At 42.9% G+C, this 144,179-nt stretch overlaps 1 protein-coding gene across 4 annotated transcripts; it reads right to left on the bottom strand.

The window, feature by feature from the left end:
- Positions 1 to 65,225: 65,225 nt before the first annotated feature.
- On the bottom strand, positions 65,226 to 122,690 carry LOC115198641 (ubiquitin carboxyl-terminal hydrolase 15). 4 transcript variants are annotated; one of them, XM_029760730.1, is made up of 22 exons: positions 122,569 to 122,690; positions 120,329 to 120,459; positions 119,628 to 119,758; positions 117,390 to 117,516; positions 115,730 to 115,875; positions 103,903 to 103,964; positions 84,310 to 84,451; positions 83,646 to 83,819; positions 82,807 to 82,965; positions 76,575 to 76,799; positions 76,405 to 76,482; positions 76,006 to 76,089; positions 74,053 to 74,147; positions 73,261 to 73,449; positions 71,340 to 71,455; positions 70,747 to 71,055; positions 70,464 to 70,534; positions 69,203 to 69,318; positions 68,802 to 68,951; positions 68,221 to 68,324; positions 67,903 to 67,990; positions 65,226 to 67,813 (listed from the first exon to the last, which is right to left on the bottom strand). In XM_029760730.1, the coding sequence occupies exons 1-22, from the start codon at positions 122,655 to 122,657 to the stop codon at positions 67,636 to 67,638; spliced, it is 2,964 nt and encodes a 987-aa protein (XP_029616590.1). In that variant the 5' UTR covers positions 122,658 to 122,690; the 3' UTR covers positions 65,226 to 67,635. The 4 variants fall into 4 exon arrangements, with proteins under 4 accessions (XP_029616590.1, XP_029616591.1, XP_029616592.1 ...); XM_029760731.1 differs by lacking the exon at positions 76,405 to 76,482 and having other exon boundaries at positions 103,903 to 103,976; XM_029760732.1 differs by lacking the exon at positions 76,405 to 76,482.
- Between the last annotated feature and the right edge of the window lie 21,489 nt (positions 122,691 to 144,179).

The following is a 144,179-nucleotide window of genomic DNA, read 5'->3' as shown; positions in this document are numbered from 1 at the left end:
AATGTCTGGTAGCCTGGTCCCAGATCTGTCGTCATGCCAACTCATATGGTCATTGTTATGCCAAACATGTTCGACAATGATCAAAGGAGTTGGCAAGACAGCACAAACAGATCTGGGAATAGGCTATGTATCTGTTGCTATTATGTTTCTCAAGGTGACTGTGTTGAGGTCATTATAAGAATGTGAAGCATAGTGTGTATGCTGTCTGTGTGAGTGCTTCATTCATAAACCCCTTGTTATGTCCCGTCTGTGTCCAAGTGCCTCAGCGTTCCAGGCCATGCAGTACCTGCCTCACCAGCAGCAGGGCTACACTGTACACTGCCACTGACTTCTCAGCCAGGTACGTTACACTTGTGTGTCTGTGTCTACTAATGTCTATGCTGTAGGCCTTACAGTTGTGATTGTGGCATATAACGTATAAGAATGTTTATGTGTAATGGTGCTGGGATGACTTGGTGTACTGACTGTACTACTCACTTACTATTCTCTAGCTCCTCCTGGCAGACAGGGACAGAGAGAGGGACAGGGACAGAGAGCGGGACAGGGACCCAGGAGGGCAGTATGGTGCCGGTGGGATCGTCTCTAGAAGGTAATCTTGCCAGGAGGCGAACTCTTCCTCCAAGTATTCCCACCCTTCACACCACTCAGAGCGAGAGAGAGGGGAGAGGGGCTACAAATGGGATAGCGTGGGCTACAGAGACCACGGCAGACTACGTAACTCACACAACCACCGCAGCAGCAGTCGGAGGCGGAGCAGCAGCCACAATCGGGACACGAGAGACAGAGACAGCAACTGCTCCAACAGCTCTGACCCTAGATTCAACTCCAACTCCCACCATTCCTCCAACAGCCTGTCCCCGCCTCTGTCCTCCTCCTACCCCTCCTAGTCCTCCTCTTCCTCTAAAGACCTGCCCCCTCACTCTCCCCATGATCCCTCCGTCTCCTCTCGCCTAGAGCCCTACTCAGTGTACCATGCCCAGACCAGTTGGGCTGGTTCTGGGGAGAGGGGCTCTGGGTCTGATAACAAGGACCCTCGATCCCAACACAACCCTCTGCTTCCCCTGTGGAGAGGGGAGGAAGAATCGCACTGTAGTTGCACCAGCCACTCCCTCCTCCTCCTCCACCTTGCCTCCCCACGTCCCTACTACAGACGACCAGACTAGTCTCCATGGAACATGCCAACCTGGGCCTAATGATCAAGGACTAGACAGGGGGCACACACACACCTGTACAGAGTCAGGTAAGAACATCTCACCCTGTTCTTGGAAATATTGTAGGAATCTGATTGTACTGAAACATCGGTGTATTGTTAGCAGGGATTGTGCAATGATGCAAAGGTGTGTGAAAATCATGAATTCTCTCCTTTCCTTCCTGCAGTCATCCCTTCATTCCTCTGTGGAAGACATTGAGATCTCAGACGAGGAACACACCATTACAGCATTGACCACCCATCACGCCTCCTCCCCCTCTTCATCCCAGGCCCTCTCACACATTCACTAAAACACAACACATACACACACAACTACACTCACACACACACATTCACGCTACACACGCCATGACTGCCACTATTGGACTTATATTGTTACTGCACAACTATTGCACAATTCAACACTTTAAGCTCTCCATAACCCCCTGGCACGTGTAAATACCCTACTGTAAATGTGTTTAAAGTTGAATCAGGTTAGTTATAACTGGGGTTGGATTGAAAACTTAAAGGACAGTAGCTCTCCTGGAACAGTGTTGGAGAGCCCTGGTGTACACCATGTGTATCTGGGGCTGGACGGTATGGCCTAAATATAATATCACTGTATTTTTCCATTTCTTTACGGTATTTGATGTTTCTTAATAATGAAAGTTCTGAATATGCTTTATGGGTAGTGCATGGCCCTATAACGAAGTATTGATTTCATATGCATGGTGCAGCAACGTAGCCAGTAACCAGACCAGTAACATAATTGAACTCAAAATATGCTATTCTATTTTTTTTTTTTAAATACATTTTATTAGTCTTATAATATTTCTTAGGACCTGCCTAAACAAACCAATAATGGATTTCTTTGTGATGGTGTGTATTCAATGGATTTATTCAAATAGACGCCCGCCCATATCGACGCATCCCTACTCCTCTTCACCGGTGCCAGCATGCACAAGGAAGGTATAAAAGGCTTATGCCGGCAAGAATGTGGTAAAAATTGGCCTTTTTTAAAAAGGGGTCATATAAACATTGCCCCACTTGCTTTTTACAGGCAACATACCGTAAATCCTATGTTAAAAGTGTATTATGTTCCCTGATGTCTTGGAGAACCATGTGTATCTGAGGAGAAGGGGGAGTAATATGCTTAGCCCCCAGCGAGATAGAAGATAAGTTAATAATGACTGAAAAGGACATTTGTGATCCGATTCAGGAAACTAGGGGTATGTCGCAAGTCACGACTTCACACGAGAGTCGTTAAAACATTAAAAAAAAATGTTTTATCAAAATGCGTTTTTTGGCAGAAATGCCTTCTCTAACATCTGAACTTTCATGTGCCTTCATAACAAACTTGTATACCGTCTGTAAATATGAATAAAATTGTGAAATTACAAGCCTTGTTGGTTAAGCCACAGAAAAAGGCAGCAATCTTCCCACTAGCCATGATTGGCTGAGATAATGAGTGTGCTTGACATGCCGAGAGATGAGTTCCGATTGGCCTACCATATAGAGGGCTTCTGTCTATTTGAGCTCGTCAGTATGTGTTGGTAATCCTGTTGAAAGCTTCTTTTTTTGATGTATTGTGTGGTGGAGCTGCATAAGTGTTGCTCTCCACTTTCTGGAGGATCATGTTTTGAAATCAGTGGAATCAGAGTATGACAGCTAAAGAGATGGAGAAAACACTTGTCTCCGGATTACATCTTCAAACTAAGGGCAACTGTGGTATGGCATTCCTGACAGGGAGACGCATCCATCATGCATGATGATGTATGCAGGTAAGATAGCTAGCTACATTTTCAGATATTACATGTTTCTAATTTTGACAGAAAGTGGATTCATTTCAAGCTAAAGTGTACTGTTAGCTAGCTAGCTAACGTTAGCTGGCTGGCTCCATAGCTGACGTTATTATTCATATCAAATCAAATTTATTTATATAGCCCTTCTTACATCAGCTGATATCTCAAAGTGCTGTACAGACACCCAGCCTAAAACCCCAAACAGCAAGCAATGCAGGTGTAGAAGCACGGTGGCTAGGAAAAACTCCCTAGAAAGGCCAAAACCTAGGAAGAAACCTAGAGAGGAACCAGGCTATGAGGGGTGGCCAGTCCTCTTCTGGCTGTGCCGGGTGGAGATTATAACAGCACATGGCCTAGATGTTCAAATGTTCATAAATGACCAGCATGGTCAAATAATAATAATCATAGTAGTTGTTGAGGGTGCAACAAGTCAGTAACAAGAGAAAGTGTCAGTTGGCTTTTTCATAGCCGATCTTTGAGAGTATCTCTACCGCTCCTGCTGTCTCTAGAGAGTTGAAAACAGCAGGTCTGGGACAGGTAGCATGTCTGGTGAACAGGTCAGGGTTCCATAGCTGCAGGCAGAACAGTTGGAACTGGAGCAGCAGCACGGCCAGGTGAACTGGGGACAGCAAGGAGTCATCAAGCCAGGTAGTCCTGAGGCATGGTCCTAGGGCTCAGGTCCTCCGAGAGAGAGAAAGAAAGAAAGAGAGAAAGAGAGAATTAGAGAGAGCATATTTAAATTCACACAGGACACCGGAAAAGACAAGAGAAATACTCCAGATGTGACAGACTGACCCTAGCCCCCGACACATAAACTACTGCAGCATAAATACTGGAGGCTGAGACAGGAGGGGTCAGGAGACACTGTGGCCCCATCCGATGAAACCCCCGGACAGGGCCAAACAGGTAGGATATAACCCCACCCACTTTGCCAAAGCACAGCCTCCACACCACTGGAGGGATACCTCCAACCATCAACATACCATCCCGGGACAAGGCCAAGTATAGCCCACAAAGATCTCCGCCACGGCACAGCCCAAGGGGGGACTTTGGCGGTGGGTCAGTCATGGTGTGGGGTGGCATTTCTTTGGGGGGCCGCACAGCCCTCCATGTGCTCGCCAGAGGTAGCCTGACTGCCATTAGGTACCGAGATGAGATCCTCAGACCCCTTGTGAGACCATATGCTGGTGCGGTTGGCCCTGGGTTCCTCCTAATGCAAGACAATGCTAGACCTCATGTGGCTGGAGTGTGTCAGCAGTTCCTGCAAGAGGAAGGCATTGATGCTATGGACTGGCCCGCCCGTTCCCCAGACCTGAATCCAATTGAGCACATCTGGGACATCATGTCTCGCTCCATCCACCAACGCCACGTTGCACCACAGGCTGTCCAGGAGTTGGCGGATGCTTTAGTCCAGGTCTGGGAGGAGATCCCTCAGGAGACCATCCGCCACCTCATCAGGAGCATGCCCAGGCATTGTAGGGAGGTCATACAAGCACGTGGAGGCCACACACACTACTGAGCCTCATTTTGTCTTGTTTTAAGGACATTACATCAAAGTTGGATCAGCCTGTAATGTGGTTTTCCACTTTAATTTTGAGTGTGACTCCAAATCCAGACCTCCATGGGTTGATAAATTGGATTTCCATTGATTCTTTTTATGTGATTTTGTTGTCAGCACATTCAACTATGTAAAGAAAAAAGTATTTAATGAGATTATTTCATTCATTCAGATCTAGGATGTGTTATTTTAGTGTTCCCTTTATTTTTTTGAGCAGTGTATTTAACCACAAGGGTGTGCTAATGAGCTATGCGAGATATAAAAAAATGAATCATAGTGGAGGACTACTGAAAATATATTATTTCAGTGTAGACAAGGGAAGGGCAGGTTCAATAAAAAAATGATAGCCAGACAAGCCATGGTATGAATCAAATATATTTGCATATGAATGGAGTGGAAATTACCTGACTTTGTGATCTGTAAGGTAAGCAACTTTAATGTGTCAAGCAGATTACATGTTTTCTTTGCCATTTCAAAAATGTAGCAACGTTTAAGACGTGGATTTAATGATGTAATGTTAACAAGGTACCCAAAAGTAGTTCAAAGTAACGTTTTAATTTATTAGCCAAACAAATCAAATCAAATTGTACTTGTCACATGTGCCGAATACCTCAGTGAAATGCTTACTTAGGAGTGTATTATTTTATACTATGAAGAATACAATTGAACAAAGCTGAATAAAATAGAAAGGACCGCAAATGTGATTATGCATGTAATGCTTTTATTACAAAGGTGCATTTTTATGGTGAAAATGATCTTCCCCAAACTTGAAACTCAAGCGCTGCTTATGTATGCCAGTTAGGGTCTACACCCCTTGTGAAGCAGATTAATGTGCTTAATTTTAAGATGTTATTTGGCCAAACCTCATCAAAACATGTAGGCCTATGGGTTAGGCTAGGTAGCCTAGTGGTTAGAGTGTTGGCCCAGTAACTGAAAGGTTGCTAGATCGAATCTCCGAGCTGACAAGGTAAAAATCTGTTGTTCTGAGCAAGGCAGTTAACCCACTGTTCCTAGGCTGCCATTGTAAATAAGAATTTGTTCTTAATTGACTTGCCTAGTTAAAAAAAAAAATTGGCTACCTGAGGTGTGCGACTATGATTTGAAAAAGTTGAGTGAAAAAAAGGCATTGTTTATTTCTTATGCTGGGCATCATTCACAAGTGATATTATATAATTCACAAGTGATAGGCTAATATTGTCACTCATCAGACTATTCTTGATATAATCTTGTCTTTACAAATACTAAATAATATATGTGTGAAATTTGTTTTGATTTAGAATGGACCATTATGCACCTGTCTCAAAACAAGGCCAGCGGGAAAAAATACATGTCATCTATGCACTTAAATTGTGAATGGAGGATGCTTTTCCAATGGTTCAATTTCATGCCAGCCAGGTAGGCTATACTCCTGTTGTAAAGATAAGAAGTGTGCTTAATATTAAGAAAGTTGAGAAATAAATCTAGTAGGCTTAGCCTATAGAAAGCTGATGGGATCCTCCTCTTTTTAGTGGAGGCCATCACTCTGTTTTCTCACCCAATTGCATAGCCTATAGAAATGTTGCGCAACATGAGCTCATGGGCTATCACGAAGTGTTTGATTCGATTTTTTTTATTACATTTGCATTGACGTCAGAGTGATTAGAGGGACTGTAGAGTGCTGAGTCCCAGGCAGTCAGCAAGTTTGTTAGGCTACTAATTACCATCAGTATAATCAGAGCTTGGTCACGTGGAATTTCACTGCCTTCATGACTCGTGACCGCCGGTGTGACGGTAATACAGTCACCGCAACAGCCCTAGTTAGAGCTTGCAAGAAAGGCATTTCACTGTACTTGTGCATGTTACATTAAAACTTGAAACACTGACCCCGAAACTCAGTTCCTGCAGCAGCTCATCCAAAGTGCAAAACAAATCCATCTTGTTATCCAAAAGGAGGAAAGAGAGAAAAAAACAAATTCATTAAATCTTGCTTACTTAATATTTACTTCTGACACTAGCAACCACTCAGCGCACAATCACCAGTGGTGGAAAAAGTACCCAATTTTCATACTTGAGTAAAAGTAAAGATACCTTAAAAGAAAATGACTCATTAAAAGTAAAAGTCACCCAGTAAAATACTACTTGAGTAAAAGTCTAAAAGTATTTGGTTTTAAATGTACTTAAGTATCAAAAGTAAAAGTATTAATCATTTAAAATGCCTTATATTTAAGCAAAACAGATGACACTATTTTCTTTTTTTTACGGATAGCCAGGGGCACAGTTCAACACTCAGACACAATTTACAAACAAATAATTTGTGTTTAGTAAGTGTGCCAGATCAGAGGCAGTAGGGATGACCAGGGATGTTCTCTTGATAAGTGCGTGAATTAGACCATTTTCTTGTCCTGCTAAGCATTCAAAATGTAACGAGTATTTTGGGTGTCAGGAAAAATGTAAGGAGTAAAAAGTACATTATTTTCTTTAGGAATGTGGTGGAGTAAAAGTAAAAGTTACCCCAAAAAACTACTTAAGTAGTACTTTAAAGTATTTTTACTTTACACCACTGACAATCCCATCACACACGCACACACACAACACACACGCATATCTGACCCAAGCACTCATGAACACTTTGAGAACAATCCTAATCCAAACAACCCAGAGTAAGGCGAAGGAAAAGTAGAAAAGCTACAGTACCTTATCTAACCCATAGCACACACTGTGCACTTCAAGCCCGTAACACACACACACACACACACACACACAACACACACACACACACACACACACACACACACACACACACACACACACACACACACACACACACACACACACACACACACACACACACACAGTGCACATCAAGCCCATGGCACACACAACTGTACACTAATAATCCCTGGCTGTACACTTGTATCCTGTCAACAATAGATATATTCACCTCATCCAACCTATAACACACACTGTACATAACACTTGGATCCTTACTTTTCTGGCTTCTATCCCTTTATATCCATAACCCAGATTGTGGGTCACCCTGGATGACTGGAGTATTGCATCAATGAGATATGAAAAGTAGAGAGAAGATACAATCTATTGCTGCTAGATGAGGAAACAGCTGGAAATTATGTATAGTTCCAGTAGAGTTTGTAGTCACAGAACTGAGCTACGCTTCTCTCCTTGTTTGACCTTGCAGTCCAGATCAGACCAGACCGGTGGGAACACACGCACACAAATGTTTACGATCACGATGCCCTGGCATCACCCCACCCCACAGACACACTTCCATCAATCCTATGGAGGAAGCTTTGCGCACACACACACACACACACACACACACACACACACACACACACACAGACCCACGCACTCTTGCTAGTGTTCTGCTACCTCGCCACATCTCCATATCCCAGCCTCATCATCATCATCCCCATCACCAGAGCACCACTCAGTTCAGGCTGCATCCTGCCCCACACACACACACACACACACACACACACACACACACACACACACACACACACACACACACACACACACACACACACACACACACACGCTGCTTCCTGCTAGATCCATCCATCACATCCCTCCATCTCACAGATTGATTCCCCATATTGATTGTGGCCACTCTATATGCACCCTTCCTTTCCTCTGCTGCAATGGGGCTATCAGCTACTGCTGCTCCACAGATGGATTTAAAGGGCCTGCCAGTACTATGAGTGAAATCGGAATGGGTTGTTAGCTGTGTGGGGAAATTATATGTTTTGAAGTGAGGTGAGTGATTCAAACATAATTGTTGATATTATAACCTATTATATTATAACATGCAGTGGTAGTTTGGCCTTTCTTTTCTATTTGTGAAGAGAAACTGTGTCCTTTTATTTTGGTCCATATATAGGAATCTCCATGGAGGAGTTTCCATAGTATACAGTGCATTCGGAAAGTATTCAGACCTCTTGACTTTTTCCACATTTTATTACGTTACAGCCTTATTCTAAAATTGATTAAATCGTTTTTTTCCCTCAAAAACCTACACACAATTCCCCATAATGACAAAGCAAAACAGGTTGTGGTACATTTTCGCAACTTTATTAAAAATATAACACTGAAATATCATATTTACATAAGTATTAAGACCCTTTACTCAGTACTTAGTTGAAGCACCTTTGGCAACAATTACAGCCTAGAGTATTCTTCGCTATGACGCTACAGATCCTCTCAAGCTCTGTCAGGTTGGATGGGGAATGTCGCTTCACAGCTATTTTCAGGTCTCTCCAGAGATGTTCAATTGGATTCAAGTCCGGGCTCTGGCTGGGCCACTCAAGGACATTGAGAAACTTGTCCTGAAGCCATTCCTGCGTTGTCTTGGCTGTGTGCTTAGGGTCATTGTCCTGTTGGAAGGTGAACCTTCACCCCAGTATGAGGTCCAGAGTGCTCTGGAGCAGGTTTTCATCAAGGATCTCTCTGTACGTTGCTCCGTTCATCTTTCCCTCGATCCTGACTAGTAACCCAGTCCCTGCTGTTAAAAACATCCCCACAGCATTATGCTGCCACCACCATGTTTCAGCGTAGGGATGGTGCCACGTTTCCTCCAGACGTGGCGCTTGGCATTCAGGCCAAAGAGTTCAATCTTGGTTTAAACAGACCAGCGAATCTGGCTTCTCATGGTCTGAGAGTCCTTTAGGTGCCTTTTGGCAAACTCCTTTTACTGAGGAGTGGCTTCCGTCTGGCCACTCTACCATAAAGGCCTGATTGGTGGAGTGCTGCAGAGATGGTTGTCCTTCTGGAAGGTTTTCCCATCTCCACAGATGAACTTTGGAGCTCTGTCAGAATAACCATCAGGTTCTTGGTCACCTCCCTGACCGAGGCCCTTACCCCCGATTGCTCAGTTTGGCTAGGTGGCCAGCTCTAGGAAGTGTCTTAGTGGTTCCAAACTTCTTCCATTTAAGAATGATGGAGGCCACTGTGTTCTTGGGGACCTTCAATGCTGCAGACTTTTTTTGGTACCCTTCGCCAGATATGTCTCGGAGCTCTACGGACAATTCCTTCAACCTCACGGCTTGGTTTTTGCTCTAACATGCACTGTCAACTGTGGGAACTTATATAGACAGATGTGTGCCTTTCCAAATCATGTCCAATCAATTGAATTTACCACAGGTGGACTCCAATCAAATTGTAGAAACAGCTCAATGATGATCAATGGAAACAGGATGCACCTGAGCTAAATTTTGAGTCTCATAGCAAAGGGTCTGAATACTTATGTAAATAATGTATGTCTGTTTCTACTTTATTTTTATTTGCAAAAAAACAACTGTTTTTGCTTTGTCATTATGGGGTATTGTGTGTAGACTGAAAATATATTTAATCCATTATGGAATTTATTTTATTTATTTAAATTGGAAAGTCATTTTAAGAGCAAATTCTTATTTACAATGACGGCCTACAAATAAGGCTGTAACGTAACAAAATGTGAAAAAACTCAAGGGATCTGAATACATTCTGAATGCACTGTATGTACATGTATGTGCAATTACCTAACAGAACTCCCTCTATGTATAGCTAAGTATCTAGTCCAGACGAAAGACAATCCTGAAGGTTGAAGACATTCTCTAGCTCTCTCTGTCTCTCACACACATACACACACACACACACACACACACACACACACACACACACACACACACACACACACACACACACACACACACACACACACACACACACACACACACACACACACACACACACACACACACACACACACACACACACACACTGCCTCTCACACGGGGACCACAGAGCACAGAAGCAGCGTTTACAATGTCGGACAGAAAAAGGGACATTAGCCGCTCAATCCAAATACGGGTCTATAAACACAGGGACTCCGGTTGCCCTGAAGCACATTTATTGCAAATCTGACACAGCGGTTGCATTAAGGAGAAGTATATCTATAATTCTTTCAATAACTGTTGTAAATTTTATCAACGTTTATGATGAGTATTTTTGTAAATTGATGTGCACATTCACCGGAGTTTTGGTGGGAATACATTTTCTGAACATCACGCGCCAAAGTAAAATGGGGGTTTTGGATATAAATATAAACTGTATCGAGCAAAACATACATGTATTGTGTAACATGAAGTCCTATGAGTGCCATCTGATGAAGATCATCAAAGGTTAGTGAATATTTTAGCTGTATTTTTGGTTTTTGTGATGCATGTCCTTGCTTGGAAAATGGCTGTGTGGTTTTTCTTGTGAAGTTTATGTCCTAACATAATCAAATTTTATGCTTTCGCCGTAAAGCCTTTTTGAAATCGGACAATGTGGTTAGATTAACGAAAAGTTTATCTTTAAAATGGTGTAAAATAGTTGATTGTTTGAGAAAATGAAATTATGAGATTTTTGCTGTTTTGCTGTTTTGTATTTCGCGCCATGCTATTGAATAGTGTGTCCCGCAGTTGGGACGGTCACATCCCACCTAGCCCATAGAAGTTAAAGGTCTGTGGAACTGCGTGTACAGTGTCAACCACTACTCAAATTCATCATAAATTGACTCATTTACTTGTGGAACGGAGGATATATTGCAACATGAAATAGATGCATACAGCAATAGACTCTATCAAGTCACAACAAGGCCGACTTCAAATGCTGATACCAATGTGAAAGTAACAGGTGCATAAAACAGCTGACTATGCCAGATAAATTCTACACATTAATTTAAATAAAAAGCAAAGCCTATATCAAAGGACTTACTTAGGCCTACAATCAACAAGGACGCAAGAAGACAAACAAACAAGACCAAAGAATGCTGAAAAATTACGAAGTACAAAAGGAAAATCTACACATCCCTTTTTTTACCCATTTTTCTCCCCAATTTCGTGGTATCCAATTGGTAGTTACAGTCTTATCTCATCGCTGCAAGTCCAGTAAGGACTCGGGAGAGGCGATGGTCGAGAACCGTGCATCCTCCAAAACACAACCCAACCAAGCCGCACTGCTTCTTGACACAATGCCCACTTAACCCAGAAACCAGCTGCACCAATGTGTCGGAGGAAACACCGTACACCTGGCGACCGTGTCAGCATGCACTGCGCCCGGCCCGCCACAGGAGTAGTTAGTGCGCGATGGGACAAGGACATCCCTGCCAGCCAAACCCTCCCCTAACCCTGACGACGCTGGGCCAATTGTGCGCCGCCCCATGGGTCTCCTGGTCGCGGCCGGCTGCGACAGAGCCTGGACTCAAACCCAGAATCTCTAGTGGCACAGCTAGAGCTGTGATGCAGTGCCTTGGACCACTGCGCCACTCGGGAGGCACCACATTCCTTTTTATAGGGAGCTAAGACCGAGCCTATGATTCAGAACTGTTGAATGGACAGGGCCTCGGTAGCCTACAGCAGGGTTTACCAAACTCAGTCCTGGGACTCCCCCTCGGTGCACCTTTTGGTTTTTGCCCTAGCACTACACAGCTGATTCAAATATCAAAGCTTGATGATGAGTTGGTTATTTGAATCAGCTGTATAGTGAGGGGAAAAAAATCTAAATGTGCACCTAGGGAGGGCCCAAGGACCGAGTTTGGGAAACCCTGGCCTACAGGTAGGCATAGTGGGGCTCTGTTGTGGTGCTGAATGGACAGTGCCTCTGTCTAGTAGCCAGCTATATATTTATTTTGTTTGTAGGCAGTTAGAAATGTTTTCGGCACAGTTAGATAGCCTACAATATATGATTGATTATAATGGCTCCGACAGCGATGGTCACCTCGCTTCGCATTCTTAGGAAACTATGCAGTATTTAGATTTTTTTATGTATTATTTCTTACATTGTTACCCAGGAAATCTTAAGTCTTATTACATACAGCCGGGAAGAACTATTGGATATAAGAGCAATGTCAACTTACGACCAGGAATACAACTTTCCCAAAGGGGATCCTCTGTTTGGACCACCACCCAGGACAATGGATCTGATCCCAGTAGCAGACCCAAAACAACGGAAGGGGCAGACGGAGCAGCCTTCTGGTCAGGCTCCGTAGACGTGCACATCGTGCATATACCCCCGTAGACGTGCATATACCCCCCCCCCCCCCCCCCCCCCGAGTATACTACTCGCCAATGTTCAGTCTCTTAACAACAAGGCAGGCAAAATTCGAGCAAGGGTTTCCTTCCAGAGAGACATCAGAGATTGTAACATTCTCTGTTTCACGGAAACATGGCTCTCTCAGGATATGTTGTCGGAATCGGTTCAGCCACCGGGCTTCTCCATGCATCGCGCCGACAGAGATAAACACCTCATGGTGTAATCATAACAACATACAGGAACTCAAGTTCTTCTGCTCACCCGACCTAGAATTCCTTACAATCAAATGCTGGCCATTTTACCTACCAAGAGAATTCTCGTCAGTTATAGTCACAGCTGTGTACATTCTCCCTCAAGCGAACACCAAGACGGCCCTCAAGGAACTTCACTGGACTCTACGTAAACTGGAAACTACATATCCAGAGGCTGCAATTATTGTCGCAGGGGATTTTAACCTCTACGGGCTAGGGGGCAGCATTGAGAATTTTGGAAAAAATATGTGCCCATTTTTAACTGCCTCCTACACCAACTCAGAAGCTCGAATATGCATATTATTGTTCAGGTTTGGATAGAAAACACCCTAAAGTTTCTAAAACTGTTTGAATGGTGTCTGTGAGTATACAGAACTCCTATAGCAGGCAAAAACCTGAGAAGGTTTCATGCAGGAAGTACCCTGTCTGACAAGGTGTTGTTGTTCTTGCTTCTGTTTATTGAAGAGTCAGGATCTTAGCTGTAACGTGACAATTCCTAGGGCTCCAATAGGCTCTCAGAACCCGGGAAAAACCTGAACGATGACGAGGCAGCCTCAGGCTGAAACACATTATCTCCTTTTCCAAGTGTCCCATCAGGTCACAATAGAATTAGGCGCGTGCGCAATTTGCCCCCGTGGAGTATTTTCATTCGGCTGCTTAGCTAATTGCAGATTCCCGGTCGGAATATTATCGCTTTTCTACGAGATAAATTGAATAAAAATTGATTTTAAACAGCGGTTGACATGCTTCGAAGTACGGTAATGGAATATTTAGAAATTATTTGTCACGTTCTGCGCCATGTGCGCGACCGTGATTTAGCATTCTGATAGTGTCTAGAACGCACGAACAAAACGCCGCTGTTTGGATATAACGATGGATTATTTGGGACCAAACCTACATTTGTTATTGAAGTAGAAGTCCTGGGAGTGCATTCTGACGAAGAACAGGAAAGGTAAGACCATTTTTCTTATAGGAAATGTGATTTTGGTGAAGGCTGAACTGGGTGGGTGTCTAAATAGCTAGCCCGTGATGGCTGGGCTATGTACTTAGAATATTGCAAAATGTGCTTCATCCGAAAAGCTATTTTAAAATCGGACATATCGAGTGCATAGAGGAGTAATGTATCTATAATTCTTAAAATAATTGTTATGCTTTTTGTGAACGTTTATCGTGAGTAATTTAGTAAATTGTTAGTAAATTCCCCGGAAGTTTGCGGGGGTATGCTTTTTCTGAACGTCACATGCTAATGTAAAAAGCTGGTTTTTGATATAAATATGAACTTGATTGAACAGACACGCATGTATTGTATAACATAATGTCCTAGGTGTGTCATCTGATGAAGATCATAAAAGGTTAGTGCTGCATTTAGCTGTGGTTTGGGTTTTTGTGACATTATATGCTAGCTTGAAAAATGGGTGTCTGATTATTTCTGGCTGGGCACTCTCCTGACATAATCTAATGTTTTGCTTTCATTGTAAAGCCTTTTTGAAATCGGACAGTGTGGTTAGATTAACGAGAGTCTTGTCTTTAACCTCTCTGGGGTATGTGGGACGATTTCGTCCCACCTACGTAACAGCTACTGAAATTCCAGTGGCGCGATTTTTGAATCGTTAGAAATACTATTACTTCAATTTCTCAAACATATGACTATTTTACAGCTATTTAAAGACAAGAATCTCGTTAATCTAACCCCACTGTCCGATTTCAAAAAGGCTTTACAACGAAAGCAAAACATTAGATTATGTCAGCAGAGTGCCCAGCCAGAAAAAATCAGACATCCATTTTTCAAGCTAGCATATCATGTCACATAAACCCAAACCACAGCTAAATGCAGCACTAACCTTTGATGATCTTCATCAGATGACACACCTAGGACATTGTGTTATACAATACATGCATGTCTGTTCAATCAAGTTCATATTTATATCAAAAAACAGCTTTTTGCATTAGCATGTGACGTTCAGAAAAAGCATAACCCCCGCAAACTTCCGGGGAATTTACTAACAGTTTGCTAAATTACTCACGATAAACGTTCACAAAAAGCATAACAATTATTTTAAGAATTATAGATACATTACTCCTCTATGCACTCGATATGTCCGATTTTAAAATAGCTTTTCGGATGAAGCACATTTTGCAATAATCTAAGTACATAGCCCGGCATTACAGGGCTAGCTATTTAGATACCCACCCAGGTCAGCCTCCACCAAAATCACATTTCCTATAAGAAAAATGTTCTTACCTTGCTTGTTCTTCATCAGAATACACTGCCAGGACTTCTACTTCAATAACAAATGTTGGTTTGGTCCCAAATAATCCATCGTTATATCCAAACAGCGACGTTTTGTTCGTGAGTTCTAGACACTATCAGAATGCTTCTTCACGGCATGGCGCATTGGCGTGTCAAAAATGTCTAAATATTCCATTACCGTACTTCGAAGCATGTCAACCGCTGTTTAAAACCAATTTTTATGCCAGTTATCTCGTAGATAAGTGATAATATTCCGACCGGGAGTATGCATTGAGCCTAAACAGCCGAATAAAATTTCTCCTCAGAAGCGACTCGTGCACGCGCCTCATTCAAAGGTCCTCGGAGAAGCCACTTACAAAAGGTGATAATGTGTTTCAGCCTGAGACTCCCTCGTAAACCTTCAGTTATTTCCCGGGCTCTGAGAGCCTATCGGAGCCCTGGGAATTGTCACGTTACAGCTAAGATCCTTACTTTTCAATAAAAAGATGTAAGACGCACGACTCCTTGTCAGACAGGGTACTTCCTGCTTGAAACCTTGTCAGGTTTTTGCCTGCCATAGGAGTTCTGTTATACTCACAGACACCATTCAAACAGTTTTAGAAAATTCAGAGTGTTTTCTATCCAAACCTGAACAATAATATGCATATTCTAGCTTCTGAGTTGGTGTAGGAGGCAGTTAAAAATGGGAACATATTTTTTCCAAAATTCTCAATACTGCCCCCTAGCCCAGACAGGTTTTAAATAGCTGTAAAATAGTCATATGTTTGAGAAATTGAAGTAATAGTATTTCAAACGTTTTAAAAATCGCGCCACTGGATTCAACTGGCTGTTACGTAGGTGGGACAAATTCGTCCCGCCGGTCCCATAGAGGTTAACAAAGCAAATTTGAGAACGAGGCCACCTAAATTTTATCAGCATATTGATTGCACATCACACAGGGCTAATACTATACTATCACGTGGACTGAAATATGTTCCGGTCAGCTTCAGATAACATGTGCACATCCTCAGAACATGCGCAGACCAGCTGGCTGGTGTGTTTACAGACATATTAAATCACTCCCTATCCTAGTCTGTTGTCCCCACATGCTTCAAGATGGCTCCCATTGTTCCTATACCCAAGAAGGCAAAGATAACTGAACTAAATGACTACCGCCCCGTAGCACTCACTTCTGTCATGAAGTGCTTTGAGAGACTAGTCAAGTATCATATCACCGCCACCAACAGCAATCACTAACTCAGAGAGGCTGCTGTCTACATTGAGGCCCAATCACTGGACACTTTAATAAATGGATCACTAGTCACTTTAAATAATGCCACTTTAAGAATGTATACATATCTTACATTACTCATATCACATGTATATACTGTATTCTATACCATCTAATGCACCTTGCCTATGCCGCTCGGCCAATGCTCATCCACATACTTATATGTACATATTCTCATTCATCCCTTTAGATTTGTGTGTATTAGGTATTTGCTGGAGAATTGTTTGATTAAGTGTTAGATATTACTGCACTGTTGGGACTAGAAGCACAAGCATTTCGCTACACTCGCATTAACATCTGCTAACCATGTGTATGTGTGTAACGGCCGTCGTTGAAGAGAGTAGACCAAGGCGCAGCGTGGTTAGTGCTCATCATGAATTTATTAAAGATGGAACACTTTAAACAAAAAAAAAAACTGACAACAAAACACTAAACAGAAATGAACTACCCACAAACCCCAAAGGAAAACAGGCTGCCTAAGTATAACTCCCAATCAGCGACAATGATGTACAGCTGTCCCTGATTGAGAGCCATACCAGGCCAAAACAAAGAAATACAAAGCATAGAAAAAAGGACATAGAATGCCCACCCAAATCACACCCTGACCAAACCTAAATAGAGACATAAAAAAGGCTCTCAGGTCAGGGCGTGACAATGTGACTAATAAAATTTGATTTGCAAATCATAACTGTCACGCAGATCTTTAGAAATTGTAGGTTGAATTGTAAATTGGCACTCCACATGAGAAAGGTTGCCGACCACCTGCTATAGGCTATATGAAGCCACCCTTGTGGAACGGTACATACAGTGTACTATGACAGTGTCATTGTCTCCTGCTCTTCATTCCAACATTGCCTCCATCGCTTCCCGCTAATGCTTGCATTTGCCTGTCTGCATTATTTTCCAGGGAAGGGAAATATTCTGTAAATATGGAAGCATCGTATCAACAAGGTGGCTCTGAGAATATTGAAACATATCAACGAATGAGGCGGCTTGGAGAACATTGAAACATTTTGTATCAACAAGGCGGCTCCGAGAATTTTGATTGTAACATAGTAGCCAACGAAGGGTGGCTCGCACATTTTTCCCTGGGCCAGCTTGTCTCTGTCTTTTATTATTGTGTTGCTTACACAGTAGTTGCACTACCTGGGGGATTATTATATATATATTTTAAACAGCGCTAGCAATATTTAATGACATTTTGCCAGCAATATTGATCTGTAAGAATATGGACAAGCAAGACTGATTGAGAGGTGGAAATTCATTATACCAGAGGCAGGTAGGCAACAGGTAGGGATTAGGGATGCAGACAGAGGATGACGATGTAGGCCTACAGTATTATTATTTTTGTATTTATTATATTACACATATATTTGTTTTGTAAATATATATATATAAAATATTTTTTAAATATATTTTCATTTATTATTTTCCCCCAACCCTACCACCCCTCCCCTAATTGAAGTAAACTAACAACACTTAGGCTTTTACTTCCAGCTTATACATACTATATACATTTTACGGACACAGTATATTTTACAATAGTTATCTTTTGTTTGTTATTAGTCCCATCCTTCAGCTCCGCTCAACCCCTTCCATCTACCTCTGAACACCATACCGTTTTGATTTATATTTGCCATACATTTTTCAACCGTGCTGTGATGTTTCACAAAAGTTATGAAACTTTCAATTCTCATAGTTTCTACATATTGTAAATTAAAGAAAAAATGTTGCTAAGTGTATTATCATATTATTGATCGATTGTGTTACATCTGCTCCTACCACGCCCTCTACTTCTCATCCTGTGTCTCCCTAACCTGCCGCCACTCTCTCCCTCTTCATCTCTGTGTGTGTGTGTGTGTGTGCGTGTGATTGTGTGGGTGGAGACAGGTGTGCTGGAGACAGAGCAGATCCCCACCAGCTGCCATCTGTTCCATAATCAAGACCTCTACAAATACTCCGCCCTGCCACTTCCACGCTGCCAGATCGTAAACTCTGCTCAGTCTGTCTGCGGTTTTAGCCATTTTGTTCGTGCTTAGATCCTGTTTTCGTGTTATGCTCGTTTTCCCTTGCTTGACTCGGTTTTCCTCTCCGCTACAGTTCTGCCCGCTCTGACTTTGGCCCCTGTCTCCAGTCCCACATCTCGTCAGTCCTGCTACTCTGTCCTGGACCCTCCACTGCATCCTTGGATTCCTCTCTGAACCTACTTACCTAGTCCCAACTCCCCTCACTCAAGCCTCAGCCTCCGCACCTGGCTTCCTGAGCCTCCCCTGGCCTGCACCCCATCTTCCCGCTGTGTTTCAATAAATACCTTGGTTACCTCATCCCAGTCTCCTCGTCTGAGTCTGCTCTTGGGTTCACCTGTTCCGCTCCACGTGACAACATGTTGCAATTCTTCAGCCATTCCTGGACCTGCGACCAAAAACAAGCTACATATGGACAGTACCAAAACAAATGATTGAATGATTCTGTCTCTTCGCAGCAAAATCTGCAGAACTGGGAAGTTAAAGTTAGCCTAAGCAAGTTAACGTGAATGATTTGAATTCTCTCATTCTGTCACTGCATGAAAATGTACATTTGTTATAGCCTACACTTGTTACTGTCGTTGCGTTTTTTCTGTTGCATTTTATCGGGATTGGAATGATTTTAAGCTACTTTTTTTGCCTACTTTAAATTGTGGGTCTTGAGCTAGACTATGGCAACTGCCATACCCAACAGATGCCCCTGGGAAGGGGAGCCCTTGTGTTTCTACTGTGTCAGTCCCACATGCTGGATGGAAAATATAAACACTAACACATGCTTATGTGTTCCTAGAGAGAGAGGCCAGGCAATATGGATTAAATTAACCCTATTATCCTAATCATAATCTCTACATGACAGCCTGTGCTGGGGGACCACAGAGGGCAGAGGGGAAGGAGAGAAAGGAGGACGAGAGGAAATGAAGAGGGGGGGAAATAAGGGGGGATGGAGGAAGAGAGAAGTCAAGCAGCGAGAGTGGTTTGCTATCAATCAACAAAGGACTTATTATCAATCAACTTTGATGCATAAGAAATCCATTTCTTGATTCCTCATATCTCAGTCCCCCTGAAGAAGCTACTCAGGAGGGAGAGGAACTCCCTTCAAGGAACACACCCCTCAGGGAATGCGTGCGTGCCTGAGTGTGTATGTGTGTGTCAAGTGCATGTGGCATGCATCAGTTGGGAGGTGAATATAATGAGGGGTGTGTTCCTAGAAGGGAGGCGGCAGGCCTTGGCACATGGGATCCTTTTTACCGCGAAAGAAAGAAAAGGAGGGAAAGAATGAAGAAAAGGGAAAATCCCCAATGGACCCTGATGAGATGGTGAGGGGGGAGGGGTTGGGGGAGCGGGGGTCAGGAGTCGGAACAGATGGCAGGCCAAGCAGCCTCCTCCTCCCACCTCCCGTCAACTCAGAGATGTTGAGCACGGGCAATTAGTGGCAGAAAGGGCAGGGGAGGGGGAGGCACACATACAGTACACACACAATGACACATTAGCAGCAGGCATTACAATCACAGAGGGCCACTCCATCATCCCTCCTCCAGGGGGATAAAGAGCAGCTCCCTTCCCCTCCCTGTCTCCACCCATTGGTGCTCACAGCTCCATTAGCAAGGTGTCACCTGTCACTCAAACCTCCTCCGCCTTCATCACCCTGTAGCACTTCTTATCCTTCACTCACTGCCCTCCCTTCCCTCTAACTCACCCTCACCCCCCTTCTGTCACCCTGATGATGACAAGACGCAGCCCTCAATATCCTCCTATATACTCTACTAGTGACAGGAGAGGAATATGCAATAGTGTGAATATTGGAACAAAGCTCTAAAGCCACATAAAGCCACATAACAGCTGCAGCAGCACAACAGCTGAAGGTGAGTATTGTATATTACTACAAACCCAAACAGAACACCCTCCTCCTCCTCCTCCTTCTCCATCCCATGATGGTTCAACCCCTAGTTTCCACAGCAATTACCAGTTATCCATCAGCAAGCAGGCATTAATGGCCCTGCCCCACGGCCCCATGGGAGTTGTAGGATAATTACAAAACATTTCCCCAGAGGGACTACTACTGAAATATCCAATGCCCAGAGGTGTCCCCGGGGTCCTGCTCCTCGTAAAGTCCAAGGGCCACGGGGCCACAATGTCCATAAGGTGACAGGCGAATGAGGGTATGACAATCAAAAGGAGGAGGGAAAAGGGTTTTACAATCAACCACGATCACAGCTGCTTTGACGGCCAAATGATGTTCATATTTTCGTATGATACATTTTATTAGTTGAATTACCTAGTTTAAATGTTAATCAATTAAGATAATAATAATAACTGTATTTCAGTTATTTTCATACATTGCGATCCTCAAAGCAATGGCATGAATACAGCACGTTTGAGAAGACCCACACAAGGCAGTTGTATGCAGATATTGGAGAAAGCATTACTATGTGCAGCATCACACCTTCATATGATTCTTGGCAGCCGGTTTTGCACCAAGGGGCCGTTGAGTTCAGCTACTATAAGATTGTGCTGCTACTGCTGTTCTGTTCTCCATCCTCAGTAAAGTATCTGCTGCCAAGCTTCCTCTTCATCCTCCTCCTCCTGCTGCTGGTATTCCTACTATCGTATGGCTGCATCCCAAATGGCACTACTTTTGACCAGGGCCCGTTTGTACTATATAGAGAATAGGGTGTCATTTGGGCCAGAACCTACGAGAAATATTACATCATAAATATCATTACGATGAAAGGAGCCAATTATGTATATAGAAAAAGGTGCTATCTAGAACCTAAAAGGGTTCTTTGGCTGTCCCCATCAAATAACCCTTTGAAGAATGCTTTTTGGTTCCAGGTAGAAAGAACCCTTTTGGTTTCATGTAGAACCCGTTCCACAGAGGGTTCTACATGGAACCCAAAAGGGTTCTACCTGAATAACCCTTTTGGAACCCTTTTTTGTAAAAGTGTATATGGCTATAAAGAAGTATCTGAGCCATATGTGTCTCCATATACAGGAATACTTCCTCTAAGGCCACCTATTCATAATCACACCCAGCTTCCAAATGGCAATTTTTTTTCAATCAACTCATTTCTTCTCTTCTTTTTTCTCCACTTATCTTCTCTTCTCCTCTTTCTCTCTTTCCACCTCTCCCCATCTCCTTCTCCCCTCTTTCTCGCTCTCCCTCAAATGTGTGTGTTGGTGCAGTAGCCTAGCAGTGTGTGCTGGCACGGAATGCCATTGTGCTGCCTGTGCTGGGAGGGCTCACAGAGCTGTGTGAAGCTGTGCCAAGCCCAGCACCAAGGCACCAGGCAGTCATTATCACCCTGGGTCTGATGATAACCATAGGGCTTATGGAGAGCTGGCACAGGGTCTGGGTTGCATCACAAATGGCACCCTCTTCCCTGTATAGTGCACTACTTTTGACCAGAGCTCAGCCCTGATGATAACGGCGGAGCTTATGGAGAGTTCGCTGGCAGAGAGCTAGCTCTGGTACCCATTACACTCCCAGCTAGGCCCCAGTCAAAGACTTCTTATATCCAGCTTGTCTTATAACTCAGTGGGGGGCTACTCTGCCCGCTGTCAGCCCCCCTCAGCAGAATAATCACCTCATATTATACCGCCTCTTATCCTCTTTCTTACCACCGGCACACACACACATGCATAGTTGCGCTCACACGCATTCAAATAAATATACTGAAACATACACAGACAGACCCCCCCCCCCCACACACACACACACACACACACTGTAACCTCCTCAGTCAAAGCCTTACTACCTTCTGCAAGAGAAAAGCTAACCTTTTTATGTTGGCCCAGGGTTTGGTTTTTAATTATCAGCTTATTTATCCCCTCAGTCAGCCCACTGAGTCAGTCAGTCAGTCAAATCTTCAGTGATTGACTAATAAATGCCAGGTCACACGCATGCTGATCAATAAAAGGCCATGAAAGAACGTGGCCCCTCTCGGCAGCTGACGTCAGTGGAGCTCAGCATTGTGGCCACAGCGACCCCTAACATTTGTGTAACCCCGGTACATGCCACATACTCCTGACCCCTGAGCTGTGTTTGTTGTCACGTTAGCCATGTGAACGCACAATGACAACTGGCAACCTTCGTTTCCCCTCACTGCCCCCCTGCCTCCCTCATGTATGTGATAAAATGGTACACGTTAGCTGTTCCCATTACATAACCTGGAACATTTAGCCCTATGCTAACCTAACCAGGTGGTAGTGATTAATTCCTGGAACGAATGGCATTACTTAAAATAGGTCAACTTGGCCACCAGAGGGATATTTTAAACCTCCAAATTCAAGGATAAATTTGTTTCCCTTCACTTCAAAAGGCTGGTTTTAACATGTGACAAAATCCCACGTTTTTGCTTTTTCGTTTCACACACATCCATGTGTTTTTAATGAGAAAAGATAAATGAGATCCTTACAACATGTAAGTTTATCATACATCGTAAAAGAAAGTCTAAGAACCTTGTAAACGTGTAAAATAACTTTTAGGTGCAGTTTTCCCCATAATGCTAGGTGGCAAACAACACTAAAGCAGTTAACTTGAAATCGACAGGGTATATTAACCATTGGTTTTTCAGTAATTATTATTCAACTCATCCTCACCTAGTATTTAAATACATCCATTGTACGAGTATTGTCAGTAATTGAACTGTACTGAAGTAGTCCGCCAGCTTTACACTCCAGACACCTGGTGCATCATGACCTTTTTCTTATAGGCCTTGTTTGTTTTATGGTAGAATCTAGGCCTGTATTTGACATTATTTCCTTTTAACTTCCCAGTTCACAGCATTCCAATCTTTCTGCTATGCCACCACATCAGTCATAATAGCTGATTTCACCTGTATTCCTACACTTTGGAATGAATCTCACCTTTGTTTAAAATAAACAAAAACATATTTATTTTTTATCATAGTGATTCAGGAACACTAAAACAGAATAAAATACCCCACCTACATTAGACAATTTTACAGAAACCCCCAAAATTGCTTAAATAAGTCAATTAAATCTATGGTGAAAGAATAGTCAGATTAATTGATAACTAAAATAGCAGTGCAGATGGCACACTTTTGCTAAGTTCAGAGATGTAATATAGTAATAAATCTGTATGGGAATGTCATAGACTGTGGCACAGCAGGAAGAATCGTGCACCTCTAAATCTGGAGGTTGTGAGTTCAAATTCCAGGTGGCGTTATATTTTAGCTGAACAGCGTACCACTAACTTTAAAACCACCATTACTTTACTTATAATACTTTGGGATGCTTTGAGACTATCTGCGACCCCTATCACGTGACGTCCTGACGACTGATAAAAGGACAGCCGATTTATGTTAATACATGTTCCAAGTAATATGTACGAACCTGGTGGCACTGCGGAAACATTGCGGAAACACATGCATTCAACCAAGAGGTTGCAAATTCAAATCCCCCAAAATGTTATGTACAGTATACTCTATGTTAAGTGCACTGCTATTTTTACGTTGATGTACCTTTGATGATGATAACTGGACAATTATTTACTTGATTCTGGGCAACTTTTAGCAAAGTGCAGGAATGTATTCTTGCCAATATGTCTGTAACCATATCTCTTTCATGCTATCCACTGAAGACACACACACACACACACACACACACACACACACACACACACACACACACACACACACACACACACACACACACACACACACACACACACACACACACACACACACACACACACACACACACACACACACACAGATCTGGCTGCACTGTTTACATGGGGATGACTCAGAGGTTTCCTTAGCTCTATTTGTCTGGATATACAGTAATAGGATTTACCTGTGGGCCAACTCACTCAATGTTGTGTTGTGGTTTATTGACTGAGTGCCTCACATTAAGTAAGACAGTAAGACAAAGGTTTCTCGGCTTGTGTGGAGCATTCCCATCCCTGTCAACACCACCCCAACACACCTTCTCCCCCACTGCCTCATCCCTTCTCAACCCTCCCAGTTCCTCCAATCCCAATGCTCTTCATCCAACACCTCACCCCTTCAGCCCTCCTCACCTCTTCCTCACCCTTTCTCCTCACCCCTTCAGCCCTAATCACCCTCTTTTTACCTCTTTAGCCCTAACCCCTTCAGCTCCCCCTACCCATTCAGCCATCCTCATCCTTTCCTCAAACCTTCACCCCTGCCCTAATTTCCTCATCTGTTGAATTCCTGCTGTGACATCAATGTCTCCACTCAGCAACATGAGTGACAATCCACTATGCTATCAGCTATCTATCTCCTTGTTTGTTTGATTGTTTTCGCGTACAGCTCTCCTGTTAGCGCTAGCGGTTAGCATCAGAACAGATTCCAGAATTTCCAGTCTGGAACAACACGACAGGGGTCAGAATGCCTGGAATGCTGAAAAACACAGATTTGCTCATCCCTGTTCTGTTGTCTCTGGACTGAAGTGGATGGGCTTGTGATTCCGAACTCTATTGTGTGGTGCTCAGGGCTTAGGACATTAGTCATGGCCAAACTCAGGGCCCGGAGTGTTGGGCCACAGGCCCTAAACCCTAGACACTAAACCGTAGACCAGGGGTTCTTAAACTTTTTCAGCCTGGGACCCAAATGAGAAATTCTGTGTTTTCCTGGGACCCAAGATTACGAAAATATGCAGCTACACATAAATATCGGTCCATTTCATTGCCCTTATGCCAAAAAACAAATGCAATATAGACAAAAACAAATCACAATGAAATTAAATATCCATATAAATATATATTAATGTTTATTTTCCACATTAAAAACACTCTTACATATCTGTCTAGGTTGGAACGTTGCTGTTAAAATACAATAAATAATTTTCATTCTGAACTTGAATAAAAAGATGCATCACATCACACAGATGAATAACACAACACACACAGGCTTTTTGATAGCGCAACCCTAAGTCACACTACAGATGAAAAATGATCTTACTTTAGAAATTATTGTTGAAAGAAAGTCTAGGTTGGAATTGTTCCTGTTAAAATACAATATATATTTTTGATTTTGAACTGGAATAAACTTGATTGGTCACATCACACAGATGTAGACCAGAAAACACACACACAGTCCTAATGAGAGCATGTCTATTCTGGGTTCTGTTTTTGACAGCGCAACACTGAGTTCATGCTCAGCCTTGAAACTGTTTCTGGTCTTGTTTTTTTAAGTATGTCAGGGTTGAGAACCCTGACTCGCATAGGTATGTGGTGCCAAACAACCAGAACATCTACTGCTTTCTCAGTCAGGCAGGAAACAGCTTCCTGCTGTAAATGAGCAGCCCAGAACTGTGTGTTTGCCTCAAAAAGCATCATGCTTCAATCAATTTATTCCAGTTAAGAATAACAATTATTATTGTATTTTAATAGCAACAGTTCCAAACTAGACTAGTTTTCAACAATCATTTCTACAGTAAGATGTACAGTAGGCCTGATCATTTTTCATCTTCATCTGTACTGTTACTAGGGTTGCAAATCAGTAGCTAGCTTGCTTTGGCTAATGTTAGCTAATAGCTGTGTACAAGGCCAGGGGATTGTTTGAAAGATAAACTCACATCTAATGTTACTACTATGAGAGTTATTTAGTACTCCCTTATTTCTGCTTATCATCACCTGTTATAAAATGACAACAATGCCTTGCTACTTTTCCACTGTCGAAGCACTGTTTCCTGAAGTATTCTGCCCTGTTTTGAAAGAACTCCCTGGGTTTACCTTCATGCTGTGGATGTTTAGTCAGGGTGTGTCGTTTTACTAATTTGTTCGTTATGAGAGACTCATTACTAAGCACTTCCACACACAAAACACATTGTGGGTGCTCCTCGAGAGAGAAATTCATCGACGTATATGAGTTTCATGACAATTGAGCTCAGTCAGAACTTGTGGCTAGCATGAGTCCATTTGATGACAGCTGTGAGTAATGGCGAGTGGGAATGACAAGTCAGTGGCAGACAGCGCATCATCTGCTACCTGAACGACAGCGCTGCATCGTGTGTGTCGTGGAGTGACCTTCAAGAAAACTGCAGAAAAAAAATCAGGTAAACCGCGAAGCACACAGGCATCTATCTCTCACATTCGCGCAGCTGCCAAACCGAGCAGAGACCTCTGCTTAAGCAGAGAGAGCAGATGCACTTGGCCAAATCAATTCCAGTAATTAATTAAATAATTAGAACATTTACTCTGACACGTCGCGACCCACCATTACCAGGTCCGACCCATACTTTAAGAAAGGCTGCCGTAGATCATTGACTGTATCCCAAACATAGTGTTCATTTCAATATGTAGAGTTTCTTTGGGGATTAGGACATCATGGCCAATTGAGGGCCCACACCCACTAAACCCTAAATACAAAACACTAAACCCTGAACTCTGCCCACTGACCAGCCTCAATCCAAACAATATTTCAATATGTAAAGTGTGTCTTCTTGTCATCTGACTAAACCCAGAAAGATGATTCAATGACTACATGTCAATAGTCTTAAGTGCCTTCCTGTCTTTGATTACTTTTCCATGACATATTAGTTGTTTCAGCCTGTACGTTTCCATTTAATTAACCATTGACATGTGCTATACAAACATAAATGGCTGGAAGATCATTTTTTACACAAAAAACAGAAGGCATAGCATTTGTGTACCATTTTCTCCCTGTGAAATTGTAATCAACACAGCCACCTTGTGGTAGATCTTTGCAGTTGTAAGACAATTGTAACTATTCTCATAATAGCCTATAGATAGCACCATTTATTAATAAACAGACAAAATTGTCATAATCTCTATTACGACTTCACTCAAGTATATCCTTTATCTATCCAATGTAACCACAACTTTTTAAGGGTGTTGGGAAAATGTAAACTGTTTGCAAGTTTCCTTGCTGAAACCTTTCACTACTGTGTTTCACATTTCACTGACATATGAAGCACCAGGTATCCTAGTGGTTAGAGCATTGGGCCAGTAACCGGAAGGTTGCTGGATTGAATCCCTGAGTTGACAAAATAAAAACATGTGGTTCTGCCCCTGAGCAAGGCAGTTTACCCACTGTTCCCCGGACGCCGTAGATGTCGATTAAGGCAGCCCCCCCACACCTCTCTGATTCAGAGGACAACTGACTAGGTATCCCCCCTTTCCCAGTATAATCTTCTAGACACTAATGAATCTCTCTCTCCCCTTATTTGACATTTGACCCTTCCTGTTCCTGAAAGTACAGGTAACAAACATAAGCTGAAAATGTAGTCAGCTTCCTCCTCTGCAACGAATGAATGGTTATTCTTATGCTTCCACATATAGTATGCTAGGCCTACTGTCTATCTTATCTCTGATACCGTTCTAATCATCACGGAATCATTCATTCAGTAACTTAAATTTAAACTCTGTTATCATTGATAAGTCACTGATATTGCAATCTGTCAATGTACACTGCTCAAAAAAATAAAGGGAACACTTAAACAACAATGTAACTCCAAGTCAATCACACTTCTGTGAAATCAAACTGTCCACTTAGGAAGCAACACTGATTGACAATAAATTTCACATGCTGTTGTGCAAATGGAATAGACAACAGGTGGAAATTATAGGCAATTAGCAAGACACCCCCAATAAAGGAGTGGTTCTGCAGGTGGGGACCACAGACCACTTCTCAGTTCCTATGCTTCCTGGCTGATGTTTTGGTCACTTTTGAATGCTGGCGGTGCTTTCACTCTAGTGGTAGCATGAGACGGAGTCTACAACCCACACAAGTGGCCCAGGTAGTGCAGCTCATCCAGGATGGCACATCAATGCGAGCTGTGGCAAGAAGGTTTGCTGTGTCTGTCAGCTTAGTATCCAGAGCATGGAGGCGCTACCAGGAGACAGGCCAGTACATCAGGAGACATGGAGGAGGCCGTAGGAGGGCAACAACCCAGCAGCAGGACCGCTACCTCCGCCTTTGTGCAAGGAGGAGCAGGAGAAGCACTGCCAGAGCCCTGCAAAATGACCTCCAGCAGGCCACAAATGTGCATGTGTCTGCTCAAACGGTCAGAAACAGACTCCATGAGGGTGGTATGAGGGCCCAACGTCCACAGGTGGGGGTTGTGCTTACAGCCCAACACCGTGCAGGACGTTTGGCATTTGCCAGAGAACACCATCTGCCAACATCCTCCAGCATGACTGGTTTGGCGGTGGGTCAGTCATGGTATGGGGTGGCATTTCTTTGGGGGGCCGCACAGCCCTTTCACCAGTATCCAATAAATTAAAAGACATTTGTACTGAGCTAAATCTAACTCAGCTGATAACTAAACCAACCCGTCCCAACTTTAAGAACCCAGTAAAATCTACTCTACTAGACATTATTCTAACAAATACCCCCCATAAATACACAGCCAGTGGGGTTTTTGCAAATGATATCAGTAACCACTGCCCTATTGCTTGCATTAGAGATACCAGGCTGAAACACTCTGATCCCTGTATAATCTCTAAGAGAAATTATAAACATTTCTCACAGCAAGCTTTTACCCTTGACTTATATCACTCTGAGTTTTTATCCACTTGCTGCTTTCTGGACCCGGTTTTAGCCCTTGCTTTTTTCTCTTCTATTGTTACCTCTATGTCTGATAAACATGCCCCGCTTAAGAAACACAGAGTAAGAAACCGAACCAGTTCTTGGTTCTCTCCTGAATTGTCAGGTCTTGGCGAGGAAAACAGGTACTCCAGCTGATTGGCTGTTTTTTAGGCAATTGAGAAATAAATGTACTGCAGCTGTCAAAAAGGCAAAATCAAATTACTTCCTTAATGCTATGACAGATTCTGCAGGAGATCCTGCAAAATTCTGGAAAACCGTTAATTCACTGAAACGGGGGAATTCTGCTGTTTCTCTTCCTAAGCAAATTACCTCAGATTCCTGTATCCTAAGTGAAAAAAATGATATTTGTGATGCTTTTAATAAGCATTTAATCTCTGCTGGTTTTTTATTTGAAAGGAAAAGTGGCCATTGTGGCACTGGCCAGTTAGTTGATTTTTCGTCTTGCTTTTCAACCGTTACTCTGAAAAATGGTAACCCTGTTTTTAGTTTCCAGAAAATAACCGAAGCAGAGGTTCTAGCTGCCCTGTGTGCCATTGATACTAAGAAATCCTTAGGCGCTGACAATTTAGACCCGTTCTTACTTAAGTGTGCTGCACCTATCATTGCTGGTTCAGTGACACACATTTTTAATCTAACATTAAGCACAGGAATTATCCCTAAGGTGTGGAAACCAGCTTTTGTTCTGCCATTACATAAGGGAGGTGACTATCGATAACTATCGACCCATCTCTAGGCTCCCTTGTCTGGCAAAGATCCTAGAATCTATAGTCAACAAACAGTTACAGTCTTTTCTTTCTGCTAACAGTATTCTTAGCACCAATCAATCTGGTTTTAGATCTAAACACAGTACCACATCGGCCACTATGCTTATTGTAAATGATATTGCAAATGCCTTAGATGATAGAAAGCACTGTGCTGCGTTGTTTGTAGATTTGTCAAAAGCTTTTGACACTGTAGACCATGCTATCCTTTTGAGTAAGCTGTCATCTATAGGAGTGGGCACGGATGCCTGCCGATGGTTTTATGACTATCTTAAAGATAGAACTCAGGCCGTCATGGTCGACGGGGTCAAGTCTGACTCCTTACAGTTACTTAAAGGGGTCCCTCAGGGTTCAATAATTGGCCCACTATTGTTCTCACTTTATATAAACAACATTGGTGATGATGTCAGATATTGTAAATTCCATTTATTTGCAGATGACACAGTGATGTACTCTATTGCTCCAACAGCGGACCAAGCTTTAATGCAGTTGGAGTCTGATTTTAGGATACAACAGGGGTCTCTTTTACAGCTTAAACTTGTTTTAAACGCTAAGAAAACAAATGTCATGTTTTTTTCTAGGTCTAAACTCTCAGTTAGAAACACTTTTGTAATCACTAGCTTGGATGGTACTCAAATCAAACAGGTCTCTGCATATAAATATTTAGGGGTATGGTTAGATGATAGGCTTTCTTTTAAAAAACATGTTACTGAATTGGGAAAAAAGCTCAAATTCAAGATAGGGTTCCTTTATAGAAACAGGGCTTGTCTGTCCTTTGTAAATAGAAAACAAATTGTGCAGGCTACTTTTATGTCCGTTTTAGATTATGGTGATATTATCTATATGCATGCATCGGCAAACACATTAAAACCACTGGATGCTATTTACCATTGTGCACTCAGGTTTATCACGGGTGATAGTTACAAAACTCATCACTGTATCCTTTATCAACATGTGGGTTGGGCCTCTCTATCTGTGAGGCGAGAGCAACATGCTCTCTTGTTTATTTATAAAGCACTTCTTTTAAAACTACCTCCATATATATCATCATTAATTTCCACTAGATATACAAATTTTAAAACCAGATCACAGATGTGGACTACATTAGAGACTCCTGCGGTCTCCACAGAGTTGGGTAGGACTGCCTTTAGTTCCTTTGCGCCTTATTTATGGAACAAACTGCAGATCCAACTTAAGTTAGACACTCTGGTGTCCCTTGCCCATTTTAAAAATGTTATGGAGGATCAATATGATGTTATCTGTGATTGTTTCTGTTGAATTGTGTCTTTGTTTTGTATGTTTGAAATGTTCTTGTCTGTATGCCTAAAACTGTATATGTCAACATGTTTACACAGGGCACAGCCGTAAAAGAGATCCAGGTCTCAGTCTTTTTTCCCTGTTAAAATAAAGATTAAAAAAATAAAATAAAATAAAATAAAAATGTGCTCGCCAGAGGTAGCCTGACTGCCATTAGGTACCGAGATGAGATCCTCAGACCCCTTGTGAGACCATATGCTGGTGCGGTTGGCCCTGGGTTCCTCCTAATGCAAGACAATGCTAGACCTCATGTGGCTGGAGTGTGTCAGCAGTTCCTGCAAGAGCGAGGCATTGATGCTATGGACTGGGCCGCCCGTTCCCCAGACCTGAATCCAATTGAGCACATCTGGGACATCATGTCTCGCTCCATCCACCAATGCCACGTTGCACCACAGACTGTCCAGGAGTTGGCGGATGCTTTAGTCCAGGTCTGGGAGGAGATCCCTCAGGAGACCATCCACCACCTCATCAGGAGCATGCCCAGGCGTTGTAGGGAGGTCATACAGGCACGTGGAGGCCACACACACTACTGAGCCTCATTTTGACTTGTTTTAAGGACATTACATCAAAGTTGGATCAGCCTGTAGTGTGGTTTTCCACTTTAATTTTGAGTGTGACTCCAAATCCAGACCTCCATGGGTCGATAAATTGGATTTCCATTGATTATTTTTGTGTGATTTTGTTGTCAGCACATTCAACTATGTAAAGAAAAAAGTATTTAATAAGATTATTTCTTTCATTCAGATCTAGGATGTGTTGTTTAAGTGTTCCCTTTATTTTTTTGAGCAGTATATTTCCCAATCACATGAGAAGTCATTTTTTACCATCAGACATTGAGAATCTATGGCCGATTACAGGGGGCTGTAAGGAGTGCGCTAAGAGTCGGGAAGCAAGCTCAGGGAGGGAGTGTTTAAATAAATAAAGGTAACTTAATACAAAACAAGAACAACGCACAGACATGAAACTTAAACAGAAACAATAACGCCTGGGGAACGAACCAAAGGAAGTGACATACAAGTGATGGAGTCCAGGTGAGTCTGATGATGTGCAGGTGTGCGTAATGACGGTGTCAGGTGTGCGCCATAATGAGCAGCCTGATGACCTAGAGGCCGGAGAGGGAGCACACGTGACAGGGGCACGTACGTCTGTGAGTCAAAACAAATCAGGTGCATTTTCATTTCTTACTTATTTCCTGATAATCTCTTACATGCTGAAGTGATCTGTGTTTGCATGTTGAATCAAGAAATAATGTCTTTTTTTGTATCTACCTTACCAGACTGTTATTTGCATATCACGATTAGCTACATTGCACTTCATCCCACAAACAAGGAAATAATCCATCCCACAACCTAGAAATATAATAATTTCACTGCTTTCAGGAAGTAGTTCACAGGGTTGGTTGTGCCCATGTCTATGTCAGACAACACTGTGCACATCACCAGTAACGCAGACAGAAGACTGCTCTCTTCCTGGTATCCTGGTTAGGTGGACCCTAGTTTGCATGTATCACTCATTTGCCTACGCAAATCTCAGGGAAGACGGAGAAACAGACGAGTTAACTTCCTTTTTTCAGAGAATAGGCCACGACCTGGCTCCATTCATACAATAGGACTCTGACTCTGTGGTCAACAGTGGGAGAGGATGAGCAATGTGGGAGAGGCGAGGATGTGTGGTATATTTGTCTGTCTTTGACAGTTGGGTATATCTCAATAGTCTAAATCAGCTTCCTTCCTCATCTCTTCTCCATCTACACAGATCTGAAATCACAGGAGAAGGCAACATGTTGGATGCTGACTGGGCATCTGCTGTCACCTGTTCCTCCACTTTAATAGATGAAGGAAAGGAGATGATATGAAGTCACGTTTGACTATTGAGAAGTACTCTTGGATTTAGCAAAGTCATGTTTGTAGGTGTAGAAAGACCATTCAGAGGACTGGAATTCAGTTCACCTCCTCTTTGTGTAGGTTTACCAATGTTTAAACTGTGGTTGTTGAACAGTGTTGAATGCCAAAACCTGAACTAAAGACCTCGGTTTAAAAGCTGACAGTGTTTTTATATACTTGTATTATATTTTGGATCCTACGGCTCTGTTGGGCTAAATTGCTGTGAGCATTTCTGTCTGTCCGGGATCCTGCCAGATTCCGCATAGGGTGAGAGACACGAAAGCCCAGCTAGCCTAGCTGGCTCGGCGGACTCAAATGGAGTCCGCTATTGAACATTTCTAGTGCTGCAGGATCTGTGTTTACTTTGCTTTGTTCCAGGACAATGTGGACCGTGCTGACTTTCAATGTAGCAACTGCTTGCTTACAGAGGACTACAGGAGCGAAGTGACAACTCTTAGCAAGGAAGTAGCAAACCTACACAAGCTACTGGGGAACCCACGACCGCTTACTTTTATTTTTCTTCCACCCCAGTAGCCGGACGGCTCTCTGATCTGGTGAAAGTTTTGCCGCCGTGTCGGCTCTCCACAGCTCAGCAGAGTTCCATCCCCGAAGGGGTCTCCCCCTTCCCGGGAGAACAGAGGTGTTCTTGACCCAACCAACCAGCTATGGAGGTACGTCATTCGCCGTGGAAGTCGAAGAAAGCGTCCTCTGGCAACGGGGGTCTCATGGAGATGATGACCCCGGATCTGACACAGACCAGAAATAGCTTTGTCGCCCTGGATCCAGAGGCTCCGGTGCCTTCTTCCCATTCAAGATCGGATCTGGAGGTACCGTCATCTTCGTCCTCGGTTCGGGCTCCTTCTCCGTTGGCTTCTTCCTCGGGTTCAGAACCTCAGAGCTAGCACCCTCATCAGTGAGGCTGCCTGAGAGACCGGCCCATTCAACAATACCAGCTGTCATCGTAGGCAGCTCTATGGTGAGAAACATCTCAGTTACCAAGGCAAAAACCTTGTGCTACCCAGGACAAGACATCACAAGACTGCTTCCGACTGTTCTACAACAGATGCCGGGAGCTGACGCTGCCGTAGTCCATGTGGGGTCAAACGACATCAGGAGGACTAGCTCGGAACATTTGAAAAGGGATTTTAAAGAACTGATTTTAGCATTAAAAGACCATAAAACAGCCAATAATTTCAGGTTCAGTACCGTCGTTGGGCCGAGGGTGTGAAAGATTCAGCAGAATGCTGGCATTACACATCTGGCTAAAAGACTACTGTAGCTCTGCTGGAGTCACTTTTATAGATAACTTTGACTCCTTCTGGAAACAGAAGATACTCTACAGGAATGACGGAGTCCGTCCAAATCATCTTGGCTCCTGGACTCTGTCCACACATGCGCTGAAACAATGACAGTTCAATGAGCCAAGACCAGCTCAGTTAATCCCTACCATTGTGACAATGAGTCATCATAATGCTGCATCAAATGTACATGATTCTATTGGCATTGGCAGGTTCATCTGCCTCACCTAAAGCCCATTTTTGTAGGAAGCTGCTATAGACCACCAAGTGCTAACAGTCAGTATCTGGATAATATGTGTGAAATGCTTGATAATGTATGTGATATAAACAGAGAAGTATATTTTTTAGGTGATTGAAATATTGACTGATTTTAAATATTGACTGGCTATCATCAAGCTGCCCACCCAAGAAAAAAAGTCAAACTGTAACCAGTGCCTGCAACCTGGTTCAGGTTGTCAGTCAACCTACCAGGGTAGTTACAAACAGCACCGGAATTAAATCAAATCAAATCAAATTTATTTATATAGCCCTTCGTACATCAGCTGAAATCTCAAAGTGCTGTACAGAAACCCAGCCTAAAACCCCAAACAGCAAGCAATGCATGTGAAAGAAGCACGGTGGCTGGGAAAAACTCCCTAGGAAAAACTCCTGAGAAAGGCCAAAAACCTAGGAAGAAACCTAGAGAGGAACCAGGCTATGAGGGGTGGCCAGACCTCTTCTGGCTGTGCCGGGTGGATATTATAACAGAACATGGTCAAGATGTTAAAATGTTCGTAAATGACCAGCATGGTCAAATAATAATAATCATAGTAATTGTCGAGGGTGCAACAAGCACGTCCGGTGAACAGGTCAGGGTTCCGTAGCCGCAGGCAGAACAGTTGAAACTGGAGCAGCAGCATGGCCAGGTGGACTGGGGACAGCAAGGAGTCATCATGCCAGGTAGTCCTGAGGCATGGTCCTAAGGCTCAGGTCCTCCGAGAGAAAGAAAGAAAGAGAGAAAGAGAGAATTAGAGAGAGCATATTTACATTCACACAGGACACCGGATAAGACAAGAGAATACTCCAGATGTAACAGACTGACCCTAGCCCCCCGACACATAAACTACTGCAGCATAAATACTGGAGGCTGAGACAGGAGGGATCAGAAGACACTGTGGCCCCATCCGATGATACCCCCGGACAGGGCCAAACAGGCAGGATATAACCCCACCCACTTTGCCAAAGCACAGCCCCCACACCACTAGAGGGATATCTACAACCACCAACTTACCGTCCGAAGACAAGGCCGAGTATAGCCCACAAAGATGTCCGCCACGGCACAACCCAAGGGGGGGCGCCAACCCAGACAGGAAGACCACGTCAGTGGCTCAACCTACTCAAGTGACGCACCCCTCCCATGGACGGCATGGAAGAACACCAGTAAGTCAGTGACTCAGCCCCTGTAAAAGGGTTAGAGGCAGAGAATCCCAGTGGGAAGAGGGGAACCGACAAGGCAGAGACAGCAAGGGCGGTTCGTTGCTCCAGCCTTTCCGTTCACCTTCACACTCCTGGGCCAGACTATACTTAATCATAGGACCTACTGAAGAGATAAGTCTTCAGTAAAGACTTAAAGGTTGAGACTGAGTCTGCGTCTCTCACATGGGTAGGCAGACCATTCCATAAAAATGGAGCTCTATAGGAGAAAGCCCTACCTCCAGCCGTTTGCTTAGAAATTCTAGGGACAATTAGGAGGCCTGCGTCTTGTGACCGTAGCGTACGTGTAGGTATGTACGGCAGGACCAAATCGGAAAGATAGGTAGGAGCAAGCCCATGTAATGCTTTGTAGGTTAGCAGTAAAACCTTGAAATCAGCCCTTGCCTTAACAGGAAGCCAGTGTAGGGAGGCTAGCACCGGAGTAATATGATCAAATTTTTTGGTTCTAGTCAGGATTCTAGCAGCCGTATTTAGCACTAACTGAAGTTTGTTTAGTGCTTTATCCGGGTAGCCGGAAAGTAGAGCATTGCAGTAGTCGAGCCTAGAAGTAACAAAAGCATGGATTAATTTTTCTGCGTCATTTTTGGACAGAAAGTTTCTGATTTTTGCAATGTTACGTAGATGGAAAAAAGCTGTCCTTGAAGCAGTCTTGATATGTTCTTCAAAAGAGAGATCAGGGTCCAGAGTAACGCCGAGGTCCTTCACAGTTTTATTTGAGACGACTGTACAACCATCCAGATTAATTGTCAGATTCAACAGAAGATCTCTTTGTTTCTTGGGACCTAGGACAAGCATCTCTGTTTTGTCCGAGTTTAAAAGTAGAAAATTTGCAGCCATCCACTTCCTTATGTCTGAAACACAGGCTTCTAGCGAGGGCAATTTTGGGGCTTCACCATGTTTCATTGAAATGTACAGCTGTGTGTCGTCCGCATAGCAGTGAAATTTAACATTATGTTTTCGAATGACATCCCCAAGAGGTAAAATATATAGTGAAAACAATAGTGGTCCTAGAACGGAACCTTGAGGAACACCGAAATTTACAATTGATTTGTCAGAGGACGAACCATTCACAGAGACAAACTGATATCTTTCCGACAGATAAGATCTAAACCAGGCCAGAACTTGTCCATGTAGACCAATTTGGGTTTCCAATCTCTCCAAAAGAATGTGGTGATCGATGGTATCAAAAGCGGCACTAAGATCTAGGAGCATGAGGACAGATGCAGAGCCTCGGTCTGACGTCATTAAAAGGTCATTTACCACCTTCACAAGTGCAGTCTCAGTGCTATGATGGGGTCTAAAACCAGACTGAAGCGTTTCGTATACATTGTTTGTCTTCAGGAAGGCAGTGAGTTGCTGCGCAACAACTTTTTCTAAAATTTTTGAGAGGAATGGAAGATTCGATATAGGCCGATAGTTTTTTATAATTTCTGGGTCAAGATTCGGCTTTTTCAAGAGAGGCTTTATTACTGCCACTTTTAGTGAGCTTGGTACACATCCGGTGGATAGAGAGCCGTTTATTATGTTCAACATAGGAGGGCCAAGCACAGGAAGCAGCTCTTTCAGTAGTTTAGTTGGAATAGGGTCCAGTATGCAGCTTGAGGGTTTGGAGGCCATGATTATTTTCATCATTATGTCAAGAGATATAGTACTAAAACACTTTAGTATCTCCCTTGATCTCGCCTAGGTCCTGGCAGAGTTGTGCAGACTCTGGACAATGAAGCCCTGGAGGAATACCCAGATTTAAAGAGGAGTCCGTAATTTGCTTTCTAATGATCATGATCTTTTCCTCAAAGAAGTTCATAAATTTATTACTGCTGAAGTGAAAGCCATCCTCCATTTGCGAATGCTGCTTTTTAGTTAGCTTTGCGACAGTGTCAAAAAGAAATTTCGGATTGTTCTTATTTTCCTCAATTAAGTTGGAAAAATAGGATGATCGTGCAGCAGTGAGGGCTCTTCGATACTGCGCGGTACTGTCTTTCCAAGCTAGTCGGAAGACTTCCAGTTTAGTGTGGCGCCATTTCCGTTCCAATTTTCTGGAAGCTTGCTTCAGAGCTCGTGTATTTTCTGTCATCAACATGTATTGATCACATGTTTACTAATGCTGCAGAAATCTGCTTTATAGCAGTATCCAAATCCATAGGATGTAGTGATCACAATATAAGTCATACCTAGGAAAACCAAAGTTCCAAAGGCTGGGCCTAATATAGTGTATAAGAGGTCATAAAATACGTTTTGCAGTGATTCATATGTTGATGATGTAAAGAATATTTGCTGGTCTATGGTGTGTAATGAGGAGCAACCAGACGCTGCACTTGACACATGAAATTACTTATTCCAGTTACTAATAAGCACGCACCCATTAAGAAAATGACTGTAAAAACTGTTAACCTGTTTGGGATAGGGGCAGTATTTTCACGGCCGGACAAAAAACATACCCGATTAAACTGGTTACTACTCTTGCCCAGAAACGAGAATATGCATATTATTATTAGTAGATTTGGATAGAAAACACTCTAAAGTTTCTAAAACTGTTTGAATGGTGTCTGTGAGTATAACAGAACTCATATGGCAGGCCAAAACCTGAGAAGATTCCATGCAGGAAGTGCCCTGTCTGACAATTTGTTGTCCTTCTGTTGCATCTCTATCGACAATACAGCATCTGTGCTGTAACGTGACAATGCCGAGAGACATTGGACGATGATTTAAAGGTCATATTTAATATTGATTTGAAGGTAATTTGTAATACTGATAATTACGGAGAAGTTTTATAACTAATAGGACCACAAGAAGGATAGATCTACATTTACATTTACATTTAAGTCATTTAGCAGACGCTCTTATCCAGAGTGACTTACAAATTGGTGCATTCACCTTATGATATCCAGTGGAACAACCACTTTACAATAGTGCATCTAAATCTTTTAAGGGGGGGGGTTAGAAGGATTACTTTATCCTATCCCAGGTATTCCTTAAAGAGGTGGGGTTTCAGGTGTCTCCGGCAGGTGGTGATTGACTCCGCTGTCCTAGCGTCGTGAGGGAGCTTGTTCCACCATTGGGGTGCCAGAGCAGCGAACAGTTTGGACTGGGCTGAGCGGGAACCGTGCTTCCTCAGAGGTAGGGGGGCCAGCAGGCCAGAGGTGGATGAACGCAGTGCCCTTGTTTGGGTGTAGGGCCTGATCAGAGCCTGAAGGTATGGAGGTGACGTTCCCCTCACAGCTCCGTAGGTAGATCTGTCTCTAGTCTATTTTTACTATGAAGTCATGGGTACAAGTTTGTTGGAGTTATTAATAATTCAAATTTGATTTGTAGTGTTGTTTTTACACATTAGTCACTATGGTGAATTATGTGTCAAAATGGGGGAATTTGCTGTTTTTTTATTCAAGTTTACACACCTTGAGTGATATGTAGGGATGTATTGAGTGATGTATGAAGGAGTGTATTGTTGCGTTGTTTGTTCTGTTTTGGTTTGATAAATGTCACCAAATTGGGTCTGCTGGATGATCAGCGTAACTTCCTGACTCTGTGACTGATCCTATGAGGTTGACAGTGTGATAAGGGAGTATAAGCTAATTAGAAACATTGTTTCAACAGAATGTGATTTTCTTTGACATGTGTTTTAGATATTTGCATTAAGAATATTTGTCATATGAACTGAATTGTTCTGATTTGTCCTTTCTTGAGGTCATGGTGGAGATAGTATATTGATGTATAGGAAGGATAATTTGACCAAACAGGGTGTGGACCTCAAAACCCCCTCTAACTAGCTGAAGAAATGGCGTTCTGCACCACTTCTATCGAGAGACCTGAGTCTGAACCAGCAACCGGCAGTGTTGCCAATTCATTTTCAGGTTAAGTTGCTAGAGGCAGGTTGATTTGTTGCTAAAAGTTGCTAAATGACGTTAGAATACACGTAGAATACACAATAACGTTACTGAAATTGACTGGCCATCTCGGCAAAAAATATGATTTGACATTTGTTCAGGTACAGACTCCTACTCTTTTCTGTACAATTTTGATTGAGACATGTTGATTGATGTTGTAAGTTCTGTTCAAGATCAAACATTCGTGACCAACTATATTCATTGGGTTTGGCTTGTCGAACCCGTACTACTGTACTCAGAATATTGAGCTATGTACTCAGAATATTGCAAAATGTGCTTTCGCCGAAAAGCTATTTTAAAATCGGACATAGCAATTGCATAAAGGTCCATACGTTAAAAGGGACTAACATGTCAACTACAGAACTAAGCCAACCTCAGCGTGAGCTTTGTTTGTGAATGGTATGAACTTCAAACTCTTATTCACTAAAGAAGTGAGACCTCCTAGCCATTGTGTTAGCAACAGCAGCTGTAAACGTGGCCTAGGAAAGGAAGGACGACATATGCAGTCTAACACACAACGAAGATACTACAATGTATCCAATTTACCACCAGAGACATTCTTCCGAGGACAGGAAGATCTCTGTTGGCCAACACGGCCAGCATCTACGACCAACCTACCGAAGCGCAGCTCAGAGTAAATATTTATTGCATTTTCCTTTTCCACATGGGCGGTAATTTAGAATGCATAAGATACTGTATTTACGAAAGCTTAGCTTCTCCCTTTGTTCTTCAGTCTTCCCGCTCTTTCATTCAAGCCCAACCCCCTCTCTTTGTGTAACAAGCCATCATACAGGTTCCGTCCACCAGGGACATTTTCTGTATGACATAATTTGCATTCTGTGTATATGTAATTCTTTGATTAGTTAGGTATTTAGGAAATAAATAATTAAACCCAACTTTGTATTGCTGATTCAACTTGTTAGCCAGGGTTCATGAAGATAACCAAGAATTTACAACTTTCAGATGAGACTGAAATAAGGTGACAATTAATATTGACTGCTATTGATGTAAATTATTACTAGGTCTTTCAGAGTTTATTCGGAAGATAAAAGCTCTATAAACACTCTTTCATGGTGCCCCGACTTTCTAGTTAAATACATTTACATGATTAGCTCAATCAGGTAATATTAATTACAGAGAAAGGATTTTATAGAATAGCATGTCATGTCACTTAATCCGGCATAGCCAAAGACACCACACAGGAGTGCTCAGGGATCAGCATAAATACTGGAGGCTGAGACAGGAGGGGTCAGGAGACCCCTCCTGTCTCAGCCTCCAGTATTTATGCTGCAGTAGTTTGTGTCGGGGGGCAAGGGTCAGTCTGTTATATCTGGAGAATTTCTCCTGTCTTATCCGGTGTCCTGTGTGAATTTAAGTATGCTCTCTCTAATTCTCTCTTTCTTTCTTTCTTTCTTTCTTTCTTTCTCTCTCTCGGAGGACCTGAGCCCTAGGACCATGCCTCAGGACTACCTGGCATGACTCCTTGCTGTCCCCAGTCCACCTGGCCATGCTGCTGCTCCAGTTTCAACTGTTCTGCCTGCGGCTATGGAACCCTGACCTGTTCACCGGACGTGCTACCTGTCCCAGACCTGCTGTTTTCAACTCTCTAGAGACAGCAGGAGCGGTAGAGATACTCTCAATGATCGGCTATGAAAAGCCAACTGACATTTACTCGAGGTGCTGACTTGTTGCACCCTCGACAACTACTGTGATTATTATTATTTGACCATGCTGGTCATTTATGAACATTTGAACATCTTGGCCATGTTCTGTTATAATCTCCACCCGGCACAGCCAGAAGAGGACTGGCCACCCCTCATAGCCTGGTTCCTCTCTAGGTTTCTTCCTAGGTTTTGGCCTTTATAGGGAGTTTTTCCTAGCCACTGTGCTTCTACACCTGCATTGCTTGCTGTTTGGGGTTTTAGGCTGGGTTTCTGTACATCACTGAGATATCAGCTGATGTAAGAAGGGCTATATAAATACATTTGATTTGATATGAACCCTTTGTTTCAGACGGGTTCATGTCTCTGCAGAGTGGTGATGCTGTTAAACAGCATGTGAAGATACTGTGAGACACTGGGGTAGCCCAATCCTTCATTTTGGAGGGTGTTCTTGTCAACGTTTGGACTTCGCAGGTAGTCCAATCGGACCAAGGTTCTAATTTCATGCCAAAGGTCTTCCAGCAAGTGCTACAGCAGTTGGGTGCTACCCATTGCCCTTCTAGTGCCTACCACCTAGAGTCTCAAGGTGCTCTTGAGAGATTTCATCAGACTTTGAAGTCTATGTTGAGAGTTTATGGCTTTGAGTTTGAGAAAGACTGGGATGAAAGGTTCCCTCTAGTGCTATTTGCAGCACGGGAGGTAGTTCAAGAATCTGGGGTCACTGTTGTAAGCTCGCTTTTCAGGCCCTTACCCCTATAAAGATACATATTTATTTATCTGGATTACCTCATCGCTACACTGGAGCGCAGGGGGAAAAAACGACTATGTCATGTCAACATTTTGAAACCATATTTCTCCCGCTGTGATCGGGCGGATAAGTCGGTGTTGTCTATAGTCTTCCTCGAGAGCATGAGGAAAGCCCAGTACTTCCTTGAGAGCACGAGGAAAGCCCAATACAGCCTGTGATTTGGGACGGTTGAGTAGCGCAGAGATTCTGGAAAACCTTGAGGGCTTTTTGGCACACTTGTTGTACTGCTTTTAGAATATTAGGGTTTATTTTCAGATGTGACAACTCAGTCAAATGTACTAGAGCATGACACGTTGGGGACTCGAGTGAATCCTGAAAAGAGAGAAACTGCAGTGAGGTAGAATTCATGCTTGAGCACTGTATTGCACAACATGGCAACAGTCCGTGCAGTACACCCTGCATATTGGTACATAAGCCGGATGGGTCTCTGCACTTTTGTTTCTGATTTTCTCAAACTCATTGTCAGACTCGTACCCTTCGCCCAGGGTTGACGATTGTGTGGACCGTGTTGCCACTGCTAAGTAGGTTAACAAGTTCGATCGGCTGAAGGGATACGGGCAGGTCTGTCACATGGAATGACGCTGGAGAGACGAAGCAGGTACGGGGAGTAACATTTAATAAATGACGGACATAACGAGACAGTTTCTGTTTGCTGACGCTGTGCCTAAGACAAAAGACAATCAATGCAGCATCGGGGAACAGAGCTGGGGAACCGACAAATATAGGGGAGGAAATAACAGGTGATAATTGAGTCCAGGTATGTCCAATAACGCTGATGTGAGTGACGAGGGAGGGCAGGTGTGAGTGATGGATGGCAGGAGCGTGTGATGCAGGGTAATCTGTCGCCCTCAAGCGCCAGGGGAAGGGAAGAGCAGGAGCAGACGTGACAGTACCCCTCCCTCTTTGGACGCCACTCGGCGTCCCACCTGGGCGAATCGGCCCAGACATGGGCCGATTCACCAGTTGGGGCGTGAAAGCCTGGCGAACCGGCAGGAGCGTGAGAGCCTGGTGAGCCAGACGAGGCATGAGAGCCTGATGACCCGGCTGAGGCAAGACACCAGTCGATCCCGCAGCAGAAGGGGAAGGGAAGCCCGATGACGTGGGATGGGAAGCCGCCGAGCCAGGAAAACCTCTCGAGCCAGCCAGAGTGTGGAAGCCCGACAGGCTGGCTTAGGCATCCATCGGCGACGGGATCCACCCCGATGTCACCAACAAAACAAAAAACAAAAAGTCCTGGACCAGCGGGGCGAACAAGAACTGACGATCCGGCTGAGGCCCGACGTGGGATGGGTGCCATCCGAGCCAACCGGGGCAAGGAAACCTCTTGAGCCAGCTAGGGCGTGAAAGCCCAACGAGCTGGCTAGGCATCCCCGCTTCCATCGGTGACGACCCAGAGCCGCTGCCACCATTCCAACCGGAACGCCAGTACTCCCCGATGCTTCGTATGTATGGCTGCTGCATTCTGTCATGTGGAATGACGCTGTAGAGATGAAGCAGGTACGGGGAGTAACACATTTAATTATAACAGACAGAGACAAGACAGGAACAGCGTCGGAACAAATTCAAAAGACAAAAACAATACAATGCAGCAGCGGGGAACAGAGCAAGGGAACAGACAAATATAGGGGAGGAAAAGCACATGTGATAAGTGAGTCCAGGTGAGTCCACAATGGAGGGCAGGTGTGAGTGATGGATGGCAGGAGCGTGTGATGCAGGGTAATCGGACACCCACAAGCGCCAGGGGAAGGGAAGAGCTGGAGCAGACGTGACAAGGTCCCTCTAACTGAGCGAAATAAATAATAAAATAAAACAAAAAGAGAAAAGGGGTGGCTGTTTTGTTCTGTACAATAGACCACCAATAAACTCCATGTTTATATTAGGTAGTGATTCATTTATAGAGATACTGCCCCTAAAAAACAACGAGTCCCTTTGAAAACTGCCTATGTTGCATTCAATGTGAGTCAGAAATATGTATTCTAGTGTCAAAATTGACTACAAAGTGTAAATACGATAATTTTGGTCAAAAAGTCAGTTTCATCTAATATTCCATTTGAAAACTTAATGCGTCACAACGAGTAAATGAAGGTTGGGTTTGGATAACAAGTATGTCAACAAATCATGCCCCCTTTGCCATGCTCCACATGCAAATCGCCCCTCCGCACACGTCGCTTGCCTTCATTGAATGGGCTCCATTGTTTCATCACCCCCAACACGTTCAAAGGATCACGGCCGCTTGAGACTGAAAATCCCTATATAGATTGACCATGCAATGCGTGCTTCCAGCAGGATGCACAGCCAACAACCAGAGTTTGCATGCCCTGCCAAAGGACCCTATCATTAGGAATAGGTTGTTGGGCCACAGTGGCTGTGAGCATACTGGTAGCTAGACCATAGACTGCTGGTTATGTATCTGGTCAAGTCTATTTTTATAATAATTGATTATAATCACTAGCATAGCTGAAATTAGCATACTACCTAGCAAGCTAACGTTACCTGGCTGACGTTAGCCTACACCAGTACAACTCGGATTTGGATGGGAAACACGATAACATTTCAAAGAAGGCAATTAATTAGAGGGAAAATCTTTTGTCATGATTGTAATGTCGCCAGATTGACTTAAGATGCAGTAAAACTTCAGCCAGCTAACTAAGATTGAGGGGACCACTTTATTTTAGCTAGCATTAGCATTGCTAGCTATTTTTTTCTAGAACTTTGCTAGAAAACAGTAATGGTAGCGTCTCTCTAAAATACATTTGACGACATCATAATATGGAAGTTGTTTCTTACTAATTATTTGCCTAATTTAGCATTGTCATCGTATTTCCATGCCACTCCAAGTTAGTGTAATTTAGACTAAACAGACACATTAGCCTTCAAAGTGCAACCCATGTCTAGGGTCGGCTGCTTTGCGTGATATATTGTTATCTCTACCTTCTTGCCCTTTGTGCTGTTGTCTGTTCCCAATGTTTTTACCATGTTTTGTGCTGCTAATGTTGTACTGCTGCCATGTTGTGTTGCTACCATGCTGTATTGTCATGTGTTGCTGCCATGCTATGTTATAGTTCTTCGATGAGGTTTACCGTTGGTATCCAATATGCTACATTACCAACACCTACTAGATTGGAGTACAACTCCCTTATACTTTGCCAGAATTTGTTTTATAAATAAATAAACAAATACCCTAACACAACACTCACAAAAAATTCAAAAAAATAAATAAAATAGAAATAACACCACCCTTCTCCACTATTTAAATATATTTAGTCCTACCTCATGCCAACAACGTGAAAGGATAGGACATCACCACTTAACACACCCTGAAACTCTTCTGATGTCAAATACTTATTTGCAGCTGGCTCCACAACCTCCATTTTCTGCGATACGTTCCATCCCTGCAGCACAGTTGATAACCATTGCTATAAATGCTAAAAATCCAATCTTACAGAAACATATATCACTTGTTGGCCTATCCCTCTGTACTGGTTAGTGATGCACTGATAATTTTGGCTGATACCGATATCCAATATTTTCCTTGCCAAAAAAAATCGATACCGATAACCGATATTTAAAAAATGTTGCGGCCTTTTAAGCATTCTAGTACAGTTAAATAGTTAACAGACACACAAGGACGCAGTGGTCTAAGGCACTGCATCTCAGTGCAAGAAGCTTCACTACAGTCCCTAGTTCGAATCCAGGCTGTATCACATCTGGCCATGATTGGGAGTCCCATAAGGCGGCACACAATTAACCCAGTGTCGTCTGGGTGTGGCCGGGGTAGGCCGTCATTGTAAATAAGAATTTGTTCTTAACTGACTTGCCTAATTAAATAAAGGTTAAATAAAAAAATAAGGCTGTCAAGGCTTGTGGGTAACTGGTGAAAGGAGTCCGGCGCAGGAGAGCTGAGATGCGTGGACAAGGTATTTAATTAAAGAAAACACCAGTATAAACACAATGTAATGGTGCTGGAAAAATACCGGTACCACGAAATAAACGGGCGTAATAACAAAACCCGGTAACAATATACTAGCCGTCATATACAGCCTTACAATAAAACAAACACACACACAAACATGGGGGAAACCAGAGGGTTAAATAATGAACATGTAATGGGGGAATTGAAACCAGGAGTGTAAAAAACAAAAACAAAACAAATGGAAAATGAAAAGTGGATCGGTAATGGCTAGAAGGCCGGTGACGTCGACCGCTGAACGCCGCTCGAACAAGGAGAGGGACCGACTCCGGCGGAAGTCGTGCAAAGGCACAAATAAATATTGGATGCAGCATTGGTGGTACTAGCTAACTCATGTCTGACTACAACAGTGTACTTACTAGCAGCACCAAACTCAAACCAACCCAGGGCCACAGCAAAACATGTCACAGTTGGTTGGGTTGCATAGTGTAACGGGTCTAATCCAATCTGGAGCCAATCCGTCTACATCTGTAAAACATGAGATACAGAGAGACAGCTTTTCTATGGAATGCCGTTTGGGTCTTTGCATGTCAAAAACAAAAACGACACTATTTGACACGTCAAATAAGCTTTTAATTTGACACATCAAATATCACTATTTGACACGTCAAATAAGCTTTTAATTTGACACGTCAAATAACACAATTGTATTATAGAATTGTGCAAGCCATGCTCCATCACTACGATCAGTAGCACTGTCAAAGCTGTATGAAATATAAGTCTGCATACAAGCACACACCGGCCACAACCGATGTATTTACAATAGCGTGTTGGTAATAAGGCATTATTTGTTCGACCGAATGGGAAAACGTCTGTGAGCATTTGAAATAAGATCAGGATCAAAAATGTTAGCAAATATTTTTGGTACAGATGTTATTAGCAACTTCTGCGGTAGCTAGCAAGCTTTGCCTTTAGCTTGGTACCTAGCTAGCACCAATGCAACCAGCCTGAAAACAATGACCAGTGGAAACTGCAGTCATTTTCAATATTCTTAACAATGATTTAGGAATCCATGTGAGCAAGTATTAGCTAAGTAGCCACTTGTTGACTTCAGTTCATGAAAATAAATAGCTAGCTAGCTACTTAACCCTGTTGCCCAAAGCTAACGTTATAAGCAGCCAGCTAGCCGCCTCCTGCGAGTGAGGCTTAACGTTATGTGTAGTAAAGCCAGCCACAATAGTAAAATTTGCGGTTGGAAATCCAAATAAAAGACCCTCTTTGAAAGTGACCAAGAAGGTTACTTTTGATGCAATCATGCCATATTTAGACTAGATAATGTTATTAAACAAGGTTGGAGTGTTGTAATGTGGAGCAATGAAATGGGGTCTACTCGGGGACACCCACAGAACACAACTGTGAAGAGCTTACGCAAATATTAGCATCTTAGCTCTTATAAGAGACTTTGACTGTGGGAAATCACCTCCCCAGTCAGTCTATTGTGCGTACTGACAATCATATTGCACTGTACAGCCTTACCTAAGGATTGGGGATCAATGAAATGGGGTATCAGTCAATTCAGTACCCAAGTGCTTTTTTCCCAATGTCCTCCTCAGAGATATCAGACTCCAAACCATCCACGTTGTATTGTTTTTCCTCTAGAATAGTGTGCAATACACATAGTAGTTTGACTGGTACAATAAATGTGGCTCAATTCAGTGGTTTCAGAGTCCTGTAATAAGAGCTACGACGCTAATGTTCTCTGTGTGTCACTGAGTAGACTGATAACCCATGTCATTGATCCACAATCCATAGGTAAAGCCGTACAGTGAAATAAGTATGCCCCCAATGTAATTCTAAAGTCTTAATACATCCAGTGTGATTTCAACAGATTTTGTAAAATTAACAAATTGTCTTTTGTTAAATGTATTTAACATTCCAAACTCGTTTAGCATGATCTATTGAATTATGGCATAATTCCGCTATTTGTATTCATTTTCATCACTGTCAAATGTTATTGTGGCTAATCCTTATTGTGACTAGCTTCACATAGGTAGGTCCGACCACCATTAATCAAATAAGAACTGTCTTATAAATTAGGGGTATTTTAGATGATGAAACCTAGTTATATAAAGTCAGAAAAAAAATCCCTTTTTCAGGACCCTGTCTTTCAAAGATAATTCGTAAAAGTCCAAATAACTTCACAGATCGTCATTGTAAAGAGTTTAAACAGTGCTTGTTCAATGAACCATTAACAATTAATGAACATACACCTGTGGAACAGTCGTTAAAACCCTAACAGCTTACAGATGGTAAGCAATTAAGGTCACAGTTATGTAAACTTAGGACACTAAAGAAGCCTTTCTACTGACTCTGAAAATCACCAAAAGAAAGATGCCCAGGGTCCCTGCTCATCTGTGTGAACGTGCCTTATGCATGCTGCAAGGAGGCATGAGGACTGCAGATGTGGTCAGGGCAATAAATTGCAATGTCCGTACTGTGAGACGCCTAAGACAGCACTACAGGGAGACAGGACGGACAGCTGATCGTCCTCGCAGTGGCAGACCACATGTAACAACACCTGCACAGGATCAGTACATCCGAACATCACACCTGCGGGACAGGTACAGGATGGCAACAACAACTGCCCGAGTTACACCAGGAACACACCAGGAACACACAATCCCTCCATCAGTGTTCAGATTCTCAGCTTATTGCGGACAGAGGCTGGACTGAAAGCTTGTAGGCCTGTTGTAAGGCAGGTCCTCACCAGACATCACCGGCAATAACGTCGCCTATGGGCACAAACCCACCGTCGCTGGACCAGACAGGACTGGCAAAAAGTGCTCTTCACTGATGAGTCGCAGTTTTGTCTCACCAGGGGTGATGGTCGGATTCACGTTTATTGTCGAAGGAATGAGCATTACACCGAGGCCTGTACTCTGGAGCGGGATCGATTTGGAGGTGGAGGGTCCGTCATGGTGTAGGGCAGTGTGTCACAGCATCATCGGACTGAGCTTGTTGTCATTGCAGGCAATCTCAACGCTGTACGTTACAGGGAAGACACCCTCCTCCCTCATGTGGTACCCTTCCTGCAGGCTCATCCTGACATGACCCTCCAGCATAACAATGCCACCAGCCATACTGCTCATTCTGTGCGTGATATCCTGCAAGACAGGAATGTCAGTGTTCTGCCATGGTCAGCGAAGAGCCCGGATCTCAATCCCATTGAGCACGTCTGGGACCTGTTGGATTAGAGGGTGAGGGCTAGGGCCATTTCCCCACAAATGTCCGGGAACTTGCAGGTGCCTTGGTGAAAGAGTGGGGTAACATCTCACAGCAATAATGGGCAAATCTGGTGCTGTCCATGAGGAGGAGATGCACTGCAGTACTTAATGCAGCTGGTGGCCACACCAGATACTGACTGTTACTTTTGATTTTGACCCCCCCTTTGTTCAGGGACACATTCAATTTCTGTTAGTCACATGTCTGTGGAACTTGTTCAGTTTATGTCTCATTTGTTGAATCTTATGTTCATACAAATATTTACACATGTTAAGTTTGCTGAAAATAAACGCAGTTGACAGTGTGAGAACATTTCTTTTTTTTGCTGAGTTTAGTTAGCTTGTCTTTAAAATGGTGTAAAATAGTCATATGTTTGAAAAATTGAAGTTTTTGTATTTTTGAGGAATTTGTAATTCGCGCCACGCCCATCATTGGCTATTGGAGTAGGTGTTCCGCTAGCGGAACGTCTAGATGTAAGATTAAAGTAAATCTGAGTTTGGTGAGTACCAAACTTGGTGGGTGTCAAAATAGCTAGCCTGTGATGGCCGGGCTATCTACTCAGAATATTGCAAAATGTGCTTTCACCGAAAAGCTATTTTAAAATCGGACACCCCGATTGCATAAAGGAGTTCTGTATCTATAATTCTTAAATTAATTGTTTTTTGTGAACGTTTATCGTGAGTAATTTAGTAAATTCACCGGAAGTGTTCGGTGGGAAAGCTAGTTCTGAACGTCACATGCTAATGTAAAAAGCTGGTTTTTGATATAAATATGAACTTGATTGAACAAAACATGCATGTATTGTATAACATAATGTCCTAGGAGTGTCATCTGATGAAGATCATCAAAGGTTAGTGCTGCATTTAGCTGTGGTTTTGTTTTTTGTGACATATGCTAGCTTGAAAAATGGGTGTCTGATTATTTCTGTCTGGGTACTCTGCTGACATAATCTAATGTTTTGCTTTCGCTGTAAAGCCTTTTTGAAATCGGACAGTGTGGTTAGATAAAGGAGAGTCTTGTCTTTAAAATGGTGTAAAATAGTCATATGTTTGAAAAATTGAAGTTTTTGGATTTGAGGAATTTGTAATTCGCGCCACGCCTATCATTGGATATTGGAGCAGGTGTTCCGCTAGCGGAACGTCTAGATGTAAGAGGTTAAAATCAATTTTTATGCAATTTTTCTCGTAAAATAGCGATAATATTCCGACCGGGAGTCGTTGTTTTCGTTCGAAGACTCAAAGAAGAAAATGCACTCTTCACGTGCACGCGCACACCCGTCTCATTGTTCTCAGATCGACCACTATCCAAATGCGCTACTGTTTTTCAGCCAGCAACTGCAGAGTCATCATTCAACGTTCTGGCGCCTTCTGAGAGCCTATGGGAGCCTTAGAAAGTGTCACATTACAGCAGAGATCCTCTGTTTTGGATAGAGATGACAAAGAAGGCCAAGAAATGGTCAGACACAGGGTACTTCCTGTACAGAATCTTCTCAGGTTTTGGCCTGCCATTTGAGTTCTGTTATACTCAGACACCATTCAAACAGTTTTAGAAACTTTGTAGTGTTTTCTATCCAAAGCTACTAATTATATGCATATTCTAGTTTCTGGGCAGGAGTAATAACCAGATTAAATCGGGTACGTTTTTTATCCGGCCGTGAAAATACTGCCCCCTATCCATAACAAGCTAAGTTAAGTAAGTAGTGGGTAGGCAGGTAAGGTAGGAGAGGGGCTTTGGTTCCGTCCAGCCCCTTTTCCTCAAATTACCGTGTGACGGAATAAATTCCCTGTAACCGGTACCAATCTCTGCCTCTGTCATCCTTACCTGCACCTACAATCCCATACCTCTTTCACTCCACGGGGAGTTGTAGCAGGGTGTTGCGTTCCCTCTTCCTAGAGGTGTACGTAACAATGTATATAATGTCCAGGGCATAACCTAGCCTGGTGAAACCAGCCTGAACGACATTCTATTTAGCTTTTTATTATATCTGAAGTGTAATAAAGGTGAATGGAGCGATCACCAGGCTAATCATAACCACCATTGAAAGTGTGGTGTGTGAGATCAACCAGTATCTTTGAGGGGTCAGGAGGTGATCTACGCTGCTATGCCCATCAATGGGGCTCTGGCAAAGACCTCACTACTTGTCTGCTCACCAATGGTCATCGGTCGGGAAATCAGCATTAGGCAGGTTTAGTCTGACTTCAACATACAGAAGTCGGAAATGTACACACACACACGCACACACACCTTAGCCCATGTATATTGGCGAGAGCATGGAATGTATCCTAAGGGTGGGGCAGCTTTTAGTATTTTTTTCAGTCAACAGAATTATTGCCTTCAGGGTTAAAGAAAGTATTGCCTTCAGAGTCAGTTATTTTATGGGCTACATGCAGTAGCTAGTATTAGTACTGTTGTGTACTTAGTCCAAAATATGTTAGTCTTTTTTTTCTATTATCACAGTGACTTGTAATGGATGAAATTTACTTTGTGCATCTTATCTTTGGTGTCATAAACAATCCTGTCTGGTCAAGAGAGGAGGGCCCCTCCAGAGGAACATCTGGCAGAATGCCCAGAATATGTTCTATATGTTAAGATAGACGGAGTCAGTCACATGTGAACCAATCCAATGAATCATGTTTATGTAGGTTTATATAGCAGTATATAAGACTCACTTCAGACCGGTACTTATGCATGTAAGTTTGACTGTGACCTCTCCAGCTTGCTGACAATAAAGAGTGATTAATTTAACATTGACTTTGAGTGTCCTATATAAGAATTTCCATAACAATGGCGTTAACGAACAAGATCAGTGATTCCACCTGTAGAGCATCCCAGTGAAGGTCTTTGAGGAAGAAACCTGTGCTGCTTTCCCTAGTTGGAAAGGGAAATTCCTGTCTGTCCAAAGACGACGTGGACCCGCCCAGACCTTTACTGAGAGCTGCCCGGGGGAAGATACCTGATCCGCGAACCTCTGAGGACAAGTCAACTTATTTCAGAAGTCAGTGTAAATGAATCTATAAAAAAAATGTTTTAAAAAAGCATGATTAAAAAAAAACGAAATTCAAACGAGTAACTCATAAAGGCACCCATAGTCTTATAGAGAGGACTATTCACTAGTTTTAAGAGAAGACTAGAGCGAGGGCATAATGGTACCATGGAAAGTCCCGCTGACAGCTGTCTGTGGGCATTTAGAACAAATGTCTCTGTGGTCTCCAGCCACTAAACAATAACACGAGGTATATTTGACTACGTGGTGTTTTTTTATGTGCATAGCAAGTAACGACAGAGAGAATCGTTGACGATGCACATGGTAATGAGGAGATAGCTGAGTGTATTTGGGAATAGTACTAAGTGATTGTGGATGTGAGAGTTGTGTGATATTGTGGGATTGAGCTGTGTTGGATGAGAGAGAGCTGTAAGAAGACTGATGGTAAAACAAATGGAACTACCAGAGACGAAAGAGGAGGATGAACAGAAAAAAAGAAGCCTGGCTGGCCCTTCTCTGAGGGGAACCCTTTCATGGGGCCCCCTTGGTATCCACCAATGCCGAAAAGGAGTTGGTGGCCTCCCACCTCTTCACTACCCACTTGGGGGTGGCCAGGTGCCAGATGGAGGGGTGGGAGATTTAGGAGCTGTCAGAAGAGCTGCAGAGGGTGCTGGAACAGAAGATAGAAGGCTACCAACAAAAACTAAAAGGAAGAGAGAGAGAGAGAGAGTGACTACATGGAAAGAGTAGAGACAGTTTTCCTCCAAGACTCAGGCCTGACACCTGACCAAGACTCATACAGCAGCCTATTGTGCCATGCTGTAGTCACAGGACTAAGAAGATTTGAAGACAGCTGTAACAACAACCTGTATCGCATGGGAAACAAAACCACTGCCTGATGTAAAGCCATACATCACCCATGCGGAAAGGCAGTTGAATGAAAATAAAACTAAGGACAGAAAGACACTGAAGAAGGCACAGCTGATGTACTACTCTGGAAGAGGACGAAAACATCAATGAAATGGTGGTAACCGTGAAAACCATAGGGACAGAGGAAGAAGAAGAGGCCGAGGGGCACATGAAGGAGCTGACAGAGAGTGAGACTGGAGCTGCTACAACTGTTGTCACACCCTGATGTTTCACCTGTCCTCATAACAACATACAGGAACTCAAGTCCTTCTGTTCACCTGACTTAGAATTCCTCACAATTAAATGCATTTTCTACCTGGAAATTACTGTCAAATTCACAGCAACCCCTTTACAGTGTGTGTGTGTGTGAAACTAGAGGAAGGGTCATGAACTTGCTGACTGTGGCTCTGAATAACCAGAATGGCTCCCTGGCCTGTTATGCAGAGAAGGAAAAACTACATGAACTGTAGCATGATTGAAAGATCTCTCTGAGGTCTCCATCTGCTTCCCTCGTTCTCAGGTGATTTTTTTTACTGTGCCTTCTTTCTCTCTCTCTGTCTCTCTCCTCCCTTCAGCACAGGTCTACTGAGGATCATCAAATACAGTGTAATGCTCAGCGCTATAAACCATGAAATCTCCTCTTTCCACACAGGGTGTATAAAACGCTAAAAGATGAGGACCTGAGGTTCCCCCTGTCTACGGCAAAGGGAAAACGGTTATTTGTGTGTGTGCGTCTCATGCATGAGAGCGAGTGTGTGTTTGAATGTGGATATGAACAGAATTTATAACAGACTTATAAAAGAGTTATTACACAGGAAAAACTGATTTATATCTTACTTTAATAGTATACTAACTGGTGTCTTCACGGCTCTTCCTCGGGCCGGGGTGATGGCCACCATATGAGTGACCAGAGGCCTTGGTGATCATGATCTTAAAGTCCACGACACCAACATCTACATCAAGCCTTTCCTGTCCTGCCATCCAGAGGTAAATCCAATTCTGGCACACTGTGTGTAGCATCCTGGCACCATTCTACCCAAAGATACACACACACACACACTATCTAATATCCAGATGACGTCTTGTGCACACATTTAGCTCAGTTTATGATCCAAGTAACTAGGCGTACGTTACCCTAGACCAAGTCAAAGTTTTGGCTAACTGGGTTTGTAACAGTGAGTAAAGACAAAAGTTATCAGACTGGTAAATATTTACAGTAAGGAAGAAAAGAGTAATGCATAACATTTTTGGCCATGCTTGGTCCCTGGAGTACCTTTGCCCCCCTGACTCTGGTAGTTTCCCAGCTCTTTCATCTCACTCATAGTCCATTCGTTGAGTTGTCTCATTCAATCTGATAATGTTCAGCTCTTTTGATCTTTAAATCATTACACAGGCAGTTCAGTGAGGGTTCATCTGGCTGCCTCAAGTTGAACTTCCTTTTTTTCATTGAGGACTCTCTCTCTCTCTCTCTCTCTCTCCCTCCCTCCCTCGCTTCCCCACCCCCACGTCTTTCCTACTTTCTCTGCTGTGAATGTATGAACGTATACTGGTTCTAGTGTACAGTACTGTATGATGGAATATGTACGAGGCACTTAATGTCATGTTAATTATGGTGCCATTATTATACAGTGTTATCGTCTTTATCTCAAAGGCAGAGAGAATGGCTTCAGGGTCTACAGTAGCCTGCTCCCACACTTTTGTAAGGTATGACGATAGAAGAGTTGGCTAAAGCACATACACTATGGGTGTACAGTACCACAGTTCCTCTGTCATGGTCAAACCAAGGTTGTCTGATAATGCTATCAGACTTACAGAGATCCTATTCAATTATATATGTAATTTTATGAGGCAGACTATTGCGCGCACATCCAAAGAAATCTCCCAATGCTGGATTATGATACTCATATGATGTGATCCAGTATATGGATTACGTCTATGGTTTGTAAATCCTAACCTGACTTCGACTTCCAGGATCTGTATGATAAAGATTACTTGGAGGTGTATTATAAAGTTTTACTGGGAGGTGAATGATAAAGATTACTGGTAGTGATTAATGAACCACTTTCATGACATTTGTCTCTGCAAGAGGTTTTGCTATGGTGTACCCTCCTGAATAAGACCCTGTTGTTTGTTACAGGTGAAGGTGTACAATAGGGTTCCACAACTGGTGGGTGTCACGCAGTGGTTTTATTTGGCCCCCCAAGTTCTTAGCAAAAACATTTTTTTTTACAATTTTTGTTTGACATAAAACTAAGTTGAGTGAACATCCAACATCTTACAAACAAGGCAAATACAACTATTGACAGTGGACCATTTTTGCCATAACACCCCTCTACTTCAAGTACGTGACCAGGTACACGATGGCTGCTCAGGATCTGGTGAAGCGAGCAAAGGGAGAACTGAAGGACCAAGGCTGGCGGATCACTAACGAATGGCTGGGATCTAGAGACGATATCTCCTGTTACATCATCCCTCTGATGTATGGAAACCGCCAGCCCTAAAACCACCTACAGGCCTTGAATGGAGCTGGCCCCCTCCTCAACCAGCAGGCAGTTAGTGTTTTTTTTTTCTCTCTCACTCTGTGACCTGACATCCCAGTCATGTGACGCTGGACTGTCCTGACTTTGCCCCAGTGTGGCTTCAGAGGAGTCACTTCCTGAAGTACAGTATTTCTTCCAGACCTACCAAGGTTCAGTACAGACAGGTGTTTATCTGGCAGAAAATGGTTTCTACTAAAAGTATTCTTTATGTAGTTTTCTCAAACCTCTCAACTGGAAAGGGAGGCTGAACTAAGTGAAGATTACATGTTTTTGACTTGTTGATGTAGCCTATGTAATGAAGATTGATTCTGTATCTGACTGAGCAAGGCGCAATAGTTCACTACGGTACTGTTCCTGTATGACTTGATATTGTTTTTCTCATTTGTGTAAAAACGATCAGAACTCTCACCTTATTGTTGTTTGAATGACTATCATACAACGTATTCATAGACCAAGACCCACGTTCTGTTACAAATCTGATGATGTAGCTGTATATTTCACTCCGTTCATCAACCTGTTAGATCATTATTTTAGGCTGATGATGGTCAAGATGTTTGTATGTAATGCTACTTGCTTTGGGAAAGCGATGGAGATTGAGTTCTGTCTGAACTACTATCCCTAAGAAAAGAGATCTCTTCACTGAAGGATGTTTTTAGGTTTCATATACTCCATGGATTATTAAGTATGTTGGCCTACACAATTGCCACTTCAGTTTGTACAATTCTATGCGTATTTTACTTTTCAATATTGTAAGAGGATTTATTTATACTGTGTATGTCACACTTGATCCTTCAATTCTGTGGCAATAATCCACATGTCAAACTGCACATTTTAAGTTATTTTCATACATACCATAATAAAACATTGATGTAAACATACTATATAATACACTACATATTTGGTGACATTGTTACACTTGATGTTTTGTTGATTGTGGCTCAAGTTCACAGATGCAGTGCTCAAAGATGGTTTCCTAACATAAGATACCCAGTTCTGGCTCTTGTCCGATGTCTACCCGTCAGTAGACCATGTGGTACATTAAGGGCTATTTTCAATCAAATCTGCCTTAACCCACGATAACGGACAACTGCATAGCAGTTTCATTGTTTTTATTTAGATGATTTTAGAGGTGTAACTGCATTGGAACTGTCAAATCAGCAAGTGATTCCCGGCGTTATACCTATTGCAGACATTGCCATTGGATGCACGAGTCGCATTAGTATAAATCCCATGCAGCCTTGTTACAAATTCAAATGTGTGCTATAATCTATACCTCATTTAGGCTGATATCAATCCTTATTTGTTTAATGAGTTTCAATTTGAGTGTCACTTTCTATATAGCCTACACTTTCTCATTCTGAACTTCTGACGGGGGTAGGTTTTATGGACGATGTGGTTTCGTGACAATGACAACAAGAGCAGCTCCAACACAGTTACACCTCTGACATCACCTAAACAAAAGCATTGAAACTGCTATGCAGTTGTCAGTCATGGCAAGTTTGCGCTGGAACTGATTGAACAGGCCTTAAAGGTCTTGCAGTCAAAATCAAATTTTTCATGAAATGTGATGATATTTGGATGAAACCAGATCAAAGTAAGATGACCAAAGTATGAAAAATGACTTGCTTCCACATTGATAAAGTTTAATTATATAGTTACTGGTCCATTCCCCCATTTGGATTCAGGAAGGATTATTAAGAGATTTTTGTGACATCACAAAATCCTCTCATTTTAATACACCGATTTAAATTAGGTACCGCCTTGTAACCAATATCGCAAAAGGAACGTTCGCAGAGGGACGCGGTTTACATAGCTAGGTGGCTAGTCTAGTGGTGATAAAAAGTTGACTGCAGAATGTCAGCAAATATAATTAGAGGTTTCCCCTATCATGAATGTGAGGTTGGGCTGCCCCTATTCATCTAAAGCAAATATACTTAGGTTTTTACTTTAAGCCGTGTCTGGTGTCAGCTAGCAACTGACTAGCTCAGTCTTCAGCCAGCATGGAACAAAAGCGGGAGAAGGGTTGCCAAAAACTCCGATAGTTGTCATATAATTACACATGCAAAACGGGAGATTCATCCAAACTTCTTGACTATCACTAATAGTCATGATATATGGACTAAGCCTGACTCACCAGACAGTTTTTTTTGGTACACACATCTGGTACCAGGTCAGACCACTCTTTGCCTCCAGAACAGCCTGAATTATTTGGGGCATGGATTCTACAAGGTGTCAGAAATGTTCCACGGGGATGTTGGTCCATGCTGACGCGATAGCACCACGCAGTTGCTGCAGATTGGACGGCGGTTCATTCATGCTGCGAACAGCCCATTCCATCTCATCCCAAAGATGCTATATTGAGTTTGGTCAGCAACAATGTTCAAATACGCTATTGCGTTCAATCGTTGCTCAATTGGTTTCATGAGACCTAATATGTGCCAGGAAAACACACACCAGTACACCACCAGCCTGTACCGTTGACACCAGGCAGGATAGGTCCATAGACTCATGCTGTTTACGGCAAATTCTGACTCAACAGGAACTGGGATTCGTCGGACCAGAGAATCTTTTTTCACTCAATTGTCCAGTGTTGGTGATCGCATGCCCACTGGAGCCGCTTCTTGTTTTTAGCTAATAGGGGTGGAACTTGGTGTGGTCATATGTTGTAATAGCCTATCCTTCACGAGGATCGACGAGTTGTGCTTTCCGAGATGCCGTTCTGCACACCACTGTTGTAATGCGCCTTTATTTGTCTGTGGCCCGCATGTACGATTCTTGCCATTCTCCTTTGACCACTCATCAACGAGCTGTTTTCGCCCACAAGACTACCGCTCCTCAGTGTCCGTATGAGCATTTTTTTGTGAAACCATGTACCATTGTTTTGTGTATCAGCAAATTTGCTTGAGATAATCTCACCGCAACACTGCGTCCATGTTGCTTGACATAGGCTTTTTCCAATAAATGTCAGTCAAGGTGAGCTCCCCGCCCACTCAGCCTATTAGCTCCCTGCCCACTCAGTGTGTCTTTTCAGGCTTCCTGGTTGTTTGACATGAGATAAAAAGTACTTTTACTCAGATATTGAGTGTTCTTGGAAAACTAAGTGTGTGTGATGTTTTAGTCACTCAAAAGGCTATTTTACATGGGAATCAGAATGATTGTTCAGGACCTTAAATCATGTTTTGTATGTTGTTTTCTACATCTTTTGTATGTTTTTTTGGTGTATTTTTAGGAATGAGGGTTTCAAAGAAAGTGATCACACTTGTAAAGTGTGGCAATGGGATATGCAGTATTGTATTTATTATCCCAAAGTGTCCAGAAAGACTGACTAACATGTACTGTAATATAACTTAAGTTGTAACACATTTATGGATTGTTCGTACTTAACTATGTGGTATGAATACATAGTTAAATGTGTTTCCTACTAGATGAATGTGAAGAAAGATTGAAGACTGTGCCACCCACACTGAGGTCAACTCAAGTTTTTGGTAGTTTGGAAGGAAAAAAGATGAGTTGTACTGGAATTAATACATTGCTGAAGGCAGTGGACCTTTTGACATTAAGTATTTGTACATTTGCTTGAGTAGAACAATAGAGTAAATAGAGGGTATCAAATGAAAAGTGCATTTTGACATTATTACTTTGAATCAGGAGATATATTTAACCTAGCCTGGTAGCAGATTCGTATGTTCTTTACCCAACTCCTTTGTCAGTCATTGTATGCCATAAACTGTTGCTTACACGGCAGGTTGGTTATAAAGCACAAACTGTGCTGTTACCAGGCTATATTTGCCTCTCCTGTTGCTGTATATTTTAGTAGTCTACCAATTTCTGTTGTTCCAAATCATCTCTCAAACCCACACTCATCCATGTAACTGAAAATGAAAGGGATTAGAATTTAGGCCATTCCGTGGTGATGGGAAGATTGAAGAATGTCTGTGTATTTTTATGAACAAGGAGCAAAAAGGACCATGGTGAAACGCTGAACACTTATAGCTACAAATTTTGACTAATCTAATTTCTTCTACCCCTTTATTTTGTAAACTAGAGGATACTTAAACATTTACAAATATTATTATTTGACTTATATGCAATGACGACTTTGGGGAAAAGTTTGACCATGTTTTTTTTCCAGAGAATAAAAACTGTTTTGTGTTGAAGTGTTCACATACATGTGTCTTGTCCTCTAACAATGCAAGATACTTATATTGGGACCCAAGACCGTTAGCAGCCCTGGCCAGAAATCAAGTTCCAGAAAGGATTACGTTTCAGTTCTAAAATAAATTGGTCACATACACATGGTTAGCAGATGCTAACGCGAGTGTAGCGAAATGCTTGCGCTTTTAGTTCTGACAGATTACTTGTTAGATATTACTGCACTAACAAATTGACAACGACTACCTTATACACACACACACACACACACACACACACACACACAATGTAAGGGGATGGCATAAGAATATGTACATATAAATATATGGATGCGCGATAGCCATGTGACATAGGCAAGATGCAATAGATTCTCCACTACTGTCCCGTCGATGTGGATGGGGGGGGTGATCCCTCTGCTGTTTCCTGAAGCCCACGATAATCTCCTTTGTTTTGTTGACATTGAGTGAGAGGTTATTTTCCTGACACCATACTCCGAGGGCCCTCCCCTCCTCCCTGTAGAATGTCTCGTCGTTGTTGGTAATCAAGCCTACCACTGTTGTGTCGTCTGCAAATTTGATAATTGAGTTGAAGGCGTGCATGGCCACGCACTCATGGGTGAACGGAGTACAGGAGAGGGCTGAGAACGCACCCTTGTGGGGCCCCAGTGTTGAGGATCAGCAGGGTGGAGATTTTTACTACCTTCACCATCTGGGGGCGGCCCGTCAGAAAGTCCAGGACCCAGTTGCACAGGGCTGGGTCGAGACCCAGGGTCTCAAGTTTAATGATGAGTTTGGAGGGTACTATGGTGTTGAATGCTGAGCTGTAGTCAATGAACGGCATTCTTACATAGGTATTCCTCTTCTCCAGATGAGATAAGGCAGTGTGATGGCGATTGCATCATCTGTGGACCTATTGGGGTGGGTCTAGGGTGATAGGTAGGGTGGAGGTGATATGATCAAAGCACTTCATGATGACAGAAGTGAGTGCTACGGGCAATAGTCATTTAGTTCAGTTACCTTAGCTTTCTTGGGAACAGGAACAATGGTGGCCATCTTGAAGCATGTGGGGACAGCAGACTGGGATAGGGATTGATTGAATATGTCCATAAACACACCAGCCAGCTGGTCTGCGCATGCTCTGAGGACGCGGCTAGGGATGCTGTCTGGGCGGGCAGGCAGCCTTGCGAGGATTAAAACGGTTAAATATTTTACTCATGTTGGCCACGGAGAAGGGGAGCCCAGTCTTTGATAGCAGGCCGTGTTGGTGGTGCTGTATTGTCCTCAAAGCGCGCAAAGTTGTTTAATTTGTCTGGGAGCAAGACGTCAATGTTCGCGACGGGGCTGGTTCTCTTTTTGTAATCCGTGATTGTCTGTAGACCCTGCGACATACGTCTCGTGTTTGAGCCGTTGAATTGCGACTCTACTTTGTCTCTATACTGACGCTTTGCTTATTGGATTGCCTTGCGGAGGGAATAACTACACTGTTGGTATTCGGTCACGTTTCCAGTCGCCTTGCCATGATTAAATGTGGTGGTTCGCGCTTTCAGTTTCGCATGAATGCTGCCATCAATCCACAGTTTCTGGCTAGGGAAGATTACCCGGAACATATCCCAGTCCACATGATCGAATCAATCTTGAAGTGTGGAATCCGATAGGTCTATCCAACGCCGGTCTGACTAAAGCACGGTGCTTCCTGTTTTAGTTTCTGCCTATAGTAGGGGAGCAACAAGATGGAGTCATGGTCAGATTTGCCGAAGGGTGGGGGAGGACCTCGTATGCGTCGCAGAAGATAGAGCAGCAGTGGTTAAGTGTTTTGCTCGAGCGGGTACAACAATCAATGTGCTGGTAGAATTTAGGTAGCCTTGTTCTCAAATTAGCCTTGTTAAAATCCCCAGCTACAATAAATGCAGTCTCAGGATATTTGGTTTCAAGGTCACATAACCAGTGAAGTTCTTTCAGGGCCATCGAGGTATTCGTACAATATGTTACGAATACTGTTAGCAGGGAGGCTAACGTTAGCTAGGCTAGTGGTTAAGAGTTTGGTAAGGGGAAGGGTTGGTAGTTGTAAAGTAGCAAGTAGTTGCTAATTAGCTCAAATGCTAACGTCTGTGATGAGATTCGAACGCACAACCTTTGGATTGCTAGATGTTCATGTTTTACACCCATCCATCCGCCCCACTTTCATTTTTGCCATTGGCATGGTTACAAATCATACCATTTTGAGTGTCCCAGATTTACATTTGCTGTTATGTCTACTCTATGAGACCAGGCAATGCACTGGCAGGATTGACTCTCTGTAATCTGTAAAATAAAGTGATTTGATGTGTAGTAAGCCTAGGAATAGTAGTATTGCTATTTCATTCATTCTCACTCTCCGTGAATAACTAGAGCACCTGAGTGAATGAGAAATACTACACAGGCTGCCTGAATGGAGGGTAACACTATCTCCTCTCTAATGGCATTTCCTGACGGCACACAGCGTGACTCCCCCTCTTCATCTGTGATGTGATTATTCTCCTACTATTGGCGTGACAAAGACCTGAGAAGACACACTGCATGAGAGAATCATGACTAACATGAAGAACTTGTATTAAAACAACTCTGGCAGTCAGATGAAATGGGTGCATATAGGTCTAGGCTACAACTCCAGTAGGCTTAGATAAAAATGCCTCTTAATTTTTATACATGATGCAATAGAGTACTATAAATGTTAAATTAACGGCAAGTTTTAATATTTAATATTTTTACTTTATTTTGAATGTTACAAAAAAAAAAACAAGTGCTCAAGTTGGTGATGATGACAACCACCTACACTACATGACCAAAAGTATGTGGACACGTGCTCGTCAAACATCTCATTCCACATTAATATGGAGTTGGTCCCCCCTTTGCTGCGATAACAGCCTCCACTCTTCTGTGAAGGCTTTCCACTAGATGTTGGAACATTGCTGCAAGGATTTGCTTCCATTCAGCCACAAGAGCATCAGTGAGGTCGGGCACTGAATTTGGGGCGATTAGGCCTGGCTCGCAGTCGGTGTTCCAATTTATCCCAAAGGTGTTCGATGGGGTTCTTCCACACCAATCTCGACAATCAATTTCCTTACGGACCTCGCTTTGTGCACGGGGTCATTGTCATGCTGAAACAGGAAAGGGCCGTTGCCACAAAGTTGGAAACACAGAATCATCTAGAATATCATTGTATGATGAAGCGTTAAGATTTTCCTTCACTTGAATTAAGGGGGCTATCCTGAACCACGAAAAAACAGCCACAGACCATTATTCCTCCACCAAACTTTAAAGTTGGCACTATGCATTGGTGCAGGTAGCATTCTCCTGGAATCGCCCAAACTCAGGTTCGTCTGTTGGACTGCCAGATGGTCCAGAGTTCAAAGGCGGCGAGCTTTACACCACTCCAGCCGACGCTTGGCATTGCGCCTGGTGATCTTAGGTTTGTGTGTGGCTGCTCGGCCATGGAAACCCATTTCATTAAGCTCCCAACGAAGAGTTATTGTGCTGGCATTGCTTCCAGAGGCAGTTTGGAACTCGGTAGTAAGTGTTGCAACCTAGGACACAATTTTTACGCGCTTCAGCACTTTGCGGTCCCGTTCTGTGAGCTTGTGACCTACCACTACAGGGCTGAGCCGCTTTTGCTCCTCGACATCTCCACTTAACAATATCAGCACTTACAGTTGACAGGGGCAGCTCTAGCAGGGCAGAAATTTGACGAACTGACTTGTTGGAAAGGTGGCATCCTATGACGGTGCCACAATTAAAGTCACTGAGCTCTTCAGTAAGGCCATTCTACTGTCAATGTTTGTCTATGGAGATTGCATGGCTGTGTGCTACATTTTATACACCAGTCAGCTATAGGGGTGTATATACTTTTGTATATATAGTGTACCTATCTATAGGTTAACACTTCTGTTATGAATATGCCTACAAATTAGACATACAGGCCTAATGGAATGTTAATGATGTTACAACAGCACAAGTCCAGTTACTCAGAATGCCAAAAAGTAATTTGGATCGGTTTAATCCAAACATGTTTTTGCTCCAGAAAAATAATAATCCAGGTTTCTTGATGTGCATATCACCAGCGCCAGCAAGGCAGTAGTTTGCGCAGTTATCTCCACAGCGGGCCATGTCACAACCCAACCAACAGCACAAACTACTACCTCAGCCGGAGAACAGTGGAAAGGAACAAACCAGCGGTGTCATCCGTATGTCTGCCTTCTGTCCAAATGGTTCAGAATGACCATTGTGCGTCATATACAGTACCTGTGTCGTTCAACACGTCCCAGCGTAAAACGCAATTGAAACCCCACCCAAGTCCCCAACCAACTCAGTCTCCTGACTTCACTGTCCTTCCCCTAAAATGACCTGGCTGGACTTTGCATCATGTCTCAGCCAAGTTCTCGTTTTAGACCAAGACTACACAGCGTTTGACTGTGTATTAACAGAAGTAGTTGTCTTTCTTTTTTATCCACAAAGAGGTATATTTCATTATCAACAATTGATTTGATAGGCTACTGAACATCCATGTGCCGTTTTCAACCGCATCAACCTACCTGGGGTCCCGAATGAAAGATGCAACAATTCACAGACCGTAGGAATTAATACAGAGAGAATATCGAATACCAGTATAGCTTAATAGTTTACAACAAAGCTATATCACAATCCGATAATTAAGAAAAGTTAAATGGCATACACACAAAACAACCTTATAATTGTGATTGGTTGATCCAGACCAGCAATGCAATATTCTCTTGTGCGTACACCGTATTGTCGGTGCAAGAAGCAGCCAACCATCTCCCCTGTAAAGAAAACAAAGGCAGAACAATTATCTGTGCAGTCAGTCTAGCAATTAAGTCTAGCACTGCCACGTATGTTCCAACTCCTTCCAGCGATCCGTGTGGTAAATTAAGGAGTATGCGATCAACTGTGAATAAAATTCGCGGGAAACGTCAAACTGGGCGTAAAGCACCGCACACCAGCTCCATTCGTATTGGGTTGTGGGTAAGGGAGTATTTCAATTCATGCACAAAATGTTGGCCATTGAGATTTTGGGTGAAATTCTAAAATGCGCCAGACGCATTCTGAAGAAGTCTCTAATAAATAATCAAGTTAGACAAATGGTCATCCATGTTTGTGCTGAGCTTCAACACTTAAGAATCTCCGACAAAATATATTTTAGTATAGTATGAATAAACCATAATATCCAGTCATGGTCCAGCTTCAACCACAAGAGGGCCTCTATTTCCAATTTCTGTTGAGCCAGGAATGCTCGTTATACATTTACCTCCTTAGGGCACGAATACCCAATCAGAGTCATTATCAATCAAGTTACATTACAGCCTACACAACCTTAAGGTTGGTAATTCCGAATAGTTTACAGAAAAAAATGAGTACTAGGCTTTACACAACTTTATTGACATTTGTGTATAAATACACATGCACATTTCAAATGTAAACCCAAGTGAACTCAAACGCAGCCAAACCTGGAAACCCTGTCATGCAAGGATGACTGAATGTACTCACCTTTACAAAAAAAGTCAGAACAATAGCTCTTTAAAAAATATTCAATCCCCCAGAAGAGGAGAGTACAGGCAAGAATTCTGGGCGTGTGTCCAAAATATAGAGCTCTACTTTTGACCAGAGCACTATGTATAGGGCGCCATTTCGGACACAACCCTGAACTCGTGGACTATAAAGCCAAATTCCTATTACATCGTCAGTCTTGCCAAGGTCTTTAAATATATATATATATATTTTTTTTTAAATTAAATGCTTACATAAATAAATAAATGTTATCAAATGTGCACTCACAGAGTGAACTCTTATGTACAGTATTATATAGCCTATATGTAATCACCATATCTCATCTACTCAGGCTGATCAGTAATACTACCCTCCACCCATCCCTCCCGCCCTCTACAGCGAAAGACCCTACTTCATGCTCCAACCACAATGAAGCATTATTTTCCCTTGGAAGAGTGGACACATACAGCAGTACCCAGGTATTTCTAACCCCCTACTATTTCCCCCCCTCACATTTAACCAAAGCAAGAAAAGAGGCAAAAAAAACAACCTGGCCTTACAAGTGGATCAGTTGAAGTCAGTCATTCAGCGGGCTCTCGCTTTTGACTTTAAAAAAAAAATTGGTTGAATTCCGGTAGCAGCGGTTGCTATTCATGTATGTTTCAAAGATAGGGTTGAGGGTGTGAACGTAAGTGTTCCTGTGAATGTATGAATGAGTTTCAGCTCGTATCTGTGTCCTGTTTAAGTGTGTGTGTTTTGGGGCCATGCACAGACAGCGTGACATAATGTGCAGAAGACTACAATCTGAGATTAAGAGTTAAGGCTGAGGTGATCCAACCAAGAAACAGAAATCTAATGTATCACAAATATTCATAATCTCAAAAAGCCTCTAGAAGGAGCAGGTAGCGGAGGAGAGGCTCAAGAAGCCATGTAAAGCTAGTAATGCATCATACAGCCTAAGAGTGGTGGGTCATCCCAGAAAAGCACCTACCTAATATGCAAACACGTCTCCTAATCACTTATGCAGATCTGAAAGAACTGGGCAATATGGTAGTAGCTCCACCTTGTCATGTGATAGGTATGTGAAATGGGACGAAAAATTCACCTAACCTATCTGATAATTTCAGATCTACAAAAGTGTCTAGGGGTTGTTTCTGGAACTTGACTTCATGTGGCTTGGAGGATATTTACTGTAGGGACCAGCAGAATAAAAAAACTGAACTTAATTATAAGGCTCATATTGTGTACATTAGTTGTGTCTAAAATGCAAGTTCACCACATGACTGGTTTGGCTGTTTTACATTATGAAAATGTATTTTGCTCTTCCTCCTCACATACACAAAGCAGAGTAGGAGGTCTGATCTAGGATCAGGTCCCTCCCTGTCCATATAACCTTATTCATTATGATCCTAAAGGCAAAAATGATCCTAGATCAGCACTCCTACTCTACACAGAGCATAGTCACTATGTGTGGATGTGTGTTCTGTTGACCAGTGTTTAAAAGGCAGCATTCAAAGCATTTTAACTGAGAAGACCCTGGCTCAGAGTAATTTGTAAAACAATTGCAGTACGTGGCACTAATATACGATTCATTATTTTAAAAAATGGGGTAGAGGTGAATGTGCAACAAAATAAAAGTATTAGGACGAATTCCCAAAAAGGCTTCAGCGCATCATTAAACTTAATAATAATTCAGTGTTCATCAAAAAATATATATTTACAAGGCCTAGCTTAAAAAGAATGGTAAAATGGTATGCTAATGCATTGCGCTCTCAAAAAGATAAAAACTTAACAAAATTAAAGCAGGTGGCTGGGAGGGAGTATCGGTTCGAAGCGCCAAAGCAGCGACACCACTGCACTGTGACATTCTGTGTTTGATTCTATGACGAACTGAACTTCGTAATGCAGGCCTTCCTAACGCTTCTAATGGATCCATTAGATTTCAGAATTATGTCATTGTTCAGAATCAGAACAGAGCTTGACTTCTTTTTCCTCCAGAGTGGATGATTCATGTAGAATGGACATGGAGAAGATTCACTGACACGAATAAGACCGGTCAGTCAGGCCACAGATATCTATAGGCCCTGATTTCTTTAGTAATGTTGCTTGGGTGTTCCAGCACTGACAAACTTCTCAGTGTTTAGTTTCCCCTGGTAGCCCACTCTTCGTAGGGCTGGATGGGGTCAGAGGTCAGTGCACAGCCTCAGGCCTGGCCCACTGCTCTGTGTCTGTCGATATGGCTTAGGATGGATATTGTTGGCTCTTTCTCTGTTTCTCCAGCTCAGTTGGTTTTCATGGTGGCATTGTCGTTTACATCTTCTTCGTCGCTCTGGACTGAGGCGACGCTCTTCCTCTCCTCCTCCCCTTCTCTGTTCTCCTCCTCTCGGTCCAGATCGAAGTAGCCTGTTCCATTCACTGTGTCCTGACGCTGGTAGAACAGCACGTACGCTGCTTTGGACTGAGCAGACACACACATGAAGTGCACATTCAATTCACACTGGGCAGTGCTGTGTATCTGACAAGATGTTAGAGGACCATGGAACTCAGCACTATCTGATCTTTGTTGGCTGGAGAGACACTGCTGTCATCAAAGTTGTACCACTTGTCATCATCCTTGTTCTTCGCATAAGCAGTATCTAAGGTGTCCCAAAGACAAGATGAGAAGATGAGCATTTGTCTGCTAAAAGCACGCATGGAATTAAGACTGTTGGTTCAACTTCCTTGTTTGAATCAACTCCGATAAGACTGTGGCTAGCAATGTCTGAATGTATCATTTTGAATACACATTACGTTCAAATAAAGTTGTCTGCACTTCTAGTATTGATGACTAAATTGTCAAATAAAAATACTTAAAAATCAGACTTACAGTGTCCTCCTCCCATGCCTCCGTAGTGGTTGGAGACCGCAATGAGATCGTAGCGACAGGGACCAGCATTAGGGTCGATCAGGAACTCTGACATTTCCATGTCACTGGAGAAAGAATCACACAAAGAACCATTCATGGGGGGGAGCATTCCTTGTTTATTCTTCAAGAGATATTTAACATTTGTATAAGTGATTTACAACTTAAAGGGATACTTTTGGATTTTGGCAATGAAGCCCTTTAACTACTTCCCAAGAGTTAGATGAACTTGTGGATAAAAATGTTATGTCTGTGTCCTGTATGAAGGATGTTAGAGGTAGTTTCGTGAGCCAATGCTAACTAGCGTCAGCACAAAGACGAAGTGTATGGGCATGCATGTTAGCAACTTCCTTCAAATTACTCGCAGAGACATACAAATGGTATCCACGAGTTCATCTTACTCTGGGGAGGTAGAACAAAATCCAGAAGTATCCCTTTAAATCATAGGGAAACAGCTGAGTGTTTTTACTTTCACAATTATACTTGTTCATTGACATTATAGCTTGTTTTGACAGAAAAGTATGGCCGTCTGGTCAAAACTGTACCCGAGTGGGAAATCAACTAGTGAATCCAGCTTGTCCCTCATGTATCTGCTGTAGGAGAAGCGTTTCAGATGGACCACCAGGACTGGAGGCAGAGACCACAGGTCCAGCTTCTTAGTGGCCTGCTGGTGCACCTTGCAGTTTGGACAGTACCTGGGATTAATTAATTATTATATTTGATTTGACAATAAAACATTTAAAAAAAAAAGCATATACTTTCTTAGTACTACCCGAGACAGACAGGATCAATTACACATCTGACCAAATCACAGAAGATTTTAGTTCTGGGTTAATGGAGATTAATATCATGTTAAAACATGTATTATTTTTATTTTGAGTGAACTATTCTTTTAAATGTTCATTATTTCCTTTATTAGCCTTGACAATATGAAGTTAAGTCTCACCATGGGTCCTCTGCTCCGAGCTTCTCTTTGGTGGTGAACAGCTCGATGCAGTCTTTCAGCTTGAAGAAGGCTTTCTTCTGAGGCTTATACTCCATGCTCTCATGCTTCTCAAAGTCCTGTTCACAGGCAGAGCAAGATTTTGGTTATTACTTATTTAGTTCAATTATTACCATCCGAGGCTTAAAGAGAGACATTCATTCTACAACAGTGTTTCCAAGCCTCTTCTCAAATACCTCCAGCCATTCCAACTATTTGATCTATAAACAAGCACACCAGGTTTGGGAAACACTATTCTAGGACAGACACAGACATCCATGCAGAGGAGTCTGACATTAATTGATATACTATACACCCCTCTGTATTTATTTAGACAGCGATGCAAAAATATGTAAATTCGTCTCTATAATCCAGCATTTTGGATTTTAGATCAAATGTTTCATATGAGGCAACAATACAGAATGTCACCTGTCATAATGATGAGTGAGAAAGTTAGAGGAACAAAAATCATACACACCCCCCCCAAAAAATGCTAACCTCTCACCATTACCAATAACGAACGGGTGGTTAGCTTTTTTTGGGTGGTATGATCTTTGTTGCTCTGTAACTTTCTAACGTATTTTTTGTCATGATTATCCATGGTACCATTCGCATTCATGGGTGTTTTTAATCCCTGCCCCCATCCCCACAGGAGGCCTAAAGCCAGGCAGTCATTGTAATTAAGAATATGCTCTGAACTGATTTGCATAGTTAAATAAAAGTTAAATAAATATATTTAAAAAAATGCAGAAGTGTTCAGAAACATTTATTCTTATTTACAATAACAGTGACTCCAAAATGACAATACATTTTTCACCATTCAGTTCCTATTGGGCAAAAAAGCATCCAAAACAAACTGCAAATGCATCCAACAAGTTTGTAGAGTCACAAGCTTGATGTCGTTTAGGAATATGGGACCAAATACTAAACTGTTGACAACTTTAATACACTTTAATTTGTCCAAATACTCATGGGGAAAAAAAGTATTCCAATGGGGGGGACTAGATACATAGTGACTTCATTTCTAAATGGTAAAACATATGTATGAATATAACCTCAAATATAAAAGGTGACATTCTGTACTGTCACCCCTTACATGAAACATTTTATTATCTCAAATAAATTTAAAAAAAAAAATCACATTTTATATTCACTGTCCAAATAAATAAGGAGGGTAGTGTAGGTAAAATGGTTTCTAGTGTTAGAGGAGAGGAGAAAGCCTTACCTCTGTGATACCCTCATGAAAGTGTTTCTTCTTAACCTCTGGTTCCCAGTCCAAAGAGAGATAGGACCGGTCTATTACAGGGAGAGAGCAATATACCCTTTAAGACTAATTGTAAAGGTGATAATATAACAGAAAGAGAAATGTGGATTGTGCATTAACAACTAGTAGAGGCACTGCTTAGTGCTTACAATAAGTATAATGTTATTCGAACGTTACCATGTTTTTATCTTTATCGGAGGGTTGTGACTTCATCTGCATACTGTATGCAAAATGCCCATCTTACCACTGAGTCTGAGGTGTCCCTCGTTGAACCGGATCTGCCGCGGTTCCTCCTTGATTAAGCTGAAGTCCATCTTCCCCATGTTGTTAAACTGGAATGTAAACAATCTCTTCTTGTCCTCCATCGTCGTAGAAATCTGGTTCTGGTGACCTTTGGTCCCTGAATTCTCTCCCCCTAGACCAACCCCGTTCTCCAGCTCGTTGTCCCCGCCACCCACAGAGTCCTCTGATTGGCTGTTGTCGTTCTCAGAGGGAAGCTCCTGGTCCTGACTGGATTCGTCGTCTCCATCCTGCTCGTCAGTCTCCATCTCGCCTGGAATGGATCAGCCGATCAGTTTTTGGAATAGCTTTCTCGACAGGGGTTACATTTTTTATTTAACCTTTATTTAATGCTGAGACCAGTCTCTTTTGCAGATGAGCCCTGAGTAATATCAATAAAACAACTACACACTGTACATATCTATTTACATATCAATTACAAAACACATCAAAGGGAAACACAATACACAATCATATGAAACATTCTTCAGTCTTAGGTTAGCGCATGTGTAAGTGTGTCCGTTTGAGTGTGTGTTCTTGAGCGTGTGTGTTACCTACTGGGCGAGCCGTCCTCCAGGACCCCATTAGTAGCATTTCCATTGACAGTGTGTTGTTTAGAAGAGGGTGTTGTCTCCTCAGTGTCGTCCTCCTCAACGACAGAACGCACAAACCGACTGCACCATACAACATAAAACACACAATATTAATATAATCAGTTACCATTCAATACATAGACATACTCCAACAACATCTAACTGTTCAACATAACTGATATGCTCCCCTCGAAGAAAGAAACATCCACCCTCAGTGCTATTATTACGCAGTTCTTCAGTGCTCCCGGCGTACAAAACATTTCATGAGAAAACATATAAAGATCAGGACATTGTGTCAAAGTCTTGTTTACACTAGAAACCAAAAAACGTTCCATAGAAACAATGAAAAGAGCAATCAAATGTATTTATATAGCCCTTTTCACAGCAACATTGTCACAATTAGGCTAAGTACTTAACAAGAGCGCAGAGTACAAGGTTAGTTAGCGGCAGTTTCTGAGATGGTTACCTACCCACCAGAGGCATAGCAGCAGCATGTTGTAAAGCTTGCTGTAGCGCATGAATGTATGTACAGAGCATTTGGAAAGTATTCAGACCCCTTGATTTTTTCCCACATTTTGTTACGTTACAGCCTTATTCTAAAATGGACCCACCCCCCCGCAATCTACACACAATACCCCATAACGACAAAGCAAAAACTGAAATATCACATTTACATTAGTATTCAGACACTTTATTCAGTACTTTGTTGAAGCACCTTTGGCAGCGATTACAGCCTTGCGTGTTCTTGGGCATGATGCTACAAGCTCGGCAAACCTATATTTAGGGAGATTCTTCTTTGCAAATCCTCTCAAGCTCTGTCAGGCTGGATGGGGAACGTCGCTGCACAGCTTTTTTCAGGTCTCTCCAGAGATGTTCGATCAGGTTCAAGTCCGGGCTCTGGCTGGGCCAATCTTGGCCACCAATCAGGCCTTTATGGTAGAGTGGCCAGACGGAAGCCACTCCTCAGTAAAAGGCACATACATGACAGCCGCTTGGAGTTCGCCAAAAGGCATCTAAAGGACTCTCAGACCATGAGAAACAAGATTCTTTGGTCTGATTTAACCAAGATTGAACTCTTTGGCCGGAATGCCAAGCGTCACGTCTGGAGGAAACCTGGCACCATCCCTACGGTGAAGCATGGTAGTGGCAGCATCATGGTGTTGGGATGTTTTTCAGCAGCAGGGACTGGGAGACTAATCGGGATCGAGGGAAAGATGAACGGAGCAAAGTACAGAGAGATCCAAGATGAAAACATGCTCCAGAACACACAGGACCTCAGACTGGGACAAAGGTTCACCTTCCAACAGGACAATGACCCTAAGCACACAGCCAAGACAACACAGGGGTGGCTTCGGGACAAGTCTCTGAATGTCCTTGAGCGGCCCAGCAAGAGTCCGAACTTGAACAGGATCAAACATCTCTGGAGACCTGAAAATATCTGTGCAGCAACTCTCACCATCCAAACTGACAGCGCTTGAGAGGATCTGCAAAGAAGAATGGGAGAAACTCCCCAAATACAGGTGTGCCAAGCTTGTAATGTCATACCCAAGAAGACTGAAGGCTGTAATCGCTGCCAAAGGTGCTTCAACGAAGTACTGAGTAAAGGGTCTGAATACTTACGTAAATGTGATAGTTTTTTGTTGCAAAAAAAAATCTAAAAACCTGTGTTTGCTTTGTCATTATGGGGTATTGTGTGTAGACTGATGAGAAAAAAATACAATTGAATCAATTTCAGAATAAGGCTGTAACGTGACAAAATTTGGAAAACGTCAAGGGGTCGGAATACTTTCCGAATGCACTGTATGCATGTAAGAGTGTGTGTGTGTGTGTGTAACCCACCAGAGGCGTAGCAGCAACATGTTTTAGAGCATATGTGTGTGACCCACCAGAGATGTACCAGCAGCATGTTGTAGAGCTTGTCCTCGCTGAGTGTTCTGGGGACAGTGATGAGGAAGGGCTGGCCAAACAGAGGAGTGGAGGTGTGGTTGTACCCTGACTGCTTGTACTTTTCTCTAAGGTGGACTGGGATCACCACATGGTCTGTGTCCTCCAGCAGGTTCACTGCCACTTCAAAGCTGTACAACAAGCAGATAGTTATTTTTTCCCCCATTAATTTAACCTTTATTTACCATGGCAAGTCAGTTAAGAACCACCCTCTGCGGGCTCGGGAAACAACAAGATACATCCGGTTTCCAGGGGAAATGGAAAGAGCCTGTGACGCGACTACCACTTTTGGATGTTAACAAGGCGACACGCCATCTTAATTCCTCCTCCACATTTACTGGATTGGTTCAACAGTGCAGTTTTTTTTCTTTCTCGTCAGGACCAGAAAGAAAGAAACCCTGCGGACGTCTGCTACATTATGTTAGTCATTAAGAAAAAATGCACTGCCACCTCAAAGCTCCAGAACTATAGGGTAGGGTAAATATGTTGCAGATATCCGCATCTTTGGTAAGTTAAGGGTTGTATTCATTCGGGCATACTGTAGCAAAATGTTTTGCGAGGGAAAAATGGAGTGTTTCAAATTGGACAGGTTCAGGTAGTCCCTCCCGTTTTCAGTCCATGCCCTTCTGTTTGGTACCTAATGAATACAACTCAGGTTTCACAGATCTAACACTGGAGGGAGGAGTAGACAGTGCTTCATCCAACTGCCTTCATCAGAATAGTCTGACACTCACACATAGATGTCGTCCCTCTCCATGATGCTGCTGAGGTTCTCATTGGTGGCAAATATCCGATGGAACCGATGGTTGTAGATATCTGTTACAATCATCTGAATTTGAAAAAAAAAAAGAAATCTTAAGTACACATACATTGCATTCAGAAAGTATTCAGACCCCTTGACTTTCCACATTTTGTTACATTACAACCTTATTCTAAAACTGACCAAATTGCTTTTTTCCCCCCTCAACCTACACACAAAACCCCATAACAACAAAGCAAAAACAGAAATATTACATTCATATAAGTATTCAGACCCTTTACTCAGTACTTTGTTGAAGCACCTTTGGCGATTAAAGCCTTGAGTGTTTTTGGGTATGATGCTACTAGCTTGGCACACCTGTATTTGTGGAGTTTCTCAAATTCATCTCTGCAGATCCTCTAAAGCTTTGTCAGATTGGATGGGGAGCGTCGCTGCACATCTATCCTCAGGTCTCCCCAGAGATGTTCGATCAAGTTTAAAGTCCGGGCTCTGGCTGGGCCATTCAGAGACTTGTCCCGAAGCCACTCCTGCGTTGTCTTGGCTGTGTATTAAGGGTCGTTGTCCTGTTGGAAGGTGAACCTTCACCTCAGTCTGAGGTCCTGAGCGCTCTGGAGCAGGTTTTCATCAAAGATCTCTGTACTTTGCTCCGTTCATTTTCCCTAGATCCTGACTAGTCTTCCAGTCCCTGCATCTGAAAAACAACCCCACAGCACGATGCTGCCACCACCATGCTTCACCGTAGGGATGGTGCCAGGTTTCCTCCAGACATGACGCTTGGCATTCAGGCCGAAGTGTTCAATCTTGGTTTCATCAGACCAGAGAATCTTGCTTCTCATGGTCTGAGAGTCCTTCAGGTGCCTTTTGGCAAACTCCAAGTGGCTGTCATGTACCTTTTTACTGAAGATTGGCTTCCATCTGGCCACTCTACCATAAAGGCCTGATTGGTGGTGTGCTGCAGAGATGCTTGTCTTTCTGGAAGGTTCTCCCATCTCCACAGAGAAACTCTGGAGCACTGTCAGAGTGACCATCGGGTTCTTGGTCACCTCCCTGACCAAGGCCCTTCTCCCCCGATTACTAAGTTTGGCCGGGCGGCCAGCTCTAGGTAGAGTCTTGGCGGTTCCAAACTTCTTCCATTTAAAAATGGAGGCCACTGTGTTCTTGGGGACCTTCAATGCTGCAAAAATGTTTTGGTACCCTTCCCCAGATCTGTGCCCCACAATCCTGTCTCGGAGCTCTACAGACAATTCCTTTGACCTCATGGCTTGGTTTTTGCTCTGACATGCACTGTCAACTGTGGGACCTTATATAGACAGGTGTGTGCCTTTCTATATTTACCACAGGTGGACTCCAATCAAGTTGTAGAAACATCAAGGAAGATCAATGGAATCAGGAAGCAGCTGAGTTCAATTTCGAGTCTCATAGCAAAGGGTCTGAATACTTATGTAAATAAGGTATGTTTTTTTATTTGTAATACATTTGCAGAAATGTCCCAAAAACGTTTCACTTTATCATTATGGGGTATTGTGTGTAGATTGATGAGGAAAAAACGATTTAATCCATTTTAGAATAAGGCTGTAACGTAATAAATTCTGGAAAAAGGGAAGAGGTCTGAATACTTTCTGAAAGCACTGTATACCATTCCAGAGCATACATTTTAATTTAGCCTCTATTTAACCAGGTATAAAATCCCTTGGGAGGTTAAAAACCAATTTTTTGAGGGAGAACTGATTTAGTTAAGAGCAAGACAGATGTGTATATCTATCTCTCGATCTCTATCTATCGATCCATCCATCCATATCCATCCATCCATCGATATCCATCCATCGAGAGATAGAGATATATATATATATATATATATCTCTATCTCTATCTATCTATCTATCTATCTATCTATCTATCTATCTATCTATCTATCTATCTATCTTACTTTCTCAGCAGGGACACCAGATAGCATAGAGAGTGAGGTACAGAGGTCTGATATGTAGCCCACCTTGGGCACAGTCAGTTTACACTGAAACACAGAAAGACAAACACCCATTAAGCCGGGTCCTAAGATTAACTCATCACTTAATCCATAGGAGAAGAATTTCCCCAAGCCCATGAAGAATGAATAGCTGCAGATTCATTAAATATACACCAAGCCTTCAAAAATAATTAATAAAAAGGATCTCCCTGCAGATTCCATCTGGCCCTATTCAGAGCATAAACTGATTACAAACACTAAAATCCACTTCAGAGGACATCCATTCAAAATCAGAGAATATTGTGGGAGGGAAGATATGTGAAGGATGACTCATTTCTAGGAAGGCGGTAACAGCTCAGTTACCTGTGTGGGTTTGGCCAGGGGGTCCAGACTGACTTTGGTCATATTCACTAGGTGCAAACAGGCCAAAACAGGAAGGTGCTATCCAATAAGACACACAAGTTTTTGTTTTCAGTGGCAAAAGCTTTTGCTCCGGTGTGCACTAATGAATATAACCCAGATACTGTAGTTACCTTTGTGGGTTTGGCCAGGGGGTCCAGCCTGACCAGGTAGACTTCCAGTGTGCGCTCCTTTTTCATGGGCAGCGGCAGGGTCAGGTAGCAGAAGGGATCAAAGGTGACGGAGACCTTGGCGCAGACGGGGCACACCAGGGTGGACTTGAAGAGGCCGTGGAAGATGTCCACGATGATGGAGTCGTTCCTCTTGATGTGGTTCTCCCATGCCTCCTCGGCCACCACCTACAGACACACAGAGGGGAGGGAAGATAGTGAGACACAGGGTGAGACAGTACTGTACCTCCTTCAGACACTCCATTGTTGCTATGACACCGTTTATTCCCACTACTGGTTTTTCTTTTCTCCTCAGCCACTACCTACAGTTACACAGAAGAGAAGGGAAAGACAAACCTCCTCGGGAAACACCTACAGTAGTCACACAGAGGGGAGGGATACAGCTGAGAAACCATTTTGAGATAAACCAAGGGAACACTATGGAGTGGTACACTGTCTATTTATTGTTTATACTCTAGAGACATGCCTACAGTCTTACAGAAGGGAAGCAAAGCAATGAAATCAGAAACACAGCCGAGACAGACTTTATAGGATGTCGTGATGACAATATAATAGCCATATCGAGGAAAACCAAAGTTCCAAAGGCTGGGCCGAACATATTGTATGACCTCTTATACACTAAATTTTGTGGTGATTAATATGTTGATGTAAAGAATATTAGCTGGTCTGTGGTGTGTAATGAGGAGCAACCAGACGCTGCACTTGACGCATTTATGAAACTACTTATTCCAGTTACTAATAAGCATGCACCCATTAAGAAAAGGACTGTAAAAACTGTTAAATCCCCTTGGATTGATGAGGAATTGAAAAATTGTACAGTTGAGAGGGATGAGGCAGCCCAACTGATTGGCAAACGTACTGCAAATTAAGAAATCATGTGACTAAACTAAAGAAAAAGAAACTACACTATGAAACAAAGATAAACTATATAAAGAATGATAGTTAAAAGCTTTGGGGCACCTTAAATGACATTTTGGGAAAAAAAAGCCAACTCTGCTCCTTCATTTATTGAATCAGATGGCTCATTCATCACAAAGCCCACTGATATTGCAAACTACTTTAATGACTTTTTCATTGGTAAGATAAGCAAACTTAGCGATGACATGCCAGCAACAAACGCTGACACTACACATCCAAGTATATATCGGACCAAATTATGAAGGACAAGAATTGTACTTTTGAATTCCATAAAGTCAGTGTGGAAGAGGTGAAAAAACGATTGTTGTCTGTCAACAATGACAAGCCACCGGGTCTGACAATCTGGATGGAAAATTACTGAGGATAATAGCAGACGATATTGCCACTCCTATTTGCCACATCTTCAATTTAAACCTACTAGAAAGTGTGTGCTCTCAGGACTGGAGGGAAGCTAAAATCATTCCGCTACACAAAAATAGTAAAGACACCTTTACTGGCTCAAATAGCCAACCAATCAGCCTGTTACCAACCCTTAGTAAACTTCTATTTCACAGTAAACAAATTGACAACAGACTTTCAGCACACTTATAGGGAAGGACACTCAACAAGCATAGCACTTACACAAACGACTGACGATTGGCTGAGAGAAATTGAGAAAATGATTGTGGGGCCTCTGTTAGACTTCAGTGGAGCTTTTGACATTATCGATCAGTCTGCTGCTTTACACCCCCTTCTATAATGTAGATAAAGAGTTAATTGTCTAACAGAAGACAGAGGGTATTCTTTAATGGAAGCCTCTGAAATATAATTCCCCAGGGTAGCTGTTAAGGCCCCTTGCTTTATTCAATTTTTACTAACGACATGCCACTAACTTTGAGTAAAGCCAGAGTGTCTATGTACGCGGATGACTCAACACTATACACGTCAGCTATTACAGTGACTGAAATGACTGCAACACTCAATGAGCTGCAGTTAGTTTCGGAGTGGGTGGCAAGGAATAAGTTAGCCCTAAATATTTCCATAACTAAAAGCATTGTATTTGGAACAAAACACTCACTAAACCCTAAACCTAAACGAAATCTTGTAATAAATCATGTGGAAATTGAGCAAGTTGAGATGACTAAACTGCTTGGAGTAACCCTAGATTATAAACTCATGGACAAAACATATTGATGCAGTAGTAACTAAAACGGGGAGAAGTCGGTCTATAATAAAGCGATGCTCTGCCAGGTCCTACAGGCCCTAGTTTTTTCACACCTTGACTACTGTTTAGTCGTGTGGTCAGGTGCCACAAAAAAGGACTTAGGGAAATTGAAATTGGCTCAGAACAGGGCAGCACAGCTGGCCCTTGGATGTACACAGAGAGCTAATATTAATAATATGCATGTCAATCTCTCCTGGCTGAAAGTGGAGGAGAGATTGACTTCATCACTACTTGTATTTATGAGAAGTATTGACATGTTTAATGCACTAAACTACTGGCACACAGCTCGGACACAGTCCAGAACAGACTATGGGAGGCACACAGTACTACATAGAGCCATGACGACATGGAACTCTATTCCAGATCAAGTAACTCATGCCAGCAGTAAAATTAGATTAAAAAAATGAAAAAAAACACCTTATGGAACAGCGGGTACTGTGAAGCAACAAACATTGGCACAGACACACACGATAACATATGCACTATACATACACATGGATTTAGTACTGTAGATATGTGGTAGTGGTGCAGTTGGGGCCTGAGGGCACACAGTGTGTTGTGAAATGTGTGAATGTATTGTAATGTTTTTAAAATTGTATAAACTGCCTTAATTTTGCTGGACCCCAGGAAGAGTAGCTACTGCTTTGGCAGCACCTAATGGGGATCCATAATAAATACAAATAAGCTATAATAATGGAAGTTACAGCCATGTCTTAGGGCTATGAGAAACCATTTCAACAGACTAAAATGACACAGTGGAGTGACTGGAGGTAGGAACCCTGTTCCCACTGCGACAGGTTCTCCTCCAGAAACACATTGGCTACAGAGACGATAATTAGGTTATAGAGTTTGCGCAAGATCTGGCATATTTTCTGCCATTCAATTGGTCATTTAAATTAATGATTTACCCATTGATTCTTCAACATAAATGCCTCATTGGGCTGAAACAAAACTCAAGATTGTGGAATCAAAGATATCCACTATTTGTCAGGGTGCACAATATCTAAGGAAGTCTCAAAGTTCTGCTCGTGTGAGGTACAGTATCTCATGATAAGCTGTATGTCACACTATCTGTATTTTTCGTAACTGTCTACATACCACCACAGAGTGAAGTTGGCACTAAAACCACACTCCATGAGCTGTATTCCACCATAAGCAAACAGGAAATCACTCACCCAGAGGCGGCGGTGACTTTATTGCAGGGAAGTTAAATCAGCTTTACCGAATTTCTATCAGCATGTTAAATGTGCAACCAGAGGGGAAAAAAAATTCTAGACCACCATTACTCCACACACAGAGACCTGTACAACTCTCTCCCTCACCCTCCATTTGCCAAATCTGTCCATAATGCTATCCTCCTGATTCCTGCTTACAAGCAAAAATAAATGCAAGACGCACCAGTGACTTGGTTTACAAAAAAGTGGTCAGATGAAGCAGATGTTAAACTACAGGACTGTTTTGCTAGAACAGACTGGAATATGTTCTGGGATTTTTCCGATGGCATTGACGAGTACACCAGATCAGTCACTGGCTTTATCAATAAGTGCATCAAGGACATCATTCCCACAGCGATTGTACATACATACCCCAACCAGAAGCCATGGATTACAGGCAACATTCTCACTGAGCTAAAGGGCAGAGATGACGCTTTCAAGGAGCGGCACTCTAACCCGGAAGCTTAAAAGAAATCCCGCTATGCCCTCCAACGAACCATCACAGGCAAAGCAACAATACAGGACTAAGATCGAGTCGTACTACACCAGCTCCGACACTTGTCGGATGTGGCAGGGCTTGTAAGCTGCCCAGTGACACGAGCCCACCAGACAAGCTAAATAACTTCTACGCTCGCTTAGAGGCAAGGAACACTGAAACATGCATGAGAGCATCAGCTGGTCCGGATGACTGTGTGATCACGCTCTCAGCAGCCGATGTGCCCTTTAAACAGGTAAACATTCACAAGGCCACTGGGCCAGATGGATTACCAGGACGTGTACTCCAAGCATGCGCTGAACAACTGGCAAGTGTCTTTACTGACATTTTCAACCTCTCCCTGTATGAGTCTGTAACACTAACATGTTTCAAGCAGACCACCATACTGCCGTACCAATCAAAAAAGCAGTAACTGCTAATTTGGTAGAAAATGATTTAATGTCATTTTTACAACGTTAAATACATGCTTAATCATGTGGACAAGTATCCTGCCTCTATTGTATTGTGTTTTAGAGAAAATGGGGGTCATGTTAGCAATAAATGCATAAAGTTACTGTGAAACCAAGGTAAATAAGTTCCACGCTATGAGCAGTTACTGCCTTTTTGCTTGGTAGGGCAGCATAGTGTTCTTGGGCCAGGGACTAAGGTAACCTGCCTAAATGACCACTGACCCATAGCACTCACGTCTGTAGCCATGAAATGCTTTGAAAGGCTGGTCACGGCTCTGATCAACACCATTATCCCAGAAACCCTAGACCCACTCCAATTTGCATTACTGCACCAACAGATCCTCAGATGATGCAATCTCTATTGCACTCCACACTGTCCTTTCCCACCTGGACAAAAGGAACACCTATGTGAGAATGCTTTTCATTGACTACAGCTCAGCGTTCAACACCATAGTGCCCTCAAAGCTCATCCCTAAGCTAAGGACCCTGGGACTAAACACCTCCCTCTGCAACTGGATGCGAGACTTCCTAACGGGCCGCCCCCAGGTGGTAAGGGTAGGTAACAATACATCTGCCACGCTGATCCTCAACACAGGGCCCCTCAGGGGTGCGTGCTCAGTCCCCTCCTGTACTCCCTGTTCACGCATGACTGCACAGCCAGGCACAACTCCAACACCATCATTAAGTTTGCTGATGACAACAGTGGTAGGCCTGATCACCGACAACGACGAGACAGCCTATAGGAAGGAGGTCAGAGACCTGACCGTGTGGTGCATGGAAAACAACCTCTCCCTCAATGTGATCAAGACAAAGGAGATGATTGTGGACTACAGGAAAGAGGGCCGAGCATGCCCCCATTCTCATCGATGGGGCTGCAGTGGAGCAGGTTGAGATCTTCAAGTTCCTTTGCGTCCACATCAACAACAAACTAACATGGTCCAAGCACACCATGACAGTAGTGAACAGGGCACGACAAAACCTAATCCCCCTCAGGAGACTGAAAAGATTTGGCATGAGTCCTCATCCTCAAAAGGTTTTACAGCTGCACCATCGAGAACATCCTGACGTGTTGCATCACTGCCTGGTATGGCAACTGCTTGGCATCCGACCGCAAGGCACTACAGAGGGTAGTGCGTACGGCCCAGTACATCACCGGGGCCAAGCTTCCTGCCATCCTCTATACCAGGCAGTGTCAGAGGAAGGCCCCAAAAATTGTCAAAGACTCCTGCCACCCTAGTCATAGTCTGTTCTCTGTGCTACCGCACGGCAAGCAGTACCAGAGCTCCAAGTCTAGGTCCAAGAGGCTTCTAAACAGCTTCTATCCCCAAGCCATAAGACTCCTGAACAGCTAATCAAATGGCTACCCAGACTATTTGCAACCCCCCCACGCTACTGCTACTCTGTTATTATCTATGCAAAGCCACTTTAATAAGCCTACCTACATGTACATATTACCTCAATACCGGTGCCCCCGCACAATGACTCTGAACTGGTACCCCCTGTATATAGCCCTGCAATTGATATTTACTGCTGCTCCTTAATTATTGGTTTTACTTATCTCTTACCTTTTAATTTTTTTAACTAAAAAAAACCCCGCCATTGTTGGTTAAGGGCTTGTAAGTAAACATTTCAGTGTAAGGTCAACACCTGTTGTATTCAGCGCATGTGACAAATAACATTTAAGTGAATTTGATTTGAAAAAAATCAACGCACAACATTAATTGAATGAGTATTGAGTGCCAGAAAGATCGCAAAGACTGCCTGCGACTACAGAGAAAAATTGCTGTGAACTGTACTGTAGCTATGTAGTATTTGTTGTGCATGGTCCCTGACAAATAGTAAAACGAATTAAATTAAACTAATAAAGAGTGACAGTAAGTTAGCAGTAACGGACCTTGTCAGGCCTGCCCTTGGCATCTTTGAGCAGGATGTAGGGTTTCTTCCTGATACGGTTCAGGTCCTCGTGTAGACCGTCCAACAGGAAGGCCAGCAGCTCGTGAGAGTCCTGCTGCTGGTAGCCTGAGAACTGGGGGGCAAAACGACCCACCTGGGTCTGGAGGGAGGGGAGAACAGACACACACACACACAAACAAGTATATAGGAAATTCCAAATTCACACTTCACCCCTAGGGAACTTGTGGAGATTGAATGAGTAGAAGCAAAATAGCAGATTCCACCAACCTGTAGCCTGTCAGTTAACAAAGTAGTACTATTGCCATATTTCTTATATCTGTGATACTTTCTGATCTACTCAAGAGCAGTGGTGTAATCGAAGGTAAACTCACGTAAACACCGTTCACGCACCTTTTCTATTTTGCATGAACGTTGACCCACCTATTGCGGAAAACCACATTGAAAGTATAGGGAGCGTTACTTTATTCACCACGAACGGAAATCAGTGTTAACCCACCCATTCTTTCTACCACTACATCACTGCTCAAGAGACTGTTGTTGTGGCGTGTGGGTCTAAGGGTCAATTTGGGATTGGGCACATCATTGCTGCATTTCAATCCAGAATCAAAGCAGAAGTGAGGAAACAACTTTCAGACCATGTGAATTTCAGAAGTTAGTACGGGTACAGTACAGGGTTGGGGTCAATTCAGAATGTAAACCAAATTTCAATTAGACATTTTCCCAATTGAAAAGCATTGAAGATGATTGGAATTTCAGTGTACATTCGGAATTGCCTGGAATGAAAATGGACTTGACACCAACCCTGGTACAGTAAATTACCTTGAAAGGCCGTGGCGTGACGTAGCTGTACTTCCCAGACCACGACTGCTTGGTGATCTCAGCGTAGGCCTTGGCGATCTCCCCTTTCATTCCCAGAGGGTTGTCCTCGTTCAACTCATCGTTGTACTTGTCTTTCAGGAAATACTCGGTGAGAGGAGGAACATTACTTAAACACTGAAGAAAAACGAGAGAAACACATAAAATATATAAAAGATTAAAAGTTGGGGGGAAAAAAGCAGTAAAACAAGACAGGGAATAACGAGCAAATCCAAATGAAAAACCCAACAGTCAAAGGAATCGCCAAAACCAACAGTATTACACAATCAAAACCAGCAGCAGTTCCTGCCATGATACAATTAAAACAAATGCATACACACCAACGTTCACAGTGAACAGTTTAATGTATTTTTTTTATTTAACCAGGCAAGTCAGTTAAGAACAAATTCTTATTTACAATGACGTCCTACCAAAAGGCCTGCGGGGAAGGGGGCTGGGATTAAAAATATAGGACAAAATGCGCATCACGACAAGACACCACATAAAGAGAGACCTAAGACAACATAGCAGCAACACACCATGGAAGCAACACCACATAACAAAATGGTAGCTGCACAAAACATGGTACAAACATCATTTGGCAAGTTGAGGGGTTAGAGTATGGTACCTGCAGTGCAGAGTTCATGAAGCAGGTGTTTCCCAGGTTGGAGAGACCACACAGGCCAGCCCGCTCACTCTGCCTGCCTTCGGAGCACTCATAGCTGTTATACGGGTGGTAGGACGGAAGGCTGTAGCTAGAGTTTTTCACACTGAAGAGGATCCATAACATCAGTCAGGAATAAATAAAGAACATGGACTTAGCCTATTGCATACGGCTGGATAAGATTACTGGATGTTACCAAACTAATGCAGGCATAAAGTACTTAAGAGTAGCGGCATAATAATGTGTACTGCTTATTTTTAAGTAATTGCCTTAATCTTGTTTGGACCCCATGAAGAGTAACGGGGATCCTTAATAAATACAAAGGCTAGTGCCGACACACAAACCTTAAACATTTTTAGGTCTTTATTACAAAAATAAATACTCCCACGTCACCCCCCCACAACCCCTCAGACGATCCTGCAGGTGAAGAAGGTGGAGGTCCTGGGCTGGCGTGGTTACACGTGGTCTGCTGTTGTAACGTCAAATTCTCTAAAACGACATTGAAGGTGGCTTATGGTACAGAATTTAACATTAAATTCTCTGGCAACAGCTCTGGTGGACATTCCTGCAGTCAGCATGCCAAACGCACACTCCCTGAAAACTTGAGACATGTGGCATTGAGTTGTGACACTAAACTGCACATTTTAAAGTGGCCTTTTATTGTCCCCAGTACAAGGTGCACCTGTGTAATGACCATGCTGTTTAATCAGCTTTTTAATATGCCACACCTGTTAGGTGGATGGATTATCTTGGCAAAGGAGAAATGCTCAAAAACCGGGTTATAAACAACTTGTGCACAAAATGTAAAGAGAAATACCATTTTTGTGCGTATGGAAGATATCTGGGGCCTATTTTTTCAGCTCATGAAACATGGGACAAACCCTTTACATGTTGCGTTTATATTTTTGTTCAGTGTGTGAGAGACACACACTTTTAGTCTTGTAGTGTGTACACACACACACACAACTGCTCGTCAAACATCTCAGTTCCAAAATCATGTGCATTAATACAGTGTTGGTCCCCCTTTGCTGCAATAACAGCCTCCACTCTTCTGGGGAGGCTTTCCACTACATGTTGGAACATTACTGCAGGGACTTGCTTCCATTCAACCACAATGGCATTAATGAGGTCGGGGCGATTAGGCCTGGCTTCCCATCAGCGCTCCAATTCATTGTGAAGGTGTTCAATGGGGTTGAGGTCAGGGATGTTTACAGGCCAGTCAAGTTATTCCACAGCAATCTCGACAAACCATTTGATGAACCTCACTTTGTGCACCGGGGCATTGTCATGCTGAAATAGTAAAGGGCCTTCCCCAAACTGTTGCTACAAAGTTGGAAGCACAATCGTCTAGTTTGTCATTGTATGCTGTAGCATTAAGATTTCCCTTACCTGGAAATAAAGGACCTACCACGAACCCGCAAAACACCAGTCTCAAGGTCAACAGTGAAGAGGCGACTCCGGGATGCTGGCCTTCTAGGCAGAGTTGCAAAGAAAAATCCATACCTCAAACTGGCCAATAAAAAGATTAAGATGGGCAAAAGACACTGGACAGAGGAACACCGCCTAGAAGGCCAGCATCCCGGAGTTGCCTCCTCACTGTTGACGTTGAGACTGGTGTTTTGCGGGTACTATTTAATGACTTGTGAGGCGTCTGTTTCTCAGACTAGACACTAATCTACTTGTCCTCTTGCTCAGTTGTGCACCAGGGCCTCGCACTCTTTCTATTCTGGTTAGAGACAGTTTATGCTGTTCTGTGAAGGGAGAAGTACCCACCGTGGCACGAGAAAAGTACCCACCGTGGCACGAGAGAAGTACCCACCGTGGCACGAGAGAAGTACCCACCGTGGCACGAGAGAAGTACCCACCGTGGCACGAGAGAAGTACCCACCGTGGCACGAGAGAAGTACCCACCGTGGCACGAGAGAAGTACCCACCGTGGCACGAGAGAAGTACCCACCGTGGCACGAGAGAAGTACCCACCGTGGCACGAGAGAAGTACCCACCGTGGCACGAGAGAAGTACCCACCGTGGCACGAGAGAAGTACCCACCGTGGCACGAGAGAAGTACCCACCGTGGCACGAGAGAAGTACCCACCGTGGCACGAGAGAAGTACCCACCGTGGCACGAGAGAAGTACCCACCGTGGCACGAGAGAAGTACCCACCGTGGCACGAGAGAAGTACCCACCGTGGCACGAGAGAAGTACCCACCGTGGCACGAGAGAAGTACCCACCGTGGCACGAGAGAAGTACCCACCGTGGCACGAGAGAAGTACCCACCGTGGCACGAGAGAAGTACCCACCGTGGCACGAGAGAAGTACCCACCGTGGCACGAGAGAAGTACCCACCGTGGCACGAGAGAAGTACCCACCGTGGCACGAGAGAAGTACCCACCGTGGCACGAGAGAAGTACCCACCGTGGCACGAGAGAAGTACCCACCGTGGCACGAAAGAAGTACCCACCGTGGCACGAGGGAAGTACCCACCGTGGCACGAGGGAAGTACCCACCGTGGCACGAGGGAAGTACCCACCGTGGCACGAGGGAAGTACACACCGTGGCACGAGAGAAGTACACACCGTGGCACGAGATCTTCAGTTTCTTGGCAATTTCTCACATGCAATAGCTTTCATTTCTCAGAACAAGAATAGACTGACGAGTTTCAGAAGGGTCTTTGTTTCTGGCCATTTTGAACCTGTAGTCAAACCCACAAATGCTGATGCTCCAGATACTCAACTAGTCTAAAGGTCAGTTTTATTGCTTCTTTAACCAGACAAGAGTTTTCAGCTATGCTAACAATTGCAAAAGGGTTTTCTAGTGATCAATTAGCCTTTTTTAAAATTATAAATTTGGATTAGCTAACACAATGTGTCACTGGAACACAGGAGCGATGGTTGCTGATAATGGGCCTCTGTACGCCAATGTAGATATTACATTCAAAATATTCTGCAGTTTCCAGCTACAATAGTCATTTACAACAATGTCTACACTATTTCTGATCAATTTGATGTCATTTTAAAAATGGACCAAAAAAATACATACATTCTTTCAAAAACAAAGACATTTCTAAGTGACCCCAAACATTTGAAAGGTAGTGTGTACACGCACACACAATTTTACTTTTTTTCAGAACATTAACTATGTGTGTTCTCTTGTTTTGTACTGGTATGTAGTTTCGACCCAATGATTCATCTGACAAAAAAAACTTTGCGTGCTGCAGGCCCAGGAATGGATCAAAGCTGGCGAGACATGCAATGACGTGATCTTCACAGACAAATCAACCGTGGCCCTTGAGCTATCTGCTCAAAATTGCTACACAAAAGAATGAAGGTCAAGCAAGCCTAGCCCCAAGCATCCCCTCAAACTCCATGTGTAGGAGGGCAATTTCTCACCAGGGACCAGGCCCATATTTGCATTTTGATGTTAAGTTTGGCTATTTACAAAGCAAAAGGTACATCAAATATTATAGCCTACACCTCACAGATGGCTGTGTTCCACAATAATTCACTGTTGGCTCCTTTTTCAGGTATCATGGATCAAGATGAGGAAAAAAAATCAAGAGATTTGCTGGACCCTATGTCAGAGGTGTTTCAGGGACCACATCGTTTCTTTCAAGGTAGGATTATAGCAATATTTTGTTATGTTTAAGCATATTTACATGTATATTTCTAGAATTGTACCTAATGTTGGCTGTCAGGCTAAATGTATTTTTCTTCTCCAAATGCAGACAATGACCCAAAACACACTGCCGGGTTTGCATTGCAAATGAGGGCATAAACTGGGTCAAGATGCCAGCAGACTAAGTAGACTTTTATGTAGTAAAATAAAAGGTTAAATAAAATAACCTATAGTATATCAAAATATTTTTTGCATCTCCACATGTAGAGCTCCTGATTTAGACCCGATCGAACTTGTTTGGCATCAACTGAAAACATTCATCCGCAACTCTGCCAAGCCTACAAGCTAAGTTGACAAATTCATTGATCATCTCAGCAAAGTTTTACCCGTGGTCGTGGAGCTGGGGGGGGGGGGGGGGAGAGTGCAACTGACATGTAGTTGAAATAAACATCTGCATTTTGAAAGTATTTTTTCACGTTATTTTATTAAATGCCAGCATAAAGATGTTGAACAGATACTGTACAGTATACTTTAACCAACATTTCAGTTGCATGAGGTTGAGTTAGAAAAAAATAAAAACTTGAGTACTCAAGCATCGAATACATTGCAAATTCGGGGGGTTCACACCTAAGGTTGCCGGGCTACGAAGAGTCTATCGTCCTGCTTATAGCCCATCATGGAAACATTGTTTGCATGATGGGCTACACCTGCTACAGATAAACCGCCTGTTAATGAGTTCCGAGAGCCGATCTGTTATCCAACGATTATTATTAACCCTACATTATAAAAGCCCCTTAGGTATTCTCACAGACCAGATTTGCCCTAACGAAAAAAAGCCCCTTAGATTTTGAGTCCTCCAATCCTGGAAACTTTGTTTGCAGAATTCACAGCCGGCTACGCTTGTGAAAAACAAAATAGATCCAGCTGCCCATCACTACTGTAAATAAAAACACAGAACATCTAAGAGGACTCTTTATAAAGCAGGGTTAATAATATTTAAATCGTTGGATAACAGATCGGCTCTCAGAACTCATTACTAAGAGACGACTTCTATCTTCAATATAAATAATTAATTCAGAAGGTTATAATAAACATATAATAAACAAACCATGGAATCGGTACATCAAAAATCTATTCCAACTATTTTGCAATCTATATGGCACAGCTGTCAATTTTTGGTATGAAACTGGTATATTTTTATTTATCACAATTTTCTTTAACCAATTTTGGTCTTTAATGCAGGGCCTACAGACAAGTTCCTTACTTTTTCCCCCTGATTTTAGAGGGAGAGAAACCAAAAGCCCACCATGCCTATTTTTTGAAAAGCCTCAGTTCACACACCAAGTGAAATTCCCCCAATGTATTAACCCAAGTTCTCTTACCTCCAGGACCACTGACAGTTTTGTTGTTGTCTGATGCAGGACTCGTGCCAGAGGAGAGACTCAGACTGAAAACTGCTCCATTAAATGCCACGGTTTAGACTACCGATCGATCAGTGTTCTAACTCCCCCTTATTATAGCGTAGTGCAATGACAGAATCCAACCACATCTACCACTAAACGGTCGCGGCATAAGCTCGTAACTTTTAAAGGAATAACCAATGTATATATTGGAAGTAGAAGTATTGTTGCCCATTAGTTTACTCCAATTAGGGGAGGAGTGGTAGGGTTAGGGGACAATAATGAAGGAAAATGTATATATTTTTATAAAATATGGACGATTGGAAATTATGCAAACACTCATTGATAGAACTCAGTCTGCAATATTAAAGCTGATCACTATCTGCATCTATATATTTTTTAAGCAACCAATTTTATATACACTTTAGATTGCAAAACATCCTTTACGTAAGTCAAGGAACTCCGATTTGATCCCATCTACCTTGTTGGCCTGAGTTGTCATTGAGATAATTATGAAACCATCGGCAAGCATCAGTACCCAACCCTATCGAGGACAGCTTATTCAACAGACATGGCAAAAATTCTTTAAGGCATTTGCAATATCATTTACAACAAGCTTGGTAGCCGTAGTGGTGCTATGTTTAGGTCTGAATCTGATTGATTAACATTAAGAAAACAATTTACAGAAAATAACAGCTGTTTGTGGACCAATGATCCTAGAATTTGAAAGACTGGAGCCTGGAAATGGATTGATAATTATCAAGATCACTACTATCCACACCCTTATGGAGTGGTAGCAACAAAGCCGCTTTCCACACTTTTGGAATATATATTAACACATTTGTGTTCCTGTCCCAGCAATGAGAGGCGCTGTATACTTAAGCAAAGACAGGTCCAAACTGTCAGCTGCTAATGGACTTCTTGGTGTCAATTGCTAATAAGGCAGCAATAACATCGGTTTCTGTGAGTTGCCAAAATTAAAAACCGAGACTACCATTTACCAAGTCACGTAAGGGTGACTGATTATCCATCGAGTCAACTGACTGGCCAAAACCAGTATGATACACATTTCTTTCAAATAGGAAACCAGCAGAGTTAAATGCTGATTAAAAGCATCATAAGTAGTAACTTTTTCCAGTAATGATGCAGAAAACTGCTTAGGCAGGGAAGTAGAGGAATTACCTGGCTTCAGTGAATTATCGGTTTTCCAGAATTTAGCGTGATCACCAACAGTCTGCCATAGCGCTAAGGAAGTAAATTGATTTAGCATGTAACCTACCTCACCACGTTAAGAGCTCGTACAGTTACTGCTCCACAAATATTTGCCATTGCCTTAACTTAGCCTCTGCCCAGGCTTTCAACAACCATCTTTCGTCAAAATCCATATAGGTCTCAGCCACCACCAGCAGCATCTCACCTCAAACGCTTTAACCAGAGTCCAGGTCTAGCTCAGCTCACTCCTTGCCCAGGCCTTGGTCCCAGAGCTCAGTCCCAGTTCAGATATGCAGCAGAGGAGCACAGTAAGCAAGTTCCATCCCATTCCGAGCGCAACACAGTCAAACATAGCTAACGAGAAGCCTCTACCCTCAGTCACAGTTGAAGTTATGCAGTGCCTCTCCTCACTCTCTCCGGGCCCTGCTGAGTGACAGTGCCATCCCCTGCCCTGTCCCCTAGCATCACCCTGCTCCTGCCCTGACGTGTGCTCTGCACTGCTGCTACCACAGGATAGCCTATTTATAGCAGCAGCTACCTAAGCTACAACGATGCGCAAGAATACGATTCAGGAAGTAGAGATACACAGACAGAGAAAGAAAGCGGGAAAGGGAAGACAAGAGCAAAGGAGAGGCAAAATAGAGGGAATAGAAAGTGGTACAGGAGAGAGACGTAGGGTGAGAGGAAGGGGTACAGGAGAGAGACAGATGGGTAAAGGAAAGAAAGGGGATGTACAGGCAAGAAAGACAGATGGATAGCTCAAGAGAAAGGAGGGAAAAGAGCAGAGGGGGTGACAGAGGGGGCCTGACAGCAGAGAGTTCCTGCTGAGGTTGCAGAATACATCTTGTCCAAATAGACAGCTACTTTAATATGCAATTAGGTATTCAAATAGCTGGGTCTCCTTAAGAATCTACTGTAGCCTGAGTAGAGAGCATAGCTGGAGGATGTGATGAGAATAATGAAGTTAGCATCTGTGTCGCAGCCAGGCAAGAGAGAGGGTGTGGTGGAGAGAGGGAAAGGGGGGGAGGCAGATGAAATTCATTCTGAAGGTCACACAGGGATTGCAGAATATGCAGCACAATGAGCTCAGAGAGAGAGGGGAAGAAGTGTGAGAGAAAAATGTGAGAGGACTGTCACTGCACACAGGGAGTCTAGGGACAGTGGCTCAGAACAAATGCATCTTGTCTAGGGTTGCAAAGGGTTGGAAACTTTCCGTGAAGTTAAACCTGGGAATTTTCCTTAAATTCAAAACGTTATCTTATAACAGTGAACCTTTTGTGGGATGCACATAAGTCAATTCTAGGTCTTGTGACATATTTTGGTTAAACTATCCCCAATTCACTGGAATTGCAACCCTCTGCATGCACAGTGCATTTTTCCATCACATGTGCAGTGCACTCTTCCATTATATGTACAGCTGATTCTCAAGATCTTGCACTAATGAGATGCTATTGAGCCCACACGCTTTCTGGTAAGTCTTGATTACAATACTGGGTGGGGTGAATATACACTGCTCAAAAAAAATAAAAGGGAACACTAAAATAACATCCTAGATCTGAATGAATGAAATAGTCTTAAATACTTTTCTGTACATAGTTGAATGTGCTGACAAAAATCACAAAACTAAATCAATGGAAATCCAATTTATCAACCCATGGAGTCATACTCAAAATTAAAAACTCCCCTTCTGCTCCGTGGCTCGACGACTCACTGCGAGCTCACAGAACAGGGCTCCGGGCAGCCGAGCGGAAATGGAGGAAAACTCGCCTCCCTGCGGACCTGGCATCCTTTCACTCCCTCCTCTCTACATTCTCCTCTTCTGTCTCTGCTGCTAAAGCCACTTTCTACCACTAAATTCCAAGCATCTGCCTCTAACCCTAGGAAGCTCTTTGCTACCTTCTCCTCCCTCCTGAATCCTCCTCCCCCTCCCCCTCCCTCCTCCCTCTCTGCGGATGACTTCGTCAACCATTTTGAAAAGAAAGTTGACGATATCCGATCCTCGTTTGCTAAGTCAAACGACACCGCTGGTCCTGCTCACACTGCCCTACCCTGTGCTTTGACCTCTTTCTCCCCTCTCTCTCCAGATGAAATCTCGCGTCTTGTGACGGCCGGCCGCCCAACAACCTGCCCGCTTGACCCTATCCCCTCCTCTTCTCCAGACAATTTCCGGAGACCTTCTCCCCTACCTCACCTCGCTCATCAACTCATCCTTGACCGTTGGCTACGTCCCTTCCGTCTTCAAGAGAGCGAGAGTTGCACCCCTTCTGAAAAAACCTACACTCGATCCCTCCGATGTCAACAACTACAGACCAGTATCCCTTCTTTCTTTTCTCTCCAAAACTCTTGAACGTGCCATCCTTGGCCAGCTCTCCTGCTCTCTCTCTCAGAATGGCCTTCTTGATCCTAATCAGTCAGGTTTCAAGACTGGGCATTCAACTGAGACTGCTCTTCTCTGTGTCACGGAGGCTCTCCGCACTGCTAAAGCTAACTCTCCTCTGCGCTCATCCTTCTAGACCCATCTGCTGCCTTTGATACTGTGAACCATCAGATCCTCCTCTCCACCCTCTCCGAGTTGGGCATCTCCGGCGCGGCCCACGCTTGGATTGCGTCCTACCTGACAGGTCGCTCCTACCAGGTGTCGTGGCGAGAATCTGTCTCCGCACCACACGCTCTCACCACTGGTGTCCCCCAGGGCTCTGTTCTAGGCCCTCTCCTATTCTCGCTATACACCAAGTCACTTGGCTCTGTCATATCCTCACATGGTCTCTCCTATCATTGCTATGCAGACGACACACAATTAATCTTCTCCTTTCCCCCTTCTGATAACCAGGCGGCGAATCGCATCTCTGCATGTCTGGCAGACATATCAGTGTGGATGACGGATCACCACCTCAAGCTGAACCTCGGCAAGACGGAGCTGCTCTTCCTCCCGGGGAAGGACTGCCCGTTCCATGATCTCGCCATCACGGTTGACAACTCCCTTGTGTCCTCCTCCCAGAGTGCTAAGAACCTTGGCGTGATCCTGGACAACACCCTGTCGTTCTCCACTAACATCAAGGCGGTGACCGGATCCTGTAGGTTCATGCTCTACAACATTCGCAGAGTACGACCCTGTCTCACACAGGAAGCGACGCAGGTCCTAATCCAGGCACTTGTCATCTCCCGTCTGGATTACTGCAACTCGCTGTTGGCTGGGCTCCCTGCCTGTGCCATTAAACCCCTACAACTCATCCAGAACGCCGCAGCCCTTCTGGTGTTCAACCTTCCCAAGATCTCTCACGTCACCCCGCTCCTCCGCTCTCTCCACTGGCTTCCAGTTGAAGCTCGCATCCGCTACAAGACCATGGTGCTTGCCTACGGAGCTGTGAGGGGAACGGCACCTCCATACCTTCAGGCTCTGATCAGGCCCTACACCCAAACAAGGGCACTGCGTTCATCCACCTCTGGCCTGCTGGCCCCCCTACCTCTGAGGAAGCACGGTTCCCGCTCAGCCCAGTCCAAACTGTTCGCTGCTCTGGCACCCCAATGGTGGAACAAGCTCCCTCACGACGCCAGGACAGCGGAGTCAATCACCACCTTCCGGAGACACCTGAAACCCCACCTCTTTAAGGAATACCTGGGATAGGATAAAGTAATCCTTCTACCCCCCCCCCCTTAAAAGATTTAGATGCACTATTGTAAAGTGGTTGTTCCACTGGATATCATAAGGTGAATGCACCAATTTGTAAGTCGCTCTGGATAAGAGCGTCTGCTAAATGACGTAAATGTAAATGTAATTAAAGTGGAAAACCACACTACAGGCTGATCCAACTGATGTAATGTCCTTAAAACAAGTCAAAATGAGGCTCAGTAGTGTGTGTGGCCTCCACGTGCCTGTATGACCTCCCTACAACGCCTGGGCATGCTCCTGATGAGGTGGCGGATGGTCTCCTGAGGGATCTCCTCCCAGACCTGGACTAAAGCATCCGCCTACTCCTGGACAGTCTGGTGCAACGTGGCGTTGGTGGATGGAGTGAGACATGATGTCCCAGATGTGCTCAATTGGATTCAGGTCTGGGGAACGGGCGGGCCAGTCCATAGCATCAATGCCTTCCTCTTGCAGGAACTGCTGACACACTCCAGCCACATGAGGTCTAGCATTGTCTTGCATAAGGAGGAACCCAGGGCCAACCGCACCAGCATATGGTCTCACAAGGGGTCTGAGGATCTCATCTCGGTACATAATGGCAGTCAGGCTACCTATGGCGAGCACATGGAGGGCTGTGCGGCCCCCCAAAGAATTGCCACCCCACACCATGACTGACCCACTGCCTAACCGGTCATGCTGGAGGATGTTGCAGGCAGCAGAACGTTCGCCACGGCGTCTCCAGACTCTGTCACATGTGCTCAGTGTGAACCTGCTTTCATCTGTTTAGAGCACAGTGCGCCAGTGGCGAATTTGCCAATCTTGGTGTTCTCTGGCAAATGCCAAACGTCCTGTACGGTGTTGGGCTGTAAGCACAACCCCCACCTGTGGATGTCGGGCCCTCATACCACCATCATGGAGTCTGTTTCTGACCGTTTGAGCAGACATGCACATTTGTGGCCTGCTGGAGGTCATTTTGCAGGGCTCTGGCAGTGCTCCTCTTGCTCCTCCTCGCACAAAGGCGGAGGTAGCGGTCCTGCTGCTGGGTTGTTGCCCTCCTACGGCCTCCTCCACGTCTCCTGATGTAATGGCCTGTCTCCTGGTAGCGCCTCCATGCTCTGGACACTACGTTGACAGACACAGCAAACCTTCTTGCCACAGCTCGCATTGATGTGCCATCCTGGATGAGCTGCACTACCTGAGCCACTTGTGTGGGTTGTAGACTCCATCTCATGCTACCACTAGAGTGAAAGCACCGCCAGCATTCAAAAGTGACCAAAACATCAACCAGGAAGCATAGGAACTGAGAAGTGGTCTGGTCACCACCTGCAGAACCACTCCTTTATTGGGGGTGTCTTGCTAATTGCCTATAATTTCCACTTGTTTTCTATTCCATTTGCACAACAGATGTGAAATTTATTGTCAATCAGTGTTGCTTCCGAAGTGGACAATTTGATTTCACAGAAGTGTGATTGACTTGGAGTTACATTGTGTTGTTTAAGTGTTCCCTTTATTTTTTTGAGCAGTATATTTTACATTACATTCTTTTTTGTTAACTAGTAAATAGTAGCCTACAAAGTGTGTTTAAATCATTTCTAACTTGTTAACAATGTTTTAGTTAATTTCTGCTACCATGTGGGTTTTAGCTTGCTTGAGCCTGCTAACTGAGGTGTTAAAGGGTACGTGGGACGAAATTGTCCCACACTATTCAACAGCCAGTGACAAATCAGAGTGCCAAATTTAAAACCGAAAATTTTTATAATTCAAAGTTTTCAAACATAGGACTATTTTACACCATTTGAAAGACAAGACTCTCGTTAATCTAACCACATTGTCCGATTTCAAAAAGGCTTTACAGCAAAAGCAAAACATTAGATTGTGTCAGGAGAGTACCTTGCCAAAAATAATCACAGCCATTTTCAAAGCAAGCATATATGTGTCACAAAAACCAAAACCACAGCTAAATGCAGCACTAACCTTTGATGATCTTCATCAGATGACACTCCTAGGACATTATGTTATAAAATACATGCATGTTTGTTCAATCAAGTTCATATTTGTATCAAAAAACAGCTTTTTACATTAGCATGTGATGTTCAGAACTAGCATACCCACCGCAAACTTCCGGTGAATTTACTAAATTACTCATGATTAACGTTCACAAAATACATAAATTATTTTAAGAATTATAGATACAGAACTCCTTTATGCAATCGCGGTGTCAGATTTTAAAATAGCTTTTCGGCGAAAGCACATTTTGCAATATTCTGAGTACATAGCCCGGCCATCACGGCTAGCTATTTTGACACCCACCAAGTTTGGGGCTCACCAAACTCTAAATTAATATTAGAAAAATTGGATTACCTTTGCTGTTCTTCGTCAAAATGCACTCCCAGGACTTCTACTTCAACAACAAAATGTTGTTTTGGTTCCAAATAATCCATAGTTATATTCAAATAGCTCTGTTTTGTTTGTGCGTTCAGGTCACTATCTGAAGGGTGACGCGCGAGCGCATTTCGTGACAAAAAAAAATTGAAATATTCCATTACCGTACTTCGAAGCATGTCAAACGCTGTTTAAAATCAATTTATGCGATTTCTCGTAAAAGAGCGATAATATTCCAACCGGGCGACGATGTATTCATTCAAAGACAAAGAAAAACATGGAGTCGTCTCGTGGACGCGCATCTCCAGTGTCATTGTTCCCTGCCTGACCACTCACAAAAACTCCTGCTGTTTTTCGCCCAGAGACAGGAGAGACGTCATTCCACTTTCTGGCGCCTTCTGAGAGCCAATGGAAGCCTTAGAAAATGTCACGTTACAGCACAAATGCTGTATTTTTGATAGAGATGCAACAGAAGGAGAACAAATTGTCAGACAGGGCACTTCCTGTATGGAATCTTCTCAGGTTTTGGCCTGCCATATGAGTTCTGTTATACTCACAGACACCATTCAAACAGTTTTAGAAACTTTAGGGTGTTTTCTATCCAAATCTACTAATTATATGCATATTCTCGTTTCTGGGCAAGAGTAGTAACCAGTTTAAATCGGGTATGTTTTTTTATCCGGCCGTGCAAATACTGCCCCCTAGCCCCAACAGGTTAATTCACCTATTTTCATACATGTTAAATTTTAAAACATTTATCTTACAAAGGAGTTGTTTAATCTAACTTAACTATTTATCTGTACATGGAATTGTATTTGTTGTTTAAAAAAAAAAAAAATCTAATCTTTACAGGAAAATGCCACGGGAACTATCTGATGTGTGGAGACATTTCACTGCAGCTAATGTAGAAGGAAAAGCTGTGTACATTTGCAAATACTGTGCCAAATCATATGTGAAGAATGCAACAAAGATGCAGACTCATCTGGCCAAGTGCATAAAGTTCCCTCAGCGCTCACCACAAGCAACCTCTGACAAAAGTCGACTTCTATTCGAGGTGACACCTTATCGAAAGCAACAGCTCATGGTCCTCCTGGAATCAGAAGTGTTTTTGACTCAATGGAGGAACGTTGTCAGAGAAAGAATTGCAGATGAATGTCTTGCTCGAGCTGTGTATGCAACTGGTTCACCTCTGATGCTCACAGGAAATGTGTATTGGAAAAGATTTCTGAATGTTCTTCACCCAGCATACACCCCTCAAGTCAGACATGCTTTATCTACTCATTTGTTGGTTGCAGAGTTCAAATGAAGGTCAAGCATATCAGAGAAAGCAGGACTGTATTGCAGTCATCTCTGATGGGTGGTCAAATGTTCGTGGGCAAGTAATAATTAACTACATCTCCAGCCCTCAACCAGTATTCTACAAGAGCACAGACACAAGGGACAACAGACATACCGGTCTCTACATTGCAATTGAGCTGAAGGCAGTCATCAATGACCTTGGACCACAGAAGGTATTTGCACTGGTGACAGACAATGCTGCGAACATGAAGGTTGCTTGGTCTAAAGTGGAGGAGGCCTACCCTCATATCACACCCATTGGCTGTGCTGCTCATGCATTGAATCTGCTCCTCAAGGACATCATGGCACTGAAAACAATGGACACACTCTACAAGAGAGTCAAGGAAATGGTTAGGTATGTGAAGGGTCATCAAGTTACATCAGCAATCTACTTCACCAAGCAAAGTGAGAAGAATAAGAGCACCACATTGAAGTTGTCATGTTTGAGTCTCCTGGAGGGGAAGGAGTCTCTCCAAGAAATGGCCGATATGGACAGCCCCATCAAGAGGATCCTCCTGGATGACGTATTCTGGGAGAGAGTGGTAAGCAGCCTTAAACCTATAGCAATAGCACGGATTGAGGGAGACAATGCTATCCTGTCGGAAGAAATCCGTACTGCCTGCCCACTTCACTGTTGCTCCAAGCAGAGGAAACTGCAGTTCTGAAATACATCAAAAAGTGTGAAGACATCTGCCTGATCATTCAATATTCCCTTTTGTTGTTCAGTGAAATCCCATGTCAAGAGTAAGCAAATTAAGTTACATTTTAATTCGTAACTAAATTGTTTTTTTTTTTATTTCTAATGGAAGGATTTAATCATTTACAATTATGTCTACTTATAAGGTAAAAGGTTTATGTTTGCCTCCATATGATATGGCAAATATATCCAATGCAAAAAACATCTATATTTAAATGGTATTAATATTAATTTGCACACACTTCCATTAATTCACACAGGAAGTTACCACCTCTGAATATTCCCCAAAATGTGCAACCCTAATCATGTCCCACTTCATCTACAATCAAACAGTCAAAGACAGAGATCCATCCTTGCGTACTTAATCCTGGTTTGAAACAGCCAAGATTAAAATAGCATCCTATCCATTATTCAATGCCAGAGTAGACCAAGCTGGCAATGTACAGTGAGGAGTGGGTTGACAGGAAGGGGATCTCAAATAAAATTGTATGTCACATACACGCATTTAGCAGATGTTATTGCAGGTGTAGCAAAATGCTTGTATGGAGAGCCTACTCCCACATCACCATGGATTCCACAGATACAAGAAGACAATATGGAAATAAATCTGCCCTTAGTGCGCAATGGTGAAAACAGTGATGTGCTCAGACCGTAAGTGTGCTACATAAACTCAGCAAAAAAATAAACGTCCTCACTGTCAACTGCATTTATTTTCAGCAAACTTAACGTGTAAATATTCATATGAACATAAGATTCAGACAAACTGAACAAGTTCCACAGACACGTGACTAACAGAAATTGAACAATGCGTCCCTGAACAAAGAGGGGGGGGGGGTCAAAATCAAAAGTCAGTATCTGGCCACTTGCTGCATTAAGTACTGCAGTGCATCTCCTCATGAACTGCACCAGATTTTGCCCCACTCTTCCACCAGGGCACCTGAAATTCCTGGAGGAATGGCCCTAGCCCTCACTCTTCGATCCAACAGGTCCCAGATGTGCTCAATGGGCCAATGGGATTGAGATCCGGGCTCTTCGCTGGCCATGGCAGAACACTGACATTCCTGTCTTGCAGGATATCACGCACAGAACGAGCAGTATGGCTGGTGGCATTGTCATGCTGGTGGGGCTTGTCAGGATGAGCCTGCAGGAAGGGTACCACATGAGGGAGGAGGATGTCTTCCCTGTAACGCACAGCTTTGAGATTGCCTGCAATGACAACAAGCTCAGTCCGATGATGTGACACACCGTCCCAACCATGACGGACCCTCCACCTTGATCCTGCTTCAGAGTACAGGGCCTCGGTGTAACGCTCATTCCTTCGACGATAAACACGAATCCAACCATCACCCCTGGTGAGACAAAACTGCGACTCGTCAATGAAAAACACTTTGTGCCAGTCCTGTCTGGTCCAGCGATGGTGGGTTTGTGCCCATTGGCGACGTTTTTGCCGGTGATGTCTGGTGAAGCCCTCAGTCCAGCCTCTCTCACCGTATTGCGGACAGTCTGAGCACTGATGGAGGGATTGTGCCTTCCCGGTGTAACTCGGGCAGTTGTTGCCATCCTGTACCTGTCCCGCAGGTATGATGTTCAGATGTACCAATCCTGTGCAGGTGTTGTTACACGTGGTCTGCCAATGCGAGGACAATCAGCTGTCCGTCCTGTCTCCCTGTAGCGCTGTCTTAGGCGTCTCACAGTACGGACATTGCAATTTATCGCCCTGGCCACATCTGCAGTCCTCATGCCTCCTTGCAGCATGCCTAAGGCACATTCACGCAGATGAGCAGGGACCCTGGGCATCTTTCTTTTGGTGTTTTTCCAGAGTCAGTAGAAAGGCCTCTTTAGTGTCCTAAGTTTTCATAACTGTGACCTTAATTGCCTACCGTCTGTAAGCTGTTAGTGTCTTAACGACCATTCCACAGGTGCATGTTCATTAATTGTTGATGGGTCATTGAACAAGCATGGGAAAGTGTTTAAACCCTTTACAATGAAGTTACTTGGATTTTTACAAATGATCTTAGAAAGACAGGGTCCTGAAAAGGGGACATTTCTTTCTTTGCCAAGTTTACATTAATCTCTCAGAAGTGTGCCCTTATTTCTCAGACGCTGGGTAAAATAAAATTGCAGGTATCCTATATCCCCACACAAGCCTTCAGTGAGAATAACCTACAGTGTTGAGTGACACTGATATTACAACCACTCCAGCATGCAATGGTTCACAACTACAGTGGAAAATAAAACATTCCTCTACAACTAGGCTATTGTTTAACTACTGGACAGGGACAACACAATCCACACCAGCGGTGAACAACCCAGGTCTCAAGAGTTTATGGGTTGCATGAGTTTCACAGTAACTATTGATTCTCACTTGAACCACCTACACAAAATGACTCTCCTTGAATATTGTTAGAGAGTTACATTTCAATCAATTCATAATTCCATCAACAGATTATCAATTAATCTGAGATGACATTGAAACACGGTTTAACACGCAGAAGCTCTTCAGTCCTATGATGGAGAACACTGCTGTGAAAAGTTAAAATGACAGATGAAAACCATAAACTATGCAGGCAACTGCAAATCACCGCATAACCACCTCAAGCCTAAACCCAGAGATGTTGGAGTTCCACAAACTATCCTCCATATTGGCATCAAACATTCCATTAAATCAATAACATTTCTAATTTGCACTCTTTGCCTAGATAGAACCTTTGGAGCCAAGATGGCCGATGTTCAAAACTCGTTCACGCAACTCCGTAGTGTCCCTCTATGGCCCTGTGTGTCCCAGCCGTCAGTCAATAAAACAACCCTCTCCATGCTCACTAGTCCTTACTTCCTGCTGTTATGATTGTTTGTGAGAGATGAAGGGGAGATCTTTGGCAAAGCAGACAGATTGGAAGCACCAGATGACCTTCAAAAGATAAGGAATATCATAAATTAGAGAGAAAGGATAATCGCTCTCAAAGAAGAGGCTTTTGAGTGTTGCCATTAATTGAAAAATGATCGAAATAGGTCAAACCAGGGGTTTTCAAACTGGGGTCCAGGTACTGCAGGGGGTCTGCAATTTTTATGAATATCACAAACTGCAACAGAATACCATTTCTATGTCTCTGCGACCAGTATGAAGTTAATTAACCTCTTGGGTAGGGGGGCAGTATTTGGAATTTTGGATGAATGAGGTGCCCAACGTAAACTGCCTGTTACTCAGGCCCAGAAGCTAGGATATGCATATTGCAGTATTGGATAGAAAACTCTCAAGTTTCCAAAAATGTTAAAATAGTGTCTGAGTATAACAGAACTGATATGGCAGGCAAAAACCTGAGGAAAATCCATCCACAAAGTGGGATATTTTTGATGTGGGTACTTTTCTATTGAATGCATATACAGTATGTGTTTGGATATAACCCAAATTGCAGTTCCTATGGCTTCCACTAGATGTCAACAGTCTTTAGACATTGTTTCAGACTTGTATTCTGAAAAACAAGGAAGAATGAGACCATTTTGTAAGTGGCATGCAGAATGAAGCAGAGCTCCTTTGCGCACGTGACCGATAGCACGCCCTTCATTCTTTTTTCCTTTCAATTGAAGACGCTATTGTCCGGTTGAAATATTATCGATTGTTTAGACAATACACAACCTGAGGATTAATTATAAACATCGTTTGACATGTTGCGACGAACTTTACCGGTACTATTAGGATGTATTCGTCTGCATGTCGTGACCGCCTTTGAGCCAGTGGATTACTGAACAAAATGCGACGACAAAACTGAGGTTTTGGGACATAAAAAGGGACTTTATCGAACAAAACAAACATTTATTGTGTAACATGGACTCTTGTGACTGCAAACATGAAGATCAAAGGTAAGTGATTAATTTTAATCGCTATTTCTGACTTTTGTAATTCCTTTACTTGGTTGTAAAATGTTTGTATGCTTTTGTAAGCGGTGCACTGTCAGATAATCGCATGGTATGCTTTCGCCATAAAGCCTTTTTGAAATCTGACACAGCGGCTGGATTAACAAGAAGTTAATCTTTAAACCGATGTATAACACTTCTATTTTTATGAATGTTTAATTTGACTATTCTGTATTTTGAATTTGGCGCTCTGCAATTTCACCAGATGTTAAAGGAAGTTTCACGATCCAATGCTAACTAGCGTTAGCGCAATGACGAAGTCTACAGGAACAGTTAGCATGCTAGCTGTTCCTCCAATTCTGGGGAAGTAGATAAAGGGATTCATTGCCAAAATCTCAAACTATCCCTTAAAATGGAGGAAATTATAGTAATTGGAGCTAATCACAGGGTTTGTTCTGTGTAGGACATTCTTAGGGAAGCCATCTAAGTGGTAGGTTTAGGGACTGAGAAACAGTTTGTCTCAACTTAAAACGACCAAAACCAGATAAAAAAACATGCAGAAAAGATACTGAACATATGTATTTTTAAATAATACCAACTTTGAGAACTAAGAATCAAATAAAAGCTGGACAGTCAGGGAGATGGAAAATTCAGAAAACCGGGTATATGCCCATTTATTTTGTTATGTTTGAGCAGAGGAACAAAGCCTTAGCCATGGCAAAATGCATAGAATTGCAAGAAATGTGCTTTAAAAATGGCAAAATTGTCTTTCAGCTCCATGCCAAACTACGTGGAATTGTTGGAAATTTGATTAACTGCTAAATTCACACCTAAAATGGAAAAATGTGTAGAATTGCAGAAATCGTGCTTCGAACAGCAACATTTTCTCTATGGCGTCAAGATACCTTTCTAGCTAATAGACTGGAAGATGAAGGGTAAACTCAGACAATGAAGTGTGGGGAGGTCAAAATAAAACTTAACCAAATTTATTCAGTTTAAAAAGTTGATTACTTCTACCTGCCATTATCATTCACCTGATGACAAGACATTTTTTTTGGTAATGTATTATGGGGGTTCCTATGTCGCCGGTTTGCCTGGGAAAGAAACATTTGAAAACCCCTGGGTTAAACGATAAGAGATGTCAGCAACTAAAGCCAAGCAAATAGGATAGAGGCAAATATATGATAGAGAGTTGAAATTCAAAAGACGGTTGTAAAATAGTACCTAAAATAATCGTAAGGATCTGCTAGGTTGAACATAAAATGTATACATTGAATGTATAAAACAAACTTAGCAAAATAGACCAGGATAGAGAAAGCTCTGCCTCAGAAGAACCAATGTCTTTCCATCCCAAGTGAGAGTCATATCTAAATCGGAAGTCCAGCTCCTCACTCACATAACCCAAGGTCATGGACCCAGCCAGACACTCACTTTGGTGCAGAAGAACCTCTAGGCCACGATCCATCCTCATTCTTCTGCTCTATTACCAGGACCTGCATGGACATCAGAAATAGAAAGATAATACACATAAATATGGAATCATAATACATGCCACTATGTTAACCAACTTCATCAGATTGGCCTACTGTACCATAAATGTATCTACAGCAAGCCTTCCCTGTGTCTCAGTTGGTAGAGCATGGTGTTTGCAACGCCAGCATGGTGTGTGCAACGCCAGGGTTGTGGGTTCGATTCCAACGGGGGCCAGTGCAATTTTTGATATTTTTTTTTAAATGCATGAAATGAAATGTATGCACTCACTACTGTAAGTCGCTCTGGATAAGAGCGTCTGCTAAATGACTCAAATGTAAAATGTACAGCAACACACATAAAAGTACATTTACATTTAAGTCATTTAGCAGACGCTCTTATCCAGAGCGACTTACAAATTGGTGCATTCACCTTATGATATCCAGTGGAACAACCACTTTACAATAGTGCATCTAAATCTTTTAAGGGGGGGGTTAGAAGGATTACTTTATCCTATCCCAGGTATTCCTTAAAGAGGTGGGGTTTCAGGTGTCTCCGGAAGGTGGTGATTGACTCCGCTGTCCTGGCGTCGTGAGGGAGCTTGTTCCACCATTGGGGTGCCAGAGCAGCGAACAGTTTGGACTGGGCTGAGCGGGAACCGTGCTTCCTCAGAGGTAGGGGGGCCAGCAGGCCAGAGGTGGATGAACACAGTGGGTGTAGGGCCTGATCAGAGCCTGAAGGTATGGAGGTGCCGTTCCCCTCACAGCTCCGTAGGCAAGCACCATGGTCTTGTAGCGGATGCGAGCTTCAACTGGAAGCCAGTGGAGAGAGCGGAGGAGCGGGGTGACGTGAGAGATCTTGGGAAGGTTGAACACCAGGCGGGCTGCGGCGTTCTGGATGAGTTGTAGGGGTTTAATGGCACAGGCAGGGAGCCCAGCCAACAGCGAGTTGCAGTAATCCAGACGGGAGATGACAAGTGCCTGGATTAGGACTGGATTAGCTTCCTGTGTGAGACAGGGTCGTACTCTGCGAATGTTGTAGAGCATGAACCTACAGGATCCGGTCACCGCCTTGATGTTAGTGGAGAACGACAGGGTGTTGTCCAGGATCACGCCAAGGTTCTTAGCACTCTGGGAGGAGGACACAAGGGAGTTGTCAACCGTGATGGCGAGATCATGGAACGGGCAGTCCTTCCCCGGGAGGAAGAGCAGCTCCGTCTTGCCGAGGTTCAGCTTGAGGTGGTGATCCGTCATCCACACTGATATGTCTGCCAGACATGCAGAGATGCGATTCGCCGCCTGGTTAGTACTATGGAAACACTTGTCTTTTAGTATTTCCAAATCTTTTGTACAATTGCATCTACTCGCAGTGCTGTATTTCCCAATCTGTTAACAGCATTTACTTCTAGCAGGGCTGTACGCTATGGGCAAAACAATCGAATAGCCTTTTTGTTTTACCAAATATTGCGATTGCACTCACAATATAGATCAAAGACTTGGGTGAACATGTTAGAATCATAGAAATAAAATGATTTGATGTTAAAGAAGCAAAGTGAAATGCAACACTGTTCCAAAAAAGAACAATCTGTTGACTGAATTTGATCTAATAGAACAGCATGCAAACTTAGTGAATCTACCAGCGAGGAGGAAGAACTGTGCTGCTTGAGTGACAGGAAGCGAGGCTTGGAGTGTGTGGTAGAGGTCTTCATTGGACCCATTCAAAACGGATCTGGGGCTTTCCCACCCGTACCCAATATGGATAAATATTATTATTTTTAAATATAGAGAGACCTGTCCCGAACGAACCCGAGGACAACTAGACCCATTCCGTATTGACCTGGTCGCATCCAGGCCAGGTTAGAGCCAAGTGAGGGAAGCAGCAGAAAAGTCATTTTTCATGCTACTTTATTAACCAGAGCTTATAAAGCGTGAGAGGTGCCACTCCAGAAGTTATTTGAAACTAACTCAATTCAGAATATTAAGTAGCAGCCTACCCTTTGGCTCTTGGTCATTGTAACCTATCCTTTAACTATTAATTCCATCATTTTAATTCCATCTTCCATTGATATCACCCAACTTTCACCACACACTGAGGCGCTATGACTGTAGCCTATAGCCACTTACATGACTTATGATTGGCCAACAACATCAAGCTCCACTCTCATGAAACAAGAGCAGCAGCATAAATTATCAAAATGTCTCTTGCTCGCTCTACTGTAGCAGTCGCTTTTGGATCTGTATGGTACCGTCCAGACAAGTCAGTTAAAATTACACATGGCCGAGACCCGTGACAATCTTACCAGACTCAACTCAGACCCATAACATTACCCGTTCGGATCCCGGAACGGGTCTCAGGTATTCGGGCACAGGTGGATCCGTGAAGACCTCTAATGTGTGGGAAGCAGCCGCAAGAGGAGAGACTGAGAACACTAAAAATGGATCTTACACAAGGCTGAGTGGCGTTTCAGTATATTGCACGCAATATGGATTTCTTGCAATATGGATATTGAGTGTCAATATCGCGATTTTTATGTGAAATCGATTGTGCAGCAGTTCTGCATTTACCATAATTTTCAATTATTAATCAATCTACTTGTCCTTCTGTATTTCTCTAATTGGTTTACTGCATCTAGTTAAGAGCAGTAATTTCCCAATTTATTAATACAGGGAAACACGGAGATTAATCAGATCCCTAAGTATGCCTATGCCTCAATTGGCTTTGTCGTGGGCAGACTGAAAAGCCAAAGTGGAGGCCTGGGCTGTCCAAAATGGAACCTTATTCCTTATATAGTGCACTACTTTTGATCAGGCCCCAAAGGGCTCTGGTCAAATGTAGTGCACTCAGGGCTCTAAAGTGCGACCATTTTGGTCACATACGCTCCAAGATATTTTGCTGTGCGACCTTACATTTTAGTTTGGGAGCAAAAGCACGACCTCAATATTTTTTTATAATAATTAAATAAAGACAATTGCTAGCGGTAACTCATATTGCGAGGGTCTGAAGCTCATTGGATTAACTCGAACTGCTAGCGGGCTGGACCACATTGGGGGAAAATGTAGTTAAGTCACAGCACTACTTCCAGAGAAACAGTCGCTTTCAAACTAGGAAAAGGAAAGCCTTAATCGACATCCATGTCTTTGGCGCCCGGGGAACAGTGGGTTAACGGCCTTGCTCAGGGGCAGAACGGCAGGTTTTTACCGCATGGCGAATTGAGCTAAGACAGTAACTCTGCATTTATGAACTACACATTGACACCTCCGGCCCAAAGCGGGAGGTTTAAAAAAAGCCTTAGTGATATTTGTCTATTGCTGTTTTGGTTAGTATTTGTCTTATTTCACTGTAGAGCCTCCAGCCCTGCTCAACATGCCTTAGCAAGCCCTTACGTTCCACCCCCCACACATGCGGTGACCGCACCTGGCTTAACCTGTTAGGGCTAGGGGGCAGTATTTACACGGCCGGATAAAAAACGTACCCGATTTAATCTGGTTACTACTCCTGCCCAGTAACTAGAATATGCATATAATTATTGGCTTTGGATAGAAAACACCCTAAAGTTTCTAAAACTGTTTGAATGGTGTCTGTGAGTATAACAGAACTCATTTGGCAGGCCAAAACCTGAGAAGATTCCTTACAGGAAGTGGCCTGTCTGACCATTCCTTGAGCTTCTTGCCTCTGTTTATTGAAGACTGAGGATCTTTGCTGTAACGTGACACTTCCTACAGCTCCCATAGGCTCTCAGAAGGCGGGAAAAAGCTGAATAATATCGAGGCAGCCCCAGGCTGAAACACATTTGCGCTTTTGGCAAGTGGCCGATCAGAGGACAATGGGCTTAGGCGCGGGCAGGAGTCCACCCCATGCTTTATTTTCTTTCGTCTTTTTACCTAAACGCAGATTCCCGGTCAGAATATTATCGCTTTTTTACGAGAAAAAATGCATAAAAATTGATTTTAAACAGCGGTTGACATGCTTCGAAGTACGGTAATGGAATATTTCGATTTTTTTTGTCACGGAATGCGTTGTGCTCGTAACCCTTCTTTACCATTCGGATAGTGTCTTGAACGCACGAACAAATGCCGCTGTTTGGATACAACTATGGATTATTTGGGACCAAACCAACATTTGTTATTGAAGTAGAAGTCCTGGGAGTGCATTCTGACGAAAAACACCAAAGGTAATAACATTTTCTTATAGTAAATCTGACTTTGGTGAGTGCTAAACTTGCTGGGTGTCTAAATAGCTAGCCCTGTGATGCCGGGCTATCTACTTAGAATATTGCAAAATGTGCTTTCACCGAAAAGATATTTTAAAATCAGACATCGAGTGCATAGAGGAGTTCTGTATCTATAATTCTTAAAATAAATTGTTATGCTTTTTGTGAACGTTTATCGTGAGTAATTTAGTAAATTTTTAGTAAATTCACCGGAAGTTTGCGGGGGGTATGCTAGTTCTGAACGTCACATGCTAATGTAAAAAGCTGTTTTTTATATAAATATGAACTTGATTGAACAAAACATGCATGTATTGTATAACATAATGTCCTAGGTGTGTCATCTGATGAAGATCATCAAAGGTTAGTGCTGCATTTAGCTGTCTTTTTGTGACATTATATGCTAGCTTGAAAAATGGGTGTCTGATTATTTCTGGCTGGGTACTCTGCTGACAATCTAATGTTTTGCTTTCGTTGTAAAGCCTTTTTGAAATCGGACAGTGTGGTTAGATTAACGAGAGTCTTGTCTTTAAAATGCTGTAAAATAGTCATATGTTTGAGAAATTGAAGTAATAGCATTTCTAAGGTATTTGAATAACGCGCCACAGGATTCCACTGGCTGTTAGTAGGTGGGACGATTTCGTCCCGCCAACCCTAGAGGTTAAATGGTGCCTTTAGAGACAAAACCTCTCATCGTCACTCAATGTCTAGGCTTACCTCCACTGTACTCACATCCTACCATACCCATTATGCCTTGAAACTACTCCTCCCCGCCCAGAAACCTGCTCCTTTTACTCTCTGTTCCGAACGCACTAGACGACCAGTTCTTATAGCCTTCAGCCATACCCTTAACCTACTCCTCTGGTGATGATGTAGAGGTTAATCCAGGCCCTGCAGCACCTAGGTCCACTCTCATTTGTTGACTTCTGTAACTGTAAATGCATTGGTTTCATGCATGTTAACATTAGAAGCCTTATCCCTAAGTTTGTTTTATTCACTGCTTTAGCGCACTCCGCTAACCTGGATGTCCTAGCCGTGTCTGAATCCTGGCTTATGCTGGGCAGCAAAATTCCTGAAATTTCCATCACTAACTAACATTTTCCAACAAGATAGAAATGCCAAAGGGGGTAGAGTTGCAGGTCTGTGCCCAAACAATTCAAGCTTCCACTTCTAAAAATCCACCTTTCCAGAAACAAGCCTCTCACCGTAGACCCCCCCCCCCAGCCCCCAGCTGTGCCCTGGACACCGTATGTGAATTGATCGCCCCCCCATTTATCTTCAGAGTTCGTACTGTTAGGTGACTTAAACTGGGACATGCTTAACACCCCGGCCATCCAACAATCTAAGCTAGATGCCCACAATCTCACAAATTATCAAGGAACCTACCAGGTACAACCCTAAATCCGTAACCATGGGCACGCTCTTAGATATCATCCTGACCAACTTGCCCTCTAAATACACCTCTGCTGTCTTCAACCAGGATCTCAACAATCGCTGCCTCATTCCCTGCGTGGGTAATGGGCCCGCGGTCAAACAACCCCCCCTCATCACTGTCAAACGCTCCCTAAAACACTTCAGCGAGCAGGCCTTTCTAAATCGACCTGGTCTGGGGATCCTGGAAGGATATTGACCTCAGTCAGTAGAAAAAGCCTGGTTGCTCATCAAAAGCGCTTTCCTCGCCATCTTAAATAAGCATGCCCCATTCAAAAAAATTGTAGAACTAAGAACAGATATAGCCCTTGGTTCACCCCAGACTTGACTGCCCTTGACCAGCACAAAAACATCCTGTGGCGTTCTGCATTAGCATCGAATAGCCACCGCGATATGCAATTATTCAGGAACCAATATACTCAGTCAGTTTGAAAAAGCTAGCCTTAGCTTTCCTAACAGAAATTTGCTTCCTGTAGCACTAATTCCAAAACGTTTTGGGACACTGTAAAGCCCATGGAGAATAAGAGCACCTCCTCCCAGCTGCCCACTACACTGAGGATAGGAAACATTGTCACCACCGATAAATCTAAGATAATTTCAATAGCATTTTTCCACGGCTGGCCATACTTTCCACCTGGCTACCCCTACCCCGGCCAACAGCTCAGCACCCCCTGCAGCCACCTGTCCAAATCCCCCCCCCCCCCCCCCCCCCCCCACTTCTCCTTCACCCAAATCTAGACAGCTGATGTTCTGAAAGAACTGCAAAATCTGTACCCCTACAAATCAGCTGGGCTAGAAAATCTGGAAATTATCCGCTGAAATTGTTGCAACCCCTATTACTAGCCTATTTAACCACTCTTTCGTATCGTCAGATCTCCAAAGATTGGAAAGCTGCCGCGGTCATCCCCCTCTTCAAAGGGGGAGACACTCTAGACCCAAACTGTTATAGACTTCTATACTTCTCAGATAGAGTTCAGTGTGTCAAATCGGAAGGCATGTTGTCCGGACCTCTGGAAGTCTATAGGGGAACCACAGGATTCAATTCTCAGACAGACTATTTTCTCTGTATACATCAATGATGTCGCTCTTGCTGCTGGTGATTCTCTGATCCACCTCTACACAGACATTATGTATACTTCTGGCCCTTATTTGGACACTTAACTAACCTCCAAAACGAGCTTCAACGCCATACAACTCTTACCGTGGCCTCCAACTGTTGAAAAACTAAGTGCATGCTCTTCAACCGATTGCTGCCTGCACCCTCCCGCCTGACTAGCATCACTACTCTGGACGGTTCTGAACTAGAATATGTGGACAACTACCTAGGTGTCTGGTTAGACTCAACTCTCCTTCCAGACTCTCCTTCCAGATCTAGAATAGGCTTCCTATTTCGCAACAAAGCCTCCTTCACTCATGCCACCAAACATACCCTCGTAAAACTGACTATCCTACCGATCCTTGACTTCGGCGATGTCATTTACAAAATAGCCCTTAACACTCCACTCAGCAAACTGGACGTAGTCTATCACAGCATCATCCTTTTTATTACCAAAGCCCCATATACTACCCCCACCACTGCAACAGGTATCCTCTCGTTGGCTGGCCCTCACTACATATCCGTCGCCAATCCCACTAGCTCCAGGTCATCTATAAATCTTTGCTAGGTAAAGCCACGCCTTCTCAGCTCACTGGTCACCATAGCAGCACGCGCTCCAGCATGTATATTTCACTTCCTTTGGCCGCCTTTCCTTCCAGTTCTCTGCTGCCAATGACTGGAACGAATTGCAATAATCTCTGAAGCCTTATAACTCCCGCTCTAACTTTATGCATCAGCTGTCAGAGCAGCTTACCGATCACTATGCCTGTACACAGCCAATCTGTAAATAGCACACCCGACTACCTCATCCCCATATTACTTACCCTCTTGCACCCCAGTATCTCTACTTGCACATCTACCACTCCAGTGCGACAGGTATCATGCTAAATTGCAATTATTTTCACTTCTATGGCCTATTTATTGCATACCTCCCTACATTTGCGCACACTGTACATAGATTTTTCGATTTTTCTTTTGTGTCATTGACTCTAAGTTTGTTTATGTGTAACTGTTGTTTTTATGGAACTGCTTTGCTTTATCTTGGCCAGGTCGCAGTTGTAAATGAGAATGTGTTCTCAACTGGCCTACTTCGTTAAATAAAGGTTGAAATAAAAATGTATTTATTGCAACTTTCTCAAGACATAATTGCATGGGAATGCCTGAGCCTACCACTGTTGCCAGCTAGCGATGCCGAAACATTCAATTATAAAAAGGCTCTCAAAACTTTCCAAATTAAATATTAACAGCAAAGTTAACCTGGCAAAATGATTTGTATCTATCAGGTGGTATTTTGTTTCACAAACTACTATATCTATTATTGCCATGCAGAAACACCAGTCTCTTGACATTGAAATTAAAGGCCAACTACACACCAAAATGTTTACATTTCTTTCCCAGATCGCAAAATGATGTGATTTGAGCATTGTTGTGGACTTTGAAAAACAACAAAATTGGATGTGATTGAGAATGAAAACATGAAGAAAAAGTTAAATAATAATAATAATAATAATAATAATAATAATAATAATAATAAGGGAAATCCAAAACCTGGAAAAACAAAGCTGATAATTGTTTTTGGTGTTGTGCCAAATAAATGTGTTGGCAGGTAGATTATTTTTTTCTTCATCAAGTTAGTTCATAAACCATGTCATGGGTGGTTCCAAAACCACTCACATTATTTGCTAACACCTTGTTCAGTCACAGGACAACCTGGTTACTTTACCAGTATATATTAAACATTTGGGGGCACAGAAAAAAGGAAAAGGGATAGCTTCTATTGAAGATAAATGATCATAGCAATTAATGAAGGACTGATCTCATGCATGTCATCACTCAAACTTGAGGCTCTTAAAGAGACTGTGTAAAATGTAATGTAACACATGTCAATAGGTGTGCTTCAAAAGTAGGTATTTGATTTTATATGTTTTGCTCTGAACTTTAAGTAGGGAGCTACCACTAAGTACTACCAATGACACATTTTAATTTTGAGTCTGCGTGCACAATGTAGGGAATAGGGTGCCATTTGGGACACATCCCTGTAAATCTTGTAGAACAGCTGTTGCCATTGAGCAGAATGCCCACTACAGTGACCCATTGTCTAGTTTAATCCTTGCTTGTAAATGTATGTTTAGGCCCAGGCTACTTCTGGTAAATGGGGGGGGGGCAGAACACTTGCGGCTTCTGCTGTTCTTTGGAGCCAGACACTTAAGATGTGTAGGCTATATTTAGGTACTGTATTATAATTACAGTGGATACTAAACAAAACCAATGTAAAGTTGGTCCCATGTTTCATGAGCTGAAATAAAAGTAGCAGAAATTCACACAAAAAGCGAATCAAATTTTGTGCACAAAATTGTTTACATCCATGTCAGTTAGCATTTCTCCATTGCCAAGATAATCCATCCATCTGACATGTGTGGCATATCAAGAAGCCGATTTAACAGTATGACCATTACACAGGTGCACCTTGTGCTGGGGACCATAAATGACAACTTTTTTTTTTTTTAAAGTGTCGTTTTGCCATGCTTACTGCAGGAATGTCCACCAGAGAATTTGTTCATTTCTCTACCATATGCTGCCTCCAATGACATTTTAGAGTATTTGGCCATACGTCCAACCAGCATCACAACCGCAGACCAGGTGTACGGCGTCATGTGGGCGAGCAGTTTGCTGATGTCAACGTTGTAAACAGAGTGCCCCATGGTGGCAGAAATACATTATGGACAATGAACTGCATTTCAATGATGGCAATTTGAATGCACAGAAATACCGTGATGAGATCCTGAGGCCCATTTCTTTGAAGGTATGTGACCAAAAGATGCATATCTATTCCCAGTCATGTGAAATCTATAGATTAGGGCGAAATGTATTTTTCAAAATTGAACGATTTCCTCATATGAACAGTAACTCAGTAAAATAATTGTAATTGTTGCGTTTATATTTTTGTTCAGTACAAAACCATAAAGCTGAAATTTTATTAATACTAGGCTTCACATCTGAAGACTGACGTACACTATATTACAGTCCTTGAATTTTCACCAAGCATGTGAACTCACCTGACCAGGAAAAACTCCAGAACCTACATAGACTATAATGAAATCTATGCTGAATACAACAGGTTTTGACCTTAGCGTGAAATGCTTACGTATAAGCCCTTAACAAACAACGCAGTTAAGAAAATAGAATTAAGAAATATACTAAAGTAAAAAATAAAACAATGAGGCAATATACAGGGGGTACATGTCCGAGTCAATGTGCAGGGGTACATGTTTGTCAAGGTAACTTGTACATGTAGGTAGGGGTAAAGTGACTATACATAGATAATAAACAGCAAGTAGCAGCATTGTAAAAACACGGGGGGGGGGGGGGGGGGGGGGGGAATCAATGCAAAAAGTCCATCTGGACATTTGATTAATTGTTAACCAGTCTTAAGGCTAAGGAGACTTTTGAACCTAGACTGGGCGCTCCGGTACCACTTGCCGTGTGGTAGCAGAAAGAACAGTCAATGAACAATGACAATTTTTGGGCCTTCTGACACCACCTAGTATATAGGTCCTGGATGTCAGGAAGCGTGGCCCCAGTGATGTACTGGGCTGCACGCACTACCCTCTGTAGTGCCTTACGGTCGGATGCCAAGCAGTTGCCATACCAGGCAGTGATGCTACCGGTCAGGATGCTCTCGAGGGTGCAGCTGTTGAACCTTTTGAGGATCTGGGGCCCATTGCAAAATCTTTTCAGTCTCCTGAGGAAAAGGCGTTGTTGTGCCCTCTTCACGACTGTCTTGGTGTGTCTTAGTCCTTTGACACTTTGCCTGTTTGAGGGTTCGTCCGAGGGCATAGCGGGATTTCTTAAACATCCGGATTAGTGTCCCGCTCTTTGAAAAATCGGCAGATCTAGCCTTCAGCTAGGTGCGGATGTTGCCTGTAATCCATGGCTTCCGGTTGGGATATGTACACACGGTCACTGTGGTGGGGACTTCAGATGCACTTATTGATGAAGCCAGTGACTGAGGTGGTATATTCCTCAATGCCATTGGATGAATCCCGGAACATATTCCAGTCTGTGCTAGCAAAACAGCGACTACGTAGCATCCGCGTCATCTGACCACTTCCATATTGAGCAAGTCACTGCTTTAATTTTGGCTTGTAAGCAGGTATCATGAGATAGAATTATGATCAGGTTTACCAAATGGAGGGAGAGCTTGTATGTCTGTGTGGAGTAAAGGTGGTCTAGAGTGTTTTTTTCCCTCTGGTAGAAATTAAGTCAAACGGATTTAAGTTTGCATGCATTAAAGTCCCCAACCACAAGGAGCACAGCTTCGTTTGTGGTGGTAAATAGACAGCTACGAAAAATATTGATGAAAACTCTTGGTAGATAGTGTGGTCTATACATCGAGACTAACTTAATATCAGACATCGCGTACCAGCTTTTATTGACAAATACACCCACCCCTTACTGGACGTAGCTGTTCTGTCCTGCCGATGCATGGAAAACCCTGCCAACTGTATATTATCCGTGTCGTTCAACCACGACTTGGTGAAACATAATATATTACAGTTAATGTCCAGTTGGTAGGATAGTCTTAAACGGAGCTCATCCAGTGATGGCACATTGGCTAATATAACGGATGGTAGGGGCAGGTTACCCACACGCCAACGAATTTCTCCCTGATCCACTCCCTGTATTTGCTTCATGCATTTGGGCCTCGTCTGAGAGCAATATTATATTCTTCGGGTGCGACTCATTAAAGAAAAAAATCTACATCCAGTACGAGGTGAGTATTTGCTGTTGATATCAAGAAGCTGTTTTCGGACATAAGAGACGGCAGCATTCTGTACAAAATAAGTTAAAAAAACTAGCACAATTGGTTAGCAGCCCGTAAAACAGCAGCCATTCCCTCCAGCGCCATTCCTCGTAAACAAGAGCATAGAGACTTTCCTTGTCAGTTTGCATGGTCTGGAATAATCTAGACCCTATATAACTGCTGCGATGACAGGACAGGAAATAGAGACATTAAGGTATAAATAGCCTGGTATCCAAGGGTTACTTCATACCTGTCCTTGGTGGAGTCCTGCGTCCTGTATAGTGCTGTCCGGTTTGTTCAGAGGCTCGAACGTGTTGCTCATGTACTTGCTCCACAACCTGGTCTCTTTCTCGTCTGGGATACTGAACAGTTTACGCATCTCCTTCTCAATGGTGTCTGCATCACAGGAGGTTATAGGACAAAGGTAACAAATAAGCAACATGCCACATACATTGATTATTACTATAAATTATGACCAACAAAATTAAGTTGCACCCCCTTTTTGCCCTCAGAACAGCCTCAATTTGTCAGGGCATGGAATCTACAAGGTGTCGAAAGCGTTTTCCATGCTGGCCCATGTTGACATCAAAGCCTCCCACAGTTGTGTCAAGTTGGCTGAGTGTCCTTTGGGTGGTTGACCATTCTTGATACACGTAGGAAACTGTTGAGTGTGAGAAACTCAGCAACGTTTAAGTTCCTGACACAAACCGGTGCACCTACTACCATATCCCGTTCAAAGGCACTTGAATCTTTTGTCTTGCCCATTCACCCTGTGAATGGCATACATACACAATCAATGTCTCAATTGTCTCGAGGTTTAAAAATCCTTCTGTAACCAGTCTCCCCCCCTTCATCTACTCTGATTGAAGTGGATTTAACATTTGACATCAATAAAGGATCATAGCTTTCATTTGGATTCACCTGGTCAGTCTCATGGAAAGAGCAGGTATTCTTAATGTTTTGTATGCTCAGTGAAGGTGACAAACCGACAAAACTACACTCATGCACCTGCATACTTAGGGCAGAGAATAATTGAGTGTATAAAGCTCATGCTCTGATAAATAGGCAGCAGATAAATGAATTACTTTATAGTAACACTCCCTGCTCAGGTAATTGTTGATTACTTGTGTGTGCGCTTTAGAGAGTAGAGTTTAGGCAGTTCTTGTAGGAGCGCATCATTTTGCAGTAGCCAAAAGTCAGTTTACATAAGAAGTAGACAAACAAAACAGAGTTATCAGTGACCTTCCCCTGTGATTTCACTGTTTAAATTGACCATTAAAAGGCTTGGCAATGCATCCGATTTGCATAAATTGAACAAAAGATGTTAGTATTATCAGTGAAATAACTAAGAGCAATGGGGCACAGTGAACCAAAGTATACAATCAACAAGTCATATTAAGAAAAACAGAACACATCAGGTTATAAATATACAATCCTAATGTCCGGTTAAACATTTGTGGAATTGCGCCAAAGACGAAAAAAGGAGAGCGTCTGCGCATTTCAAAACAAATATATTACTCATTAATTCTCTGTCATGTAGAAGTGAAGTGCTCCTGTACAATCACTATGACTGGTGGCTAATGGATGGGAATTCATTCATTCATTCTCTGGCTGAGAGAAGTGGCCAGTTGCTACTTTTGTCAGGTTGACTGTACAATGAATATAATGGTTCTCTATAGCTCAGTTGGTAGAGCATGGGTTCTATTCCCAGGACTATGCATACCCATACGTGCACGCATGACTAAGTCGCTATAGATACACATGTAGGCAAAAGGGCATACTGTTACATTATAAATGGCAGGTAGAAAACAGGTAGAAATTATCCATGAGGAAGAGAGAGCAGAGTTTCTTCAAAATAAATATATAATCTGCTGATTTCATTCTGTCAGGGAGAAGAAGTGTCTGCTTACCTATCGTGTCTGCTTTGCTGAAGCGTCTGGTGACTACGTTGTCTATGTAGCCGTCATCACACAGCTTCAGTTCTGTGAGGTACACCTCCACCTTGCAGTGCTTCACAAACATACCCTGTTCTACCACCTGTCGAAATATGTTGATAGTGTCTTACATCATGGCAGATGGCACAAGAAATCAACTCATATTAACAAAATGTTTGTTTCGCAAATTAAACACTTGACAATGTTAAAGTCATCTTACATGACAGATGGCATGAGAATAAAAAAGGCATCACTCAGTTACATTTTGTTCAAAGCATTTGCTGTACATGGCATATGAATGATTAATTAAACTCATGACATTGTTCCAATACAGGCAAGATTTGCATTGCTGATTGATTACAACTTGCTAAAACTCAACATTGAGCAGAGAAGCAGTCACCAACATCAAGGAAACAAGAAATAAAGAAAACAGCATTTGGCATTAGATTAGTAAAGCTCATTATTTGGGACAAATCAACAAAACAGAAACAAACTAAGAATTTGGCTACCCAGTTAATAGGCCTATCTATACACTGAAAGCATTCTAAGTGTATAAACTAAAAGCTACACTTTCTAACTCCCTTGATAGGAGCAAGACACAGACTCTTAATATAGCCCCAGAGTGTAGAGACAGGTGAAGGGTCCATTCCTATTCATTTCACACAGCCTCTCCGCTGGTGGATGGCCCTACACCACACCGTAGGGTACAGACCTGCCCTAGCCCCAGGCAATGAGACCAGCTGTAGGCATGGGTCAGATTCACCCACCACCAGACACGACCCACCGCCCCTCCTTATAAGATGAATGCCCAGCCATGTGTTCCACATAACAGAGATAAAAGTTGCAAGTCTCACAGGAAAAAAATTAAACTGACAGAAAAGAACTGTTACAAAGTTCTTGAACAGCTAGGCTAAGAACCAACGAGAACAGATCTACCCCGCCCACTCCTTTCTGCTTAGGCTAGGCCATCTCTCCCCTCACTCTTAAAAAGCCTCTGACGCTCTCAGTTTGAACTCAGCCAGCATTCCTCCATTTCAAAAAACAAGGACACTAGAATCACTCCCCAGGTGATAGCCTCAACACAGAGAACCTGAGTGGAACAGCAAGAGGAGAACCCGGAAAATCAATTCCAACCGTCTGGCAACACGGTAAAAGAACCCCCAAAAGTGAGAAAGAAAAGAAAACCTCATGCATGTTGTGTCTCATAGTTCGCTCCATGTAGCGGTGTTTAAGTCATCCAGAACGCTCTCTGAAAATAGAAACGGACAGGGCCACTCGATACCCCCAGCAACATACATGGCAAAAAGGGGAGGATCGATGGGGGGAGAAAGAAAGCACTGCAGCAGCCATGATGCCATGACTGGCTAGATTTGAAGATGCAGAAAGCCATGTCTGGGCTCACGGAAGTACAATAGGCCCAGTTACTGGCTTAACTTGTAGTCAGTTGTCAAGAGTTAAACCCAAAGTACACTGAATAAAAAAGCAACTAAATATTAATGTAGCCTACTTCCACTTTATAAAGACATATCTTCTGAGGACAACATTCCCTCAGTAAGCATCTGTGCTCTGGTCCACTTTACGTTTAAAAACCAAATAAGTCCTTATACAGCATGTATTAAAAATAATAGCTAGCATATGTGGAATACCGGTAGCTAAATTGTATCAAAATCGCATGACCAGTCCAGCTGTGTTTCTCTTGAAGAAGACCGTGACAGAGACAGCCTCAACATTGAGATATCTTACACTTGAGATTCAGTTACTAGCTGGGTAGGCCTTAATATCGATCTAGAAATCAAAGTTATCCTTTTCACAACCGTCCCAATCTGACCAGTGTTGAAGTGTATTGATCAATCCAACCCTATAGAACACATCCAAGATTTTGACAGTTAAACTCCTCAATTACTCCTCACACCACAATAAGCTCTTCGACTACAAGTAGGTTATGAACAAACAGGCCTAACGGCAACCATAGAAATATAAGTGTGTACTGAACATATTATTTTATCTCATACTATTCCCCACTTTACATAATGTACCTGTGATCTTACTGAGCTTCTCTTTCATCTGATCACTGCTGAGGCACTGGCGCTACGTGCACTGTACCTGATCAGCTCTTCCACCCATACGGTTGCTGAACATTATTCTACTTACATTTAAAAACAAGGTATTGGACCACACCAGCCATAATTAGCCACTAATGTCATCCATCCTTACCTTGCGTGAGATGGGCTCATGTCCCTCCATCAGTGCATACCAGCTCACTAGCTTATTCCAGCCTTCTGTTGGGATCAGGACGTAGTCCAGCTCATCAATGAGGTGCTCCTTGATGGCCAGAACATCCCCACCTAGTCACGACAGACAGAAAGAACAGGGTCATGTTCATTAGGCAACAGAAGAAAATGGACTGACATGGAAGGACTATCCAAACCTGGCCAATAACAGATATTCATTTTTGTTTGTTTGCCATAATGAATATGACCCAGGTTTAGTGGTGAAAGAAGGTTTACTAAAGGGTTATAAATGGGGTCATTCAATTGGGACAGCTTCAATGGTGGTAGCCTACTCATAATGGCAGATTCTCATACAATAAAACAAAGCAACAGACAGCTTTCTATAGACCAGAGGTAGGCTACCCTTGTCGATTTTCATTGGTGTTTACAGAGTCAATTATAGACCTACTTTTTCTGTCATACTTAGCCTATAGAAATTGCATGTATAACAGCCTTTAGTTTGATATGTTAGGTAAGATACATCTTGTTCACTCTAAACATCCTGTACTGCGCAAAACAGTGGTGGGTTCATCCAGACACACTGGGGATGAGTAAAAGAGCATGTTATGAAGTCACCATTTCCCCTAATCACACCAGAGATTGACAAATATTGCTTCAAAGAGGTCCAAGTGTGGTGCATCTTACCACTTGTAAGGAGCCCCGAGTTGTCCACTGGTCCAGGGTAGACATTCTGGTCTCCCATCTGATATTTGTCCCAGCTGTCAAAGCCCACATATTTCTTCCACTGTTTGAACCAGTGGCTGTCCACTAGGTACCTATGTATAACGAGCGAGAGCACTGATTATTTAGATCTGAGATCACGCTAGATTAGATCTAATAAGTTTGGGGTGATAGATTGTATCTGATAAGTACTTTTTTTTAAGAATATGTGTGAAGCTCCAAAGTACAGGCCTCGGGTTACAAAAGTCTCATTCAGATTATCTTTGTTAGAGGAGAGAAGAACTCAAAACAGAGGTTATCAGCAGCTTATGTTTTGATTAGTTAAATAACATTCACTGACATTCATTTGGAGTAATGTTAAACAAGAGGGACGCACAATATATCAGTAAGCATATCGGACGATATTAGCTAAAAATGCCAACAACGCCCCGATGTTTAGTTTAACGCCATTGTGCAAAACCGATGTCAAAGCTGACTTTCATACCTATATAGCGTAGGTAGATTAAGTAATGACGCCACGAAAAATACAGCGCTACACAGAACGCAGAAAAATACTAAGCGCACAGTTCCAACAACTAAACAAGTTCAAGTTGAGCAGTCATTTGAAAGAGTAAGATTTTCAGCGAGACAACTCAAAGGCGAAATCCATTAACCAAGACAATGGAATTGATTGCCCTTGACAATCAACCATTCTCTGTCGTCGATGATGTTGGATTTCGCTGACTGGTCGAGCACCTCAAGCCCTGGTACACACTACCAAGTAGGTGCTATTTTTCAGATGTTGCCCTACCGGAGTTACACAGTATTGTTGAAACGCACATCACTGAGCTACTTGCTATGGGCGTCACTGCTATTAGCTTCACGACTGACATTTGGAACAGCAATGTCAGCCCCATGAGAATGCTGAGTCTGACAGCACAGTGGGTGGACGAGGATTTCGTACTGAGGAAAGCCGTATTGCATGCTCAAGAATGTGCTGGTTCTCATACCGCTGCTGCCATTTTAATGGCATTTGAGAACATGTCTGAAACTTTAACACACTAACTAGCTCCATTCGAACAACTGACTGAGAAATAAGCTAATCAACTGTGTCTGCAGCAGACGCGATACCCTTTGTCATGGCATTGAAACACCTGCTCAACAAAACTGCCGACAGACCGTGGGGTTAAAACTTGTAAAAGTACTCTACAAGGGGCTGTGAATAAGCGATTCGGTGGCATTCTCTGAGCCTCTTTATGGTGTAGCCACCATGCTCGAAGCTAGGTACAAGGACCACTACTTCGATGCAGACAAGAAACAAGGTTTATGTGAAATGTTAGATACAGCTGGACAAGATGGAAACAGACAGTGCCTACCGGGGAAGAGGCCACGGACAGACAGCTGAAACTTCACTGCTTGACATGTATGATGAAATCCTGGTTGAGACTGAACAACAAAACAGCACAGCAAGTAAGTGAAATAAATAAGTTTTGATTATGTTTTACTGGTAATGGGGACACGCAAATGCCAACAAAATAACTTTCTGGTCAGTTTGTGTCAACAATTTAACTGTACTAGAATGCTTAAGGCCGATAATTTTAAATACCCGTTATCATTTTTTTGGGCAAGGAAAATATTTGGATATCGGTATGGCCAAAAAATGTCATATTGGTGCATCCCTATTAAATAATGTAAGCAATGTTACAATTATCATGAAATAGACGCTTGCTAACAGTGGGAGCTAGCCAAAAGTGAGCTAGTTGGGACACTTGATTGTTTGATACTGGCACGTTTGAGAGTGTTAGCTAATTGACAATCTAGATAATTTAGACAGGTGTTTTTCACGACTCCTCCCTGATTTGCCAGATGAGCGCACGTCACGGACAAATCACTTGAAATCAAGCTAGCCAGATTGTAATCGCAAGATCATAAAACCATTGGGGAAATAAATGTATTTTACTAACTACGTTGGTAACATAACTATGTATCTAGACAATAACATGTTGGCAAATAACTCGGTCACTAGAAACTGTGGAATGTAGCGAATCCCACTGGCTGGCTTTAACTGGCAGACTTGATAGCCAACGGTCTGACTGACTTGCTAACTGGCAGGGTAACTGTCACACCGCTCTCCGCTGGTTAGGCACTTTGACAGCCCAGACAGAGTCAGCCTGCACCCCCCCTCCCTCCCTAAGACTTTTAAAAAGTTATCGGCAAACTCTTACCAAGTATCTCCCTTTCGTAGCTGTGTTTTCAGCAGTGCTGCGACTTCTCCTCTCTGGGTATCCATATCAGCCGCTCCTCCCTCCGCCATCTTTCCTTAGACATCACCCGCTGCATGGTGGGACAGAAAAACGTCATTACGCACGTAAAACAGCCCTTTTAGCCAATCATCAACCCGAACTGGAACTCTGGCCTAGTAGATAGCGGGGAAAGCGCGACTTCTAGTGGTTCACACCATGTCCCCTGAATATTGCTACATCATTCTTGCTCTGATTTATAATAGATCTGACAATATCCATAGAATAGTACTTGGCCCAAGGACTAGACAGGAAAATACTTGAATAGACTAGAACAATACTGTGAAGTGATTGTAAAGCCTTCCCTAGTGAAGAGTGATCTCATAAATATCATAATAGCGTAGACACTGATATTACACATTTCATTTATTTCAAAACATTGTACAAAATAAATATGAATCTGTCTTTTGAAGTCATGTTACACAGAAAATTAAATCATTAAAATAATGTACACGTTTTCTATTAGTACAACGGTTGATAGATTAAATTGACAAAGGTGATACAATACATCATCGTTTAACAATGATCCACATTCTAACATCAATGGTTATTCATCTAATTTGTAAGGTACAGCTTCCTTTTCTTTACCATACCACTGGGCACACACTGGTTGAATCAAATGTTGTTTCCACGTAACATCGCCGAGCGCAGGGTTATCAGCTCGCGTCTTTTGTGTTGGGTAAGAATTTGCTTCACTGATTTTCTTACTTCGTCTCCAGTTGTAGCTAGCGTCACAAGGCTAGCTACGGAGACTTAGTTGCAAGGCTTTTCTTCTTGGAAGGGTAGAATTACTAGTTTGCTCTCTCGCCGGCGTTGACTAGACATTGCTTATTGGCCGAGAGCCATGTTTTTGTTCGTCGCTAGACCAACATAGCGCTAGCTTCCTTTGGCTAACTTTGTCCTAACTAACTAGGCAACTAGCCCACGTAGCGAATGCTAGCTAGCATTGCTTCTCCGCGTCTATGTACCGAAAGGTCCTTGTGTCTTCAACACTTTCTGTACAGGCATTGAATGTTAAGTTTATACTACTGGTTTACCAGGCCAATTTGATGTTGGAGATGCACAATCTCAAATCGATTTGCAAGCCTGACCCAGACCTTTGGGATGAGATCTGTGCTGTCACAGACGCCAACCTCCGAGCCTTCAGGGGTACTGTTCAAGGATGTAGCCGTGCCATGAGCCTTGCAGTGGTAAGGGAGAGAGCTTTGTGACACAACCTGTCTGACAGGGAGAAAGCAGATTTCCTTTACGCATCTATTGAGCCTAAGGAACTGTTTGTGCCAGTTGCCACCTCCATGTGGCAGAAGTGTGGAGGAGGGCAAAGCCTTCAACTTCTCTCTGCCCGTAAGACCTGGGAATTATGGCTACCCCTCCTAATGGAAGAAGGAGCGCCCGACCTAGGGGTACGCCCCCTGCGGCAGAGAGGGGCAGCCAACAGTTCACTCTGGGTTCTGGCCTGCCTCCTCTCAGTTGGACAACAGAGGGGGACAGGCACATATGGCCACTACTATGCACATCTGTGCTCCTAAAACCCTTCCCTTTGTGCAGCAGCTCAGTTTAATGTTTTTGCTCTCAAGGAAGACATAGGTAATCCACTCTACCCTGTTGCAACAACACACACACTGCAGGAGACGCACCTCTGGGGGTGAACACGCTTGCACACCCTTGGCCAAGGGCGTTGCTTTACGCTTTTCCTCCCCTCAGCCTCATCTTGGTAGCCTCGCGATGGCAGCAAGGCAATACAACGAGCCTTGTCAACTCCCGTTAGGCAGGGATCTGCTGACCTAAGCAAAAATAAGATTTTCCACCCTCACCCAGAAGTACTGGCCCTCTGGCCCTGGTCCATGAGAAGATACATTTGGATGCAACAGGCTTCCTTCCCTCTTGTCATTGAGATGATCCAGAGTGCTAGGTCCTATTCTACATGCTCACTGTATATAAATAAGTGGTGGGTTTTTGAGAAGTGGTGTGACCAAAAACAGATACTTTACCAATGCTCTGTATCCAAGGTGTTATGCTTCTACGTGGATAGAGGGAAGGCTTTCTCAACTGTTAAGGTCTATCTAGGCGCTATCTCGGCCTGTCATATAGGCTTCCACAAAAACACGGTGGGAAAACATCCTCTGTCATGTTGTTTCATGAAGGGCGCATATCCCTTACGTACAGTTCCAAAGCCTTTAGCCCTGTCATGGAATTTGTCTATTGTGCTTAAGGCTGTTTCACAGCAGCCTTTTGCGCTGTTTGAAAGCATGGAGATTAAATATCAGCCTTTTTAAGACCACTTTACTGGTCGCCCTTATGTCCTCAAAAGCGAGTGCGTGAGCTACATGAACTGTCAGTTCACAATTCATGCCTGCAGTTTTCCCGGGGCTTTTCCAAGGTCACCTTGTTATCCAAACCCGCTTTTATGCCCAAGGTTGGCGACAATTAAAATTGTCTCGCCTTGGAGCTTGTGGCTTTCCACCCGCCTTTTTATAGAAGAGGAGCGGCTACACCGTTTGTGTCTAGTATGCGCGTTGCGCATATACTTGGATAGGACAAGAGCTTTGCGCAAGACTGACCAAGTCTTTGTGTCTTGGGCGCCTCCCTGCAAGGGGAGGCTCCTCATCAACGGTTGTCTCCTTGGATTGTGGAGGCTATTATATTGGCCTATAATAGCTATGGGTTGCAGCCTCTGGAGGGTGTAAAGGCTCGCTCCACCAGAGATATGGCCACCGGTTGAGCACTGTTCAAGGGCATCTCCTTGCAGGAGATTTGTGATGTGACTTGTTGGGCATCCCCTCATACTTTTGAGGTTCTACCGACTAGATGTCACTGCGCCTTCATTGGCTCATACTGTCCTCGGTGTCGGGGTTGATATTGAGACTGCCTGGCTTCAGAGAGCGTGTGCGATATGGGACTTGGCCATATCCCACAGTGAGATGTCTATACAAATAATTTAAAGAGAACTTAAGGTGACTTGTGTAACCCCAGTTCTCGAATAAATATTATGAGCGTGACATCTCACCACATTCCCCTACTTGCATGCGTGTGAGGAAGTTTGTCACGTTCAAGAATGATCAGATGTATGAGGGCAGGGGCTCCCTCATTCGCCATGCGACCTGTGTCCAACAGTTGTGTATAATTGGTCCTTCGAGCTACTTATTCTGGTGAACCCCACAGTTAGATGTCTCACCCATATTATCAGAGAAATGGGGTTTAGCAAGTAACCTTAAGTTTCTCAGTCCAGTGTTTTTATGAACATTGTTTCATTCCTCTATGATACAACATGACTACTAACATTGTCTCAATCTACTCAGTCCATTATGCTTTATTCATTTTTCTCATCTTCTCTGCAGCGCATTCACATTCTCCTCCAGCCCTCTAACGACCTACCCCAAACCAAAAGAGAACAGGAGAGGATGCTGGCGCGAAGGAGGCATGGAGCCAGTAGGGCTACCAAACAAAGATGGCTACCTCCCAGTGGGGGTGAAGGACTCAAACTGCTAAGAAGACCCCAGTGACAGAGTTGACGTGACTAATTCAGTCAATTTAGTAATTTGGGAAATTAACTGAAATTCCAATTGTAGAATTCAAGAGAAAGTGCATCAGGCAGCCAGATAAGCAATGAGAGAGGAACAATCGTCCTCTTTTACACAACAAATGTGCTTTCAGGCATAAAACAAGACAACTGTTTCAATTACAAAAGCTTTCTTGTTGTTCAATGGACACTGATCTACATGTGTATAATATTGTCTGTATATTGCCAAGTGATAGATTGTTGTTAGGCCTACTGTATAGTATTCCATATTGCATTCAAGGAATCATCTCACAGGGCACAGACATCAATTCAATGTCTTACACGTTGGTTAACACCACACCTGTGAATAGTCAAACAGGAAAACAGATCAAGTCGGGTGAGTGGCTCTTTAGTATGAGTGGAGGGGCTCCCTAATTCGCCACTCGACCTGTCCGTCTTTGACAGAAGTGTCTGATTGGTCCTTCGAGCTACTTAGGATTTTCTGGTGAATCCCACAGTGAGATGTCGAAACAAATAGCTAACTAATATTAATAATGTGTATTATATTAGTGTCTAATTTACGAACAGCAGAATTTAGGCACATACAGTAAAGCATCCAACCAAACATTCATAACAATGATTTCAGATTCAGTTGACATAAAAAAAAATGGCTTTTGGTCTACAATGCTTTTGTAATGTTACTATATTCTGTCACACATCATTCCCCTCCATTGTGCTCAAAACCTATACTATATCGATAGATACACACATATACACACACACACACACACACACATATATATATATATATATATACACACATACAACTGTAAAGTTTGGTGGAGGAAGAATAATGGTCTGGTGCGGTTTTTCATGATTCGGACTAGGCCCCTTAGTTCCAGTTAAGGGAAATCTTAACACTACAGCATACATTCTGGACGATTCTATGCTTCCAACTTTGTGGCTTATTTATTTATTTATAAAGCAGTTTTTACATCAGCAGATGTCACAAAGTGCTATACAATCCAAGGTCCATACAGAAATGGTTTGTCGAGGGGCGCTAGTGAGCAAGCCATGGAGTAGTTCACGTTTTTCCGAGCTACTGCTGAAATTTCGTTTATTTAATACTTTCTTTGTGCTTTGACCTAAAAAGCGTTATGAAACACTGCCTTTGAATGATGTGCTTTACTTTGTTCAACTTTTATATTTGTTTTAATGCGTAAATGGCGCATAACCTGTAAAAGTTTAAGTTCAGCGGAGTCACTGACAAAAGAGAAAACTCTAGGCCCAAGACGAGGAGCTCGAGTTCTTCAACAAGTGGGTGTAGCAGCTCCGCCCCTCAGCTCGGCAAAAAAATGAACACCGAGGATTTGAAGGCCGAGATTCTTGCTGCCCTCAGAGCAAACATTTCATCTAAGAACTCAATGAGGCGCTCATTGAGGATTTTAATTTTATTAAGTCGGAGTTACAAGAAGTCAAGAACTCACTCACAAAGCATACTGCAATGGTTCGTACTAAACTGGACAGAAAACTCCAACATGGAACAAGGCTTGTCAACATGCTCAGACGACACGACTATGCTTCAAACCATGGTTAAGAAGCTCGAAACTTATGGGGCTAGCCTTAAGGAATGCATACATTTACAAGGTTATATGCAAGATCCAATATCAGGATCAAGGGTGTAGCTGAGGACCCGGGCTCAAGTTCTACTTCATCGGTCTCAAAGTTATTGAAGGAAACTCTCAAATAGGATAAAGAGGTCCTTGTAGACCACTCACAACGGGGCTCCCAAGCAAGAAAGCCTGGTGGAAATCATTGGGTCATTGTGGCTAAATTACACTACAGTCAGGATTGTATTGATGTTCTTCGGCGTGCCAGAGAATTTGGCCCACTTCGATGCAACGGAGCACGCATCTCTATCTTCCCAGACTATGCCCCCAGCATTGCTCATAAATGTGCCACTTTCAATGGTGTGGCTTTTACTGCCCGGCTCAGTATAACATACAACCGCGCCGGGAAAAAGTTCCAAGACCCCGAAAAGGCGATGGCCTTCGTAAAGGCAAATATTCTAGAGGTCAGACGAAGCAAATGGCTGAATGTTCACCTATTTGGCAATTAGGGTAATGGGCGAATGTGTGTACCACTGCAGACTTTCTTTTGTAGATACTGTATAGCATTGCCAGTGGTATCAGTTGATATTGCTATTATTAGGTAATGTTAGTGCCTTAGTTTTGGTGAGTCAATTCTACTTTTGGTTTAACGTTTTATTTTATTACCATGAAGCTGCTCATTTCTATTTATTGATGGTAGCCGTATCCAGGGTAGATAAAGCACAGTTCTATTATTAGGTTACGTCATTTCTTTAAAGATGTTGCAGGTTACTTAGTGGTAATTGCTGTAAGATGTGTTTTAAAATGTTTTATACTTTCTTTTAAAAACAGCCTAGTTTTGGGTTGTAAATAAGTATTGCTTATTTATTATGCGCAACTTGTTTTAAATCCTTCACCATTTCAGCAGGGCTCTCTACTCGATAGGTTTAGTATTCCCCACTACAAGCACATTATGTGTGGCTATCTTTGCGTGGGGATTAGCGGTTACCTTGTTCTATTAGGTGATCAGGGTGGGTTTTCTTTTTCATACCAGACTTCAGATAATTGTTTATCTGTTTTATTCTTCTTCAACGTTTTATTTGATATATATATATATATTTTTTTAAATGGATCAGTTTTGTAATCTGGCATTATCCTTTACATTGCTAGGCGTAAAATCATGAGGGACAGCTGGTTACTCAAACACTTTTGCTAGCTGGAATGTTAAATCTTTAAATCAATCAGTGAAATATAAAAAGGTTATTTTGCATTTAAATCACCTAAAAAGTAGATATCGCCTTTCTTCAGGAGACATCGCCGCACTTTCGACCACTCTCGTTTAAAACCTGTTTGGGCTAGGGGGCAGTATTGAGAATTTTGGAAAAAATATGTGCCCATTTTTAACTGCCTCCTACACCAACTCAGAAGCTAGAATATGCATATTATTGTTCAGGTTTGGATAGAAAACACTCTGAATTTTCTAAAACTGTTTGAATGGTGTCTGTGAGTATAACAGAACTCCTATGGCAGGCAAAAACCTGACAAGGTTTCATGCAGGAAGTACCCTGTCTGACAAGGAGTCGTGCGTCTTGCATCTGTTTATTGAAAAGTAAGGATGTTAGCTGTAACGTGACAATTCCCAGGGCTCCGATAGGCTCTCAGAACCCGGGAAATACCTGAAGGTTGACGAGGCAGCCTCAGGCTGAAACACATTATCGCCTTTGGTAAGTGGCGGATCAGAGGACCTTTGAATGAGGCGCGTGCACGATTCGCTCCTGAGGAGAAATTTAATTCGGCTGTTTAGGCTCAATGCATATTCCCGGTCGGAATATTATCGCTTTTCTACGAGATAAATGGCATAAAAATTGGTTTTAAACAGCGATTGACATGCTTCGAAGTACGGTAATGGAATATTTAGAAATTTTTTGTCACGCCAATGCGCCATGCGCGAGACCGTGATGTAGCATTCTGATAGTGTCTAGAACTCACGAACAAAACGCCGTTGTTTGGATATAACGATGGATTATTTGGGACCAAATCAACATTTGTTATTGAAGTAGAAGTCCTGGCAGTGTATTCTGACGAAGAACAAGCAAGGTAAGAACATTTTTCTTATAGGAAATGTGATTTTGGTGGAGGCTGACCTGGGTGGGTGTCTAAATAGCTAGCCCTGTGATGCCGGGCTATGTACTTAGATTATTGCAAAATGTGCTTCATCCGAAAAGCTATTTTAAAATCGGACATATCGAGTGCATAGAGGAGTAATGTATCTATAATTCTTAAAATAATTGTTATGCTTTTTGTGAACGTTTATCGTGAGTAATTTAGCAAACTGTTAGTAAATTCCCCGGAAGTTTGCGGGGGTTATGCTTTTTCTGAACGTCACATGCTAATGTAAAAAGCTGTTTTTTGATATAAATATGAACTTGATTGAATAGACATGCATGTATTGTATAACACAATGTCCTAGGTGTGTCATCTGATGAAGATCATAAAAGGTTAGTGCTGCATTTAGCTGTGGTTTGGGTTTATGTGACATGATATGCTAGCTTGAAAAATGGGTGTCAGATTATTTCTGGCTGGGCACTCTGCTGACATAATCTAATGTTTTGCTTTCGTTGTAAAGCCTTTTTGAAATCGGACAGTGTGGTTAGATTAACGAGATTCTTGTCTTTAAATAGCTGTAAAATAGTCATATGTTTGAGAAATTGAAGTAATAGTATTTCTAATGATTCAAAAATCGCGCCACTGGATTTCAGTGGCTGTTACGTAGGTGGGACGAGTTCGTCCCACATGCGCCAGAGAGGTTAAAAGGAGGGTGGATCGGTCAATTATATCATTCCAATTTTCATTCTAAAACTAGAGGAGCAACCATTTTAATTTGTAAAAACAAACCGTTTGCAATGTCAAGTATAGAGACAGACTCAGCAGGCCGTTTCATTATTGTAGTAGGAAGACTGAAAAATACACTAAATTGGGATAACAGTTCATTCTTCAAATTTATTTTCTCGATTACCAAATATGGACACACCACCTAATACTAGGTGGTGATATGAATTGTGCACTGTCGCCCAATCTGGATCGTAGCTCTCCTAAGGTATCATTTTCATCAAAGACAGTATCCACAATTCATCTATTTATTAAGACATATGACATATTGGATGCGTGGCATTTCCACAATCCCACAGCTAGGGAGTATTGTTTTTTCTCACCAGTTCATAGGATATTCTCACGTATAGACTACTTTTTCCACGACAATAGATTTGTGCCACCTATCACAGTGTGTGATAATCAAGCTACAGTGGCAAGAAAAGTATGTGAACCCTTTGGAATTACCTGGATTTCTGCATAAATCGGTCATAAAATTTGATCTCATCTTCATCTAAGTCACAGCAATAGACAAACACAGTCTGCTTAAACTAATAACAAACAATTATACATTTTCATGTCTTTATTGAACACACTGTGTGAACATTTCACAGTGCAGGGTGCAAAAAGTATATGTGAACCCTTGGATTTATTAACAGGTTGACCCTCCTTTGGCAGCAATAACCTCAACCAAACGTTTTCTGTAGTTGTGGATCAGACCAGCACAGCGGTCAGGAGGAATTTTGGACCATTCCTCTTTACAAAACTGTTTCAGTTCCGCAAAATTTTTGGGATGTCTGGTGTAAACTGCTCGAGGTCATGCCACAGCATCTCAATCAGGTTGAGGTCAGGACTATGACTGGGCCTCTCCAGAGGGTGTATTTTCTTCTATTGAAGACGTTGTGTTGTTGATTTACTTCTGTGTTTTGTGTCATTGTCCTGTTGCGTCACCCAACTTCTGTTGAGCTTCAATTCGCGTACAGAAAGCCTAACATTCTCCTGCAAAATGTTTGATGAACTTGAGAATTCATTTTTTCCATCAATGATGGCAAGCTGTCCAGGCCCTGAGGCAGCAACGCAGTCCCAAACCATGATGCTCCCTCCACCATACTTTACAGATGGGATTAGGTTTTAATGTTGGTGTGCTGTGCCTTTTTTTCTCCACACAGTGTTGTGTGTTCCTACAAAACAACTCAACTTTAGTTTAATCTGTCCACAGAATATTTTGCCAGTAGTGCTGTGGAACATCCAGATGCTCTTTTGCAAACGTTAGACGTGCAGCAATGTTTTTTTGGACACCAGTGGCAGCTTCCGTGGTGTCCTCCCATGAATACCATTCTTGTTTAGTGTTTTACGTATCGTAGACTCGTCAACAGAGATGTTCCCGAGATTTCTGTAAGTCTTTAGCTGACACACTAGGATTCTTCTTAACCTCATTGAGCATTCTGCGCTGTGCTCTTGCAGTCATCTTTGCAGGACAGCCACTCCTAGGGAGAGTAGCAACAGTGCTGAACTTTCTCCATGTATGGAAAATTTGTCTTACCGTGGACTGATGAACATCAAGGCTTTTAGAGATACTTTTGTAACCCTTTCCAGCTTCATGCAAGTCAACAATTCTTAATCTTGGGTCTTCTGAGATCTCTTTTGTTTGAGGCATGGTTCACATCAGACAATGCTTCTTGTGAATAGCAAACTCAAATTTGTGAGTGTTTTTATAGGGCAAGGCAGCTCTAACCAACATCTCCAATCTTGTCTCATTGATTGGACTCCAAATAGCTTTTGGAGAAGTCATTAGCCTAGGGGTTCACATACTTTTTTCAACCTACACTGTGAATGTTTAAATTATGTATTCAATATAGACAAGAAAAATGAACTAATAACACACAAATTATTGTAAGTACACTGTGTTTTTCTATTGTTGTGACCTAGAAGAAGATCCAGATCAAATTTTATGACCAATTTATGCAGAAATCCAGGTAATTCCAAAGGGTTTGCATACTTTTTCTTGCCACTGCATAGTCATTTCGGATCATTCTCCTCTTACTATGAAACTACTTACACCAAATACACAGCCTAGTTAACTTACTACTGTTATCAGAAGAAACCTTTGTTGCTTTTATATCATCTCAAATTAAGCTATTTCGAGCTTAATCAAAACCCCTACAACAGTATGGGAATCCATGAAGGCTTATCTAAGGGGCCAAATTATTTCGTAAAGCGCAAGAGTAAGGAAGTGAAATATTCAATGGCTAGGGGAATTTACAAATAAAATCTTGGATTTGGATATGGCATATTCACACTCTTCATCTGCAGATTTACTAAAAAACAACGTTTGACACTTCAGACAGAGTTTGATCTTCTTCCAACTCAACAAACTGAAAATCGAATGAGTAAATCTCTATACAATAATTATGAACATGGAGAGAAATCAGGGAAAATGCTAGCACACTAGCTGCATCAGAGAACGGCAAATCAAACCATGCTTATGATAACTGACGAGCTGGATAACAAATGTATTGATTGAGGTCAATTCATGCTTTCCTAACTTTTACTCACAATTATACACGTCGGAATCCGCTGGTAATGTTTCCTTACTCGACACCTTCTTTGAGAACTTAGATAGCTGCTGAATTAGAAGAACAGTTCTCTGTAGAAGAGATTGTGTTGGAAATTAAATCTATGCAGTGTGGTAAATCCCCTGGACCCGCTGGATTTCCGAGCAAATACTTTAAAAAAATGATCACATCAACTCTCTCCTCTCTTGCTTTCCGTATTTGAGGAATCATTCTCCTCAAACGCTTTACCCTCAACAATGAGACAAGCATGTATTTCACTTATTCAGAATTGCAATGTAAATATACTTTCGAAGATGATTGCCTGCCGTTTTGAGTCAGTCCTTTCCTCCATTATCTCTACAGATCCAACTGGTTATATTAAAAAACGTAATTATTTTTTCAACATCAGACGTCTTTATAATATACTTTATAATCCTTCTTCATCTGACACTCCAGAGATTTTGTTATCACTTAATGCTGAGAAAGCGTTTAAAATCGGGTGGAGTGGGATTGTCTATTTTATACTCTCAAACATTTTGGATTCGGTCCCAATTTTATGTCCTGGATCAAAGTCCTTTACTCCTCTCCTATGGCTGCAGTGTGCACAAATAACCTTTCATCCTATTTCCAACTTCAATGTGGGACAAGACAGGGTTGTCCTCTATCCCCTCAGCTGTTTGCAATCACAATACGTAATGACACCACTATCAAAGGTATTCTAGGAGGGGGCTTAGAGCATAAAGTTTCAATCTATGCGGATGACATGCTACTATATATATGTCTGACCCTTTAACTGGTCTTCCAGAGATCCAGGTTCTACTAAAGACATTTGGTAAAATATATTGGTATAAAGTTACTCTACAAAAAGTGATCCTTCTACTATGCAAACTTATTTTAGTCATGTGCCCTTCAGAGTGACGACACAGATATTGAAATTATTGGGAATTTGGGTCAAACGCAAATTCAAAGATCTTTATAAAGCCCTTTTTCCCTCCCTTGATACGGGATCTTGAACGCTGGGATTTACTTTCTCTGTTTTGGCAGAAGAATGAACTATGTTAAAATGAATGTATTACCTAAGTTATACTTATTTCAATGTATTCCTATCTTTCTGACAATCTTTTTTTTTAATCTCCATAGATACTGATGTCTGCTTTTATCTGGAACAAATTGCAGAGATCTCGTCCCCAGGGTGGACTCTTATATTAGCTGCCCAATATTATTACTGGGCAGCTAATATAAGAATCCTATGTTGGATAACATAAATCCCTGATGGTACAGGCCTGAAGTGGTTGACCTTGGAGATCTCTTATTGTGGCCCCACCTCCTTAGCTGCCTTACTCTGCTCAAAACTTGCATTAGCTGAGCCTGTTTCCAAATACACTAAAAACCCTATTGTGAAACATTCTCTGAAAATCTGTAAACAGTTCAGGCGATCATTTGGTCTCTGTGAATGTTCAACTTCTGCCCCATTATTAAAGAACCATACACTCTCTCCATTATTATTAGACCAGGTGTTCCATATCTGCTCTGGAAAAGAGATGGCATCACTGAACGACTTGTACAATGATATGGATTTTGCATGTTTTTAACAGTTGAACAAAAGTTCAATTTCCCTTGATCCCATTTCTTTAGATACAAAACTAAGCAATAGCAGGTTTTGTCATACTCTGGTCACTTCCCATCACGCTCACCTACCTCCCTTCTAGATTCTATTTTTAAAAAGTGAACCCTTATATTCAAAGGGGACATATCAAATCAAAAATCAAATTGTATTGGTCACATACACATGGTTAGCAGATATTAATGAGAGTGTAGCGAAATGCTTGTGCTTCTAGTTCCGACCGTGCAGTAATATCTAACAAGTAATCGAACAATTTCACAACAACTACCTTATACACCAAAGTGTAAAGGAATTAATAAGAATATGTACATATAAATATATGGATGAGCGATGGCCGAATGACATTGGCAAGATGCAGTAGATGGTATAGAGTACAGTATATACATATGAGATGAGTAATGTAGGTTATGTAAACATTAAAGTGGCATTGTTTAAAGTGACACATTTATTACATCCAATTTTTAATTATTAAAGTGGCAAGAGATTTGAAACAGTATGTTGGCAGCAGCCACTCAATGTTAGTGATGGCTGCTTAACCTGTCGGGGCTAGGGGGCAGTATTTTCACAGCCGGATGAAAAATGTACCCAATTTAAAAAATGTACCCATATTATTAGTAGATTTGGACAGAAAACACTCTGAGGTTTCTAAAACTGTTTGGATGGTGTCTGTGAGTATAACAGAACTCATATGGCAGGCAAAAACCTGAGAAAAAGTCAACCAGGAAGTGGAGGATCTGAGAATTGTATTTCTTTCTAGTCCCTTTCGAAACTACAATATCTGTGGGGTTACGTTGCACTTCCTAAGGCTTCCATTGGCTGTCAAAAGCCTTCAGAAAGTTGTTTCAGCCTTCTCCTGTTACTGGGCAGATAATAGGAGCTCAGTTACTGAGTGGACTGCCTGTGGACAAAGGGATTGGATATGCGCGGTCACTCGAGCACGCCGTTCCTTCTTTTTCTCCTTGAATGAATACGCTATTGTCCGGTTGGAATATTATCGTAATTTTACGTAAAAAATACCATAAAGATTGATTTTAAACAGCGTTTGACATGCTTCTAAGTACGGTAATGGAACATTTAGACTTTCCGTCTCTGGTACCGCGCTCGCGCGTTATGCCTTTGGCTAGTGCTCTGAACGCACGAACAAAACGGAGGTATTTGGACATAAATATGTATTATTTTGAACAAAAACATTTCTTGTGGAAGTAGCAGTCCTGGGAGTGCATTCTGATGAAGATCAGCAAAGGTAAGAGAATATTTCTAATTCTAATTCTGAGTTTAGGTTGCCCCGAACTTGGCGGGTGTCTGTACAGCTCTCTGTGATGGCTGAGCTATGTACTCAGAATATTGAAAAATGTGCTTTCTCCGTAAAGCTATTTTAAAATCTGACAAAGCGGTTGCATCCAGGAGTAGTCTATCTATAATTCTTTAAATAATTGTTATATATTTTGTCAATGTTTATGATGAGTATTTTTGTAAATTGATGTGCACATTCATCTGGAGTTTTGGTGGGAATACATTTTCTGAACATCACGCGCCAATGTAAAATGCTGTTTTTGGATATAAATATGAACTTTATCGGACAAAACATACATGTATTGTGTAACATAATGTCCTAGGAGTGTCATCTGATGAAGATCGTCAAAGGTTAGTGCTTTATTTAGCTGTGTTTTGGCTTTTATTGACACATGTCCTTGCTTCGAAAATGGCTGTGTGATTATTTTTGTCTATATACTCTCGTAACATAATCTAATGTTTTGCTTTCGCTGTAAAGCCTTTTTGAAATCGGACAATGTGGTTACATCAAGGAGAAGTGTATCTTTAAAATGGTGAAAAATGGTTGTATATTTGAGAAAGTTTTATGACATTTTGTTGTTTTTGAATTTGCCACCCTGATATTTCACTGGCTGTGTCCCGCAGGTGGGACGCTAGAAGTTAACAGTCTGATGGCCTTGAGACAGAGCTGTTTTTCAGTCTCTCGGCCCCAACTTTGATGCACCTGTAACTGACCTCACCTTCTGGATGATAGCGGGGTGAACAGGCAGTGGCTTGGGTGGTTGTTGTCCTTAGTGATCTTTTTGGACCTGTGACATCGGGGGGTGTAGGTGTCCTGGAGGGCAGGTAGTTTGCCTTCGGTGATGCATTGTGCAGACCTCACTACCCTCTGGAGAGCCTTACGACAAGATGCTCTCGATTGTGCATCTGTAAAAGTTTGAGTGTTTTCGGTGACAAGCCCAATTTCTTCAGCCTCCTGAGGTTGAAGAGGGGCTGATGACCAGCATTCTTACATACAGTTGAAGTCGGACGTTTACATACACTTAGGTTGGAGTCATTTAAACTGATTTTTCAACCACTCCACAAATTTCTTGCTAACAAACTATAGTTTTGGCAAGTCAGTTATGACATCTACTTTGTGCATGACACAAGTAATTTTTACGACAATTGTTTACAGACAGATTATTTCACTTATAATTCACTGTATCACAATTCCAGTGGGTCAGAAGTTTACATACACTAAGATGACTGTGCCTTTAAACAGCTTGGAAAATTCCAGAAAATGATGTCATGGCTTTAGAAGCTTCTGATAGGCTAATTGACATCATTTGAGTCAATTGGAGGTGTACCTGTGGATGTATTTCAAGGCCTACCTTCAAACTCAGTGCCTCTTTGCTTGACATCATGGGAAAATCAAAAGAAATCAGCCAAGACCTCAGAAAAAGAATTGTAGACCTCCACAAATCTGGTACACCATTTGGAGCAATTTCCAAACACCTGAAGGTACCACGTTCATCTGTACAAACAATAGTATGCAAGTATAAACACCATTGGGCCACACAGCTGTCATACCCCTCAGGAAGAAGACGTGTTCTGTCTCCTAGAGATGAAAGTACTTTGGTGCGAAAAGTGCAAATCAATCCCAGAACAGCAGCAAAGGACCTTGTGAAGATGCTGGAGGAAACAGGTACAAAAGTATCTATATCCACAGTAAAACGAGTCCTATGTTGACATAACCTGAAAGGCCGCTCAGCAAGGAAGAAGCCACTGCGCCAAAACTGACCCACTGGGAATGTGATGAAAGAAATAAAAGCTGAAATAAATCATTCTCTGTACTATTATTCTGACATTTCACATTCGTAAAATAAAGTGGTGATCCTAACTGACCTAAGAGAGGGAATGGTTTCTACGTTTAAATGTCAGGAATTGTTAAAAACTGAGTTTAAATGTATTTGGCTACGGTGTATGTAAACTTCCGACTTCAACTGTAGGTATTCCTCTTGTCCAGATGGGTTAGGGCAGTGTGCAGTGTGATTGCGTCGTCTGTGGACCTATTGGGGTGGTAAGCAAATTAGAGTGGGTCTAGGGTGTCAGGTAGGATGGAGGTGATAGGATCCTTGACTAGTCTCTCAAAACACTTCATGACGGAAGTGAGTGCTACGGGGCTGAAGTCGTTTAGCTCAGTTACCTTAGCTTTCTTGGGAACAGGAACAATGGTGGCCCTCTTGAAGCATGTGGGAACAGCAGACTGGGATAGGGATTGATTGAATATGTCCGTAAACACACCAGCCAGCTGGTCTGCGCATGCTCTGAGGACACGACTAGGGATACCGTCTGGGCCGGCAGCCTTGCGAGGGTTAACACGTTTAAATGTTTTACTCACGTTGGCTGCGGTGAAGGAGAACCCGCAGGTTTTGGTAGCGGGCCGTGTCAGTGGCACTGTATTGTCCTCAAAGCGAGCAAATAAGTTGTTTAGTCTGTCTGAGAGCAAGACATCGTGGTCCGTGACGGGGCTGGTTTTCTTTTTGTAATCCGTGATTGACTGTAGACCCTGCCACATACATCTCGTGTCTGAGCCATTGAATTGCGACTCTACTTTGTCTCTATACTGACGCTTAGCTTGTTTGATTGCTTTGTGGAGGGAATAGCTACAGTGTTTGTATTCGGTCATGTTTCCGGTCGCTTTGCCATAATTGAAAGCAGTGGTTCGCGCTTTCAGTTTTGCGCGAATGCTGCCATCAATATACAGTTTCTGGTTGAGGAAGGTTGTAATAATCACTGTGGGTACAACATCACTGATGCACTTGCTAATGAACTCGCTCAACGAATCAGCGTATACATCAATGTTGTCCGATGCTATCCGGAACATATCCCAGTCCATGTGATCGAAGCAATCTTGAAGCGTGGAATCAGATTGGTTGGATCAGCGTTGAACAGACCTGAGCACGGGCGTTTCCTGTTTTACATTCTGTCTATAGGCTGGGAGCAACAAAATGGAGTCGTGGTCAGATTTGCAAAAGGAGGGCGAGGGAAGGCTTTGTATGCGTCGCGGAAATTAGAGTAGCAATGATCCAGAATTTTGCCAGCCCGGGTCGCGCAATCGATATGCTGATAAAATTTAGGGAGCCTTGTTTTCAGATTAGCCTTGTTAAAATCCCCAGCTACAATAAATGCAGCCTCAGGATATGTGGTTTCCAGTTTACATATTTATTTTTTTATTTAACCTTTATTTAACCAGGTAGGCCAGTTGAGAACAAGTTCTCATTTACAACTGCGACCTGGCCAAGATAAAGCAAAGCAGTGCGACACAAACAACAACACAGAGTTACACATGGAATAGACAAACGTACAGTCAATAACACAATAGGAAAAAAATCTAGATGCAGTGTTTGCAAATGAGGTAAGATTAGGGCGAGACAATAAATAGGCTGTAGTTGCAAAGTAATTAAAATTTAGCAATTAAACACCGGAGTGATAGATGTGCAGAAAATGAATGTGCAAGTAGAGATACTGGGGTGCAAAGGAGCAAAAAAAATAACAATATGGGGATGGGCTATTTACAGATTATGGTTATGTACAGGTGCAGTGATCTGTGAGCTGCTCTGACAGCTGATACTTAAAGTTAGTGAGGGAGATACGAGTCTCCAGCTTCAGTGATTTTTGCAATTCGTTCCGGTCATTGGCAGCAGAGAAATGGAAGGAAAGGCAGCCAAAGGAGGAATAGGCTTTGGGGGTGACCAGTGAGATACATGCTGGAGCGCGTGCTACGGGTGGGTGCTGCTATGGTGACCAGTGAGCTGAAATAAGGTGGGGCTTTACCTAACAAAGACTTATAGATGACCTGGAGCCAGTGGGTTTGGCGACGAATATGAAGCGAGGGCCAGCCAACGAGAGGATACAGGTCACAGTAGGGGGTAGTATATGGGGCTTTGGTGATAAAACGGATGGCACTGTGGTAGAGTGTTGAAGGCAATTTTGTAAATGACATCATCGAAGTCAAGGATCGGTAGGATAGTCAGTTTTATGAGGGTATATTTGGCAGCATGAGTGAAGGATGCTTTGTTGCAAAATAGGAAGCTGATACTAGATTTCATTTTGGATTGGAGATGCTTAATGTGAGTCTGGAAGGAGAGTTTACAGTCTAACCAGACACCTAGGTATTTGTAATTGTCCACATATTCTAAGTCAGAACCGTCCAGAGTAGTGATGCTGGACGGGTGGGCAGCGATCGGTTGAAGAGCATGCATTTAGTTTTACTTGCATTTAAGAGCACTTGGAGGCCACGGAAGGAGAGTTGTATGGCATTGAAGCTCGCCTGGATGTTAGTTAACACAGTGTCCAAAGAAGGGCCAGAAGTTTACAGAATGGTGTTGTCTGGATAGAGGTGGATCAGAGAATCACCAGCAGCAAGAGCGACATCATTGATGTATACAGAGAAAAGAGTCGGCCCAAAAATTTAACCCTGTGGCACCCCCATTGAGACTGCCAGAGGTCCGGACAACAGGCCCTCCGATATGACACACTGAACTCTGTCTGAGAAGTTGGTGAACAAGGCGAGGTAGTCATTTGAGAAACCAAGGCTGTTGAGTCTGCCGATAAGAATGTGGTGATTGACAGAGTCGAAAGCCTTGGCCAGGTCGATGAATACGGCTGCATAGTATTGTCTTTTATCGATGGCGGTTATGATATTGTTTAGGACCTTGAGCGTGGCTGAGGTGCACCCGTGACCAGCTTGGAAACCAGATTGCATAGCGGACAAGGTACGGTGGGATTCTAAATGGTTGGTGAGCTGTTTGTTAACTTGGCTTTCGAAGACTTTAGAAAGGCAGGGTAGGATAGATATAGGTCTGCAACTGTGTGGGTCTGGAGTGTCTCCCCCTTTGAAGAGGGGGATGACCGTGGCAGCTTTCAAATCTTTGGGGATTTCAGACAATACGAGAGGTTGAACAGGCTAGTAATAGGGGTTGCAACAATTGCGGCGGATAATTTTGGAAAGAGAGGGTCCAGATTGTCTAGCCCAGCTGATTTGTTGGGGTCCAGATTTTGCAACTCTTTCAGAACATCAGCTATCTGGATTTGGGTGAAGGAGAAATGGGGGAGGTTTGGGCAAGTTTCTGTGGGGGGTGCAGGGCTGTTGACCGGGGTAGGGGTAGCTAGGTGGAAAGCATGGCCAACCATAGAAAAATGCTTATTGAAATTCTCGATTATTGTGGATTTATCAGTGACAGTGTTTCCTAGCCTCAGTGCAGTGGGCAGCTGGGAGGAGGTGCTCTTATTCTCCATGGACTTTACAGTGTCCCAGAACGTTTTGGAGTTTGTGCTACAGGATGCACATTTCTGTTTGTAAAAGCTAGGCTTTGCTTTCCTAACTGCCTGTTTATATTGGATCCGAACTTCCCTGAAAATGTGCATATTGCGGGGGCTATTCGATGCTAATGCAGTACGCCACAGGATGTTTTTGTGCTGGTCAAGGGCGGTCAGGTCTGAAGTGATCCAAGGGCTATATCTGTTCCTGGTTCTACATTTTTTGAATGTGGCATGCTTATTTAAGATGGTGAGGAAAGTACTTTTAAAGAATAACCAGGCATCCTCTACTGACTGAATGAGGTCAATATCCTTCCAGGATACCCGGGCCAGGTAGATTAGAAAGGCCTGCTCGCTGAAGTGTTTTAGGGAGCGTTTGACAGTGATGAGGGGTAGTCGTTTGACAGCAGACCCATTACGGATGCAGGCAATGAGGCAGTGATCACTGAGATCCTGGTTGAAGACAGCAGAGGTGTATTTAGATGGCAGGTTGGTCAGGATGATATCTATGAGGGTGCCCATGTTTACAGATTTGGGGTTGTACCTGGTAGGTTCATTGATAATTTGTGTGAGATTGAGGGCATCTATCTTAGATTGTAGGACGGCCGGGGTGTTAAGCATGTCCCAGTTTAGGGCACCTAACAGTACGAGTTCTGAAGATAGATGGGGTGCGATCAATTCACGTATGGTGTCCAGGGCACAGCTGGGGGCTGAAGCTGGTCTATAACAAGCGGCAACGGTGAGAGACTTGTTTCTGGAAAAGTGGATTTTTAGAAGTAGAAGCTTGAATTGTTTGGGCACAGTCCTGGATAGTATGACAGAACTCTGCAGGCTGTCTCTGCCATAGATTGCAACTCTGCCCCCTTTGGCAGTTCTATCATGTCGGAAAACGTTATAGTTAGGGATGGAAATTTCAGGATTTTTGGTGGCCTTCCTAAGCCAAGATTCAGACACAGCTAGGACATCTGGGTTGGCAGAGTGTACTAAAGCAGTGAGTAAAACCAACTTAGGGACGAGACCTCTAATGTTAACATGCATGAAACCAAGGCTTTTACAGTTACAGAAATCAACAAATGAGAGCGCCTGGGGAATGGGAGTGGGGCTAGGCGCTGCAGGGCCTGTATTAACCTCTACATCACCAGAGGAACAGAGGAGGAGTAGGATAAGGGTACGGCTTAAGGCTATAAGAACTGGTCATCTAGTGCGTTCAGAACAGAGAGTAAAAGCAACAGGTTTCTGGGCGCGGAAGAATGATTCAAGGCATAATGTACAGACAAAGGTATGGTAAGATGTGAATACAGTGGAGGTAAACCTAGGCATTGAGTGACGATGAGAGAGGTTTTGTCTCTAGAGATGAGTTGAGGTCACCACATGTGTGGGAGGTGAAACAAAAGGGCTAGCTAAGGCATATTGAGCAGGGCTGGAGTCTCTACAGTGAAATAAGACAATAATCACTAACCAAAACAGCAATGGATAAGAGATATTGACATTAGGGAGAGGCATGCGTAGCCGAGTGATCATAGGGACCAGTGGGAGGCTAGGTGAGCTGGAGACACGGCGATTCAGACAGCTAGCGGGCTGGGGATAGCAGAAGGGCCTTAGGGGGGACGTCGCAACGGAAGAAGTCTGTTGTAGCCCCCTCGGACGGTTACATCGGCAGACCAGTCGTGTTGGATTGGCAGGGCTCCGTGTAGGCAGTAAAAGGGTCCAGGCCAATTTGCAAAATATGTATTGCAGCCCAAGAAATTGGCTGATGGTCCTCTTCAGCTAGCTGGGGGATGGGCCTAGCGTGAGGCTAGTTCCCAGGCTCACTGGTGCTTGCTTCGGGACAGAGACGTTAGCCAGGGGGTAGCCACTCGGCTAGCAGCTAGCTAGCTGCGATGATCCAGGTGAAAAGGTTCAGAGCTTGCGGTTGGAAACCGGCATGTGGAGAAAGAGCAGTCCGGTAAGCTCTGGGTTGAAACGCGCTGTGCAGACTGGCAGGAGTTGACCAGGCTAAGGTTAGCTGATGACCGCTAGCCGTGGCTAACTGAATATTAGCTAGTAGCTAGTTAGCTGGCTAGCTTCTGTTGGGGGTTCCGGTCCTAAAATATAGAAAATAGCATATCCATACCACATTGGGTGAGGTGGGTTCCAGGAGAGTATGTTGAAACTGAGGTTAAATATAAAAAAAATATATACGAAATATATACGAAGGAAAAAATATATATACATGGGACACGACAAGATGAAGACAAAGACGTCTGAACTGCTACGCCATCTTGGATTTTTTATATTTTTTTGGATCATCTTGGATCCAATGAAGTACTTTCAGGGCGTCTGCTTGGGGGGATATACACGGCTGTGATTATAATCGAAGATAATTCTCTTGGTAGATAATGCATTTGATTGTAAGGAATTCTAGGTCAGGTGAACAAAAGGACTTGAGTTCCTGTATGTTGTTATTTCCACACCACGACTCGTTAATCGTAAGGCACACACACCCGCCCTTCTTCTTACCAGAGAGATGTTTGTTTCTGTCGGCGTGATGCGTGAAGAAACCGGGTGGCTGTACCGACTCTGATAACATATGCCGAGTGAGCCATGTTTCCGTGAAACAGTGAATGTTACAATCTCTGATGTCTTTCTGGAAGGCAACCCTGGCTCGAATTTCGTCTACCTTGTTGTCAAGAGACTGGACATTGGCGAGTAGTATACTCGGGAGCGGTGAGCGATGTGTCCGTCTACGGAGCCTGACCAGAAGACCGCTCCGTCTGCCCCTTCTACGGTGCCGTTGTTTTGGGCCGCCTACTGGGATCCGATCCATTGCCCTAGGTGGTGGTCCA

The sequence above is a fragment of the Salmo trutta genome, chromosome 8 (genome assembly GCF_901001165.1).
Source record: "Salmo trutta chromosome 8, fSalTru1.1, whole genome shotgun sequence".
Classification (NCBI taxonomy): Eukaryota; Metazoa; Chordata; class Actinopteri; order Salmoniformes; family Salmonidae; genus Salmo; species Salmo trutta.
This window is presented reverse-complemented; position numbering and strand designations above follow the sequence as displayed.

Bases quoted from the DNA above. Each gene is read 5' to 3' on its own strand.
- LOC115198641 (XM_029760730.1), bottom strand. From the start codon at position 122,657: ATGGCGGAGGGAGGAGCGGCTGATATGGATACCCAGAGAGGAGAAGTC. The intron at 76,090-76,404 runs GTAACTGAGCTG...TCTGTGTTTCAG, and splicing joins CCCTGGCCAAACCCACACAG to TGTAAACTGACTGTGCCCAA. The intron at 71,456-73,260 runs GTGGGTCACACA...TGTATGGTGCAG, and splicing joins ATGCTGCTGGTACATCTCTG to TCGGTTTGTGCGTTCTGTCG.